The 121,943-nt window shown below is 39.9% G+C and overlaps 6 protein-coding genes, 3 long non-coding RNA genes and 4 pseudogenes across 12 annotated transcripts in view; 7 read left to right on the forward strand and 6 right to left on the reverse strand.

The window, feature by feature from the left end:
- Window positions 1-4,510, reverse strand: part of LOC149108794 (uncharacterized) — a 6,525-nt pseudogene extending 2,015 nt beyond the window's left edge. The window contains exons 1-3 of the transcript XR_016208285.1: window positions 4,132-4,510; window positions 1,687-2,482; window positions 1-35 (exon numbers count right to left, since the gene is read on the reverse strand). The exon at window positions 1-35 is cut by the window's left edge and continues 289 nt beyond it. The product of XR_016208285.1 is annotated as an uncharacterized LOC149108794 (transcript). The remainder of the gene's footprint in view (window positions 36-1,686; window positions 2,483-4,131) is intronic.
- Window positions 4,511-12,175: 7,665 nt separating this feature from the next.
- On the forward strand, window positions 12,176-23,985 carry LOC110044199 (uncharacterized; annotated as a pseudogene). Its single transcript, XR_016208279.1, has 4 exons — window positions 12,176-12,836; window positions 14,462-15,046; window positions 19,504-19,773; window positions 20,107-23,985. The product of XR_016208279.1 is annotated as an uncharacterized LOC110044199 (transcript).
- Window positions 23,986-31,952: 7,967 nt separating this feature from the next.
- Window positions 31,953-33,187, forward strand: LOC149108795 (uncharacterized). 2 transcript variants are annotated; one of them, XR_016208296.1, is made up of 3 exons: window positions 31,953-32,133; window positions 32,217-32,331; window positions 32,948-33,187. It is a non-coding gene; the product is annotated as an uncharacterized LOC149108795 (long non-coding RNA). The 2 variants fall into 2 exon arrangements; XR_016208295.1 differs by having other exon boundaries at window positions 31,953-32,331.
- Window positions 32,910-34,162, reverse strand: LOC149108796 (uncharacterized). The gene is made up of 3 exons (XR_016208302.1): window positions 34,061-34,162; window positions 33,459-33,807; window positions 32,910-32,989 (listed from the first exon to the last, which is right to left on the reverse strand). It is a non-coding gene; the product is annotated as an uncharacterized LOC149108796 (long non-coding RNA).
- A 168-nt stretch (window positions 34,163-34,330) lies between these two features.
- LOC149108797 (uncharacterized) lies at window positions 34,331-40,187 on the forward strand. The gene is made up of 2 exons (XM_089293367.1): window positions 34,331-34,810; window positions 40,056-40,187. Exons 1-2 carry the CDS (start codon window positions 34,519-34,521, stop codon window positions 40,163-40,165), a joined length of 402 nt encoding a protein of 133 aa, XP_089149493.1. The 5' UTR covers window positions 34,331-34,518; the 3' UTR covers window positions 40,166-40,187.
- On the reverse strand, window positions 38,710-39,639 carry LOC149108798 (uncharacterized). Its single transcript, XM_089293363.1, has one exon. The coding sequence runs from the start codon at window positions 39,338-39,340 to the stop codon at window positions 38,780-38,782; it is 561 nt and encodes a 186-aa protein (XP_089149489.1). The 5' UTR covers window positions 39,341-39,639; the 3' UTR covers window positions 38,710-38,779.
- Window positions 40,179-41,903, forward strand: LOC110050711 (uncharacterized). Its single transcript, XM_020756668.2, has 2 exons — window positions 40,179-40,484; window positions 40,761-41,903. Exons 1-2 carry the CDS (start codon window positions 40,181-40,183, stop codon window positions 41,420-41,422), a joined length of 966 nt encoding a protein of 321 aa, XP_020612327.2. The 5' UTR covers window positions 40,179-40,180; the 3' UTR covers window positions 41,423-41,903.
- A 1,674-nt stretch (window positions 41,904-43,577) lies between these two features.
- LOC149108799 (uncharacterized) lies at window positions 43,578-44,692 on the forward strand (annotated as a pseudogene).
- Window positions 44,693-47,673: 2,981 nt separating this feature from the next.
- Window positions 47,674-102,277, forward strand: LOC110044222 (uncharacterized). Its single transcript, XM_089293274.1, has 13 exons — window positions 47,674-47,772; window positions 63,832-64,010; window positions 70,225-71,414; window positions 72,130-72,231; window positions 74,675-75,127; window positions 79,805-80,500; window positions 80,765-81,034; window positions 81,280-81,537; window positions 82,950-83,060; window positions 83,680-84,132; window positions 89,549-90,244; window positions 90,519-90,788; window positions 101,030-102,277. Exons 3-13 carry the CDS (start codon window positions 70,274-70,276, stop codon window positions 101,776-101,778), a joined length of 5,199 nt encoding a protein of 1,732 aa, XP_089149400.1. The 5' UTR covers window positions 47,674-47,772; window positions 63,832-64,010; window positions 70,225-70,273; the 3' UTR covers window positions 101,779-102,277.
- On the reverse strand, window positions 48,940-50,407 carry LOC149108800 (uncharacterized; annotated as a pseudogene).
- On the reverse strand, window positions 53,437-63,029 carry LOC110040729 (uncharacterized). The gene is made up of 14 exons (XM_089293375.1): window positions 61,768-63,029; window positions 61,055-61,292; window positions 60,784-60,892; window positions 60,403-60,506; window positions 59,881-59,996; window positions 59,501-59,574; window positions 59,124-59,401; window positions 58,708-58,859; window positions 58,442-58,526; window positions 57,122-57,333; window positions 56,520-56,612; window positions 55,819-56,035; window positions 55,488-55,574; window positions 53,437-55,213 (listed from the first exon to the last, which is right to left on the reverse strand). Exons 1-14 carry the CDS (start codon window positions 62,788-62,790, stop codon window positions 53,589-53,591), a joined length of 4,413 nt encoding a protein of 1,470 aa, XP_089149501.1. The 5' UTR covers window positions 62,791-63,029; the 3' UTR covers window positions 53,437-53,588.
- Window positions 102,278-112,543: 10,266 nt separating the features above from the next.
- On the reverse strand, window positions 112,544-114,754 carry LOC149108801 (uncharacterized). The gene is made up of 2 exons (XR_016208307.1): window positions 114,718-114,754; window positions 112,544-114,294 (listed from the first exon to the last, which is right to left on the reverse strand). It is a non-coding gene; the product is annotated as an uncharacterized LOC149108801 (long non-coding RNA).
- Window positions 114,755-115,663: 909 nt separating this feature from the next.
- LOC149108802 (uncharacterized) lies at window positions 115,664-121,394 on the forward strand. The gene is made up of 3 exons (XM_089293310.1): window positions 115,664-116,086; window positions 117,281-117,709; window positions 120,227-121,394. Exons 1-3 carry the CDS (start codon window positions 115,795-115,797, stop codon window positions 120,868-120,870), a joined length of 1,365 nt encoding a protein of 454 aa, XP_089149436.1. The 5' UTR covers window positions 115,664-115,794; the 3' UTR covers window positions 120,871-121,394.
- The last annotated feature ends 549 nt before the right edge of the window (window positions 121,395-121,943 follow it).

The raw sequence follows: 121,943 nt of genomic DNA on the forward strand, positions 1-121,943 counted from the left end.
GTCACGGTGAGTAACAACAGTAATGGGTGCAATTCCTGTTGGAAAACGAAAACAAACAAAAAGATAAAAATGTGTAGACGAAAGAAGAAAGGTAGTTTTTTCTCGTTCCCTTTCCACGTCTAGTCCCCTATCCTCTTGGTTGGTTCCGTGACGTAACGTGTTTGCTTCCAAGGATTTTGCCTGACAGTGATCAGTGTAAATTCGATTCCTGATTATCAGTATTAACAACTGGAAAAGCGTTGACACTTTTCCTTTGCTTTACCCTGTTCTTTTGAACCCTATTATAGTTTACGCTTTACACTGTTCTTTAGCTTTACTCTGTTCTTTTGATTCCTAAAATAAGCTAGGTTTTGCACTCTTCTTTTGCTTTACCCTGTTCTTTAGCTATACCCTGTTCTTTTGATTCCTAATATAGCTTTGTAATGAATGATGGCGAAAAATCGAATAATAAGATACCCTTCCTTGCTGTTGATCAATCCTGCGATGTATCAAAGCTGTACAGTGTGGGGCCCAGTTCTCGGCCACTTTTTGTTCAGCGTTTATTTTTCGCGCCACAAATGAATCTGAATGAAAAGCAATTGTTTCCAAAGGTAGCTTGATTCCTTGTCTTCCGTTCTGCCAAGTTTTGTTTCGTCCTGCCGAGTTTTTCTGTGAGCACGTCGAGGTGACGCGAAGGTAGGTGAATTTGGTTTCCCGAAAACGTGTTTGTTTACGGCTACTCGAATTACATGGTTTAATTCAAGTTTATATTTTGTCCGTCTAGAAAGCCCAAATGAGCCAATTCTTGGCATAAAAAATGTAGAGTGATAAAGCTATCTGTTAAATATAAACTTCTCCTGGCGTGTTTAATTCTTTGACCTAAATTCACTCCTCAATATTTCCTTAGTACTTTTGCGTATTTGCCTATTCTCGGCCACCCTGCTCGCCTTCAACACTAAAAGCGCTCATAGTTTTGTGTGGAGTATTCGTGTCAAGTCAGTTGTAAAAATAAAGCTGTAATGGGGTGGCATGCTGAAAACTATGAGCTCTGACTTAACCCCGTTTTAAATACCCAACCCTTTTTAGCCTCGCTTCACTGCACTTAAGAGAAAAACTAGGTGTGCAAAAAAACTTCCTTTTCTAACATGAAAGAGTGCTCTTTAAGGATAATTAGTGATCGAAATATCAAAACACAAGCCTTATAAGTGATTTAACAACAAAAAAATGGTAATAAAGCGTTCTTTATTCTGAGGAATCGCATGCACTCTTTTGTGGCCGAGAACTGGGCCCGCTGGCCGATAACTGGGCCCACGAACGAAGCCTCCATTTTCGTTATTATTCGGGAGAAAACAGCGTTGAGCAGTCGATAGCTCTACATGTGTAAACGGAATGCTGAAGCTAGTTATCCGTGAAATTTTCAGTCCTTACGGCTATTCCAAGGTAAGAAATACAAGTTTACTTTTTTTGTGGCCGAGAACTGGGCCCCATACTGTATACACAATTACTAATACTTTTTTTGAGAAAAGCAAATACATATGGTGGACGGCTTTCTTTCGCGGGCAAAAGAGGAGGGAAGAGGGGGGTATACCTTTCAGAGCCCCTATCTTTTAAGCCGAGCATAAGGCCTACCCTAGATCTGCCATTGGCTAGTTAACCGCCATGAGAATGTCATAGACGGAATGGCGAAAAACAAAACTAAAACGTTACCAGTTTTCCGCAGCATATCTCGGACCGGTTTCAAGTAATCTCTCAGAGCCCCCTCTTCCAGCCGTGGATCGTTAGCCTTTACCACAATGATGATCCCGTGCATTCTTTGTCCAAATTCTGTTCTCTGATGCAACTCCTGCGCAGCGCTGGCTTCGCCTTCCTTAGGACGAACGATATTGTCGCCAGGCTGGATTCTTCCGGTCAGGATATTCTCGAACTCAGCCGCCTCGTTAGCATTGTAGTTGAAGAAACCCCTGGTGTCGACCAAGTGGAAAAACATCTCTGGTAGGTAGTCTTGGAGGGTTATGGTCCCCTCCTGTCCTGTGGTGCTATCTGGAGCGCTTCCCTTTTCTGTTTGCCTCACCGTTCGTTCACACGTGTTGATGAAGCAGCTCTTACCTGATCCCGTGGGGCCGAACACACCAATCCTAAGCTGGGTTACATCTTCAATTTGCAGTCCCAGGAAATTATCAAGCCTGGTTTTGTTACCAAATTTGTAATTGAACAATTCATCCCGACGTCGACACAACTCTGCCTCCAGCTGTAGAAGTTTTTGCTCTTCTTCTTTCCTTCTAGCCTCTTCTTCTTCCATCTCCCTCTGCAGCTGTTGTTTATATTGCTCGCGTTGCCTCGCTTCTTCTTCATGTCTTTCTTGCTCTATACGCATTTTTTCTTCAATCTCGCGTTGTTTTCGTTCATTCTCCAGCCGTCGTTTCTCCTTCTTTTCCGCTTCTCGTCGATCCCTCTCTGTGTTATCCACGTACGTGTACTGAGTCTCATGACTGGAACCACCACTCTAGAAAAATAGCACAAAATTGAGTATCAGATAGGCCCTTTCTTGCAGGGTGCTCCGAAGGTGGACCCTCATTTTGCTTCTGACCGGTAACTGGGGCTTTCAAAGGTAGGTCCTTTCTTTTTGTTACAAAAGGGGTGGGGTGTAAAGCTGGATTTTCTCGAGCTCCAAAAAGGAGAGGGAGGGGATGAGAGGATTTCTTTTCTTTAGGCCTTTAATAAAATATTTTAAAGGAACAGCTGAAGAAAGGCTTCTGAAATAATTTTCAGTTTTTAATTCTTTTTAAATCTTTTAGCACGTATAATTTTCAATTTTTTTTGTCCTTTTACAGTGAGTTGTATTTTTGTCTGTTAGGCTTTTATATTAGCAAAGAAGAACCAATTTTTATTTGGATTTGCTAATAAAACCGTTATTGTTTTTGGCAGTTATTGTTATTGTTATTGTTATTGTTATTGTTAGTGTTATTATTATTATTATTATCACATCTTACATATGTTATTTGGTAAATAAATGATTTGATAGGTAAATAGCTATTCTTTCCATACTCATTGAAAGAGTACATTGAGACTGTTGGCCTCAAATTGAATTTTATTCAGTTGAACTGGCCGGTACACTTCTGTCATGATATAGATATAGTGATATCATGATATTCCCTTTTTATTGCCCTGTCAGTCTTATCACCCTGTCAACCAGTATTAGCAAACCCGTTCTCACTCCACCCTAGAATTTCATTTTTCTCACCCACCCCGTCCCCGCTAAATCATAATTTTTATCCCTCACAACAAGTCACGCAACACGATTAGCGAAAGTATTTTCAAAGATCTCAGTGACGACGCATGGAAAAAAATCAGCGTTTTCTTAAATGTGCTTGGATTGGCACTACATATGATACTGCAATATAAATACAAGCAGAACATTTCAGAAACAAGGTAAAAATTCCTCATTTGCACTGTCATGGCCAGTTCCATATCAACGAAGGCAGGCAGGTTATTTCAATCGTTTTCCTTCAGAAGGACAAACAATGTACTAAGAAATGTAACATGGTGTCATTTTAACGTGCAAGTTTCTTTCTCCACTTAAAGCAGGCGTATCTGTGCTTTTTTAGTGTTCAAGATGGATTCAATAGCTTGTTACGCACGAAAGTGAAAGTAGAACTTGTGATCTACCCGGAAGTCACCGGAAGTGAAAGAAACCGAAAATGGAACGCGCACAAACTTTCCTCGCTAACGAGAGAAGAACTTTGTCACTTTTTTTTCAATTTTCGTATCTTGTAATTGTCGCTAATTTTAAAATGGATTGGTTTTTTGGAAGAAACCGAAAATTTTGCAACCAGCACGGATGCCACGCGTTTCGGTTTCTGGGAAGCGAGAAGACAGGAGTTGTGTATCACTGAGTTCAAGTAACTGTTTGACACACGGACAGAACGATTTCCATGCATTGAACAAAATACTTCTAACGTAAGGCTTTCGATCACCGATGGCAAAACACCCCGACAAGAACCTTAAAATGTGCTTTACAAATGGAATACACGAGTAAGAAGCAAACCTATTACAAGTGCCACAAGATCCGGCCAAATAAATACATTTCAAAAATAGCTGAACAACTATTCGGCAAAAAATTGGTAAAATCTGGCAAGTTTATGGCCTACTTACCCCCATGTTGAATATTTAGACAGACTTCGTCCTCTTCACAGCAGAAGTGGATGTCTCGGCGTTCTGTTCTAAAGATGTGGAGGCGGTACGCAGCTCTTACAAGGTTCGCTCTGATTGGTCGACGTAGTTTTAGGATGAAAACATATTCAATAAGAAGTGGATTAATTAAAAATATAATAAGAAATGAATACCAAGAAATAAATATAGAAGGAAATATAAAAAGATTTCGATGGGAAAGGATATCAGGAACGTAGATCGAATGCATAGGTTGATTTAAGTTAGTTTAGCCTTGAAGTTCTTTGTTACTTTCTTGAAATAAAAGATGCTTCATGCAAAGGTATAAAGTAAGGATGAAGATTTGCCCAGTTACTCTTGTTGCCCTGTAGCCCAGTAGCCTTGTAGCCAATGTAGCCCATGTAGCCCTTGTTGCCCTTATAGCCCTGTAGCCCTGTAGCCTGGTAGCCTTGTAGCCCATGTTGCCCTTGTTGCCCTTGTTGCCCTGTTGCCCATGTGTCCCATGTTGCTCTTCTTGCCCTTGTTACCCTTGTAGCCCTTTAGCCCTGTAGCCCTGTAGCCTGGTAGCCCATGTTGCCCATGTTGCCCTTGTTGCCCTTGTTGCCCTTGTTGCCCTTGTTGCCCATGTTGCCCTTGTTGCCCATGTTGCCCTTGTTGCCCTTGTTGCCCTTGTTGCCCTGTTTCCCATGTAGCCCGTGTTGCCCTTGTTGCCCTTGTTGCCCTTGTTGCCCATGTTGCCCTTGTTGCCCATGTTGCCCTTGTTGCCCATGTTGCCCTTGTTGCCCATGTTGCCCGTGTTGCCCTTGTTGCCCATGTTGCCCTTGTTGCCTTGTTGCTCTAATTAGTTTTTAGATATTGTTCGACCAAAATATGTAAGAATAGGCTTTGTCGCTAAATTCTAAATTACGATTTAAATGGACGTTGAGAGGCCTACAGGCTGGAAACTTGTGCGCTTGATTCTGGGTTCCAAGGTACCAACTGGATCTGTTTGTACTGAAATAAGGACATTGGATAGGATTGCAGATGTTTACTATACTTCTCTCTCCATCTTCAACCGAAATCTTCGCTGTAAATCGCCTTGCATGGATAAGAGCACTCTATTTATACTAACAAAATACGTGGTTGCATCATTCGAGATACAATTCTGAAGAAGGTTGAATAAAGTCAGCTTGAAACCTGAAAGAGCCCGATTAAACTAAACTGCATGTTGACTAAAGTCAATTTGAAATCTCGATAAATACAGCTGATTCAGTGGTCTCTAGAGAGGTGTTTTGCAATGTCCATCTAGAGAATGTACGCCCAGCTTAGAAAGCTGTGTAAAGCCAACTTAATTTACAACATAAATTGAAAATTGAGTTTTCTTTCGCTTAATCATTTCAGTTTGTTTAGCATAAAATACATTCATTCTATTAACCCTTTGGATACCAAACTTTAGCCAAAAAATACCGTTTTTAACCGTTTAGTCAGAATTTTTAGCTGCCATGATGCTAAATAAGCCTAAGTTTTCCTAAGAAAGCTTTTTTTTTTCACTAAAAGGAGAGATTTTTCGAAGATTGTTACAAAATTGAGCAAAATTTCCATTCCGGGCATGCGCATAAGCCAAAATTTGGACTTTTTTTTTCTTGCCATCAACCGTTCTCAATTTTGTTTGTTGCCCCTTTCCTTTCTGTTTTTCTCGGCCCTTTTACACTGGCTACTTTTTGCACTGTATGTTCTTTTTGGCTGCCATGAAAAGTTGGATGTTAATTATGGGCGAAGCCTAGAAATGGACCTTGATCAATTATAGGCGTAGTGGACCATTTTACCACGGTTTTTGCACTAAAACTGATAACGTTGTTTTTCGATTTGCGACGTCGGAATGTCGTCGATATCTGGCCACTTGATAAGGGGTGGCCGCTTAATAGTTGACTGTATTTACTATATTTTTCAAACAGTGTTAAAGATTCTAATAACGAAGGTTTTCGATAAACAATTGAGAATAAAAAGCAGCGATATTAGAGACCATTAAAGAATGACGTTTCGACGGCTCCATGCCATCACTCTCAAATTCAAATAAGATACGTTATGTGAGTTCATTATATAGTGAATGAACGTGTGAAGGTCTCAGTGCATATGATTAAGAGATAAAAATAATCGATGAATAAGAATAAAAATACCAAGCGTGGTGCGCTTGAACTGTCAAATAAAAAGTTTTGCTTTAACGGAGTCAGATTGAGTGTTAAGTGTTGGTTTTTTGTTTTTGATGAAGAGCATTTCATAAATTAAACAATCCAGTTTCCGACGGCATTTCTTGAGGATTGTAAATTGGTTACGGAGATCTTTGTTCCTCAGATTGTGTACGTCCCGCAGGTGTTTACCAATGACAGAATGCTTGTGCTCATTAATGCGCTGAAATAGGTGTCGGCATGCGGCGTCGACAAAATCTGGATCGGACCAGATCACGGATAGGATCAAGGAAAAAAATGCAAAAATCAAAATTTTATTGAGCAAATTACACTAGAGTGACTAATGTGAGCAGAACGTTTTATTTAATTCAGGTGTGATATTCTTTTATTCTTTTATAATATCAAGCCAACTGGGAGCTGGTCACAGATGAACTTTTTTTGAGGCTGTTGGGTTTTGATTGCGATGATCAATCATGTCTTCATATCTTTCTCCGCAGTTCAATATGTGATATTTCGTATATTCACTTGCACTCTTCACCATCTACGGGTATATTACGAACTCACAATGTGACCAACTCCCACTTGGCTTGATAGCTCAGTTGGTAGAGCACTGCACCGGTATCGCAGAGGTCATGGGTTCGAGTCCCGTTCAGGCCTGAATTTTTTTCAGGCTTTAATTTCACGACTGCTTAAGTTGTGTGTATAATTGCGATGATCAATCATGTCTTCATATCTTTCTCCGCAGTTCAGATAAATGATATTTCGTATATTCACTTGCATCAAAGGTAAACTGTCATAAAACGAGTCAGCATGTTAATAATAGGACGAACGTATGAATCGAAACACAAAAACTGAAAACACTAAAAAAATTAAACACCTGATGATTTCAAACAATTTTCGTTTTTGAGACAAGTCTATATTTTTACACGGAGGTGAGTTTGGAATACGATATTTCGCACCGGAATAAAACGAAACAAACCAGTTGTATTTCAAGGAAATATAGCTGTTTCACAAAAATTATAGGAATGACATCGATAGTGTGAACGATAACGCAACCCGAGAATAAACAACATTTTAGGAGTTACGTCACGATTTTTAGAGTAAGTAAGTAAGTAAGTAAGCAAGCAAGCAAGCAAGCAAGCAAGCAAGCAAGCAAGCAAGCAAGCAAGCAAGCAAGCAAGCAAGCAAGCAAGCAAGCAAGCAAGCAAGCAAGTAGGAAAGTAAGTAAGTAAGTAAGTAGGTAAGTAAGTAAGACTTAGATGCGGAAAGTCATTTTTGGGGTCGTAAAGAGTTGCCTTTAAATAGAATAAAACCTTAAAATGATCGTGTTCTAGGATAGAAAACACTTAAGAGGCAAGAACAAATCAAAACGGAATGAGGATTGTTGAGGATGGCAAAGATTAACGAGGGCTGCAAATGACGAACTTGAAAAACTAGGCTAACTTTTTCAAGACGCGCAAATCGTGACGTAGCTCCTTTAAAGCAAGCCATGTCCATAAGTTTTCGTACGTAAGTTTTCTCATTAACTGTAACGCCAACTGTAATGCTCACATCTGACACGAAAATGTAGCCGAGAATTAGCTACTGATACGAACAACAATTTCAAAAACGAGAATGGGAGGTTCACGCAAGCGTCGAGCCAACTAACGTTCAAATATAACTACATCTGCCTGTTCATTACAATTTAAATTCGTTGTAAATTAAGCGGTTATTTGGCTTTTTAAATGACCTCTTGTCATTCTCTGTAATTAATATGTTATTGCGTCAAATTCGGGATTCTTATTTTCATTTAACATATTTAGTCTTCCACTTTTATTTTTTATTTATTATTATCTTATAAACGATTTGATTTTTGGGTTTTTTTTTTTCTTTAAAACCTTTTTTTGTCTGTGATCCGATCCGTGATCCGATCCGTGATCCGATCCGTGATCTGATCCGTGATCCGATCCGTGTTCCGGTCCGTGATCCAATCCGTGATCCGGTCTGGTCCGATCCAGGTTTTGTCGACGCCGGTCGGCATGTATAGCCCACATAATCTGCGTCGCACAGATCACATTTGTATTCATAAACAACGCATTGTTCGTTCACGAACAATGACAGTTATTTGACAGTTCAAGCGCACCACACTTGATATTTCTATTTTTACTCATCGATTATTTTTATCTCTTAATCACATGCACTGAGACCTTCACACGAACATTCACTATATAACGAACTCACATAACGTATTTTATTTGAATTTGAGAATGATGGCATGGAGCTGTCGAAACGTCATTCTTTAATATCGCTGCTTTTTATTCTTAAGTGTTAAAGATACTGTGTTTTTTTGTCTTTCATGTTTGTCTTGATTTATGCCAGTCTTATATTATATTTATTTTGACTCGACTTCCATCAAGCACTTTGGTGGGCTTTTTGACGCACCTGGACAACCCTAGGCATTTAAATGTTTCTAAGCTTTGTGTTGTCTGGCTGCTAAAATTGGCTTTAAATTGCCTGCCATCATAGTGAAGCAAACGAAAATTTCTCTCTAAACGAGGCACTCAGAATCTCTTGTGAATGGTTTCTTGAAATGGAGTATAGCTCTCTTTTCAGAGATTATCTAATGCCGTGGTTTACTTTTAAAAAGGGAGCATACATGCTTTTGGAAAACTTTCACCTGGTATTGTCGGATCATTTGGATAAGCCAAAAAGAAACACAGGACAGTTTAAGAACAAGTGGGTGGAAACACTGGAAAAGGTTAAAGGTAAATTTGGAATCAATCCAATTCTCAGAAAGGATGAAATTTTCAGGAAACTAAATTATACAATCCAAGATAGAATTGCTGGAAAAGGTTGGACTGCAATTTAATGAATTTAATTTGTAGGGCTAGTACAATACGTTAACCAACATCGACATGGAAAAGTACCTAACACTGTTTGTCAGTGAGTGAGGTGTTCAGGGCGCAATTACAACACCAAAAAACAGCATGATTACAGTTGAACCTCCTGTAACGGCCCCCTCTCTAACAACATTCACTTTTTGTTGTCCCAGCGGACAGTCCATATATTCACAACAGCCACCTGTCCACAACGGGGACGGCTACTTAAACGCATTACAACTGCCAATTGAAAATAACTTCTCGACAACCACCAGTTAATCAACGACTGATGAACAGTGTATACACCCCCTCCCCTCAAATAATTTTAAAAACATCCACTAAAATTGATGACGTAAATTACAAGGTGTGATGTAGAAGGTAGAATTCGTTAGGACAAGGACTAAGTTCGTTAGGACAAGTACTAAGGAGACAGGGCGTAAATGACTGACTACTTCACAGCATTGGGATAGGTACCAGCAGGAAGAAGGGCGAGAGGGAGAACCGAGACCACTTGGGGAAAGCCTGCGTAGAAACAAAGTAACAAGGCTGGGTGCGCAAAAAGGACAGTGCTGGATTGAGACCATGGCAGCCTTATGTGCCTACTGACGTGATGAGAGCAGATGATGACGATAACGTGAGAAAAAAATTAAGATAGTCCTGAGGATGGAGTTGTGGTGATAGTAAGGAAAGAAGATCCTTCAAGATCCTCAACTGGGAGCTCGTCTGCAAAGTCCTCATATCCCCCCCCCCCCCCCCCCTGAATCCCTCAAGCACCAGAGCACCAGAGCCAACTGGCAGACATCAAACTAGTTTGTCCATGTCAGAAACCTTAGAAACTAAATTTGAAACAGAACTTGGTGGAAAAAATCCTGCCAAATGAAAATGCAAAGGAATTTGCTATACAAAATATTGGAAATAATGGACATCAAAATACTTGTGGGACATCCCTCACTGAATACTATCATGTTACTGCCCACCTTAGGTTTTGCTCTGCTGAGACATTATGTCTATGAATTGCTAAAATTGCGTCAGGTTTCTATTTAGAATAAACAGTTTGAAAGCTAAGCTTAAGTGGCTTTGTTTATATAACCTTGGTTTCTTTTCACATTTTTTAAAAATTAATTCATTGCATCAAACTTAACAGTACAAAGTTGCTCCAAATTTACTTTACCTAATTTCAGTATTCATGAGAAAATGCCTTGGTTAACACCCAGCTTAGTACATAGGGACAAGGGCATTTGACCACAAAAAGGAGACCGAACCAGAAAACAAATTAAATATTAAATATAATAGAGTGGTTTTCAATTGAGTGGCAAAAGTAATCAGGCAATAACTTTGGCTTTGGTTTTGCAATATTTTAGATTGGCTAATTAGTGTCACTGGTAAGTAACTGTTTGGTTTTGGTTTTACAACACTCAATCGAAAACTGCTGTAAACAAATTAAATAACAAATAAAATATACAGTCAAATCTGAACAAAATTAATAAGGTCACTCTGATGAAACAGACCCACCAGTGGAAGAAAGTATTCAACATCCTTACAATTAGAGCTAATTAGAGCAATATTTGGGGTAGGTTTCCCCTTATGGCTGAACAAATTCCCTCAACCACCCCCTCCCCCTCTGATCATCCCTGGACCTGCCTTTATAAATTATCTATGAAAAGGAGGTGTCTTTATCATAGAGGTGTCCACAGCAATGAGTTTGCCTATATTTACTAAGGGTAGGTCCCCCCTTATGGCTGAAAAAATTCCCTCACCCGTCCTCCCTGAACATCTCTGGACCTGCCTTTATAAATTATCTATGAAAAGGAGGTGTCTTTATCATAGAGGTGTCCACAGCAATGAGTTTGCCTATATTTACCAAGGGTAGGTCCCCCCTTATGGCTGAAAAAATTCCCTCACCCATCCTCCCTGAACATCTCTGGACCTGCCTCTGTAAATTATCCATAAAAGGAAGGCATCTTTATTATGCAGGTGTCCAAAAGAATGATTTCATGAACAGAAAGCTGTATCTGGTGTTACAACTCTGTGAAAAGTTAAGCTGATTTTCAATGATTTTGATATAATTCTCCAACAAGACCGCATCATAAATGACAAAAAATTACTGATCTGGTAAATTAAAAGCCCTACAAAAACTTGGCTAGCTACTTTATAAAAGATCCCCATCTTGATTTAATATTATTTGTTTGCATTTATTTTGTTATGATGTTCTTTGAAGTGATCAGTAATTCCTAAGGATTGAGCAAGGCTTTACACTTTGATGAAAAATTAATCATCAACTTTAATGAAGTTGGTGTTCTACCCTCTGCAGAGAAAATGCCATAAATTTTTAATCAAGCGGGGTTTAAACTAGGATTGTGTTGGAAATTCTGTTTGCATTTTGTAGCGTTTAGTTCTTGATGAAGTGTATTATTCTATAAAAACCTCCAAACACCACACGCGATCGAATATTATTCATTTAATTACTTGGGGTAAATAATAGCTCAAAATTCTACTATGTTTGTACTCACAATGTAAGCTTACTTAAACTAAAATAATACTTCTGGTAACATTTGCAAGAATCATCTGCAAATAAGTTTAATATTTAGTGTTGTTTGATAATTCGTGGAAAATAATCTGCTTCAATAATCCTTAACGCGTAATGCGTAGAGAAAATCTGCGCTTAAAACGCAAAAACGCCAAAATGGAAACGCGATGTAAACCTGTTATAATTCTTTGTTTATAGATTAACCGTTGCCAGGCTTTTAAAAACTGAAGAGGAAAACATACCGCTCCAAAACAACTCATTCTGTTCACTTTCGCGCTTCACGATTATCGTCCGCCATTTTGAATTTTAAGTACCCTATTGTTTCCGATTGTTTGATCGAGCCAATCAGGAGAGACCTTGTAAGAGCTGCGTACTATCTGAAGATGTGGCGTTGAATGATTAAAATAAACCTTTGTATGGTGCGAGTTGGGAATTTTCCCCTCGATCCCATGTTTTCCGGGAATCTCGCCCCACGTGATCTATACAAAAGTGATAACCCGTGTGCGATGCAAAGACGAATTAATTCATCTGTAGTGCAGTTTAGGGTTTATCTTTTTCCTATTTCGCTCGAAAACGTTCCGATTGCATCAGGAGTATTAAATGCTGAGCTTAAGTATCCCATCTTCATGTTGCGTGATAGCATTGGCATTGCGTGAATTTCAGCAGGTGTCAATTGAAGAAGAGTGACAGGCTTTCTCGGAATTATTGCGCAGTTGTGATCGCTCTTCGATTCAAGGAAGGAAGTGTTGCATTTTTAATTCAGTTCTTCAAAGCTGCGATCGAAAGCTGCGTTTCAAGCTACGTAGAGGACGTAAAGATTGCTTTAACAATCAGAGACGATGTCACAGCGACCAAAGCTGTATCTTTTTAATTGTGACCGTACCTACAAATTGGAAGCTGTCGAAGGTTTGTTAAACGCAACGAAAGCGAAACTCGTCGAACTCGGCTTTGACCCAGTCGTGGAGAAGCACTATTTCTCACTTGGTCAGATGTCTGACGTGACCACCAACACCATTCCCAAACTACACATGGACATGGCGTTCTTTGTAGTCCATGCACACGAATCTCGGCTGTCGATCAACGAAGGCAACGCTGGAATCGGTTACGCCAATATCTACAGAGCTCTACTGGAAAGAACTGGTGAGTATTGAGGCGGAAGCACTTTTACTGGGTAGATTTCCCTACTCTACTATTTCTAAGAACTCAAACGTTTAAAACTTCGCAGCACTTTGTACAAGGTAAACAGCGCTTCATGTAACCAAGTTTTCTATACTTTTAGCCTATCTATAGTGATCAAAATTACTTGAAAATTAGACAAGTATGACTCGACACATATTTTTGCCCTGAAGGGAATCGAGCGAAAGTGAAAGTAATTATTCCCATAAATTTCTTTTTAAGCAATGCTAAAAAATGTTTCTACTAGAGGTGATGGTACACTAAACGTTTTTGCCATTTTGCTGAGACAATTATGCTTTATGCAACGTTTGTAATGTACATGCACGTCTCGCAACTGTTAGGCCAAGTGCAGGATCAATCTGGACGAAGTAGAGTCCATGTGTTAGTTCTTGCAAAGATTGCAAAGATTTTTTATGTTACGTTCATTCCTCGTTCTGTTAAAATTAGGCAGTGTCTCGTTCAACTTGAGCAACCGAACACGTAATTTGTAACATCCAAGTCCCTCATCCCGCGCGGCTTTGTGGGGTATAGAACTATTCATTGCAACTCCAGTGGCCAAACAAGAACTTATGACAGATATAAATACATGCCTTAGTAGGTTGTATTCACACTTGGTGCTCGAACACTGGTGCCTGAGACCCGGAACAAAAGTGTGTTGTGTTCAGCCACTGGTACTAAAAGTACCCAAGTAACATACAACGTTGAGAATTGGACTGGGGCTCGCGAGTGTGAACATAACTCAATAAACGGCACCCCTTTATTGCAGGGAAGATCCCCTTCCCGTAATTGCTCATTCTAGTTTTGAACGAAAGCCATGAGCCCATAGTTATTCACTTTATGTCATATGAGAAATTAGAGTTACCCATAACACCTTGTATAAGCTAACCAGATTGTTTTCTTTTAATTTCTCTTCTTTCGTTTATTTTTCTTCTCGTTTTCAAGATCATATAGACCAATAAGTTTGTTTGGATAATTCTTTCTAGAAGTTGACGGATCGTGGGAATGAAAAAACAATTTATATTTTTTTATCCTGCGTTTGGGAGTCAAATTAGCGGGAATTTTACAATACGCTGGTCAGTAGTTTTTGATTTTTACTTACTTATTACATTGTTATTAGGTCTTTCTTTTATTTTATACATGACCCCACATGCTTTTAGCTTTAAAACTTATCATGTTAAAATAAAGGCTATCCGTCTATCTACTATCTATCTATCTAAGTTAGTAATTAAGAAATAATGTCAGCTTTATATGATAGATTGAATATAAGTTAGAAAAGCAAGTTGCTCTAAGCGCGCAGTATTCTGTATCAGCCCTGACTATAAGCTTGTTTCGGTATTTTTATGAAACTAAAAGAGAAACAAACAAACTTGCAAAACGCACATAGTTATCTAGTGTAGTGCAGCGGACATAATTCGAAATCGTATCTAGGGCGAAATTCACAACTCTGAAATACCAATTCCTAATCATGAAAGTTTCTGTTGAATGTCGACGCCGCGAGAGTACTGGATAAATTGAACCCGCAAAAATGCCATGATTTGTTTTTCTATTTTATATTGAGAACTGGAATTTGTGATTTTTTTTCTCCGTAGGAGGGAAAGTCATTATCGTCATTGGAGGGGATGACAACTACAGGAGTGAAGACGAGAAAGACCGAGTCGTTATTTCACGATGGGCCTGGAGGAAGATATCCTCACAGTTTAGGGACGAATTTTTAGATGGAAGGAAAAGCTTCATCTTTTCTTGGAACAAACAACACCGAGAGATTCACGAAGAAGCATTATTGCATTTCTTTGAGCCAAGCAAGGAAGGACAGAAGTTTGAATATCAACCGAAACTAAAACAACCGGAAAGCGGCAAATCGGCACAGTCCTCGACCGAGAGAAACCCCTTGCAGAAATGTCAGTCCATGGATGAACGAAGAGGGGAAGGTATAAAAGGCAGTGGTTCTTTCAGTGCTGAACAAAGACGAGAGAAGTTCTCAGGCGGCCACTCCCACAGTGCTGACGAAACAAGAGAGTACAGCTTATTCACTCGCCACAACATTGCTGAACAGACAAGAGACGACCACTTATTTGGTGGCACCTCTGGAACCGCCATGGCAACTTCTGAGGTTGAGCATGGAGCCAAGTCCAAAGAAACTCCTTCAGCAAGCACTGGTAGAGCTAAGGGTACAGGTAAAGAGCGGAGGGCGAATCTAGTGTATTTGTATAACTTAAAAGAATTTCTGGCTGTTTTCTTCATTTCATAAATTATAAAAAAATCGTTTTCGTTATTTTTGGTTTAGAAATGATATCATAGTAACCGGCGCTCGCTGTTAATGTCGCGATAGCGTGCATGGCAGGCGTTCAAAGGGGAGGAAGAGGGGGAAACTAGAAGCGCGATTGGAGGGACAAGGAAGGAAACGCCTGCAAGCACGCCGTTGTTTTTGTCATTCCGCGCTCTAATTAAGTGTGCAAAACGCAGAAAACTGTGAAATATCTGGCAGTCGAAATGATCCAATCAGAATCATGCCGCTTCGCTGCAAATCCCTGTCGGGTTCTCCAATTTCTTGTTTTTCTCCCCTACTTGCCGCTAGCCTGTCAACAGGCTCCGGCTGGAAGGGTCTGACCGCGGCTGCAAGGGCCGAGAGGAAACTGGCTGAGAGTGAAGTGGCCGAGGGGGGGGGGGGGGGGGGGGAAATGGTGTGGGAGAGAGAGGGGGAAGTGGTGTGGGGGAGAGAGGGGACCATTCCCCCCTCGACCACCTCCTTCTCAGCTAGTTTGGTCCTTCCAGCGGCGGTCAGACCCTTCCAGCTGGAGCCTGTTCTAAGGCTACTCTTCCCAATTTGGAGAAATATGAGGAAGTGTTAAGGTGGCCGAACACAGTTTTTGATACCCGTGTTTCATTTACCTTTTTCTCTAAAACCCTTGTTCCTTTGGTCGCCAAAAATGGTAGCAAGCATGTTAACAACACAAGCTTTGGTTTTTGGATAGTTAAGCTGACGTATATGCCGTTGCCATGGCAACATGAATAAATATAAACAGGCCTTTAAAACCGGTTTTGTTTATTTTTTCAGAAAATCTAGTCATTAGATTTTCTTTATAATTTTTATGCAACAAGCTTGTAACACTGCTTTACAAGTTAACACTATTTTAATAATTCAACAGACAGGTCTTTAATTATCCCTTGCTGAAGGCTGACTGAATTTCCTCTGTTGAAGTTCAAAATTTTTTCAATACGCCAGTTACTTATTTCCTAAAGTATTTTCGTGCCAAATTTCGTGAAATTCTAATGAGTGGTTCTCGAGAAATAGGCGTATTTCCGAGAAAACTATTCCGCATTCAATCGCACTTTTTCGACTTTTCTAATATAGCTTTGTAATAAAAGACAAAAACCATCAATACACTGTTTAATTATGAAGAAAGATGGTACAGATAGTGCGGGCATTGGGCAAATAAAATGATCGCTGTACTAACGCCATGTATGGTTTTTGCAATCCTTGTGCGCGCGCTGAATTGCGTTAGCAAGAGCGCGCGCGAAAATTGTGTTCGGCCACCTTAAGGTTGTAAACTTGAGTTTCTACTAGCTGTGCCCCTAGATGACCAGTACGTTCTTGTTAGAGCATAGTCCGATTGATACTTGGAAAAACAAAGCATGAAATGGTGCCTGGGGAGAAATTCGAATCGGTATTATCACATGCAACCCCAATCGGTCAGAACAAAATGCAGACTACAGACTGCAGACTGAGGATAAAGTCTGTTTCTCGTCTGATACGGATACGTGACAACATGTCATCTAAAAACATACGGAGTGTCACGCAGTCGCTTTTCCGCAGTCATCTTTCAACAACATCTGCATTATTCTGGAACATTCCTCGCTCGTTTCTCATAGTTTGTCTTTAACAAAGCGGCCAGGCCACAGGTTATTTATCTGCTGCTCACCTGATTTGCCAGCTGAATTACCGATCTCTGAAAGGCCGCCGTGCTGCCCAATGCGAAGATAGTCAAGACAGCGGACGACCCACGTTCAAAGATAGTCATTTGTTATGTCACTTGTTCTCGATATCCTATTGAGTGTGGCTATTTTTAGATATTGACATGACAGCACGCGCACAAAGAGAGAAAATATGGGAAGACTATGACGGTTTGAAATTCTATTTAAGAACGACTGTGGCCTGACCGATTGGTGTAGCATGTGGTAAAACCGATTCGATTTTCTCCGCAGGCGCCATTTCATGCTTTGTTTTTCCAAGTATCAATCGGACTATGCTCTAATAAGAACGTACTGGTCATCTAGGGGCACAGCTAGTAGAAACTCAAGTTTACAACCGTAACACTTCCTCACATTCCTCCAAACTGTTTCCTTTTCTTTTCGTTTGTCCGCCATTCTGAATTCTCAGGCGGGTTACCTCTGTACATTCGTTCCCAGACTCCCGTTCCAGGTTTCCCGTTTCCCGTTTCCCGTTTCCCGTTTCCCGTTACCAGTTTTAGTAACATCCCATAAGAATTTCACCGTTCCATCCAAGTTTTCAAATTCACTTGAAATGAAAAATCGAAAGAGCAGTTGGCGAAGGATCAACCTATACCTTGTGCACAGGACTGTGCTGAAAACTGTACGTTTTCTTGCACAAAGACGTTCTCCTGAATACTTGTGGAGGGATGTTACTAAAACGGGGAACGGGGAACCGGGAACGGGAGTCTGGGAACGAGTGTACAGCGGTAATCCGCGTGAGAATTCAACATGGCGGACAGGAAAAGAAAAGGGAACAATTTGGGCAAATGTGAGGAAGTGTTGCAGTTGTAAACGTGAGTTTCTACCGGCTGTTCCTCCCGATCATGTGCCCAGGACGTTCTTGTTATAGCAGAGTCCGATTGGCACTGTGATAAACAAAGCATGAAATGGGGTCTGGGGGAAAAATCGAATCGGTATTATCACAAGCTACTTCCCCAATCGGTCAGGCCACAGTCATTCTTAAATAGAGTTTCAAGCCTTCATAGTCTACTCATCTCCTCAGTTTGTGCGCGATCTGTCATATCAATACGATTTCGAGGACAAGTGACATAACACATGACTGTCTTTGAACGCGGGACGTCCGCGGTCTTCCCATTCGGCGGCGTGGCGGCCTTTCGGAGATCGGCAAGTCAGCTGGCAAATCAGATGAGCAGCAGATAAATACCCTGTCGCCTGGACGCGTTGTCAAAGACAAAATATATGAAGAAACAAACAAGGAATATTCCACAATAATGCTAAGGTTGATGAAAGATGACCGCGGAAAAGCGACTGCGTGACACTCGGTATGTTTTCAGATGACATGTTGTCACGTATCAGACGAAAAACAGTCTTTATTCTCTGTTTGCGTTTGGTGCCAAGTCTGCAGTCTATATTTTGCACCTACTCTGCATTTTGTACCCGGTCTGCAGTCTTGCAGTCTGCATTTTGTACTGACCTATTGGGAAAGCGTGTGATAATACCGATTCGATTTTCTGCCCAGGCGCTATTTTATGCTTTGTTTAACCCAGTACAATATTGGACTCTGGAGCACAGCCGGTAGAAACCCACGTTTACAACCGTAACACTTCGTCACATTTCTGTTCCCTTTTCTTTTCCTTTGTCCGCCATGTTGAATTCTCAGACGGATTACCGCTGTACACTCGTTCCCAGACTCCCGTTCCGCGTTGCCAGTTTTAGTAACATCCCTTGTGGAGGTACTTGGTTGAATTACACTTGATGCTTCTGCCGATGAACCCTGCGGTATTCATTTCTGCCGATGCCAGGTAAAGAGCGACTTGGCGGTTGGTTTTGCTCGGGTCTTGCTGAGATTGCTAAGATCTTTGATTGACGAGTTCATGTCCTGAAACTGCTCGAAAGTCGAACGTCGGTAAGTCTTTTCTATTTTCTGGTATAGCATCTTCTTGTATTCTCAGAATTTCCGATTCAGAAACACTGGCGAAACGCGAGTTTACGCCGGCCATTTTGTTTTTGCTTGGATCACGCATTATTCACTCGGTAAGTGGTGAATAATTAACAATTAGGCAGAGATAGCGACCCAATCAGATTGCTTAATTCCTAGCCTCGATTCTTCTCGTAACCAACACGCGCAGCTTTCCATAGCCTGTCGGCAAAACGGCTGGCCTAGCGTAACCAGCATATCTTTTCCTTCCAAGAGCTGTCTGATTGCTCTCCTATGCTCTACTTTCAACTCGTACTTGTAACCGTTTCCTTCCAATGAATGGAGTGTTTCTTGAAGACGCTAAAAACGATTATCTCCCGATTTACCTGCATTGTCAAATGTAATTGAGGAGACACGAAAGTACTTTATGAATGACATATCACTGACCAATCAGAGCAATCTATTAAGTACTTAATTTTAACTAATCAGGATTTTGATTTTCATCTGGTGGACGTAAAAAACGAAGAAACATTGGCGTGCTTACAAGCGTTCCCTTCCCTCCAATCGCGCTTTAAAATTCTAGTTTGCCTCTCTCCTTCCCCTTTGAACGCCTGCCATGCAGGGTAATGTCGCGAAGGAATTTAACGCGGAATCTGATTGAGCTTTACATTTCCCTGACAAATTGAATGATTATTGCACAAAATAACAAAGTTCTTGTCCTCAAGGATCTGTAAAACTAAACCCATTCGTCTTTTTTCCTAGAATTGGCCATTCTTGGCTGTAATGTGTCGGGGGATTCCATGCAGGCTGTGAGGAAAGTTTTTCAAGACATCTGTCACAAGCTGAATCTCGAGCCATATCCACCAGCTGAAAATTTTCCTCCCCTCGAAGTTAAAAGATATTTGACGAAAAACCGTCTCAAGTTCTGTGTGCTGGTGGTGGATGCCGAAACAGTAAAAGATGCTTATATCAACTTATCTCAACGGAAAGTGGAATACCAAGAACTTCTGGAAAGAGCAGCGAAGGAAGTTTGTAAGAACTAACTTCATTTCGGCGATGTGATACCTAAATGTCTTCAATTTAGAAACGCTTGGCCTGAAACGCGGTGGCAAAAACTAGGTCTTGACAGTGGCGGGGGTTTGTAGACGTAACACAGCGTAGTTTCCAATCCCTAGTTATAAAACTGTAGGTTACCCCCTACCTCGAGAATTGACTATTTCCTTTCACCACCAACAAATCTTGAGGAATTACATGCAGCAAGTGAGATGCTCTTTTTTCCAACTACTGCATGCCTAGAAATATCTATACTTTTTTTTTACAACGGATGGTAGTACTTTAATTACCTTTATTACTTTGCTTTTGCAGATGAAAAGGTCGTCATCTTGATATGCGACACCTGCTCTTTAGAATCAAAAGATGACGAAGTTATAGTAAGTCAAACCATCGAGCGCATCATTTGTGATAAAGGAAAAGGCTTTGTTGCATGGTTGAAAAAAGGAAAACTGTCTGTAGATGCCAGTGTTTTAATGCAGTTTCTGATTTCGAAATGGCCTGCGCCCCAACCAAATCCACAGACGAATCCCTCCATTCTCTAGATATGTGGATAAATCACGAAGTGGTTCTCCTCAGAGAAACCCCTCAAAATCGGAACCAGGACATGGGTACCACGTACCACTTGTGCAGCAGCCATTGCCACACGGCTCAGTGACAGTTAAGCAAAGGCAATCTGGGTCTGTCAAACTGAGGAGTTTACTTCGTTGTGGAGAGATCTCTCTTCATTTAAAAGATATTCAACTATGGGACCCCACATTTACGGTCCCGGATCACATTAATCAAGACCTGTTTCAACAGTATCACGACACGCCCGTGACTGGAGTCACAATCGTGGAAGGCACTGATGGCACACTTCAAGCGTCAATTGATCCAAAGTTGATTGACGTCTCGAGGTCAAGGTACGAAGGAATACAGACCGCTGGCAACGAATGTCTACAGTTAAAAACTCGTATTCGTAATGGACTGGTATCTTTCGATGAAAGCGATGTACACTTTAGGTTTGGAAACTGGGAAATACCTCAGCACATCGTTGAGAGTTTGAAAGAAGAATATTATGCGACACCTTGTGGGGAACTCTACATTCTTTCAGACGAGAAAGGAAACTTACGATGTATAGTGAAAGTCCTTGGAAAATTTGATCGAATTCGCACTTTTGTCAACAAACGTGAATTCAAAAAGTAAATAACTGCAACGTAAGAAGTGAGAATTTTTCAAAATGAGAGACCGACAGAAACGTTTATTTCAACTCGGATTTCTTTCAGTTTTTTGCAAATAATTGATTTTCAAGGAAGCAGTGCTAATGGCAGTGCAATTATTCTGAAAATACTAACATCACTAAACATAAGTAGAAATTTTACAGAATTACATTAAAATGCCACTAACCCCCAAAATTTTTTTTCGCTAATATAAATTTCCTTTTTCTCCTGATCACCACTGCGAAAAAATTATCGTTGTAGCTATTTTCGTTAATTTTCTATGAATTTTTAAAGTTTGTAAATTTGACCTTTTCCATATTCACGACCTAGGAATAGCGGAGAATGGGACGAGTTGGCTTTTGACGTCACTTCGGGAATAGCAATATTTTGTTTCTGAGAAGAATGTATGCGAACATGCGATAGTGTGTCAAAATCGTTGCAGAATGCAAGGAGGATATGTTATTGGAGGCTGTAGCTATACAGGATGCGTAGAATAGAGTATTCCTCTTCATTCAATACCTCTATTTCGATGAAACTCTACCAGAAACGAGAAAAGGACCAAAGAAGTGGGCTGATCTGTGCGAAGCTAAAGCCCGCATTGAGGATTTCTTCGATCTCGGGTTCGCCGCTACTGTAAAAACCTAGAGATTTTCATGGCCCGTATATTCTTCTCTGTCTCTAGTGGAAAGCTTGAAATTGTCAAGGTACTGCATAAGACACGAATTTGGGATAAGCTGGAAGCCATCTGACTATTTCGAGCGCAAACGATCCTCCGACGCGAGTCCCAGACGAAACTATAGGTGACGAAATTACACGGTAAATTAAATGCATCGCGTTTTGAAATAGAGGCTTGTCTAGACGAATAGTAAACTAAACCTACGTTCTACAACGACGCGAAGAAGATTGTTGAGGCTTCGAACTGGTGAACTAGCTATGTATTTGTGGATTTTAATAAAAACACACGCGCGCCGGAGGTCGCCTGTAATCTGGCCGTGTTTCTCAATGGCCATTCCGAATGCAAAATTGTTTGCTCTTTGAGTTTCGTCTTGGAGGAACGAAATACATCTAAATTACAATCTTAGAATGGATCAAGCATTTATAAATATATGAGGAAAGTGAAACAAACGATTAAGATTCGACCCTATAGCTACCGATGGAGACTGTTGTGCTGAAAGAAGAATGTGCTTGTCAGTCAACGGAAACGCAAACTAATAAGTCGAGGACTCCCATGTTATTAGCGTGCGTAAAATGGACATTTCATTCAAAATAACAGTGAAGTAGAAATGTATTCATTTAACTGAAAGTATACTGAACCTCTTTTCAAGGTCTTGTCGAAGGATTTTCCATGATTTCACTGGTACGGAATATGCAAATTTGCATAGCTTGTGTTCGTACACAGTAATTGAATATGCATATTCTACGGTCGGTCGACAATAACGAAGCGAAAAGTTACCTCACCTTCGAATATTGTCTGCCGACATCTCTGCTCATCTCTTATGTTAAAACTAGTTTCAATCATTGTTCTGGAGAGGTAAGCAGGAGTGGTGTACGACTGCATCGCATTTTAACTTGTGTTTCGGGGGAAATCAATATTTGAATGTACAAGTGTTTTGTCACTCCGAAATTCGCACGTTCCGTAAAGTCAAATTGCCAACTCTTCGTGTTCATTGACATCTTTATAACTCTTAAGAGCTGTAAGCTAACTCTTCAGTCATTGTTTGTACCTTTATAACCCAAATGGACCGGCAAATTGTCGATCCCGGCCTAAATATAATTATACAACGCGGCGATCTCGACTGGCCACCCGCACTTCGAAATGGAAAAAAATATGTACTTCGCAGCCGTCCAAATCGTAGATAGACTCCGAATTGTAATGATAGATGATACAGTTCCTTCACTTAAAGTTCTTGTCCAGTTTTGATAAAATATGAATCACAGATAACCCGAAAATGTTTTGACTGCCCTCGAAGCTCAGTCAAATGTCTCTTGAGTGTTTTAGCCCGGTTCCTGAAGTGACGTCACTAGTGGCCCGACCCAGATCCCATTTTGCGCGGTCGTGAACATAGAAATTACATGTTTAAACGCCTGTAGAAACACAGGGATTTTATCAATCGAGATAATTTTTTCGCTGAGGTAATCAGGGAAACTAGTAGATTTTATTAAAGGAAAAAATTTGGGGGGGTTAGTGGCACTTTAACAAAGGAAGAACAAGCACAAAAATTTCTTGAATAGTTCAAGTGCTTGCTCTGTTTTAATTTTCGTTGGAAGTGAATCCCTTAGTTAAGCACCACAACACGAAAAACGTTTATTTCCCTGAAATATTCTGTCTGGGTCTTGTAATTGCTAAATATGACCTCATTCTCTAAGGTTGCAAGTGCCTTCGCTGACTGCAGTAACTTTGTACTTTTTGAAAATATCTTTCTGATTTAGCAGGCTTTTCCTATCGCTAGTTTCAGTTTGATTTCTACTTTGAAATCCGATAAGCTAAATACTGGAGCTTTATTGCGTAATGACTGAACACGAGGGGAGATTTTTCCCTTTGAAAGAATTTATGGCAGCCAGAACAAGCACTAGCAAGGGATAATTTAGGGTAAGGAAGTTAATCCCCAATGTAAACCCTATTACTAAGGTAATCCTTAGATCTCAAGTTATGTTTAGATCATTCCCGGTTTTGGAAATCTCAGGAGGGTCTGGAAATAGCCAACCAGCTTCAAGGTCACAAGATCCTGTGACGCGGATTTTGCTCACAGCATAGCCACGTATGTTTATTCTCAAATTGAAAGCTTCATGTCTCTCAAATTCGCGGAGGATCATAATTCCCACAGATAGTTGCTATCGGAGCAGCTTGATCTGGTACTTTATTCTTTAACTCCTCATGCAAGGGAATATATAGAACATATATTAACCGTAGGAGAAAGATGTAGATTTTCTTGACAGTTTGTTATCGTGATATGTAAAAAGAATAATCTCCCGAATTTACAACTATTTTCACAAACGTTCCTCAAGTGTGAAGAAATCGAAAAAGGTTATGCTTATAAGACAAACACTGTTAAAGGTTGGTTTCCACATGATCGCAGACGATCGCGGATCGCGGATGGCAGATCGCAAAAAGTTCTGCGATCGTCTGCGATCATCTGGAAACACACTTCTGCGATCGTCTGCGATCGTCTGCGATCCTGCGATCGTGATCGCAGACGATCGCAGACGATCGCAGAAGATAGAACCATGTTCTATCTTCTGCGATCGTCTGCGATCAATTGCGATCGTGCGATCATATGGAAACCAAAGTTCTGCGATCTGCGATCGAAACGTATCCCATGGTATTTTGAATTCTGACCCATGATTCAACGCTTCTTTGCAACAAAGCAACCGCTTATTTGTTTTAAACATGGCTGGCGTTGAACAAGGTAACGTTAGTAACGAGAAATTTATGGAGGAAGTTGCGCGATATCATTGGGTTTACCACCGTAACAGCAAAGATTTCAAAGACCAAAACGAAAAGGCTAACTGCTGGGAAAAAATCGGGGAGAAATTTAATTTATCGGCGGCTGAGGCGGAGGTCAAATTCCGCAACATAAGAACTGCGTATGGTCGTTATCTGAAGCGATTGAAAACGCTACCTTCTGGATCGGGGCGAGATGCAGTGCCAAGAGAATTTCAAAATAGGTTGACTAAAAGAAGAAATAAATTTGTTTGCAGCAAAATTTCCTCCTCGACGTCCGCCATATTGTTTGCTGCGATTTCCCGCCAGCACAACACGCGTGTAATTTTGACAGTTCCGCTGTCCGAAATGTATGCAACAGTCGGCTCTGCGATCGCTTGCGATCGTCTGCGATTATGTGGAAACAACTCTCTTTGCGATCGTCTGCGATCTGTGATTTGCGATCCGCGATCGTCTGCGATCGTTTGCGATCATATGGAAACCAGCCTTAAGAAATACAATTCGAAATGGAGTCTATTCAAATGAACTGTGACTTTAATCCACTTCTTTCTTTTAGCAGCTCCCCTTTGGCCATTCAATTCTCTTTCCAATTTTACTCTTTACTTTTCCAAAACCTTACACCTGGACTAGCGGCCTCCTTAGTAGTTTGTGTTCTTATGTGTCCTTGTTCCTTTTCCCCTTTCTCTGTCGTTTCTTATCTTGTACACGCTTTTTATAATGAGCATGCTTCCCCAAATCTAGACACAATATTTCAGATCAACTAGAAACAAAATCTTTAAGTCGTTAAAAAGTGTGCACCAGCATTATGTAACAGCGTGTGGTAACTACTTAAAAAAAAAAAATTGTAATAAATAGCATTATTATTGTTTTTTTTGGTAGAAATATAAGTAATGTGAATCATGAAGTCGTTAAGAATTACATGAAAGTGTGCACAAGCATTATGTAACAGCGTGTGGTAACTAGTAAAGAAAAAAAAAGGGAAAAAAATATATTGTAATAAATAGCAATTTTTTTTTTTGGTAGAAATATGAGTAATGTGAAATTATCAGCGGTTTTTTTTTTTAAGTAAGGTAGAAATGCAAGAGGTTATTGTAAAAACTGTAAAAGGGGTTAATCGTGCCTAAATAATATCATATACATACAATAGGGGGAAGGGAAAAAGTTTTCTGGAATGTAAGTACTGTAACTATAACCAAGTAAGTAGTAGATAAATGTTGTACGGTAGCGTTGTATTGTAAGTATTTTTCATTGTATGTAGTGTTTTTTTTTTTTCGGTCTGTTAGTGTGGAAATAAAGTACAAAAAAAAAAAAAGTATGAATTTATTGCAACGTAGCGAAACTCATTGTAAATAGTGCTAATTGGATAGGAATATTGAAGAGCGTACTACATTAACGCTGGTTAATAACTATGAAAAATGTCATCGTATGGAAACCACGCGACAACTATTCCTGAAACAGACTTGCATAACTCAACGATCACGTAGTGATCGAGTAAAAACCGTGAAAAATTGAAACTATATATTTGAAACCGGAAAAGATATACCTCAGTGGTTGGATAACGCACCCTGTAATAGACCTTTCCCGCATTCCAACAAACAATAGCGCGGGTGTCTGGAAAACCCGAATAGCGAATGGCGAATAGTCGCGAATAGCGGATAGCGAATAGTCCCGAATAGTGCGAATAGTCTCGAATAGTGCGAATAGTGGCGAACAGTCGCGAAAAGTGGCGAATAGTGAAGAATAGTCCTCAATAGTCATCGCTTTAGGTCTAATATCCTGCGTTGATTAATTATCCAAATAAGCAACAGAATTTCAGTGAATTTAGTACCTTCTCTTCTCCGGACTCAGGCTCGGGCTGTCCATCGCCGACATTAAGAAAACAGAAAACACAAGGATAACCTAATAAAGACGTATTTACGCTTTTGGAGCGGTTAAAGCAGAAGAAATTACGTTTAGAAACACCTTTTGTCCTGATAAGCGTCTGTGCTTTTTAGCGGGAAAATCCCGTCCTACGTTGCTGCGAGGTTGACTGCGAGATGCTGGGTACCCTATTTGCTACGACTTGCCACTAATTTTCCACTATTTGCCACTATTCGCCACTACTCGAGACTGTGCGCCACTATTAGCACTATTCGAGACTATTCGTACTATTCGCTATTGGCTACTCGGGACTGTTCGCTGTTCGCTATTCGCGACTATTCGCTATTCGCTATTCGGGTTTTCCAGACACCCCAATAGCGCCGAGTCCAGGTCAGGGTGGACAAAAATACAGCAAATTTATGAAAATGTCCTCCCCAACCTCGCTCTGGTACTATTGTTCGAAAGCACTGAAGTGGAATGCGGGAAAGGTCTGTTATAGTCTATAAAGCAAGCAAAAAGCGGCCCATTCGAGAGTAACACTTAAAGGAAACTCGTGCAGTCACGGCTAACAGTCATTTGCTAATTTTCAGCTATGCCATGCGAAAACAGATACGACACTTCGGAAGAGAACAGGTTATCAGTTAACAATCACTTCTTCCTTACAGGCCAATTTCGATATATTAACAGTTCTATCATGGCTCCGAGGCTTAAAGAAACAAAGCAAAAGAAATGTTATTCATCACTCGAACTTGTTCGATTGGTTTGTTATCAGCTATCTGGCCCTCCTAATTATTAGTCTGGGAGCAAATGTCGTAAAATTAAGTCCCGTGGGAATTTCGTGCTGAAAGCAAGCCACCAATCTAGAAGTGGTCATTAGGGTCTAGTAAACATGAAAAGTTTTGGTGGCAACTCTGCAAATTGCTAGAACGGGTTTTAAGGAGGGTTGAAAATCGGACGTATATGAGGCAACATGAAAACGAGGCTGGTACATTAAATTCTTAAAAACCTCAACAATTACCATCGGTTAACCACCAAACTTGGCAGATATTCGTAAGTTGATTATTTAGTGACAGCTGCTGATTATGAAGTGGTCACGTGATTTTCTAGCATGAAAACGAGGCTGGAATAGAATATTACATATTACTATATTTAATGTTTGCAAAAGCTTGTCAAACTTACCCAAAATGAGCAGAAATACGCAATTTGATCATTTAGTGACAGCTGCTGATTATGAAGTGGTCACGTGACCTAGCATGAAAGCGAGGCTGGACCAGAAAAACGCATATAACCTTTTTTAAATGTTCACAATAGCTTGTCAAACTTTCTCAAAATTAATCCCTCGATGATGCGGTTGCACTGATGATATTCTTATTTGTCACGTGGTCGAATTTCCTGCACAGAAACGAAACAGCAGTAGTGAAAATGAAAATGGCCATATTTTTCACCTTTCGTTGGCGAAGTATTTGTCTAAGGACGCTTACCATATCTAATTTAACGCATCGTCATCATCCTCTTCATCCTCAATATCGCTGTCATCATCGTCTCATTCGCCTTGTTGATTCTCACATCCATCATCATCATCATCATCATCATCATCGGAACGGCTGCAGAGGTCCGTGTATAGCAACCCTGCTTTGCGGCACTGACAGTGATTCATCGAGCACCGTTCCTTTGCACATCTGCACTTCACAAGCTGTATTATAGCCTCGGGAACGGGCGAAAGAGTGGTCATGACAGGGATCCACTCGTTATCTTCCATTGTCCAACCATACCCTCGTGGTGACGGTAAAACAGGATTAGGTACACAGTACATTGTTCCAAACCATCAACTGGTAGTGTGCTCGTAGTATGGCTTGGTGCAGAGCTGCCTTAGTTGGTGGTAATCTGTCAGATTCAGCTTATCTCATTTTAAACAACGACCACCTGAGCTCTTTGACAGTTTTAATTGTGGCCTTTGGCTGGTACAGCTGGCAGACGAATTGCTCAATCCCATCAAGGGTTTCTTCGTCGGGTTTTTCATCTTTACCCAGATTGGCTAAGGATCTAAGGATCGACTCATTGGCCTCCTCAAATTATTTCCAGCAAGTCGGTTTCCCTTTTCCTGAGAAACTACCCGTGTTATCAGCCCCTGTTAAGGCATGGAATGCTGGTAATGCGGCTGTCTTGACTGTCTTGGCTGATCCAAGTGCTTCTACAATTGATTGCAACTTGATTGTTCGGCGAGTTGTTGCTGATCCTGTTGCAAAACTTGTATTTGGACACGTCTCTTGATAGCTTTTGATAGCTAGCACTAAAACATCAGTGTCTGGAGAATAGATCGAAAGATCCGTGGCAGCGTCAGCTGTAGCGCCTAGCGCGTGGAGGATAATCTTTGTGTCCACCTCTTGAATCCGTGATCGATATGGTAGTAAATGGGTTCTTGAGTGCCTTGTCGCTTGCTCCGAGTGGCAGACTTAAGCGAAGACAGAACATCGTAGTTGTCAAAAATCAAACGGATCTGCTGCGTGTTATTGTATTTGACGAAAAGACAGACGACGTCTTTGCAAGTCTTGATCCAATCTGACTTGTCTAACGACTGCGCCTCTGCCATGCCATTTACTACCATATCACGGATTCAACTCATATCGCTAAAGTTACCTTGAAGAAACTCATATCCCATACCAAGACCAAAGCAGAACTAACAGCTTTTCTGGCCCAGAAGGTGATGGAGAGAGGTGAGGCTACAGGGAAGCAGGTCATTGTGGTGTGGACGACAGAGTGCAAAGCAACACACAAGGACGTGAGCCTATTCTATTCTCCAGACATTGATGTTTTAGTGCTAGCTATCAAAAGCTATCAAGAGACGTGTCCAGATTTAAGTTTTGCAACTGGATCAGTAACAACTCATCGAACAATCAAGTTGCAACCAATTTTAGAGGCACTTGGATCAGCCAAGACAGTCAAGACAGCCGCATTACCAGCATTCCATGCCTTAACAGGGGCTGATAACACGGGTAGTTTCTCAAGAAAAGGGAAACCGACTTGCTGGAAATAATTTGAGGAGGCCAATGAGTCGATCCTTAGATCCTTAGCCAATCTGGGTAAAGATGAAAAACCCGACGAAGAAACCCTTGATGGGATTGAGCAATTCGTCTGCCAGCTGTACCAGCCAAAGGCCACAATTAAAACTGTCAAAGAGCTCAGGTGGTCGTTGTTTAAAATGAGATAAGCTGAATCTGACAGATTACCACCAACTAAGGCAGCTCTGCACCAAGCCATACTACGAGCACACTACCAGTTGATGGTTTGGAACAATGTACTGTGTACCTAATCCTGTTTTACCGTCACCACGAGGGTATGGTTGGACAATGGAAGATAACGAGTGGATCCCTGTCATGACCACTCTTTCGCCCGTTCCCGAGGCTATAATACAGCTTGTGAAGTGCAGATGTGCAAAGGAACGGTGCTCGATGAATCACTGTCAGTGCCGCAAAGCAGGGTTGCTATACACGGACCTCTGCAGCCGTTCCGATGATGATGATGATGATGATGATGATGGATGTGAGAATCAACAAGGCGAATGAGACGATGATGACAGCGATATTGAGGATGAAGAGGATGATGACGATGCGTTAAATTAGATATGGTAAGCGTCCTTAGACAAATACTTCGCCAACGAAAGGTGAAAAATATGGCCATTTTCATTTTTACTACTGCAGTTTTCTAAGTTGTTCTCTTTTTTTGTCTTTTCTAATTGTGTAGGTTGCTACCAGTGTAAATTTACCATAAAATGAATGGTTGCTTAGAGCCTCGTTTCTGTGCAGGAAATTTGACCACGTGACAAATGACCATATCATCAGTGCAACCGCATCATCTAGGGATTAATTTTGAGAAAGTTTGACAAGCTATTGTGAACATTTAAAAAAGGTTATATGCGTTTTTCTGGTCAAGCCTCGCTTTCATGCTAGGTCACGTGACCACCCCATAATCAGCAGCTGTCACTAAATGATCAAATTGTGTATTAAGGGGGTATGGTACCCTAAAATATGGCAATGTTCATGAAAAATTCAATTTCTTGGAAATACAAGACTTAAGACCCTTGAGGACTTGTCAAAAACATATTGAAACGATCTTGCCGAATTTCCTTCCAGATGAGTGTGAAATTTAAGGAAAGTATACAGTGGTATAAGTTTTTTCACGTGGCAACGGCCATAGCAACGACTGTTTACTATAAGAACCAGACCAAAAATATAGATTATTTTTAACTTATATGAACGAAAATATTTAGAAAAAACCTTTTAAGACATGCACAACTCGATTGGTATAATTATTTGTGAAAAGCTTTGCCTCAAATTGCCATCACAGGCTCATTCATTTCCCTTATGACAAGGAATATTTCCCACAACTGCGGTAACTTTTTACAAAATAGAACAACCATTGCACCCCCTCCCCCGAGATCAAATCTGCATCGCCCCACTATTTGTGGCTCGTTAAATGCTTAATACTTCGTGTAGGAAACTTAAAGTGCATTTTTCTCAAAAGTTTACTTTTGTGCCGACTGACTTCGCGCCAACATTTCTACTTTGCAAGGTTTTTAAGTAGAATTTCTGAAACTTGGGCTCATCAAAGACCAATAGTGTCGTGATGATATAAACCAAAAAATCGTAACATTTTAAGGTCTGTCACGTGACATGAGATGATTTGTCCACTGGGTGTGGTAAAAAATAAGGTTATTTCCAAATAAAGCTGTAAAAAGCACTGAAAATAAGAGTTAACTGTCAAAACTTAGGTTCATATCACAGAACAAAACAGAAACTTACATGATATGCTTATTTGACGGTCAATTCTTGTTTTGTAAAAGAGCAGGAAGTGTTGGCGTCTATACTGTAAAACACTACTTCAAAAGGCTGTGGCTGGTTTCCATAGCAACCATTTTGAGTAAAACTCTAGAAATTTAATTTCTCTTCTTGAGTGCAATAGCACACAATTGATTTTTCTTCACCATATTTAGGTGAAGAAAGATCAATTGAGGGTACCATACCACCTTAAAACCCGTCCTAGCAAGTTGCAGAGTTGCCACCAAACCGTTTCCTGTTTACTAGACCCTAATGAACACTTTCAGACTGGTGGCTTGCTTTCAGCACGAAATTCCCACGGGATAACATTTGCTCCCAGACTATATGGACGTTGTTGCTTTTCTTTACCATTTCTCGGCGTAACATGCTGACTAAGATTTGTAGTTCGTCAAACAGACAACTCTCTTTTCTCTTTCCCCGCATTCCTCTGCTTAGTCACGTGCACTCTTTGGACTCCTTTTCACTCACGTGGCCAGCAGTCCTGCAAATTTATTGGAAAAAAAGAAAGTAGATAATATATGAGAGTTCAACCCTCACAGGTTTGGTTTGGAACACTAACATGGTCGCCATTTCATTGTTTTGGGACACCGATAAATGGCTGCCGCGATGTCGAGTGAAAATGAAACACTTAATACGAACTAACTACCCGTGATGTTTTCATAGCGTTCCCGGATCGGGAGCCGCCTGCTTACACAGGCTAAATTTTGCAACATTGATTTCAGGCTCTCTCTCCTTTGCCTCCCTTATCGTTGAGGAGAGAGAGACCCTCAGGGAGGCAAAGGAGAGAGAGACTGGGATCCAGCTACGATGGCTGGGTGATGCTTCATCAGTCCGGAATATCCCGATAAATTAGGACATCTGTGATGTCACGAAACTCACGTTTCAACCAATGAGAATGCGTGTTTTGATTGGAGTGTTGTGTTTCACAACAAACCAAGAGATTCAAGATGGCGGACAAGGAGAGTCGCGAATACTTTCAAATGCCATGAATGCGGGCCTTCAGGAGGTATATATTTATCTCGAATTGAGTTAAATACTGTCCAAATTATAAAATAAAAGGAAAGTTTGTGTTCGCGTTCCATGTCACAGACAATTCTTCCCAGATAACGATTATCCTCGGACCGAAGGAAGCACCACAGAACGTAATGCGGGCCACGTTTGACGAGCTGCTGTTATCATTCTTTGGAAAGAGACCGTACAATCGGTAAGCATCTGTACTCTGCCTTTTTCTAAGCACAGAAATGATCGATATGAGAATTGAGGCTTTCCTCCTATCTAGGGATTATCGGGCCGAAATCGACAGCACGCGCATATTCTTAAATGGCAGCAAAGATAAATTGTAGATGTCCAAAATGTTATACGTTGTGGCTAAATCGAGGAAATGAAATCATCATTAAAACAGAATTTTCAATAACGCATACGAGTGAGAAATTCCTGTTCTTTTATACAAAATAAACTAAGCTAGTGTGTGCTAAGTGTTGTCAAAAGCGGGGATAGTCAAAAATTCTGTTAATATATTCTTTGTAAATCTGAAATTTCTCCATTTTGGTATTTATTTCAAATATTTCTTGTATCTATTTGTTACTGTGCTAAAAGATATCATGTCTGATTTCCACATTTAAATTATGAAAACTTACATATAATTGCTGACTTTCACAAGCTATTTACCCAAAAATATCAAAATAATACCTGGACAGGTTGACAAGGGAGCATTCACAATCCATCCACATTTCCCAAGGTTTTATTATATATTTATTTAAAGTATACAAAACAAATTCAGTCTTGAAAGTGAAATCCATTTTATTTTATTCACTCTTTAGGTACTCTCGACCTTGAATTTGCCTCTTAGCAGAATGCAGGACCTGAAACAAATCACAAGCACTTAGAAGATTATTACATTGCTTACAGATGTCAATATTATTACAAATGTATTTCTCGTTTTAATATATGAATTTATTTTGAATGTAGTTACCGCATTAGTCTCACTAAATAAGAGATTGCCCTCAAGTGGTCTGATAACTCTTATGTTTTCTATTTTTTATTACATATTCTTAACCAAACTGATATGTTTCCTGTTCACAACCAATTAATGTTTTGCATTGGTTTCACAATTAGTAATGTTCAACACTCGACACTACATTCTAAACTCTCGTACCTTTTTAGTCTTTGCCTTCATAAAAATTATTTGCAAAAACATTACTTTCTGGTACATTCAAGCTTCATGGGGAGGTGGAAAGAATCATCATCTACCAGGAACAGCTGCAGTGTGTATAGTTTTTAAAAAATGCCAAAAAAAAAAGAGTGCAATGCACCCTACAAACCTTAACTTACATGTTTGCATGGCCCTCAACGTCTGGTAAATGAGCACAAACAATCTCTCTACCCTTTGTGCCATTCCTTGGGATACTGATAGCATCCATTTACAGGGAACCACTGCAGTACCCCTGGCCTGTCTGTTTCGCTGCCACGTCTGTGCTGTAGGTGGTTTTCAACAGGCTGCTGGCTCTCCAGTGATAAAACTGGGGTGCACATTCGGAGAATCCACCAAAACAGAGACCTCTCAAATTTGTTTAATTTCGTCCGCGTACTTAGCGACGTCTTATTTCCTGTCTTTTCCCTTTGTTTTTTCCCCAAAAATTCGGCAAAGTGCCTCGAGCAGTCGAGTATGCTCTTTCATGTACTTAAGAGAGAGAAATTGAAAACAACTGTCATAAAAATGAAGGAACGATGCATTACTCAAGCCTTATAACAACAGCGGTTCAGGTACGCTTGTAACGCCTCAAATTCAAAGAGAGTTTACAAAATATCGACGTTGTTTACAACCGTGTAATTTGGCATGATGGAACTTTAACAACACTAGAACCAGTAAAAAATATACACAGCTCAATGAAAAATACGTGAATACTAGAAAATAACGCGTACACTTTACTAACCTTAATATTTGGCCACAAAATCGCGTCTACATCGTCGCTTGACACCCAAAAAAACTCAATGATTAGAAGGCAGTCAACGTTCTCCCACTACCAAAATGACCGCTTATTCTCCTTCTCAACGTTTGAGCGGAAAAAGTCCTGGATAATGCTGGCCAGACTCTATGCGAGACTGGAAACAACATATTTTCTTGGTCCGCATAAAAGGTCCGCCATTTTCTCTGCTATCAATAGCTTCATGACGTCATGACTGTCCTAATTTATCGGGATATTCCGGACTGTTCATGGTTGATTGGCTTTCTCGGAATTATTGCGCACAATCCGCAGCTATTTACGAAGCCTTTTCTGAGAATAAAGGACTTCCGTTTTGAAATTCACGAAAGAAACTGCTTCAACCTTTTCAAGCAAAACGAGGCTGCCAAGAAAGATATAAAAACATTGTACTTTGACTAAACGAAACGATGGCACAGCCGCGCAAGTTTCATCTTTTTAACTGCGATAATGTTTACCAGCTAAGCATCGTCGAGGATTTGTTGATGGCAACAAAAGCGAGACTTGGTTTCGAATTCTCAGTAGAGAAGCATAGCTTCACTCTATCTGAAATGTCTGAGTTGAGTACGACGACCATTCCTGCAACGAAGATAGATTTTGCAATGTTTGTTGTCCATGCGCACGAATCTGTTCTACTCATCAACAATGATAACTTGGAACATGGATACGCCAAGGTTTACAGAGCTTTACTGCAAGCGACAGGTAATGTTAGACATTAGAACGATAATACTACTAAAACTCGATGGTCCAGGTACCAGGGTTTGCATGACATTGTGGCTATAAAATCAATGGAAGCAAAATTTGTAAGAAAATTAACTTGTATTTGGGGGTATTAAAGGTCTTACGCTTTAATAATAGTATACTGTTCGTGAGATTGACTTAATACTAAATATAAACTTTTCACCGTGCTCCAGCGTACAAGAAGTGGTTCATAGCGTACTTTGTTAATCATACGAAACCCAGATTGATCCGATTTTCGGACAAGAACAACCAATTCATGGTTTCTGAAACATACTAGCAAAAGTATGGCTCAGTGACATAACAACACAAGTTTGCGAGGCTTGCTCAACACAACAACTTTATTCTCTAAGCATCTTGGGTAATACAACAGCTTAACACAACTTCCGGTTACGAATATATTACACTGCTTTCCCCCAGATTTTCAGGATGCACTTATACCCAAGACAGTGATAACCTACAGTTACAGGTTAAGTTTAACAACTGGTTTTCTAATCCTTTGAGATCTTCGCAAAACTGTAGGTGGACTACTTACAACTAAAGGAGATACAACAGTATCCTCATTTTCAGGCAGATCTACATGTGGTTCAGAAGTACTATCGAGAGGATTCACATTATCATCATTTATTTTCTGACCACTTGATTCAGGCACCACGACATCTGGCTCACTGACATCATCTGGTACATTATCATGTGCTCTTATCATGTGATCAGTGTGCACATATCTGGTTTTGTGTCCTGTCCTAGCTACATAGGTTCTGGGCCCACAAACTTTAATTATAGTGCCTGGAATCCACTTATCAGTCTTAGAATTGGCCCTTGAGTTTCGTACCCGCACCCTGTCATTTCTTACAAAGGATCTTTCCCTCTTACATTTCAAATCCTTATACATTTTCTGTTTCTCTTGCTTATTCTCTACAACTTGTGCCAGATTAGGCTTAATCAGACTTAATCTTGTTCTTAGGCAACGCTTCACCATCAACTCAGCGGGGGTCACACCAGTTGTACTGTGAGAGGTTGTGCGATACCGAAATAGAAAATTAGCAAGTCTGTGTTTCATAGAGATGCCCTTTTTACCCTCAAGCACTTGTTTAACTAAAGCATCCTTAACAACTCTCACAGACCTCTCCGCTGCCCCATTAGATTGAGGGTGATAGGGTGGAACCAACGTGTGCTTGATGCCGTTTTTGCGCATGAATTCGGTAAATTCAATGGACGTAAACTGTGGTCCGTTGTCAGACACCACCTCTTCAGGTAAACCATGAGTAGCAAAAATTAAACGGAGCTCATCAATAGTCCGTTCAGTAGTTGTAGAGCTCATATGTTTCACTTCAATCCACTTTGAGTGGCTATCGATTACTACAAGGAAGTAATCATTACCCTTCTGACAGAAATCAATATGGATCCGTTGAAATGGTCTAGTTGGCCACTTCCATGGGATCAGGGGTGCACTGGGTGGGGCATTTCTAACATTTTGGCATACTGTACATACTCTCACTGCTTCCTCGATTTCCTGATCCATTTTTGGCCACCACATGCATGTACAAGCAATTGCTTTCATACCACATATACCAGGGTGTTCCCAATGCAACTGCCCCAGCATTTTGGCTCTAAAGATTGGTGGAATAATCACCCTAGAGCCCCAAAGGACACAGTCCTGTTCACAGGACAGCTCATTTCTTCTATTATGATAGGGTTTGAGGGTCTCATCAGGACACCCTTCTCGCCAACCTGACATCACAAATTGATGTACCTTACCAAGTACAGGATCTACAAGGGTTGCCTTTCCGATATCTTCTGCAGTGATTGGAAAACATCATCAATTACCCTCACACTGTAGACCACACCCTCACTTCCCACTGTGGAGTCCTCATGTGGTAGCCTTGAGAGAGCATCACAGTTGGCATGGTCTTCAGATCTTTTGTATTCAATCTCATAGTCATACGCCGAAAGTACTAGAGCCCACCTCTGCATTCGAGCTGCTGCTAGTCTGGGGATAGCGGATTTTGGATTGAAAATTGCCAACAACGGTTTGTGATCAGTGATCAGGGTAAATTTACGCCCATACAAAAACTGGTGAAATTTTTTTACACCAAAAACAATTGATAATGCTTCACGCTCAATTTGTGCATAGTTCTTTTCACTTGAACTCAGTGTCCGAGAGGCATAGGCTATTGGCCTCTCCTGGCCATCATCCATCACATGGCTAATAACTGCTCCAATTCCATAGCTGGACGCATCACAAGCAAGTCTCAGTTCACGGTCCCCATCATAATGCACCAACAGTGCATCACTGGTGAGACCTTGTTTACAAGCTTCGTATGCTTGCTGACACTCTTTTGTCCATGTCCACTGGACACCCTTTTTGAGGAGCTCATGTAATGGTGCTAGTGTGGTTGCTAAACCTGGAAGAAATGGGTGATAGTACTGGACCATGCCCAAAAAAGATCTCAACTCACTGACGTTTTGTGGTACTGGTGCCCTTTTTACAGCAGCCACTTTTTCCTCAACTGGATGCAAACCTTCAGCATCTATCTTCAAACCCAAATAGACAACTTCCCTCTTCAGAAATTCACACTTTGCCATCTTCAAATGCAGGTTATATTTATGCAACCTCTCCAATACCTCAGCCAGGATTTTGATATTCTCCTGCCAACTGACACCACCAATAAGAATGTCATCCTGCTTACACACACATTTTTCTACTCCTTGCAAAATCATATCCATTTTAGCTTGGAATATTTTAGTTGCTGATTTAACCCCATATGGTAATTTGGTGTAGGAATAGAGTCCCTTGTGTGTGCTAATTGTCAGGTACTCACGACTTGCTTTATCAACACTTAGCTGAGCATATGCATGCGACAAATCAAGTTTGCTGAAAAATTTTGATCCCGAGAGGGCAGCATACAAGTCTTGTTGGGTGGGAAGGGGGTACTGCTCATCTTCAACAGCTGAGTTGATGGTTACTTTGTAGTCCCCACAAATTCTAACCGATTTGTCAGCCTTTGGCACAACTACTATTGGGCTTGCCCAGTCTGATCTGTCAGTTTTAACGATTACCCCATTTTTCTCTAACTTATCCAACTCCTTTTCGACTTCATCTTTTAGTGCATATGGAACTCTACGTGGCTTAATAAATATGGGCTTTGCACCATCTTTCATGGTGATGTGTGCTTCCAACCCTTTCATGCCCTCATAGCTATCTTTCAACAACTCACTGTGTTTAACTAGTAATCCATCAAGTTGACTTTTGGCACTTTCCAACTCGGATCTTGTTAAACTAAATATTTCACCCCACTCAAGCCTTATCTGGTTTAACCAATTTCTTCCCAGCAAAGTAGGCTTCTTCTCATAATCAGCTACAATAATTGGCAATGTATATTCATGGCCCTTGTACACTACATCACACAGCATTTCACCACACACTGTAAGGGTTTTACCCGTATAGGTTTTCAATTCAACTTTTGACGGACGAAGTGGAAAATTACTGAATTTCTGAGAATGTGTGCTCTTACTCATTATTGAGTAATCAGCTGCAGTGTCTACTTCCATTGCACATGGTGAACCATTTATGGTCATTTCTACAGTATAACTTTTGTTGGTAGGATTATCTGTACCAACTGCATACATGGAATAAATACCTAGCTCATCATTATCATCACAACCTTCTGTGTTTGATTCTAAGACACTATGAACAGTACCTTTAGCTCCTGGTTGTTTTGTTTTCATGCCAGACTCAACATCTTTATTGCGACAAACTGATGCAAGGTGACCTACTTTGCTACATTTGTAGCATTTTGCTGACTTAAATTTACACTTAGGTGCAGCATGCTTACCACCACACCGGTAACATCAGGGTTCCTTAGTGTTTCCAGTTTCCAGTTTATTTACTATGCCTTGGCTGTCATCACTTGCACTGACAGGACGGAATTCTTAGGTGTTCTTCTCTGCCATTTCCATTGACTTTGCAATCTGGCACGCTTTCTCAAAAGAAAGATCCTCGGTGTTCAAAAGTTTATTCTGTATTTTGGGATTGTTCAATCCGCACACAAAACGGTCTCTCAGAGCTCGGTTGAGAAACTCTCCATAGTTACAATGAATCGATAACTTCTTCAAGGCCACAATAAAGTCACTGATGGATTCGTCTTGTTTTTGATAGCGAGTTCCAAAATGAAAACTCTCTGCTATCTCCAATGGCGCTGGATTGTAATGTTTCTCCAATGCTTTGACAATGTCCGCAGAAGGAGTGTCTTTTGGTTTCACTGGTGCCAGCAGATTGCTCAGGGTAGAATATGCTTCGGGTCCAATCTCAGTCAGAAAGATAGCACGTTTTCTATTTGCAACTGCGAGATTGGCTTCCTCTTTACCCTCGCCTGTTTCTTCTATGATATTATTTGCCATGAAGAACATTTCCATTCTTTCCACATAGGAACGAAAAGTCTCTCGCTCAGGGCTGAACTCGCCGACACGACCAAACAATCCAATTCCCGCCATTTTGATAGCACGTGCTCGAACTTTGATCAAGTTGCCTCGGTCGAAAACAAACCTTTTTCCTCACACAGAGAAAATCAAAACTTCACTGGATTTCTCATGCGTCTTCGTGCATGTAGAGTATCCCATCCTCGTCGCCAAAATGAAACATACTAGCAAAAGTATGGCTCAGTGACATAACAACACAAGTTGACGAGGCTTGCTCAACACAACAACTTTATTCTCTAAGCATCTTGGGTAATACAACAGCTTAACACAACTTCCGGTTACGAATATATTACAGTTTCAAAATGGTTTTTGATAAGCGAAGTGTCTTGTTTCAGGCTATTTTGACTTGGTTTAGTCGTACTAACACAGATATACGCAAGTGATCTAGTCTCAAACTTTTGCCACATTTCCAAGAAAACAATGACTGTTTTAAATTCAAACTTGCAAAAATATGTTAATTGTTCACCGTCGACGCCCAATAGATCTCATTGCAAAAGAGTGAGTGAATTTTTCTTTCTTTATTTTTTTGGCGAGAAGGGAGGGGGGGTGGGAGTGGGGAAGGAGGGGTAGGGACTAGGGGTTACGGACCTAGGGACCCTAAATCAATATTTTTTTTAGATCTTCTCTCTTCTTAGCTTTTTAGATCGCGGCGTGTGCCGAAAATTGAAATTCACTTGCTGTCGGAGCTGAAACAAAATCGATTCTTTAGATATTTTGTATTTTACCTTAGGAGGGAAGGTCATCGTGGTTATTGGAGGAGATGACAACTACAAGAACGAAGCCGAGGAAGAGCAGTCTGTCATCTCGCGCTGGACCAAGAGAAAAATTGCATATTCATAGTTCAGCGAGGAGTTCATGGATGGAAGAAAAAGCTTCGTCTTTTCTTGGAACAAAAATCACAGAGTGATTCACGAGGAAGCGCTGCTGCATTACTTTGATCCAAGCAAGAAAGGACAGAAATTTGAATATCAACCGCCACAAGGACCATCATCACAAACACCGCGGTCAGCGAGCTCTACCAAACTCGAGATAGAAGACGTGGAAGAGGGGTCTGCACAGCAACTAAGTTCAATGGTCTCTCGCGTTGAAATAAGCAATGAAATGGGCAACAGGGCAGGCGCCCGACCTAAGGAGTTCAATGCGTCAAGATCTCCTAAAGGTAACAATGCATCATATTTGTCCACAGACACTATTTGAAGTGACCTTCAATGATTTGTTTGTTGTATTTCCCCAAGCCACGGGGCCAAGTTATAACTTTTAATATATCGAAACTGCCACATTTACCAACCATTTACTATTTAGCAAAGGTTCAGTTTCTGATTTCGACATGACCACCGTCCTAACCAACTTTCTAGAGTTTCTCAAAAAAGAAAAAAAAAAAAAATGATCCGTGATGCTTCAGATTCAGCAGCTGTATCGTTTTCTATCCTTTCAGGTCAATCACAAATTGATCCCCTTCAAAGAAACCCTTTAGACCGGGAACCAGGACATGGGTTGAATACAAAAACTAAGAAGCAACCAGCTACGCAAGCCACAACAGCAATGAAGTCAAGAGATCCTCCTGCTAGAAGTATTACTGGGGAACCTGTGTTACTGAGGAGTTTACTTTTTAATGGAATAATATCTTATCAGTTAGCAGATCTTCAACTATGGGACCCCACATTTACGGTCCCGGATCACATTAATCAAGATCTGTTTCAACGGTATCACGACACGCCCGTGACTGGAGTAACAATCGTGCAAGGCATTGATGGCACACTTCGATGGTCCGTTGATCCAAAGTTGATTGAAGTCTCGAGGTCAAGGTATGAAGGAATACGGATCGCTGACAATGAAACTTTCATGTTAAAAACTCGTATCCTTTACGGACAGGTTTCCTTTCAAGAAAGTGATGTACACTTTAGATATGGAAATTGGCAAATACCTCAGTACATCGTTGAAAGTTTGAAAGAGGAATATTGTTTGACACCTTGTGGGGAACTCTACATCATTTCTGACGATAGAGAAAACTTACGACAGGTGGTAAAAGTTGGGACAATCAGTCGAGTGCGTTCTGCTGTAAGCACGCTTTCTGCTGTAAACAAACAGGGATTTTAAAAAGTTAATCAAGGCATTGTTAGAATTGCAAGTATTGTTCAAGTTTTGGCTTTGATCTGTTTATTAAATCTTTGTTGGAAGCGAATTCCTTAGTTAAGCACCATGGTACAAAAAACGTTTATTTCAAATATTCTGCCTTGAGTATTTTGAGTGCTAAATTCAAAATTTTTCATTCTCCTAGTACCTTTCCTGGTAGCGGGAAAGGAATTTGTGAAAATAACCTTCTGATTGAAATTTTAGAAGCCGTTTCCCAAAGCTATTTTTGATTTGTAGGTAATTTCGGTTAAGCGAGAATGTTTATTATAAACGAGTCGGTCCATTTTACTATTACTCAGTCAAATGGGAATTTTTGCGTATCCCTAGCACAAAATATGATAATAAACTTAACTAACCTTGTCTAGAATAAAAGAAGCAGTAATTTAGAAGAGTACATGTAATGAATGAACATCAGGAGAGAATAATCAATTTGCTGTTCGTTGCATCTGCTTTTCCTCACTGTTGTTTTGCATAAAAGCCTCTTTGCTGCATTTTCTGGGGGCGTTCAGTTACTTTCGAAAGTTTACGGTAGACTAAATATTGGAGCTTCATTGTTTAACGACTGAACAGGGAAGAGAGATTTTACTTTTTAAAAGAAATGGCAGCCAGAACCAAGTACTAGCAAGGGATGATTTAGTCTGCAAAGGAGCCAGGCCGGAGCTTATTCCGGTTTCCGTAGCATGAAGCGTCTAGAAGTATTTCTATTCCCCACTGGATGGTATGCTAGTCCATCGCAGGGCTACCCCCAGCATTAAGTTCGCCGGTACCCATTCAAACACCTAGGTGGGGAGAGGCACTGTGAGTTCTTGCCCAAGAACACAACGCAATGTCCCCGGCCAGCGCTCGAACCCGGACCGCTCGATGCGGAGACGAGCGCACTAACAATGAGGCCACCATGCCTACACGAGGGATGATTTTAGATGTGGGAGTCAATCCCCAAGATAGGCCCTATTACTAAAGTAATCCTTAGATGTCGAATTATTTCTAGATTATTCCCGGTTTTAAAATCTCAGGAGGTTCTGAAAATAGCCAATCAGCCACAACATCACAAGATCCTGTGACTCGGATCACATTCGCAATTCCCAACGCGTGTTTTTAACGCCGAGATGTAGGTTTTGACGTAACTGATTCACTTGAACGTTTGTTATCCTGAATTTTTGTGTATGCCACGAACCAGTAAGGAAGTTATGTAAACAAGTCTTTTTAAATATGTGACGCGTTTTGTTGCCATTTTAAAATCAAACACTACTGATGTCTGGATTTTCGATATGGCGGCCTCTTCAAGTGAAATAATTCTTTTCTGTTTTTATAGCTAAACCGGTAGAGAACATAAACGTGAAACACCAACGCCCAAACTGAAACTGCCGTTTAAGGTTTACCGTTCACGCGAAAATCTTGGCTTCGTGCTAAATGTCCCTCATGTCTAAAAATAACTAAAGGAGGATTACCTTGGAAATTAGGCCTATATGGGGGATTAACTCTCTTACTCTTCATGCTTTCCTGGTATAGGATACTGGATCACTTTGCTCTCTGCTAATAAAGCCCTTGGCTTTAAAGTTGTCTGCAAAATTTAATCAGTTCATTTAATTGTTGGCTAACGGTTTTCAGCCTCGAGATAGCTGATAGAGGATTCGTGTTGATCAGTCAAAAAAGTCCAATTTGAGGGCAGTTACTCTACACACATCATGGTCGAACGATGTTAATTACAGGTTTTGCCGAGAAAAGGCCACAGAAAATTCGTGGAGGATCGTTATACCCGAAAGTTGCTACTAGAGGCTAGAGCAGCCTGCGGTGGTACTTAATTCTTTAGTTAACAATATAAACTGCGGGCGAACTATGTAGATTTTCTGAAATCTGAATTTATTGCAAGACCTTGCAACCTAGCGAAATTTATTACAATTTGGTGCTACTCAGAATTACATAGAAATATTCAATAGCGCACTGTCGGATTAAAGCTGGTTTCCATATGATTGCTAGGTTTGCTGTAATGAAGGTTCACTGATCGACGCGACGCAGCTCGAGTTCTTCATGTATCTCAACGATCCAGCTACGATCGTGGCGGAGTCATGGAACAGATCCGCACCTTGTCAGTAGATCCCGACGAGATTCTGGTATCTTTTGACGTCGTGTCACTGTTTACTTGCATTCCAACCCACCTAGCAATCGAAGTGGTTAAAGAGAGACTGGACTTTGACCAATCACTACCGGAAAGAACCAACTTGTCTATCCAAAATATCATGACACTTCTACAGTTTGTCCTCGACAACAATTTCTTCATATTCCAAGGCAACCATTACCAACAAATTTTCGGTTGTCCGATGGGATCCCCAGTTAGCGCCATCTTGGCCAATCTCGTCATGGAACATGTCGAAGAAATGGCTCTCTCATCGACCCCTAACCCTCCTAAATGGTGGTTTAGATACGTAGATGACAGCCACGTATGTGTTAAAAGAGAGCACGTAGATGAATTCCACTCACATCTCAATTCCATCAACTCTCACATCAAATTTACAATCGAGATAGAATCAGAAGGTTCCATTGCCTTTCTCGACACAAAAACAACCAGACAAGAAGATGGCTCGATCGCTGTGTCTGTTTACAGGAAAGCTACTAACACCGACTGTTACCTTGATTTCAAATCACACCACCATCCTCAGCATAAACACTCGGTCGTGCGCACTCTCATGGATCGCGCAAGGAACAATCCTTCCACGGAGGAGGAAGTTTCACGGGAAACTAAACGAGTAACGAAAGCCCTTACCACTAATAACTACCCTGCAAATTTCATTCACAATGGCCGCCAACGGAGTAGACAACAAGAAACGAATGATACCGACCATCGTGGTTTTGTCATCCTCCCCTACGCCAAAGGTTTTTCCGAAAGAGTCGCAAACGTTCTTCGAGGTTTCAATATCAAGGTCGCCCATAAACCTATTCGTACCATCTCGAACATACTCAAAAGACCTAAAGACAAGATCGAGAAAGAGGCTTCCAGAGGCATTGTTTACAAGATCAAATGTAAAGATTGTGACTGTGTTTATGTTGGTCAGTCATCACGCGCGTTAAAAACACGTATGAAAGAACACGCAAAGGCTATAGCAACATTGGACAAAAAATCTTTATTGGCCAAACACCATATGCTCAACGGTCACCAAATAGATTTGGAGAACGTTGAAATTGTCGACAGATCATCAGTATGGAAACAAAGACTAATTCTTGAAGTTTGGCATTCCGTGCGAGACAGGAACACTATAAACGAACACATAGCGCTACCGAACGTGTACAATGGCATTAAGAATTTTTACACTCATTAAGAATACTCTAGAGACTATTGCTCATTTAGTTTTATCACACATCTTTTACATATTCTAGCAGGACGCCGTTTAACATTTGCATTTTCCATCTTTTGCTGAAGAAGGCAACAGTAGTGGCCGAAACGTCCGGTAACCATATTTTTAGCCAGTGACAACCATTTAATTCCTTTTTACCAATTTTTAACATGCCTGGCTACACACCGAACATTTTCAAAAGTAGCCAATTTGAGAGTAACACTTAAAGGAAACTCATGCCAGCAGTTCCTCCATTTCAGCTATCAATTATTTAGTAATTTCTCAGCTATCAGTTAAAAATCCCTGCACCTCCCTGCTTACATGTAAAAATTTTGACCAATAGGCCAATTTGAGTATATGAAAATTCTAACTTGGCTCGGAGGCTTGGGGAATAAAACAAAAGAAATACGTTATTCATCCCTCAACCTCGCAAGCTTCAGAGCAGAGTGAGGTTAAAGTTTGATTACAGTGAAACCCCGCCTTACGACCACCTCGTTATTACGGCCACTTTATTCTGACCCGAAAAAAAGCTCAGTCAGTCGTTTTCTTATTTAAAAAAAACTCCTTTAATACGACCACCCCGTTAATGCGACCAATTTTTCATGGCCCGAAGGTGGTCGTATTAACGGGGGTTCCACTGTAGCTTATTCTCAACCGCCTATCAGGCCCTCCTAGCATACCTTTGTCATGTACCTGTAACTTGCGAAGTTGTTGTCTTTTTTATCATTTCCCAGCGCAGTAGGTTAATACGAAATAATTTACAATTCGTCAAGCATACAGATCTCTTTTCTCTTCCTCTGCTCACGTAATTTGGATAATACAACCTTTGTTAATTCCATATTTATCAGACGGTACTTGAACAGCTAGGCTAAACAGAAAACAAACCTGTTAAAGGTCCTCCAAGAAATTCCTTCTTTTGGGTACATGCCTGCTCTTCAAATGCGGTTGGTTTATTATTGTTTTAAATATCTTTTTATTCTCACGAGATGCTCAAAGACGTGAGAAATCCTTGCAAATATATACACGCAACAAGTGAAGCCTGAAAAAAATTCAGGCTTGTTATACATGTTTGTTATATGATTCTAGATAAGCTTATTCTGCTGGCAGCCGGCTTTTTCTCTAAGGGTCACTTACACCAGTGTTTAATCATCGCGAACGCAAAAGGGCGGTATGTGGCCGGGTAGGGAAGAAGGCGGAACAAGGGCGGTATGGCTGAGTGCCCATGTCTCGTCCCATTCCCTTTTAGGCTAAAGCGCCTCGCCTCATAATCCCTGCTGAATTTCGAGAGAAAACAGACTACCAGCAGTCTAAAATAAGCTTGAATTAGCTGTCAGTTAGTATGTATTCTTTGGCCTCCTATACTACCCTTGACGGTTTGATAGCGCCCTCGGATCGGGAACCAGTTTAGCTGTCAGGTACTGGATGCAACGCGACTGTGGTCAATAGAATGATTCAATCAGGCAGTTCTGTCATTGACAGCAGTTTTCACAACTGATCGCGATATTTTCAAAGGTCATCAGCACGCTTTTAACTGTTCCATTAATAATGAAATCAAGGGCGCTTACGCAGAATGTTCAATAGACTGTTGTGGTTGTGTTAAAATGAATGCTAGAGATTGTGTCAAGCAAAATTCTCAAACCAAAAGATGGGCATGGACGATTCCTAGAACAATTATAGGGTTGTTCTGCAGAAGATTAGCATTCCTTACTGGAGTGGCAATACCTACAATCGCTTCTAATTAATGCTATAGAGATGTGTGCAGATGACTCATCTGCCTTGTCCCGTTCTTTGGACTGGAAAAGAATAAACTCCTAAGAGCTGAAGTACCCAAATTGGTATACATTAATTGCGTGAGGTGATACATTAAAAATGAAGAATTTTCGGCTGGTGCAGGAAAATCAGCGGTGAACAATTTTCGTCCACTAATTGATGTTCTTTTCTTTCAAACAGGCTGACAACAGGGTTGTCAGCCATGTCATTGGCTGTTATCTCTCAGTTGTGGTTGCCTTGTAGTGTTTTCGTCAGTTTTTAAAATATTTAATGAAGGAAGGAATCCGGTCTTAAGTGTTATCGCTTTATATTCAGGAAAAAGCATTGCCATTCAACGGACTTTAATTTAAGGCTATACTCAAGAACACAGACCGTGGCCTCGCAGCCATTCGAATTATTTCCAGCGTGAAGTTTCAGTTTTTTTTTATTGTTCAAAAACCCCGGAATGGTTTGCATTTGCAAAATCGGCCGTTACGTTGGTTGATTATCTGTCCTGGTCCACAGCTGTTCGCAGTGATTCATTTCATATTAGTCGGAAGTTCTGTGTTATAATATAACGGTCTGTCTGTGATACAAATGCCAGCAAAGAATTGTCATTTATGCTTTCTTTTTTCCAAATTGTGATGCCATTATTGTCTACAATTTGCATTTGTATTTAGGATTTGCATTGCTTGATCAGACTCCAGGTAATACTGGTTATTCTTTCAGAATGTAAACAGATGTAAACCGGCACAGCATCACTTTCAAGAATATTCAACTCAGTAACGGTAATTCTAATAACCAAAGCGAAATATGAATGTTGTTATAGCGAACTCTTACCTTTTTCATCTAATACATTAAATATTTATATATACCCGTTCTCTATATATTTGAATTCAATCGATATTTTCGTTTACCCCTGAGTGATATGAAGTGCCCCTGTCACCTTCTTTGTTATCCCAAAAGGCAGAAAAAATAACTGGGAGCTTAAAATGGCGCTGGTCTCTAAGTTCTTTAAGAACCTTTTCTTTTCTTACTAGAACTAGTGCTGGTGACCAGCTTGTAACGTCGCGTGACATTCTTTTTAAAATTATGTAACCCAGAAGTCTTTGCTGCGGTGTTTGTCACTCACGCTCCACCACAATCAGGCAAATTCACAGCGGCGAGATGCTCACGTTTACTGCGACAAAAGACAGCTCCCCTAGTTTGTAGAACACGAGCGAGTGTGATCAAGAGGTAAGTAGATCTTTAGTTAGCCAGCCTAGAGCCTTCTCACCCTTCCATGGAATAAATAACTTTGTCGGTAAATCACTTTTTAATCGAATGTTGCTTCCACCATTTTACAGGTAGCGATCTTTACATGGTCTTTATGCATGATTTGAGTCTCCGAATGTTTATTTGCCGACGATTTTGTTTTGTCCTTTAAGGCACTCTTATTCTCTGCTTGCTTACTTTTTGTGTGTAAGTGAGGATAGGAAGCTTTAATTTATTGTCTGCTGTTATCCGGTGATTGGTGATGTAGATTCGTTGCTTTGCAAACGAAGTTTGACTGTACTGTGAATCTTGATCGAATTTAACACCTACAGCAACTTTTTTTTGTTAAGTGAATGACTTAACAGTTCAAATCAGAATTCAAGTAGTTAAACATGTCGAGGGTTCTCTCCGAACAACCACACAACTCTGCATGTACTGTAATGCCACCTCGAAGGTTCAAAACACGAAAACAAAAGCGAAATTGTTCGGCCCAGTGCGTGTAAAATAGCTCAGAATTATTCACTAACTACTGACATGACGAGCTTTGCCCTCCGAAAAAAAATATGCAAATTAGGCTAAGAAGGAGAAATTCTCCTCCATGGCTTATCATTAACTGACAGAGAACACCGTATTTAACACGTTTACTACGCTCTTGGTGTCCCCTAGGAATTTCCAGTAATTACTTTTTTCGCACTTATCGGCGGTCAAATGCATGCCGAAAGAAACACGAACCAATTTAATTAAGTATCTCATGACATGAAAACAAATGATTTTCAGACATCAACACGCGTGGCTGTAACTGTATGTTGCGAGGAGAAATTTGGTCACGTTTGTCTTCGCGGCGTTGGTGTCACTGGATAAAACTCTCATAAACCACGTATTATTTACTCTCTAAAAACACTTTTAATAATTAGTTAATGCCGCTGTTCCTCGGAGACATATACAACTAGTGGTATTAAAAGCATGTCGCTCTCTGATAAAAAAGAATATATATCTTTACAAGTCGAATTCTAAATAACCGGAAACAGTACTTTCATTGCTCATCGAAAAAACTTAATAGTAACGTGATGATTCTCTATTCGCAACACTAAACTGAAAGCACAGTTTTTGAAGAGAAACACAGATAATCCGTAAATAATACTATTCCAGCGGTAACATTTTCAATATGAGGTTCTTCATCTAAAAAGGAAAACGTGAACTAACGAGGGCACTATAAGACATATTTACAAAATTACTTCATACTGGCCTATTTAACTATTTGAGAACGACTGAGTTTCTTTACTTCAATTGACAAATCTTTAAAGGACGCTAAGCAGTTCCTTTAACGAGGGACGCTGTTCAGGATCATCGTTTAAAGCCGATTTGGCCATCTTAATTGATCGAGCAGTTGCTGTGGGTAGCAAATCCAGTACAGCAAGGGCGATTCTTCCAAATGAAAATGTGTCTGATTTATAGCTTTGCATCCCAGTTCCACACACGATTTCGGGCGCAATATGAGGGTAGCGCTTCTGGTACTCCTCTCTTTTGGAAATTGTTACAGCCACCGCAGGCTTTGTATCAGACGCAAAGCGTGCTTTGCCAAAATCTATAATTACCGGGTTTACTGACCCGTTCTCTCGTTCCTCGAGCAGGACGTTGTTCGCTTTCAAATCGTTGTGCAGGATACCGCACGAATGTATGTGCATGAGCGCTTCGATGATTTTTGTTAACACACCGAGCCAACCAGGTTTGTCCAGATAATTTTTTTTTCTAGTGGCACTGGACAAGGTCAGGCTTCTATGTTTTCGGCCATGAAACTTTGTAATAAGCCGAAGCGGCTCGCTCTTAGTTATTACACCAAATAGCAAAGGCACGCCACTGGTAGCTGATCATTCTCGCTTCCTGGCGTACTTCTTTTTTCAGGTCGTTAGTGCTCCACTTTTTCACAGACTTGAACTCTTTTACAGCCACAAGCAGATCTCGGTAATAAGCGAGATAACAGTTTCCAAATGTTCCTGATCCAAGAAATTTTTCTGTCCGCACGACTAACGAGGGATTGATCTCTTTAACGTGGTGTTGGACGTCGACTCGTCTTCGCGGCGGGTTAGCAGGTTCGCCACGTTTCTGCTCCGCTACTTCTCGCACAGACGTTACTACTCGATCTTTTTTTCTACCAATAGTTCCTGAGTTACCGGCGATGGCTGCCGCGGTTTTCATGGTTTTTTCTTCAACCTTCTGCTCCGCTACTTCTCGCACCGACCTAACCACTTGTTCTTCCTTTTTGCCAATAGTTGCCGAGTTGCCGGCGATGGCTGCCGCTGCTTTCAAAGCTTTTTCTTGAGCCTTCTTTTGTCTCCACCTTTTCTTTGCTTCTTTCCGAATTTTCTTCAACTTTTCTGGATCTTTGATCGTTTTCCGTTTGTTTCGAGCCATTAAGGATGAATACGCTAAAAATTTACGAAGCAATAAGTGGAAGAACCGGTTATTTGCAAGATGAAAAACTATTCACAGCTATCGTTGAAAAATTGATTTCACGGGCGATCTTTCCAAAGTGAGAGACGGAAAGCGTTTGGCAAGCACGTGTAATGGATATTAAATGTATACGATTGGTGGAGCAAAAAGAACTCAGGAAGCAGCTATATTTGTCGGAAAACCATCCCCTATTTCACACACTATTCAGCTATTCACCGATTGATCATTGTTGAAAGAGCTTTGTTCCATCACAGCAAGCCTATGTGTAAATAAGTTAATGAAAAGCATGATGAAAAGCTATTACAAGGTTTTTAAGTCGCAGAGATTCTCACCATTCTTGCAAACATGGCTGTTTCTGTGGCTGTTTTTAAAACGCGCTACGATTTGTCCGTCCGAATTTAATACCACTACTGCGTTATTTCGACACAGAAAGGCAAAACATCATATCGATGCGCATTCGGTGACATTTCTGCCGTTTTACAATGGTCAGGAGGTCATACGGCTACCTTCAAGGATTAGAAGAGGGTGAAGGTCTTCAAGCTACAAACAGGGGATAAGTGGCATTGTGGACAGTATTAATTCCTGTCTACCGGTACATCCAAAGGCCGCCGGTAAGTATGCTTGCATTTACTTCCCCTCTGTTTCTCCAATCTTTACAACGGAATCGCAAAATTTCTGTGGCAATGGAGTGACTACGTTTTACTATCATTATCTTACTTCTCTTGACTGAGAAACTTCCAAACTAGCGAATAGGATTGAAGCGGTAAATTGTTTTGTTCTCAAGAACCAATGATGTTACCAGAGAAAATGATGACTATAGCGTTGTACAATATCTATATTTGTTTAAGGGAAATGGAGTCGCGTTGAAAGGTACTATGTACTGGAAGAGTACGTCCAAATTTTGTTAGCTAACATGCTAAATGCATTTATAACAGCGGCAGAGAAAAGAGGCACCTACGTCCCCCCGTTTGGAGGGAAAAGTTCAATGTGTTCCAATACAGAGACCACGACCTGAATGATACTGTAACCTGCCCTCGGTCAACAAAGTGCCATTCCTTTAAACCTTAAGAAGACTTACCTGCGAAACAAGGAGGTAGAGGAAAGACACGAACCGCAAAATGCTAGAGAAGCACTAGAGGCAGCCAAAGAGAGAGCAAGACGTGGGACGGCCAACTTTTTGTCCAGTTCAAATGGTTGTCGGACCTGGTGAAGGAAGAGCAACCAGAGAGTTTGGGGTCATCTGGTGGCATGAACTGTTTTCGAGCAATAACCACGGAAAGTTGACACTCAGATTTTATGTTTCGAAAGTGCAAGTTTGATTGAAAATACCTATCCAGAAAGGAGCAGTCTCCTTCTACCGGATTCCACACAATTTAAGATTAAGGGAACATTTGTCTGTCAAAAATAAAACTTTAAGTATATACCAACAGCTCTCATACCTCATAAGTACTCTTGCTAACAACAGCCAACTTTGCATTGCTTTGCGACCTAAAAGAGTTGCCACATTATTAAAATGACTGAAATGGACACAAAATGTTAAATTATAAAACTAAAGAGTGCTGCATGTAACAGGTTCTGACCAGGAGAGACAGAACTGAGGAAAGAAAATAAAATAATAGTAATAATAACAGATAACAACAGCCCCAAAACCAGGACTGACTACCCAAGAGAGACAGAACTGGGGAAAGAAAATAAAATAATAAAATAAAATAAAAGTTCTGTTCTTCAGATAACAACAGCCCCAAAACCAGGACTGACTACCCAAGAGAGACAGAACTGGATAAAAAAAAAAAAAATAATAAAATAAAATAAAAGTTGTGTTTTTCAGATAACAACAGCCCAAAAACCAGGACTGACTACCCAGGAGAGACAGAACTGGGTAAAAAAAAATAAAAGAAAATAAAGAAAAGTTCTGTTCTTCAGATAACAACAGCCCATGCAAATGGGACTGACTACCCAAGAGAGACAGAACTGGGTAAAAAAAATAAAATAAAATAAAGAAAAGTTCTGTTCTTCAGATAACAACAGCCCATGCAAATGGGACTGACTACCCAAGAGAGACAGAACTGGGTAAAAAAAATAAAATAAAATAAAGAAAAGTTCTGTTCTTCAGATAACAACAGCCCATGCAAATGGGACTGACTACCCAAGAGAGACAGAATTGGGTTAAAAGAAATGATGATGATGATGATGATAGTGATGATGATGATGATGCCCTTAAATAACAACAGCCCAAGTATAACAAACTGCTCGATAGAAACAATACAGAGTAAGAAATCACAATATTGTTATAAATTAAACAAACAGAACATTAAATGTTTGTGAAAGGGAAAGCAGAAAAAAACTATCATACCTCCTTCTGTTTGGGTCTATTATGCCAGGTATTCCAGGCTTCAATTCTGACATCTCTTATAAAAAGGCCTTGGTATCCTCTTATCAGGTTAATGGTTTGAAGTGATTGTCGGATGTTATAAATAGGTCCACTTCAGACCAGGGCATATAGAATTCCAACTGATTAAAATCTGTCTGAAATTTAGTCAAAGGCATTTAAGAAAGGATGGTCCGTTTTAGTCTGGCCTCTACCTTTCAATTGATTTAGTATATCAAGAAACTGTATCTTTCACTGGATTTGCTTCAAACAGGTCACTGAGGCACACAAGCCACCTCACCACGACAAGGTACGGACCATGAGGTGGAAAAACAGTGGGGGGATAAGGAAAAAACAAAAACAGGTCTTTGTCTTCAGATAACAACAGCCCAAACAGGACTGACTACCCAAGAGAGACAGAACTGGGTCCAAAAAAAAAAAAATAAACAAAAAAAAATAATAATAAAACAATAATAACAATAATAATAATAATAATAATAATAATAATAATAATAATAACAATAGAATTAAAAATAAATGAATACTAAAATGAGGTAAAAGTTCTGTTCTTCAGATAACAACAGCCCAAACAGGACTGACTACCCAAGAGAGACAGAACTGGGTCAAAATAAATGAAAGAAATGAGTATCAATAAAAAAGAAAAGAAAAAATAAAATAAAATCATCAAAAAAATTAACAAAAGTTAATAAATAATTAAAAACTAAGCAAATAATAATAAAATAAAATAAAAGTTCTGTTCTTCAGATAACAACAGACCAAATAGGACTGACTACCCAAGAGAGACAGAACTAGGTGAAAATAAAAGTTCTGTTCTTCAGATAACAACAGTCTAAATAGGACTGACTACCCAAGAGAGGCAGAACTAGCTAAATGAAGATTTTCTGCCTTCAAATAACCAGAGTCTACATGTGACTGGCTAGCCAAGACAGGAAGAATAGTAGTGTAGGACACCTTGGTTTTATGGAGTACTCCAGTCAAGGATCTGCAACATTAAAGTTTTCCTGTGTTGATCCATATCAGAAAATCTCCACAGGAAGTTGTTGATGCATGAAGACCCATTCTGAATCATATCCCTTGCAGCCATGATCACACCAATCCCACAGCTTCCAATGCCGATCATTTTTGAGTTAACCGGTGCCTGAGATGGCATACCAAAGCGCCGAAACCTTGGATAGTTTTTCCAAAACCTTGTTTGAAAAAGTGGATGGTGTGGGTACATTTCAGAGAGTAACTCTAATGACAACTTGACTGATGGAAGGGACATGGTAGGAACTGCTGACTGCAGGCCATCATCAAAGTACATCTCTTTCTGGGCTAAATCAACAAAGATTAAGCCCCAATGGTTAGGCATGTAAACTGGCACTAGAATTTGCTGCAAATCATCGATGTTTGAGATGTGCTTTGTTGTTTCATTTAATTGCAGCTGCTGGAAATTCTTGTCGTTGCAGCTCATCCAATCATAAAATTCTGTGGGAAAGTACACAGTGTCATTCTTACCATTTTCTCTGGCCTCATCCAAAAACTTACCGATGCATATATCAATGACAAAGCTATCGATATATCGTTCCTCAACAAGATCAGAAAATGACGTGGAATCCAATCCCTTCTTACCGTACTTTAGTATTGGGTGGTTTGTTGGATGATGCCAAAGGGCATCTTGTAATCGTACAAGATCTTCAGGTGAGCATTTCATTTTTGAAAGCCAGTTAGCTTCTGCAGACACTTTGCGAGTAGTGTCAGCTAGTGTGCAGAAGCGTTTTAGGATACAGAGGGCACTCTCAGAAAACTGACCCTTGCCTTCAATGTCAATACCAGTAGGATTCATGCCTGCTTTTTTAGCATCAAGCAGAACTTTCTGAGCCTTCTGGATGTCACTTTTACAGGGACGCTCTGTTAATGAGAAGGGATCTGCATTCGAGGTTTTACCATAAACTGGCTGGAGTGCCAAGGGAAATTTTGATGCCAGAGGTGGAAGTAAACTGTGTAGAGCAGTTTCTTCACCTCTTGTGCTAGCTTTGGCCATAGCAACTTGCAAGGCAGTTTGCTGTGACAGGATGGTCTCACCTTGATCCTCAATGACAACTGCAGCTTTTAGTTGAGGAGATGAATGAGAAGTGACAGACTCCAAGTTACATTTAGCTGGTTCAGATTCTGGAATGAGTATTGGGGCTGGCTCATTCAGCATGGCAGAATCTAAATCCAAGTTGGTAGCTATTGGGTGACACTTACCAGAAAGATCTTGCAGTGGGGTTGGCTCAGTCAGCATGTCAGTATCTGAAACCAAGGTGGTAGCTACTGGGTGACACTTACCAGAAAGATCTTGTGGTGGCTGTGGACTGATGTGGACACCATACTGACTTTCCCAGTGATCATGGCAGTATTCTAAAATACTGGATGTCACTGTGTCCTCGACCCTCGTGCCATGGTCTTTATCATAGCAGTATGTAAGGAAGTCACTTCCAAACATTTGCTCAAATAAATTATTGATTACTTGAACCCAAGTTTTCATAGCTCCTGTCCAAGATCTCATTTCATGACCAGCACTTTTCCAGCCACATCCACGGTAGGTAAATGTTTTCTTTCCTAAGAATGAAAAAAAAAAACAAAAAACAAAAGAAAAGATAGTGCTTGAGGGAGTGAAAACCATACCTGTTTCGAATTAACATTGCATGCTAGCAAATGCTAATGTTACACAATTATGTCACAAACTTTGCATTAAGATATACGTGTAATTAAATTCAGTGTTTATTTACTTGGTTTCCTTTTATCTCCATCTGTAAAATGCACACAAGGAGTTAATCTATTGATGTAGTATTACAAAATATCCATGGCACATAATTCGGTTTTTAATACTTACTGGCCATAATGCAATTTTCAGCTTGTTGGAATGAATATCTCAACGACAGCAGCATGGTTGCATACCAATGCGTGAGAATTTGATTCACTATAGGAAGAGAAAATGTTTTCAAACCCAATTTATTTGATATTACAACTTATTTTACTTTCATTTAAACTTGATTCTATATCATTATGGCCTCAACAGACACTCTAGGGAGTATTGAGAAATAAAAGTGACTGAAACTAGTGTGACTGGACTATAATAAGTAAAATAACTATAATTAATACTGATAACAGTTATGATAATGACGACAAGGATGATGATAATAATACAGTATCTTGTAACTCACATGACTGGCCAGGTCCAGATGAATCATGATTTGTTGCCTTAGAATACAATTGTCTGTGTAGCTTGTGAGAAGCCTCAAATCCTTGGCCAGAATATTTATAGAAGGACCTAAAGTGCCGTAGGAGCATAGCACTGTGATCTATGACAAGGTGCCCATAATCACCAGTGCCAAGGTGTAGTCCAAATAGCATTTTCAACAAAAAGCCCCACTCCTTGCACTAGAGAGTATAGCAAAAGAAAACAAGAATGTAATAAGAAATTAAATTATCAAAGATGGGTAACCCTCTCTACCTGTAAAATTTTTAACGGTATACACAATAATTTTGACACTACAGAAAAGCATGTAGTTTTTGACAGTAACATACAGCTTTAGCATTCCAGTGTAGAAAAGCTATGGTTGAAATTATTTTCTATCAGCCTATTAACCTTGTTGGATTTAGTAAGAGTAACTGATCATTCCTGAATATTTCTGCACAAACCAGTTTCATACCTGTCAAGTCTAGATGCAATGCTTAAAACAAAAATGGACTTAAACCACTGTATGTATTGAATAACTTAGTTCATAAAGGTGATATCCTACCATTTTCAGTTAATTCAAACAAACTCAAGAAAAGTTTAAGCAAGTGTGTATATGGACCAAGGGCTATGGCCACAACAGCTTCGTAAGAGAATAATAATTGTTTTCAATATAAAAAATAATACCTTCACATCATGGATATCAATCAATTGCTCTTCATGGTCTTCGAACACTCTGTCACGCATTGTGTGGGCAATTTCCCTCCAATCACAGCAAACCTGACAAGTATTACATGGTAATAGATGTCCAACAGTAGCAATTAAATAATGAAAGAATGAAGGATGCGAATGCAACCATAACACTACTGGAAAAATGACATGAAAAAATTTCAGCTGAGTATTACGTCCACTGAACATATAGGGCCCAACCCACACACGACCGCTCTCATGTGGCTTTGACAGCTCAGTTGGTAGAGCATTGCAACAGTAATGCAAAGGTCATGGTTTCGAATCCCATTTAGAGCCTGAAATTTTTTCAGCTAATTTTTCCAGTAGTGTTATGGCTGTATTCGCATCCTTCATTCTTTCATCAGTTAAGTATTAGTCAAATAAAGTTACAACTGCTGCAGTTAAACTTTTTGTTTCTTCACAAATAAAACTGCTAATCTTTCAGTTGACAATGTTGGTTATTGAACAACACTGATTTTCCAGTCAGGCATTTTTATAAGTGAATGACTCAATTGAGTGTATGCAACCTACTTGCATGTCAAAGTTAGCTACAAGTTTACCTTGACAAAAAATTCAATTTGAAGTTGGGCTGCATAATTTGCGAAGGGATCAGTGTGGTCTTCCATGAGTTTTTTCTTCTTCCCTCTTTTCCTCTTCTTGGGTAGGGGTTCCTCATTGCCACACTGTTCTTCCAGCTCCAGGAATCTTTCTTCGACTTCTTTTTGTCTTTTAATCCAGTTCTCCTTTAGGTTCTCCAAGAACACTTTAAGTTCTTACAGCCAAAAACAGAAAGAATCCAACAGATTGTCAGTGTAAGCATTTAATGGGAATATAATGGACCAATTTGTTGTAGTCTGGAGCAACCCAAGGTTTCCCTGATTATGTTTGTTTCCAGCCATTCATAGCCTTGGGTTGAGAGACAGATGACTTTATGTGGGTAAAGGTTCTTGCATAAAGGATTTACATCAAAATTACAATGTGTGAAATTTACTTTAAATAATTATAATAATAATAACTTTATTTAAGTGTCAAATGTATTTAGCACTATTAAATGTGCTAATTGGGGCCACTGTAAATAAATAAACAAATATTTCAAATGTAACATAAACTACAGTCCAAACTCTGGTTGCGACCACCTCTCGTAAGCAATCACCTCTCCTCAGCGACCAGTTTTCCAAAATACCAAAAGTTTCCAAGTCAAATCGGTATATTTGAAACCTCTTTTTAGTGAGTGCGACTACTTTTAGAGCTAAAAGTTTGAAATTTTCCTTTGTTTTTAACCTCCGGTAAGCAACTATTTGACAGATAGTAGAGCATAAATTGGATAAGGTGTTGTAGCATTATCTCAATTTCTCAATGGGAAGAACCAGATGTTTTTCTCGAAATTGACTTTCACATGAATAAAACATTGCATTGGCATTCGTTCATGGGTTAAGTCTCGGCAGTTATCATATTCTAATGAGGAAAACTTTTGACCCATTATGGTCTAAGCTCTCATAAGCGACCACCTACCATAAGCGACCACCTAGGCTTCACATTTTGGGTGGTGGCTTACAGGAGGTTCAACTATATTAAGAATCCCAACTGGTAAGGAAACCTTAAAATAATAGTTTCCCAGGGTAAACAAACATCAAATAGGTAGGAGTAATCCAAGACATAGGTGGTCAAGCATGAGGGAAATTCAATTTGATTACAAATGAAATGAGAAACTTGAAAATTTAGGCAAAGAAGCCTTGACTGAACTGTAGCTCCATTAAGAACAATTTCAGATCTTGAGAAAGTTATGAATATTGAATAGGCTGATGAGTAAATAAAAAATTATTAAGTGAACAATTTATAAATATAGTAAGCTAATGAGCTTCGTTGAGATGTCCTTTCACCTTTTGTGTCATCAAGGTCAATTGTTTCTTGCCGCACACCATAGTCTCTAACAAAGGTTCCCCGGTCGAGTATCTCATCTACAAACTACAAATAAGGACATTGTTAATTACATTGTAAGTTTTTATTGTAAAACATAATTATTTATTCCCTTACAAGTCATCTCAACCCAACCTAAAATTATGTGTATTAAAATGATATAAAGCATTAAATTCTGCTCAGTAATGTAAGATATTTAAAATCTTGCTACATGTATGAGTTAACCCACCGATATCCTCTGTTCAAAAAAGGTGACATAGTTTAGCAGAACGTCTCTTGCAGCTCCAGAACATTCCTCATAGTAATGGGCAACTTTCTCAAGGGGGAGTGACCTTGCTACAATTTCTTCAAAGTTTTTAAGAACTTCTCTCTCCATCGAACCTGATAAAGAATTTACCTTGACTTTAAATACCGACCACCAAACTTGCATCAGTGTCATAAAATGGCACAAGTATGTATACTACTCCATGACCTTCACATTGCAATCGGAGTGAAAATTGAAAAAGTTGTTTCCTAAGACTGTATGCAATCATGTTCACAAAGTTATAAATTATGTTCACTCTGTAAATGGGTTCATTCATTTGGCATATTCCTGACAGCATTACATTGGTGATGAACAATAGATTAAAGGACTGATGACAGTACCTGAAAAAGATGCAACATGTATATTTTGTCTCTCTATTGCTGTTTGTTGTCCTTTCCGTTCTTTAACTGTTACTCTAGGAAAACCTCTACAGTTTTCAGGCCCATAATCAGACAAGGCACCATTCAACTTGTCCAGGGTTCCAACTCGATAGGCAAACAAACCCAATGAGCCTAGAAGCTGCTCACAATTTCGCATCTCACAATGTAGAGAGCAAAGATTTATGCTGCTCAAGTCTTCCTCCAGAAGAAAATTGAGATCATCCCGAAGGCCTGTACCCCTGAAAAAGAGCAAAAATACACACTCAGTGGCTTACGTTGAACCTGGAAATTTCCATTATTTTATATTTACCAGTCAGTTGTGCTCACAACACCCTCACCTTCCAATGTTAGCTTTTGATCTTAAACAATCCAGGCATGTCTCATCCACAGCAACTCCATGGCAAGTGCAAGCCTAAAATAAAGTTATGGACAATAGAAATATTGACCTCATTTAGAATGCTGGAAAAAACATAAAATTTTTCCACAAAGAGCTAAAGAGCTACTAGATAATGATATCTATTTTTCTTGTCTTAACATTCAGTGTTTACTAGGATTGCAAAAATAAAAGTATTTTATTGATGATAATAGTACTAATTTATAACTGACATGATTGATACAGATAGTCACTGAACCCTATACTAAAATGCAGTTTACAATTCAAGTAAGTGTTAATTAATGCAGTTACCATCAAACTACATGTAAATATATAAAACCTTACCCTTATTGCATCACAAAATGCACAACACTGCACTCCATAGCCCTTGCCACCAAGGAGGAAATCCTCATCATCTTTTTTGTTTAGGAGAAGCAGCAAAGCCTTGTAGTCCAGAGTCACTTAAGGTCATATAAGGGGAAACAATTCATAACACATGCTAATGAGGCCAAACAATATCCAAGGACCATTTCACATACTGTATAAGTTTGTCCAATTTCCTTATGAACCAGTGGTATTAATGTTGATTTAACCCTATTTAATGGCAGGATTGTTATGATATTTAGAACAACAGCAAAATGTTACTAAAGGTACTGAACAGTGCCATAAATATTAAGGTAATTATCAAACAGTATTTGCCATCGCTTTTTTTGCACAATTAATTGATCCCTGTAAAAAATTATGAGATAGCTTTAACTTAGTTTTTCTCCCAAATAAACACAAATAATGTCCCATTAAATAAATAACAGCATTTCAAAATTCATTCCCTTTCTCATCAGTCTGGTTTAAATCACTATTTACATGTACCTGTGAAAGAGATGTTGTACTTTTTTCCATCCACAACAATGCCATGTTTTTTTATCACATTCTTCTGGCAATTAAGATTTCTAATCAATTGCTTTAGATTTGCCCTAATATAAGAATAGGGACAAAAATAAAAAATGTTAAACGTCACCTTAATTGAAAGAAGGTAATAAACAGAAAAAAATGTATTCATCACAAAATTCAACTAAAGCTGCTCATGAAAGAAAGGGAACTCTTTTTATCTAGAGTTTCTACTACATCTTAAATAACTGACTGAGAAATACATGTATAAATGTTTCTTTTCTTTACAGCAACATCTCAATGCCTACTTTCTTATCCAAATGCAAAAAATTGTTCATGATTGCACAATCAGTAGTCACTGACCTATTCTCTTTACAATTCCCTATAGCAATAGGGTAGACTGACAAGGCGCTCTCAGAACTTTTATTGGCAAAGTCAATGGGGGCCAGACCAACAGCCACTTGATTTTTCCCTTGAAAACAAAATACCAAAAATAAATAGTTTTATTACCAACTATTCATAACATATTATTATTAACCCATAGAATGACACAATCTTATCAAAAATACTGCAGTAGATACTGTTAGGCAGACAAATGAAACACCCAGTTAAAATATGTTACTGATACACTCACCACCAAGAGGACGGCCATCAAGTTTAACATTGAATTCCAGGTCCTCAGTGTCACAACAATGAAGGCGCTGTTCTCGTATGGCCCAGACAAGAACAGATTGTAGGTCCACATCGCATGCTTCAAAGTCAGCATCATTGACTCTACCAATTTTCAGCGTTTTCCGCACAACAGAAAATACTAACTTCTTTACAGCCTTGATTTCATTTTTTGAAAGAAGTAAAGGTGTATCACTGGATCGCTAAGGATAAATAGAAGGAAACTATTAATGGAGGCATAAATTTAACTCTTATATACAGTCATCTCTTATCAAGTCAAGTTGGTCGTGCTTCCCTCTCAGCCAATCAGATGCAAAAAAAAAACCAATTGCGATTTGGCATATGTGATTTGGTCACTTGTGTTTCCTTGCTTCTAGCTAGTTCCTTATGCTATTACGATATTTGATTTGTTGTCTTTGGCGATCACTCTGAGTAAAATTGAAATGCTCAATACATTGTGAAACTGATAAATTATACTAGACACACATTTTTTGTTGGGAAGTAGCCTTGATAAAAGTAATGATGGTAATTTATTTTTTGGAGAATACGTAACCATTATATTGAGCAAATCAACAATGAATGAAAAGCAGCAGCATGCAAACAAAACTAAGAACAATAAATAGAAAAAGGGAACAAAAGCTTTTCATGTCACTCATCATTACCCAGAAGTGCACTCACCCCGGTCTTTCCAAGTTGGGTCAAATTGAGCAGCGTCTGCCATGCTGAATCAGGCAACTTTGTGTGCAGCTTGAAATACAACAGCACCCAATCCGGAACTCTCATGCTCTGGAAAACACGAGCGTGTGTTTCTGAGGACAGAAGCTCAGAAAAGCCTTTCTTCGACCCCTTTGAGTCCATTACAATATTTATGACCTCCGAGATGTGGTTTCTCACGTTTTCTCTCTGAGCATCATCACCATAAATAAAACTGTTTCCTAGAACGCAAGCAATTGATTCTTTATATTTTTCAGAGACGTCACTGATTGAATCTAGCACTTCCTTGCACTTGGCTAAAACTTGTCGTTTTCTGGTCGTCGATCCGAGGTCTGGGCTGCATTTTGTCTCCTCGATCGAACTGCAGCACGATGATGGTGAACGAGAGTTGACAGGAGTCGAACAGCATGTTGGCTCTGAAGAAGAAAAATCACTTAAACTCGTTTCAAGATCAACAACCTGACCCTGAAGGTTTTTTAGTTTGAGTTCAAGGAGTTCAATTGACCGTGATTTTTCCGCCAGTTCTGCTTGGAGTTCCTCAGAGGCTTGAATAACTGGGCACGCTTTCCCGCCAAAAGCGAAGTCCATGGCATCGCGGTGCTCCATGTCCAAGGCGATGGAGTTTAGGAGATTTACAATCGGCGTGAATACAGCTGAATTCAGAAAGCCACTAGCTGAACGACCGCTTTGACGTAGTAGTCCGGCAATTAAACCAAAGGTCGAAGCGACATATACTGTATTTGGCGTTCTTCGGAAGTCGCTTGAATACGCCGATTTGGCGGGCTGAAGTTCCCGCGGAGCCACACTTCGAAGCTCGTTTGGAAATGACTTAAAAATTTCATTCCTGGCGAAATCCTTCGGGTAACCTCGACAAACTTCTTTGGTAAGGACATACCAATGCTTTCGAGGGTCAAGCGACGAACTTGTAACCCTTGAAAGACTGGAAACGTTAAACGCGGAGGAGGACGACGGTTCGTCTCCCACCATATCGATGCTTCAAGTGAGTTACAAATCAAAAACATGATGCTTTTGAAACTTGAAAGTCCCGCCAAAGTAGAATATTACCCAGTTAGTAAGAAATTACCTTTGACACACAATAGCGATCACAAGCAAGTACACAAATCCTCTGCAGACATCCGAAAACAATAGCCAGGACACAAGCGAGGTACTGGAAACTAACCGTTTGCGTTACACGCAAGTTATGTGACCGACGACACCGAGTTTACCTATGCTTAACGCACGCTTTAACAAATTTTAGCTGATTAAAGAAAACGAACAAAGAAACGAAGCCTATCTCCATGTCGTTTAAACTTAGTTTCATAACGTCACTTCTTCTTTTACTGTCACTGTTTTTAGTTTCCTCTGCCGTTGACTAAATTCGGCGAATCCAAAAACAGCAAGCGTTCAATAAAAGTGCTCAGCAATCAGAGAACCGCAAGTAAAAAGTCGGTTCGATTTCACATCTTCACTTGTTGCATATTTGCGAAAGAAAATTGCCAAAGTCTTCTCGTGTTTAAATTAAGACTCGCGCGTGGATTGTGGCGTCTGGTTTATTTTGTTGCATGACAGGATCAAAAAAAGATAATTAATTTCGGCCGTGTGATAACTGAGATCTCTCGCCTCACTGTGTCAAGCCAAGGTTTCATTTTACACATCCTGCTGAGAATTTTTTTCTTGGGCAAAGCTCCTCATGTTACAAAGTTTGAAACTTTTTATATGTTGATAGATCCAAATCATTTATGGCAAGGTTGCATGAAAAAACCAACAGGATAACTGATACTTCGAACTCTCATGAACTATGGCTTTAACAGCGATTCGGGTTCTAAAAGGATTTATATTATGATGCAATTAACATTGACGCTTAGCGTATTTGTTGACTTTTTTTATAGTCTTATTAGAAGGTTTCCCATGTTGAATTGTCAAGCTTATTTTAATTTTACTTTTGTCTGTTCCCTTATCTCGCACCTCTCAGCAGATTTGATATCATTTATAATTTAATTTGTTCTTGCTTTGCTTTCATATATAAAGCAAAGTTTTGACGGCCGGAAGACAACCTCGATCATCCATGACCTTGGCGACATGTACTTCGCTAGCGTGACATGATGAAATGTTCGCTCGATGTGGAAAATGTTAGTCTTGGAACATGTTGCCGACTCATTAGCTGTGGAATCAAGGTTTCAGAGCTAACAAAACAACAACAACAACAAGTAAGTGTAAAATATCTTTTGGACGGGTATGCAGTCTTCGAGAAGTTATTTTGATAAGGGAAACTGAAACTGTAGAAAAACAGTTTAAACAGCATTTCGTACAAACTTGATAATTTCTAGTTAAGCGTTTTTATTTTCAACGCACGCACTTTAAAGTAACTCTCCACTTTAGAAAATTCCAATTGATCTGCGTCAGGGACGTCCAGCGGACAGCTAAACTTCCGGGTTTCACTCGACTCCCCACTTCCAGATTAAAATAACGTTTGTAATATAAATTATTAACATTATAAACCTTTGTTCAAAATTAAAAGTTAAAGGTGATTTCTAGTCCGCACTGCGCGTTTACGTTTTTTGTTTTGATTCATGGACGGCGTCGCAAAATGTAACATTTCGCAAATAGTTGCATGATGTCAACCGTGGATTTCTACAGCTTGCAGACTTCCACAGCAGACTGCCGAGTTTGTCAATTCGATTGACGGGATGTACCAGTCACCGGAAATGACGACGTTTGATGTGTCAGGTTTAGATAATAGTTATTGCCGACAACCTTGACGATTCCCCCGAACCAGAGACGGCACCCATTTTAGATATCGTTGACCGCGACACCGATGACACTGCACTTAGCCAAAGCCCTAGGGTCTTCTGTATTCAGACTCGGAAGTCACCCTATTTAGGTATGTTTTACACTCACAACCCGGTACTGATAACAATTGATAGCGGCGCCACTGGTAACATGATCCACCATACAGCCAGTCACCCATACAGATGGTTCACCAAGCAGATGGCTCATGCCCCCGTTCACGCCGTTGGTGAGGTACGCTTTTCATTCTCCCACAAAGGCCGCGAGCTCATCTTCGTAGAACGACAGGCCTTGATGCTCCGCTCACCCCCTATAAGTCTATAACCGTCCGACACGGAAAATTATAAAGTTGCAACTATCCAGTGATGCCCTTCCTGACAGTAAATACGCCTTAGAACCTCGCACTAGTGCTTCAAGTGTTATACACTTAAACACCCTCTCATCTGTGGCCATCTGTGGCCATCTGTGGCCTTCTCCAAGCGTAGTCTCTATCGTGGCGGGAAAAATTCGCATTCCTAATCTCTCATCACAGCCACACTTTCTTAGGTGGAATGAACACTGTTTTCACAGCTGATGAACCTTGTAATGACAACCTGGAACCACCACCAGGGCCTTTACCGAAGCTGCTCTTGCCGATGCTGGGCGCTACAGTAAGCCCCACTCCTCCCTTATGGCTGATGTTGATATTGCTCAGTGGAAGCAAACTATTGCCACAGATTTAAACAGCGCATCTTACCGAATCCCACTCTCGCGTTCCTCAATAAAATATTGCAGTGTCGCCACACCATTTCGGTAAGTGCATGTATATGCTAGGTCCGCCATGGGTATGCAGGGTTCCGAAATGGCCCTAGCAGAACTCATGCGCCGCGTGCTTGGTCACCTGTTTGAAGAGGGCGTGGTCACCAAAAATTGCTGATGACCTATACAGTGGAAGGAACAACAGACACGATCTCCTTCAGAACCCGCAGAAAGTCTTACTAGCCCTCTATAAATGTGATCCCCGCCTCTCTGCTTCGAAGACCGTTTTCATTTTCCAGACTACAGTTTTAGGCTGGGTTTGGCACTCTAGTACCGTAATGATTCGATTTAGCGCCCTCTGTCCAATAAGCGCCCCCTTTCGAATACGCGCCCCTCTTCGAATGTGTGTTTATTAATCAGCGCTCCTATTCGAATAAGCGCCTCCATTCTAAAAGGAGCGCCTCTATTCTAATATTATAATATAACTAGGTCGTCAGAGTACCTATCAAAGGAGGTTCATATCGTATTAAAGTTTTGTTTTGAACATTCGGTTTTCTCTCAAAAAAGAAATAAGAACCCTGTCCCGAATAAGCGCCCAGTCTCGAATAAGCGCCCTCCATTGAGGTACCAAAAATAAATATGCGTCCCGAGCGTTAAATCGAACCATTACGGAAGTTTACATGCAAGTTCACATCGCATTGCTGTCTCTACCTCTTGTCCCGAGGTGCTCGATCGTCCTTCTCATCCTTGGTTGTTCTGCACTTCTTTTGCCCCTCGATGACGCCATCGGTGGCAGCGAATCCAAAGAATCTATCTAGTGGACGGACAACCTCCATACTGCATTCGTTATTGCCCAATAAACCCGTGCTACTGCTCGCATCATCACACTGTATACCCAGACGACGGCGCCTTTCGTAGACTTGGTATAGGGGCCATACTGTATGTCACCCGCGACGGCAAGCTACGCGTAGCAGGGTTCTTTAGTGCTAAACTGTGAGGCTCACAGGCAACATGGCTACTCTGCGAAATGGAGGCCCTAGCCCATTTCAGCATCTAAACAAACATATTTGATGCAATCTTCGACAGTAAGCTCTGCGTGCAGGCATACGAGAGGCTGTGTCATAAGAGAGTGTGAGGAGAGGCTGTCATCATAAGTCGATACACACATCTCGTTCACTATTATTATTATTATATCAGGAGTCAGTCAGGCATGTTTGCAGATAAGCAATCGTGCTATCAAACTTCGCCAGCCGCAACGCATTTCCTAGCGAAGGCGAGGCCTGCCAGACCTGCCAGGTCTGTTCGTTCACAAAGAGTACCCAGGACTCTGCCCTCAGTTGCAAGTCTGTGCAAGACACGATCAGTGGCGACCAACGCCTCCCTTTCACCAGCCGTACCGTCCGGTTGACAATTCAAGGAGAATGTGCTGACCTACGGCATACTCATTTCCACTTACAACCAGGTGCACACCCTTCCAAAAAAACTCATCAATATCAAAAATGTGAAGCGGTACATTAACGTCGCCTTCTATCGCCAAAGAGGACTTAATCGTCGTTATGTGGAATGAGCCTTTTTTTCCCAACCCGTGAATGTATCGTTATACATCAGCAAGTCCTGGATTGCTTACTAACCTCCTTGAATATGCAGCTCGGCCAGTGGTGTAGCAGCCAACTCAAGGCCGTTATCAAGCAATACTTGTATGTCTTATACATGGACAAGCTTGTCACCACTGTGTCTCCTTACGCCCAACTTTTAGTGCTTTTATTGGCCTTGCTTTCATATTTCACAATGTTTCAGTCGACAATTCATGAATTTCCTGTGAAAAAGGAGCCAGATGCCCCCCCCCCCTCCCCACTGGGGCAGATGATGGGTGCAAGATGCATGCAGCCGGGTTGCTAGGTCAGCGGACGAAGATTCACACTCACCTGACTTGGGTATATCAGGTGAAGAATTTTTACAAGATTAATATTGATGCGTGGTCTTTACTCATACATTTTTTTTGTTTTAATTGAGGACAAATTTATTTAGCAACGCTGGTTATGCCGCAAAATTGCCCAAAAATGCTTAGAAATCTTACTTTTGTTGTACAATTTGTATATTTTTGCACCACACCAAATAAAGGAAGAAAGCAACAAAGTGTTTTTATTGTTTTTTTTTGGAGCAACTTTTGAACAGCTTTCGTAACAAAAAGCAACTTTTGACTTTTTTTTGAGTAACGTTTGAGCAACTTTTTGAGAAATTGTGGACAACTTTTTGGGAAATCTCGAGTAACTTGTGGAAAGCCTTAAAAGAATATCCATATCGTGGATTTTCACTATACACATTTAAAAATATGTGGCTTTTCCAAAACAGAATACCTGGATCCTTATTTCACTTGACCTTAACGACGTTCGCGCTAATTGTTTCTGCGCATCCTTACTGCCCACGCAAATTCACATGCCACGTCATGCATCGGGCATGCGCTAAGAAACAAAATGAAAAATGATAGGGCAGATGGCCATTGCTATAGGTTTGCCTGAATTTAACAATCTTAGACGTTCGGTGACACCTATTTTTCTTTTGATGGATCATTTTCTCTACCGATTTTCTACGTTTAGCGTAAAGATGAAGAAAATCTATCGATTAGAAGTTTTAATTTTTGGCAAAATACGCCATCGAATTCAGTCCTTTTTGGCTCTTCGTTTATCTGTACGGCAATTTCAAATGCCTCTTGAAGGGTTAAGTTTTGTGAAAACGTTGGCAACATTTGGAATTATTAACGCAACGGATTCACTTATCAGAAAATATCACTAGGATAGTTTGTCTCTGTTGATTCGGCTTTGACATTTTAAGCTAAAAACCCTGGAGACCATGTTGATTTATCCGCGCCAATTTTTCAAAATCAGACTTGTTTTCCACACGCTTTATCTCTGAAACGAAGTCCGTGATCCCCTATGTTTTTTCCATTTCTGAAACAAGTACAGTGGAACCCCGTTAATACGGACACTAAAGGGACATGATAAAGTGTCCGCATTATCCGGGTGTCCGTATTAAGCGGGCTAATTTAAAAGAAAATATATGAGCTTTTTAGTTGTCGGGACAAAGAAAACTGTCCGTTATAAGCGGGTGTCCGTATTAAGCGGGTGTCCGTAGAGCGGGGTTTCACTGTAATGCATTATCTGTCCGCAGTAGAAGTTTGAAGAAAATCTATTGAGTAGAAATTTTCGCGCGAACGTCCTTAACTCGGTTTTGACAAGGCAAACGTTAGAGAAATTAATTAACAAGCCTGGTCTTGACTACCTTTTAGACTTTTTTCTCCTGAGTATTTTTGCCCGAATCATCAGTGTTTTGCCCGAATGTCTCAAACTGGGGGGGCTGCAGCCTCCTGCCCGCACCCTTCCGGTCCGTATGCCTATGACAGGACCAGGACATCATCTTACGTCAGCATGAACAACGATTGGCCAATCACCCACACAGTGGGAAGCCCAAGGCACCAGATTCCATGATTCAATCTTGAGAATGATGTTTGATACATCGAAACGTCGTTTGACATTGCTTTTAATCTTCCATCTTCTTTTTAGTTTGCGGAAAGTTTCGACATCCCAAAGAGTAATAGAAACGTCGAAGGCTTCAATACTACCTGCTTCAACATATGACCTCCTCTTGATCTGTCGTGCTGTAAGTGCTCTCTGGTACACCATGTATTTCAAGGAAGTTTTTTTCTCGTATAGTGCTTCAGCTTGTCTTGTAGATCATATAGTTTGTATATTACATCCTGTTGTTTGTTTACCCCTTTGCTCGCTGCTTCCAGGTCGCATTTAGCGTCAGCACATTGCTTTGAAATCTTCGTCGACGAGGCTTTAATTTTAGCGACTTCGAAGTTTTACTCTCGAACAGCTGTTGTGAGTTCAGCCAAGTCATTCCTCATTCTTGTATTGTCCTGATAATATTAGATGTTTAAAAGTCGATGTCGAGCACTATTTCTTTAATCTCCTCGAGGCTTGTTTTGCTGGAGGTGATTGCTTGTTCTTCAATTGTTGGGTGCTCATCCAGCATGGCTTCCGTGGCCGCCATATTGGTTCGTTTGCAAGTGTTAGTGTATTCTTCTGTCGAACCCTGCATGAACGCCATTCTTGTTTTTCTTAATTACCTCCTGTTATTAACTGACTACGAGCGGACTTAGGTACTGTTTTGCAGCTAAGAATTTGTAATTAATTATCAGCGATTTATAACAATTTGTTGACACACTCCTTCCAAACACGTACATGCACGTCAAGCCCGCTCGACCACATGATCGTGATATATTTCATGTCCGGAATATTACTGTGTTCTAAGCTATTGCTGCATCTTTCTTGTACCTGAGATGCGTAACGTATGAACTGTTGTGTCGTTTCTCTTTGTGCTCCGAGCTATTTTTCTCTGGTATGCTACAATGATCGTTCGAGCAGAATTTGTGGAAAATATTAATTTTCTAAGACATCTACATGGTATACGGCTGTGTAGCCAACAGTTCAAAGTCGATAAATAATTTTTGCTGACAATTCTTCCTAAACAGTTAAACGCTCAGTATGGCGACCCTCAAATCTGAAATATTATCGCTGGAAAATATGGAGTGCTATTCGTAGGCACCAGCAAGCAACACTGTGTCGAAATGAGTGAGAAACATCCTCCTTTTAGAATGCTAGATTTCATTCTGTAAAATAAAATTATTGTGATATACATGTTGCGATTATACACATTTTGTGTTTACTAAATTTGTCGACCAGAATCAGAATTGACCACTCAGGGATCGATGTTATAGCATTTGTTGTCGATATTGTTACCAGCGGATGTTTCAAGGCTTGCTCAAGAAAGGCTCAGTAAAAGCTTTCTCAGTACTGCAGGCATAATTTTGACTTTGTTTTTCTGTTCTTGTAGGAGCTCCATCAACTTGATCTTAAATATTTTAAGGTCAACGTTATACAGAATGTTGCAAATTACACTCTTGGCAGACGAATGGAAATCTTCCAAAGGCGGTCTTTCGACCATGAACAGACAGTTGGCTATAGAGTTGGCTAAACGGCCCAATGTAGCGGTCACTTTCCTTGTTCCGAAATGCGGTGAGGCAGACAAAAATGCAGCTTGCAGGCATAAGATCCAAGTTGTAGAGGCACAAGAACGACCCGGCTTTCCACCTGTTGATTGGTTGTGTTTCCCACCAAAAGATCTCGTTATTGATGTTATCGTTGGTCATGGCGCACCGCTTGGAAGGCAGGCTCAAATCATAAAGGAAAGCCATTGCTGTACGTGGATGCAAGTCGTGCATACCACCCCAGAAGAACTTGCGATGCACAAAACGTATCCTGATGCCATCTCCAAAGGTGACGAAAAACAATGGACTGAATTAAAACTGTGTAAAATGGCTGATTTTGTCGTAACAGTTGGACCCAAACTTTTTGAGTTCTACTCAGTTCACCTCCACCAGTGTGGTAAAACTGTCTTTAATCTCACCCCAGGTATTTTGACTGAATTATCTGACTTGGCACCATCCACCCAAGGAGCTAAGAAGTTTCGTGTTCTGTTATTCGGACGTGGTGACTCTGAAGATTTCGAACTAAAAGGATTCGACATTGCTGCTAAAGCGGTCGCTGAGTTAAAAGACAGAAGTTACCAACTCATCTTTGTAGGTGCACCTCGTGGAAAAGAAAACCAAGTGGCAGATAGGTTACTCGAGCAAGGCTTAAGCCGAAGTCAACTGACCGTCAAAGGTTATCTTGAAAATCGTGAGAACCTGGCTACGCTGCTATCCACGGCGACTCTTGTTGTTATACCTTCAAGAACCGAAGGATTTGGGTTGACAGCCCTGGAAGCCTTATCCGCTGGTCGGCCATTTCTTGTTTGTCAAAACAGTGGATTTGCAGAAGCTCTGCAAGAACTGCCTGATATCGATGGTGGTGCGTGGATCATAGATTCGGAGGATCCAGAGGAATGGGCTAAGGCCATCAAAGGTGTGCGAGAAAAAAACAGGGAAACAGCACTAAAGGAGTGTCAAGAACTACGCGTACGTTATGCTGAGAAGTACAGCTGGGAGAAACAGTGCGAAGAACTTGTGGAAATGGTGCTAAATGGTAAGTAAAGTGCTTAAAGGCAAGATATTTTTGAAGTCCTTTAAACGTTAATAGAACTTTTCAGTTGAACAATAACTTGAAAAAAGCCCCATTCCAGTAAGAATGATTTGATAAATTATGAGCCAGGCCAGAAAAAAAAAAACCACGTTCAAGCTAAGCGTGATGGAATGATGGAATAATCGAAGATCATATAGGTTAATTATTCTGCCTCTTCCTCCATGTGTTGTGTCATTTTGTTGTTATTGTTGTGTAGGGGTGTTCAATTCGGAATTGTAAAACCAGTTTTTTTCTAGGATAAGCCATTTCCAAGTTGGCCTTATAGTATCTGCGTTTCAAAACGAGTCCTGGTGCACAACCTTTCATATGGTAATGGGTTTGATTTGCAAGGCAATGAACGAGCAAGAAAAACTCATTTACATTTGAAAGGTTGTGCACGAAAAACAGAGGTAACTAGGCACAACTCGGAAATAGCTTATCCCAGACAAAACTGGTATATTTTTAATTCCGAAATGAATACGTTATGAAAAAATCTTATAACAAGAAGCTATTGACCTGAGATTTTTCTCTGTGAGGGGACTTTTCAAATGGACCAAAACAATGGAGCTTCGAATTGAGTGTCAGGTATCTCTTTCAAAGACACACTTGTGTTACAGCCGACAGTGGAGGTGTTAAATAGACGTGCTGACTAAAACTCTTTTATCATGCGTTTTTTTAGATAAACTTCAAACTTCAAACAGCGAGGAGCCAAGGCAAGGGGCCAGCCCCAGAGAAGCACCTCTGGATCCTACATCAAGCATTGATAGAACTAAGCTAAAAGGTTAGAGGAGTGTTTATATGTTGTTTGTTCGCCGATCCTGACATAGCTGTGGTATTAGTTTGGTGTCAACCATTTCAATGGTCATGTTCTGTTTACCTTACCGATCCCCTTCTCTATTTCTTTTTGTAGAATTCTACTAGTATACCAATGCAAATGCTGTAATGTGATTGGCTGAGCCATTGCACACTTTCAGCCATTAGTGTGCAGTGGCTGGAGGTCGTCTACGAAATGGCGACGTTTTTTTTTTCGTTTTTCCAAAGTTTTGGAAGAAAATTTTGATGCAAATGGATAATTAAATTCCTGAGAAGACTAAATGAAGGTCACTTACGGTTTCTTGGCTTTAAGAAAAAACTGAAATTATTGAAAAAAAGCAAAAATGATGCGCGCGCTACTCAACTTTAATTTTAAATGAGAATTCAATCCGACCGATCTTTTCAAGGCGCAAAGTTTAATAATACGTCGAGAAATGATTGGAAACAGTTATTTGTAGTAAATTTTAGTAAGACTTCTTCTAAAACAATTAGATTATTCGCTCTCGATTGTTATGAGGTGATAGTGGATTCGGCCTTCGACCTCATCAACTATTACCTCATAGAAATCTCGAGCTCATAATCTATTTGTTAATTAGAACATGAATTATTTGTAAGCTTCTCTCCCCCATTTCCCTCACAATCAAGATATACTGTATAACTGGTGCATTTTTGTCGTTCCAATCTGGAAACTAATGTAATCCGTATAGCGTCTCTGATTGGTTGTTACCTGCGCGCGAAAATTTAAAACAGTGAGAGACTGAGTCCTAGGATTATATAGTTGAATTGGGAGGGTGGGTGGCTGGGTACACTCAATTTCAGCTCCTCGCGTTTTCTTTCCTCCTTTAAGCCCTACAGGAAATTATATTCATGCATGCTTCATATTCTTTTCCCTCGCCAACCGCTATGCTTGGTATGTTTTATTATAATCTCGCTATGTGTTATTATGATGTAAGTGTCTGCTCAATTTTTTTTTTTGGGGGGGGGGGGGGAGGGATTATCCAGCCTTCAGCTTCGTCGAGCATTGATAATTCTATGGTCCACCCCTAAGTATGGAATTTGTTGTCAAACAAATGTTGTCGATGTCGCTCGTGTACAATAATATCACGCGAAAATGAGACTGTTTTTATTGTTTTTGTTATGGAGAAATGAATTTGTGAAGTGTTTTAATTGAAAAGAACTCCAAGCTGTTTTCCATATTTTATGAAATTACAAAATAATATTTCCAGTTTGAAAATGATATGAGAGATTGCTCAGTGCCTGATTAAGCTCTGTATAAAATAACAATGTTCTTGTTCTCGTAGATCTGTAAAACTGTAAACATCTGTCATTTTTTCCTGGGACTGGCCATTCTTGGCTGTAATGTGTCGCCGAGGGATTCATGCAGGCCGTTAGGCATGTGTTTAACGACTGGGACTGGGAACTGGGAACTGGGAATGGGTTATCCCAGACAAAACTGGTAGATTTATAATTCCGAATTGATGCGTTGTCAAAATCTCATAACAAGAAGTTATTGTTCTGAGAATTTTCTCTGTGAGGGGACTATTCGAATGGGCTAGAAGAATGGACTCTTGAATTACGTGTCAGGTCTCTCTTTCAAAGACACACTTGTGTTACAGTCGACAGTGGAGGGGTTGGGTAGACGTGCTGACTAAAATTCTTTTTTGTGCTTTTTTTAGATAAACTTCAAACTTCAAACAGCGAGGGGCCAAAGCCAAGGCGAAGGCCAAGGCAAGGGGCCAGATCTAAAGAATCGCCTCCTTCTAGCATTGATAGAACTAAGCTGAAAATTTAGAGGAGTTTTTACAAGTTATTTGTTCGCCGATTCTGACATAGCGGTATCGGTTTGGTGTCAACCATTTCCAGTTAGTTAGGGTCGGTCGGTCGGTTAGTATGAAGGATGGCATTTGAAATTAGTTAAACTGATAACGTCTTGGCCTTCATTGTGAATAAAAACAGGTCAGCTTCTTAGCCTGATAAAATCTGGTCATGGAATTCGAAAAAAACACTCGAAGATTTAAATTCAGAACTACGTTCTTACAAAAATTCTCACAAGGAGAATCTGGAGCTCAGAGGAATCGAGAGGAGGGTTACAGACTCAATTAGTTAGCGGCTTGGGCTGTGATAGACCAGGGGCCCGTTTCTCGAAAGCTCCGGAAACTTTTCGGGCCCGTAAAGCCATTTTTATCTGTATCTAAAAACGGAGAAATGTATACGCCTGAAACTTCTTGTATGAAGGGAACTTCTCTTTTTATTAAGAATATGTGAATAAAACAGTTCTGCAATCGTAAGGTTCGAGACTTCGCTATGGCTTTACGGGCCCGAAAAGTTTCCGGGGCTTTCGAGAAACGGGCCTCAGGCCAGCCACTTTTAAAATGTACCATTTGAACAAAACTCGTTTTTTTGTTCCATAGCTGAAGCCCAAAAGCCGCTGCCAGACAGTGTGTCCAAACCTGAAAGAAATCGAGTGGAAGACAAATCAGTACAGCCATCGAGACCGAGAAACTTCATGAAGGAGGATCAGCCCATTACAGAACAAAGAACAGAGGACAGTTTATTCAGCGACTCCAACAATGCTAAACAAAGTAGAAAGTTACATCTTTTCAACTGTGGCCATACCTACAAACTAGACGCCGTCGTAGATCTGTTAACAGCAATGAAACCAAAACTCGGCTTTGACCCAGTCGTGGAGAAGCACTATTTCTCGCTTGCTCAGATGTCTGACGTGACCACCAACACCATTCCCAAACTACACATGGACATGGCCTTTTTTGTTGTCCATGCATACGAATTTGGGCTTTCGATCAACGAAGACAACGCTGGAATCAGTTACGCAAATATCTACAGAGCTTTGCTGGAAGCAACGGGTGAGTATTGAGGCGGAAGTACTTTTACTGGGTAGATTTCCTTACTCTACCAATTTTAAGAACTCAAACGTTTAAAAATCGCAGAACATGCAGACTGCAGACCATGCAGACTGAGTACTTTTTTCTGACACTAGTTTTCGAGTTTACTTTTGACTCACATTTTTGCGGTTCTAGTTCCAAAATACTGATCGATATATCCGAATGTTTGCTTATATTTGTCGTCAGGCCGCGCAAGCTCGTTGCATGACTGTTTTAATTCAATGGCAACTTTGATGTTGCACAACGAACTGGCAACATAATATGGAATGTATTTGTTGAATTGACTTTGTGTGGGAAACTTTCTTTAGTCCTAAATTTGCTATAGCTAAAATAAAGCTATTAAAGTAGAAATAAACTTTACCTACCTCGGCATACTCCTAGAGTACGGAATTTAATGAGATGTTTCAAACGGCCGTTGGACGCAAGGGAAGATAACTGAAAACCGAATATTTGAAATGTCTCCTAAATTCGCTCTATGATCGCTGAGATGACTTGATGCAATGGTTAATTTATCTTGAATTACTAGAGGGCTGTGGTGTTCTTAGGGCGATTCTGTAAGTTTCTTTGTGTTGCGTAGGCAAATCACCGGCCTTTCTTCGTTTCATAAGGGGTAAGAACGACCAACGTAACGAAATCGAAAAAACCCGTCAGCAACAAACCCGTCTTAAATGGAAGCTAGTGAGTCTAAGCAACGACGGCGGCAGCCCCAAGGACAACGTGGGTAAAAATGAATTTTTATTAAACCATGGATTTTTCTTGAGATTCAACAGATTCATTCAGTTTGTCTTTTACTGTTAGTGCTATCCAAAACTCAATACGTATAAAGACAGCGTCAAAATTTGCCGAAGAAATTTCAAAACTGACCGTCGTGGTTCACGTTCTCTAGAATACGCAGCATTTGGTCTTTTTTTCGTTCAGTTGTTTTGTAGAAGACGGCTAAGAAATGTACCAAGAATTATAAGGCCCTGAACACAGCTATTGAAGCAAAAAACAAACAAACAAACAAACAAAAAAAACAGAGGCATTCAAAGGTGCAATTCGTGTACTGAACATAACAGGATTGTTGGACAGGAGCTGCAATTTCCAAACGTGCCAGTCCTGACCAAGACTTCTGATTTTAGTCTCCCTTAAATTATTTATATTTTAACAAATTTCATACCGTTAATAGGTTACAATTAGAAAATAGGTTACAGTTCTTTTATAGTGAATTGTATATTTTATTTAAATTTCTAAACCTTTTTTATTGTTCAATTTTTAGCTTTTATTTGTGTCCCCAATTAGCTCTTAGCTTAGAGCTAAATGCTTATTGACACTTAAGTAAAGTTTATGTATGTATGCATGTGTATGTATGTATTAAAGTTGCCATTGCCGTAGTCCTGAATGCGGTTTGCTTTAACTCCCTAATTTCCGCCCAAATTGTAAGAAAGTCACAAAGAACACCCTAACTTGAGGTAAGTGGAGTTTTCTTCTACATACAGTTATTTAAAAGCTTTATGTTAGTAAATTTAGGGCTGAAGGGAGTTTCCCAAACAAAGGGTATCGCTTGAATACACAATCACTTACAGAGCTTGTGCGGCCTGTGGACTGAAATAACAAACATTTGGATGAATTGAATAATATTTTGTCATTAGAATCGAAAAATGTGAGTCGGAGGTAAATGCAAAGACTACTGTAAGAAAGAAAGCTCTCAGTCTGCAATCTGCATGGTCTGCGTTTTGGGGTGACCGTCGAAATTACTTGAAAATTAGCCAAAAGTATGACTTGACTCATATTCTTGCCCTAAAGGGGATCGATTGAAAGTGAAAGTAATTAGTGCCATAAATCTCTTGTTAAACATTGTTAGGCCAAGTGCTTGATCAATCTGGACGAAGTAGAGTCCATGTTTTAGTTCTCGCAAAGATTGCAAAGATTTTTTATGTTATGCTCATTCCTCGTTCTGTTAAAATTAAGCAGTGTCTCGTTCAACTTGAGCAACCGAACACGTAATTTGTAACATCCAAGTCCCTCATCCCGCGCGGCTTTGTGGGGTATAGAGCCATTCATTGCAACTCCAGTGGCCAAACAAGAACTTGTGATAGATATGTTGCCAGATTTAAATACATACCTTAGTAGGCTGTGTTCACACTTGGTGCCCGAACACTGGTGTCTGGGACACGGAACAAAGAAGTGTTGTGTTCAGACACTGATACTACAAGTACCCAAGTAACTTACAAGGTTGAGAATCGTACGGGGGCTTGGGCCCAGAGTGTATACATAGCTTTAACCAACATCGAGAATGACGCTTTCTACTTAACAAACGGCGCCCCATTATTACAGGGAAGATCCCCTTCCCGTAATTGCGAATTCCAGTTTTGAACGAAAGCCATTAGCCCATATGTTATTCACTTTCTGCCATATGAGAGATTAGAGTTACCCATAATTCCTTGTATAAGCTAACCAAGGGGATTTTCTTCTTTTCTTCTCGTTTTCAAGATCATATAGACCAATAAGTCTGTTTGGATAATTCTTTTTGGAATGAGAATGAACAAAAAAATGATATTTTTTTTCCTCCGCTTGGGAGTCAAATTAGCGGGAATTTTGCAACACGCTGGAAGTTAGTAATTAAGAAATAATGTCAGTTTTATTGCCAATGAGACAGGCGAGCGAAAACGCGAGCCTGTCGAGGCGGCAGGATATAGAGCCGTGTGTAGTTTGATGGCTATGCAAAAAAAAATCTCAGATCTTTCAGCTCGATTTTCGCGTAATCCGGTTACGTCAGTGATATGTTTTTGGCCATATTAGGATATAGCCGGATGTTGTCGATATATCGCACAAACCAATCAGAACACTACTTTTCTTTGTGACGTCACGAGGCTTCGCTATTTGTTCAGCCCTCCTGGGTGCGGAACGTCGTTGGGCGATTAATTTTGGTAAGTAATTTGCCTACTATTCTGCTTTTTGAGGCGTATACATCTTGGATTTGTTGTGATTGAATTGTACAATTGTTTAAGCTGAATAAGACCCGAGTTGTTTTCTGGAAGGAATTCGAGTGTTGTTTATTTGATTCAGGGTAACGCTCAGGATTTGTTCGCCATCCGTTCGACGAATTATTTCGCGCGGTAAGTAGTTTGTCTGACATTCTGCTTTTTGAAGGTGAATGTAAAATAAGTTAGTAAAGGATCAATGAGGCCCATGCAACTTCGATTGAACGCGTCTTCACGGAGACAAAATTGTTGAGCAGAGAACAGAGTAAAACAAGCTTACGTGTAATATGACGAAGATTATCAATGTTGTTTGTTTAATATGAACGCGTTTTTAAAGGATCATTTGCAATCAATTCGGTGATTCGCAGTAAGTTTTTAAGTAATTAATGGTATTTGTTTGGTTTGAAGTTTCTTTTAATTTCAAGAACTTTGTTTAGAGGTCGTCAGAAGTGAACTCGTTGGTTCGATTTGAACTTCTTTGGCTCTGTCAACACGCTGGTTGAAATTTACTCTCAAGGAGCGCTTTCGCTCGAATAAACACCTGAATGAGGTTTTCCAATTATGCGATTCAATCGCAACAAATCCAAGTTACATTCACTTTCAAAAAGCAGAATGTCAGACAAACTACGTACCGAAATAATTCGTCGAACGGATGGCGAACAAATCCTGAGCGTTACCCTGAATCAAATAAACAACACTCGAATTCATTCCAGAAAACAACTCGGGTCTTTTTCAGCTCTAACAATTGTACGATCCAATCACAAGGAATCCAAGATGTATATATACGCCTCAAAAAGCAGAATGGTAGGCAAATTACTTAAGTACTTACCAAAATAATCGCCGAACGAGGGAAAAGAAATTGATTTTAAAGTACGATTTTTAAAAATACAAAAAAGCGTTTAGCGTTTTGTTCACTTACTGAGTTGAAAAATAAACAATGTTGTGTTCAATTACAGCAATAATAATATACATGAAAAAACTACTCGTTTCTGATTGGCTGAGAGCAGTGCATTTGAAGTGTAACACCAGTGCAAAAGATGTAACACCGGTGCAAAAAGTGTAACACCAGTGCAGATTATACATCGTAATTCTGGATTATGATTGGCCGAAAGACAATAGGAAATTTTCGAAGCCAATGGTATTACGTAAAATGTTGACGAAAATTTTGTGCGGAGACGTTGAAAACAGTTTTCTCGAATAAGAAAAAATGGTTTCAGGAAAGGTCTACCAGCACTTCCTCCACGCAAATGTTTTCCTGTTCATACTATTAATAAGTAATCTTACGGTTTGTCTCGTTCAATTTGGAATTAATTTGCACCTGTGAGTTTTTCAAAAAGCTGAAATTGCACGAGCCGCTTCGGCGAGTGCAATTTCAGCTTTTTGAAAAACTCACTCGTGCAAATTAATTCCAAATTAAACTCGAAACCGTACGATTACCTTTGCTAGTTTGAAACATTAACTAAAAGAAATTGATTTTAACACCTGTTATACTAGAAGTATCCCAAATAAATATTACTAGATAGGTACAACTAGTGTGATAGATTCCTAATCATGAAAGTTTCGGTCGAATGTCGACATCGCGAGAGTAGTGGATAAATTGAACCCGCAAAAATGCCATGGTTTGTTTTTCTATTGTATATTGAGAACTGGAATTTTTGATTTTTTTTCTCCGCAGGAGGGAAAGTCATTATCATCATTGAAGGGGATGACAACCACAGGAGTGAAGACGAGAAAGACCGAGTCATTATTTCACGATGGGCCCGGAAGAAGATAGCCTCGCAGTTTGATGAAGAATTTTCAGATGGAAGGAGCAGCTTCATCTTTTCTTGGAACAAACAACACCGAGAGATTCACGAAGAGGCACTGCTGCATTTCTTTGATCCAAGGAAGAAAGGACAGAAGTTTGAGTATCAACCGAAACCAAAGCAACTAGAAGTCCCCTTGCAAAAATATCAGCCCATGGATGAACAAAGAGGAAGAGAAGGTACTGGAAGCAGCAACTCTTCCTGTGCTGAACAAAGGCGACCGGACTTCGCTTCCAGTCGCTCCTACAAATCGGCACAGACATCGAGCGAGAGAACCCCCCTGCACAAAGATCACTCCATGAGTGAACAAAGAGGGGAAGCTTATAGAAGCAGAAGATTTTCCAGTGCTGAACAAAGACGAGAGGACTTCTCAGTCGGTCGCTTCCGCAGTGCTGATGAAAGAAGAGAGCAGAGCCCATTCGGTCACCCCAACGTTGCTGAACAAACAAGAGACGACTACTCTTTTGGTAGCACCACTGGGAGCGCCATGACAACTTTTGACAGTGAGCATGGAGCCAAGTCTAAAGAGACTCCTTCAGCAAGCACTGGTAGAACTAAGGTTACAGGTAAGGGGCGGAGGGGAATCTCGTGTATTGGTATAAATTAAAAGAAATTGTGAGAGTTTCATTTCGTAAATTAGAAAAAAGTCATTTTGAAATTGATATCAGGAATAACCGGCGCTCGCTGTTAATGTTGCGAAGGAATATGTATTTAACCCAATGTCTGATTAAGCTCTTCAGTACCTTGACAAAAATGAATGTTTATTCGCAAATAATAATATGCTTCTCGTTCCCCAGGATCTGTAAACCAATCGTCTTTTTTTTCTCTAGAATTGGCGATTCTTGGTTGTAATGTGTCGATGGATTCCATGCAGGCCGTGAGGCATGTTTTCAAGGACATTCGTTCCAAACTGAATCTTGCAGCAGATCCACCAGTTGAAAACTTTGAACCCCTCGAAGTTAAGCGATATTTGATGGAAAACCATCTCAAGTTCTGTGTGCTGGTGGTAGATGCTGAAACAGTCAAAGATGCTTATGGCAAGCTAACTCGACAGAAAGTGGAATACGAAGATCTTCTGGAAACAGCAGCGGACGTAGTTGGTAAGACTGAACTTTTTTCTCCAAATGAAAGAGAAAGAGTTTTTCCCCTCGGTATTCAACTTGATGGGGTGTGGGGCGGTAGTGCTTCTACTTCCACATGGTCCATACGTAAACTATTTGTGTGTGTTACATGCGTTGAGTTTTTCTTCCCTTTTTTCAATAATGTAATTGCTTAGAAATAATCGTTTATAAAATTGTAGTACAGAAGATAAATTGAAGCTCACGGCTAATTTGCTTTCTGACAGATGAAAAGGTCATCATCTTGATGTGCGACACCTGCTCCTTAAAATCAGAGGACGATGAAACTACTGTTATGCAAACCATCGAGCGCATTATTAGCAAACAGGGAAAGGGCTTTATTGCGTGGTTAAAAAATGGAAAGCTGTCTGTGGATTTCGATGTTTTGGTCCAGCTTCTGACATCACCAACGCCCCAGTCAAATCCGCAGACGAACCTTTCTAGAGGTTTTCAAGAACAGATCAGTGATGCTTCCGGTGCAGTAGGTGAATCGTTTTCTATCTATTCAGGCCAGTCGCAAAGTGATCCAATACAAAATACTTCACATTGGCAATCAGGAAATGAATGGAACACACGAAACAAACAGCAGCCGACGCCACAAGCTGCAGCGGCAAATCAACAAATGCATCCCCCTGCCACAAGTAAAAATGGGGAGCCTGTTTTGTTGAGGACTATACTTCGTTATGGAAAAGTGTCTTGGGAGTTAGAAGATCTTCAAATGTGGGACCCCGATTTTATTGTGGTGATGGTTGATTCGGCCTTCGGCCTCATCAGCTATAACCTCATAGAAATCTCGAGCTCACAATCTAATTGTTAATTAGAACAAGAATTATTTGTAAGCTTCTCTCCCCCATTTCCTTCACAATCAGGATATACTGTATAACTGCTGCATTTTTTTCGTTCCAATCTGGAAACTAATGTAATCCGTATAGCGTCTCTGATTGGTTGTTACCTGCGCGCGAAAATTTAAAACAGTAAGAGACTAAGTCCTAGGATTATATCATTGATTTGGGGTGGGGGGGGGGGGAGGGGGGGGGTACACTCCATTTCAGCTCCTCGCGTTTTCTTTCCTCCTTTAAGTCCTACAGGAAATTATATTCTTGCATGCTTGATATTCTTTTCCCTCGCCAACCACTACACTCGGTATGCTTTATTGTAATCTCGCTATGTGTTATTATAATGTAAGTGTCTGCTCAATTTTTTTGCGGGGGATTTATCCAGCCTTCAGCTTTGTCCAGCATTAATAATTCTATGGTCCACCCCTAAGTATGGAATTTGTTGTCAAACAAATGTTGTCGATGTCGCTCGTGTATAGTAATATCACGCGAAAATGAGACTGTTTTTATTGTTTTTGTTGTGGAGAAATGAATTTGTGAAGTGTTTTAATTGAAAAGAACTCCAGGCTGTTTTCCATATTTTATGAAATTACAAAATAATATTTCCAGTTTGAAAATGATATGAGAGATTGCTCAAAGCCTGATTAAGCTCTGTATAAAATAACAATGTTCTTGTTCTCGTAGATCTGTAAAACTGTAAGCATCTGTCATTTTTTCCAGGAATTGGCCATTCTTGGCTGTAATGTGTCGCCGCCGGGGATTCGTGCAGACTGTGAGGCATGTGTTTAACGACGAGGACTGGGAACTGGGAACTGGGAATGGGTTATCCCAGGCAAAACTGGTAGTTTTAGAATTCCGAATTGATGCGTTGTCAAAATCTCATAACAAGAAGTTATTGTTCTGAGAATTTTCTCTGTGAGGGGACTATTCGAATGGGCTAGAAGAATGGACTCTTGAATTACGTATCAGGTCTCTCCTTCAAAGACACACTCGTGTTACAGTCGACAGTGGAGGGGTTGGGTAGACGTGCTGACTAAAATTCTTTCTTGTGCTTTTCTTAGATAAACTTCAAACTTCAAACTGCGAGGAGCCAAAGCCAAGGCGAAGACCAAAGCAAGGGGCCAAACCTAAAGAATCGCCTCCTTCTAGCATTGATAGAACTAAGCTGAAAGGTTAGAGGAGTGTTTATAAGTTATTTGTTCCCCCGATTCTGACTTAGTGGTAATCAGTTTAGTGTCAACCATTTCCAGTTTGTTAGGGTCGGTCGGTCGGTTAGTACGAAGGGTGGCATTTGAAATTAGTTAAACTGATAACTTCTTGGTCCTCATTGTGAATAAAAGCAGGTCAGCATATTAGCCTAAAAAAATCTGGTCATGGAATTCGAAAAAAACACTCGAAGATTTAAATTCAGAACTACGTTCTTACGAAAATTCTCACAAGGAGAATCTGGAGCTCAGAGGAATCGAGAGGAGGGTTACAGACTCAATTAGTTAGCGGCTTGGGCTGTGATAGACCAGGGGCCCGTTTCTCGAAAGCCCCGGAAACTTTTCGGGCCCGTAAAGCCATTTTTATCTGTATCTAAAAACGGAGAAATGTATACGCCTGAAACTTCTTGTATGAAGGGAACTTCTCTTTATATTAAGAATATGTGAATAAAACAGTTCTGTAATCGTAAGGTTCGAGATTTGGCTATGGCTTTACGGGCCCGAAATGTTTCCGGGGCTTTCGAGCAACGGGCCCCAGACTTTTAAAATGTACCATTTGAACAAAACTCGTTTTTTTGTTCCATAGCTGAAGCCCAAAAGCCGCTGCCAGACAGTGTGTCCAAACCTGAAAGAAATCGAGTGGAAGACAAATCAGTACAGCCATCGAGACCGAGAAACTTCATGAAGGAGGATCAGCCCATTACAGAACAAAGAACAGAGGACAGTTTATTCAGCGACTCCAACAATGCTAAACAAAGTAGAAAGTTACATCTTTTCAACTGTGGCCATACCTACAAACTAGACGCCGTCGTAGATCTGTTAACAGCAATGAAACCAAAACTCGGCTTTGACCCAGTCGTGGAGAAGCACTATTTCTCGCTTGCTCAGATGTCTGACGTGACCACCAACACCATTCCCAAACTACACATGGACATGGCCTTTTTTGTTGTCCATGCACACGAATCTGGGCTTTCGATCAACGAAGACAACGCTGGAATCAGTTACGCAAATATCTACAGAGCTTTGCTGGAAGCAACGGGTGAGTATTGAGGCGGAAGTACTATTACTGGGTAGATTTCCTTACTCTACCAATTTTAAGAACTCAAACGTTTAAAAATCGCAGAACATGCAGACTGCAGACCATGCAGACTAAGTACTTTTTTTTCTGACACTAGTTTTCGAGTTTACTTTTAACTCACATTTTTGCGGTTTTAGTTCCAAAATACTGATCGATATATCCGAATGTTTGCTTATATTTGTCGTCAGGCCGCGCAAGCTCGTTGCATGACTGTTTTAATTCAATGGCAACTTTGATGTTGCACAACGAACTGGCAACATAATATGGAATGTATTTGTTGAATTGACTTTGTGTGGGAAACTTTCTTTAGTCCTAAATTTGCTATAGCTAAAATAAAGCTATTAAAGTAGAAATAAACTTTACCTACCTCGGCATACTCCTAGAGTACGGAATTTAATGAGATGTTTCAAACGGCCGTTGGACGCAAGGGAAGATAACTGAAAACCGAATATTTGAAATGTCTCCTAAATTCGCTCTATGATCGCTGAGATGACTTGATGCAATGGTTAATTTATCTTGAATTACTAGAGGGCTGTGGTGTTCTTAGGGCGATTCTGTAAGTTTCTTTGTGTTGCGTAGGCAAATCACCGGCCTTTCTTCGTTTCATAAGGGGTAAGAACGACCAACGTAACGAAATCGAAAAAACCCGTCAGCAACAAACCCGTCTTAAATGGAAGCTAGTGAGTCTAAGCAACGACGGCGGCAGCCCCAAGGACAACGTGGGTAAAAATGAATTTTTATTAAACCATGGATTTTTCTTGAGATTCAACAGATTCATTCAGTTTGTCTTTTACTGTTAGTGCTATCCAAAACTCAATACGTATAAAGACAGCGTCAAAATTTGCCGAAGAAATTTCAAAACTGGCCGTCGTGGTTCACGTTCTCTAGAATACGCAGCATTTGGTCTTTTTTTCGTTCAGTTGTTTTGTAGAAGACGGCTAAGAAATGTACCAAGAATTATAAGGCCCTGAACACAGCTATTGAAGCAAAAAACAAACAAACAAACAAACAAAAAAAAAAACAGAGGCATTCAAAGGCGCAGTTCGTGTACTGAACATAACAGGATTGTTGGACAGGAGCTGCAATTTCCAAACGTGCCAGTCCTGACCAAGACTTCTGATTTTAGTCTCCCTTAAATTATTTATATTTTAACAAATTTCATACCGTTAATAGGTTACAATTAGAAAATAGGTTACAGTTCTTTTATAGTGAATTGTATATTTTATTTAAATTTCTAAACCTTTTTTATTGTTCAATTTTTAGCTTTTAATTAAGTGTCCCCAATTAGCTCTTAGCTTAAAGCTAAATACTTATTGACAAATAAAGTTTATGTATGTATTCACGTATATGTATGTATTAAAGTTGCCGTTGCCGTTGTCCTGAATGCGGTTTGCTTTAACTCCCTAATTTCCGCCCAAATTGTAAGAAAGTCACAAAGAACACCCTAACTTGAGGTAAGTGGAGTTTACTTCTGCATACATTTATTTAAAAGCTTTATGTTAGCAAATTTAGGACTAAAGGGAGTTTCCCAAACAAAGGGTATCGCTTGAACACAATCACTTACAGAGCTTGTGCGGTCTGTGGACTGAAATAACAAACATTTGGATGAATTGAATAATATTTTGTCATTAGAACTGAAAAATGTGAGTCGGAGGTAAATGCAAAGACTACTGTAAGAAAGAAAGCTCTCAGTCTGCACGATCTGCAGTCTGCAGTCTGCATGGTCTGCGTTTTGGGGTGACCGTCGAAATTACTTGAAAATTAGCCAAAAGTATGACTTGACTTATATTCTTGCCCTAAAGGGGATCGATTGAAAGTGAAAGTAATTAGTGCCATAAATCTCTTGTTAAACATTGTTAGGCCAAGTGCTTGATCAATCTGGACGAAGTAGAGTCCATGTTTTAGTTCTCGCAAAGATTGCAGAGACTTTTTATGTTATGCTCATTCCTCGTTATGTTAAAATTAGGCAATGTCTCGTTCAACTTGAGTAACCGAACACGTAATTTGTAACATCCAAGTCCCTCATCCCGCGCCGCTTTGTGGGGTATAAAACTATTCATTGTAACTCCAGTGGCCAAACAAGAACTTGTGACAGATATGTTACCAGATATAAATACATGACGTAGTAGACTGTATTCACACTTGGTGCCCGAACACTGGTTCCTGAGATCCGGAACAAAAAAGTGTTGTGTTCAGACACTGGTACTACAAGTACCCAAGTAACATACAAGGTTGAGAATAGGACTGGGGCTCGGGAGTGTGAACATAGCTTTAACATAAATCGAGAATGACCCTTTGTACTTAACAAACGGCGACCCTTTATTGTATTGTAGGGGAGATCCCCTTTTCGTAATTACTCATTCTAGTTTTGAACGAAAGCCGTGAGCCCATATACTATTTACTTTCTGCCATGTGAGAAATTAGAGTTACCCATAACTCCTTGTATAAGCTAACCAGATTGTTTTCTTTTAATTTCTCTTCTTTCGTTTATTTTTCTTTTCGTTTTCAAGATCATGTAGACTAATAAGTCTGTTCAGGAGCCATAATCGGGGACGGAGACCGTAAGTCTTAGGATCCGCGCGCACCTATGATATGGGACAATTTTTCTATTTTTAGAACAAATTGCGCCGTCCTGACGTCATATATCCGCGCGGATCCACGCACATGTCGGGGGCTCTCGCGTGGATGCTGTCACGTTGCGTGATCAAATGGCGAGAGTTGCGAGATTCTCTTGCGTATTTTTCACCGTGATGGCATGGAATAAGGCAGGGAATACGAACCAGGGCGCTTATATGTAGTTTTATGCTCTGAGCTAACGGAAAGGTGGGTTTTTCGGGTCGAAAATAAGAATTCAATCTCGCGCTGGGAATGAATAATAAGGTCTGCTCGCGCTTGTTGTAAGCTGGCGCGTATGTTTTTGCGTTTGTTCTGACTTAAGAATATAGCAAGAAAACTCTATACTCTGGTATCGAGTTAATTTGTGAGTTTCTCAGACAATGGCAAATCATAACCAAAACCTGTTTTGATGGTTTCTTATTGCTTCTGCTTGTTTGGTGAGTTTCAGGGTGAGTTCGTAAAAGTTTTTGAAAGGAAAGTCTGACGCGTACAATTAGCTCATTTGCATAGTGCAGCTCGCGCACTTTCAAGTCCGAGTCGGTGTTTTCAATTGTCAACAAATCTTGACAAAGATTTCTTTCGTTATCTTTTCTGCTGAGATGCTGCAACAAATTTCACGAACGCAGAAAATGCTACTAACATCATGTGTGTTTCTTCAACATAAGCATAGTGAAGTTTTACACTGCGAAAATGAAAATAGACAAGGAGTTTTGATAACTCGATCAACAAAATCGAAATCGTTATTCGAAGTTGATTAAAGAAAGTGTCATTGTAACTTTGCTGATTATTTCTGCTTTATTCACATATTTCCAGCTTAGCTTTTAATATGTTCTCAAATATTTATCAATCTTAAACATATTTAAAAACTATAGAGTTATTGTTTGAGTTCGATGTACGCTTTCACACGAAAGTGCGGCGGAAGTCCAATTTATCATGTTTACTGACTGTACAAAACACGCATTGGCGGGCGCTCTCATTCATCGACAACAGAGAATTTACTGGATTTTTACACAAATAAAACTGAGCAGTATCTACGGACGTAAAGTTATTGGGCCTTGATGAAACATCAAGCGTTGCTTACAATTCAGGCGAAACTCAAACTAGCAATTATTTTGTTTACTTTTCGGTCGCGATAGACTGGCAAATTCCTCGCAAGCATGTGGTAAGAGGAGCTAGGAAACCATGAAGTCCTGAAGCTCTGCTATATCTAAATATATCCAGCTAGTTTTTTGCTGTGTAATGGAAAAGCTGTTAATCTTCAACATATGTGAAATTTAAAGTGGGGTAATGTATAGCTCATGTAAAATAGCATCCGTCGGAACACAACTTGGTCAGCGATATATATATAAGCTTAAAGTGGAACATACCTAAATTCGACACGGTCTTACTTCACTCAAACTGGAGCAGCTTACGACGAAAATACTTAATTAAGCAAAATTCCAACAGACGTAAACGCGTTGAGTTGTGGGCCAAAAGCATGAAAAATTACGGGAATTTCGGACGCCATTTCCCCCGCGCGACATCCGCAGAAATCCTCGCAGCATGTACGCGCGTGTGTCGCAGGCATATCATGGGGACAGCCCCAATACTTGAAATGGCGCGCGCTTACGGTCTCCGTCCCCGATTATGGCTCCTGGTCTGTTTGGATACTTATTTCTAGAAGTTGACGGATCATGGGAATGAATAAACAATTTATATTTTTTTTATCCTCCGCGTGGGAGTCAAATTAGCGGGAATTTTACAATACGCTGGCCAGTAGGTTTTGATTTTTATTTATTATTTAGCTCTTATTAACCGAGCTGGAGGTCTGTATGGGAGAATCTTGACCGAGGTCGTGAGTACAGACCGAACGCAGTGAGGTCTGTACACGCGACCGAGGTCAAGATTCTCCCATACAGGCCGACTTAGCTCGGTAATAAGATGTTTATTATATGGCGAAGAAGAAAAATTTAATTCGTTTAAAGTAACTGGTTTGCTGACATTTTGCTCACGAACGGCGATGAACTTAACTTAAACCTGCCGAAATTTGCTCGTCCTCTTTACTTTTTTTTTTGTCATCAGGCTTTTTGGCACTTACATAAGTGATTGAGAAGAAAATAAAAGAAAATGGTAAACATTTTTGTATTTTAGTTTGCTACATTTTCAACGCAAAATGAAACCGGTCTAGATGCCGGTCTAGATGGGAAAATCTAGACCGCGGTCAATATCGATTTCTGCCAATCAAATTCGTGAATTCGGTAGTTCCCAGTCCTTGTGAGACACAGCCATATAATAATACATTGTTATTAGGTCTTTCTTTTATTTTATACACGACCCCACAAGCTTTTAGCGTTAAAACTTATCATGTTGAAATAAAGGCTATCTATCTATCTACTATCTGTCTATCTAAGTTAGTAATTAAGAAATAATGTCAGCTTTATATGATAGATTGAATATAAGTTAGAAAAAACAAGTTGCTCTAAGCGCACAGTAGTCTGTGTCAGCCCTGACTATAAGCTTGTTTCGATATTTTTACGAAACTAAAAGAGAAACAAACAAACTTACAAAACGCACATAGTTATCTAGTATAGTGCAGCGGACGTAATTCGAAGTCGGATCTAGGGCGAAATTCACAACTCTGAAATACCAATTCATAATATGAAAGTTTCGGTTGAATGTCGACGTCGGGAGAATAGTGGATAAATTGAACCCGCAAAAATGCCCTGGTTTGTTTTTCTATTTTATATTGAGAACTGGAATTTGTGATTTTTTTTCTCCGTAGGAGGGAAAGTCATTATCATCATTGAAGGGGATGACAACTACAGGAGTGAAGACGAGAAAGACCGAGTCATTATTTCACGATGGGCCCGGAAGAAGATAGCCTCGCAGTTTAAAGAAGCATTTTTAGACGGAAGGAGCAGCTTCATCTTTTCTTGGAACAAACAACACCGAGAGATTCACGAAGAGGCACTGCTGCATTTCTTTGATCCAAGGAAGAAAGGACAGAAGTTTGAGTATCAACCGAAACCAAAGCAACTAGAAGTCCCCTTGCAAAAATATCAGCCCATGGATGAACAAAGAGGAAGAGAAGGTACTGGAAGCAGCAACTCTTCCAGTGCTGAACAAAGACGACAGGACTTCGCTTCCAGTCGCTCCTACAAATCGGCACAGACATCGAGCGAGAGAACCCCCCTGCACAAAGATCACTCCATGAGTGAACAAAGAGGGGAAGCTTATAGAAGCAGAAGCTTTTCCAGTGCTGAACAAAGACGAGAGGACTTCTCAGTCGGTCGCTTCCGCAGTGCTGATGAAAGAAGAGAGCAGAGCCCATTCGGTCGCCCCAACATTGCTGAACAAACAAGAGACGACTACTCTTTTGGTAGCACCACCGCGACCGCCATGGCAACTTTTGACAGTGAGCATGGAGCAAAGTCTAAAGAGACTCCTTCAGTAAGCACTGGTAGAACTAAGTTTACAGGTAAGGGGCGGAGGGGAATCTAGTGTATTGGTATAAATTAAAAGAAATTCTGTGAGTTTCATTTCATAAATTAGAAAAAAATTCGAAAAAATTGAAAATAATATCAGGAATAACCGGCGCTCGCTGTTAATGTTGCGAAGAAATATTAATTTAACTCAATGTCTGATTAAGCTCTTCATTACCCTGACAAAAATGAATGCTTATTCGGTCAAAATAACAAGGTTCTTGGTCTCAAGATCTGTAAAACTGTATTAAATCGTCTTTTTTCTCCTAGAATTGGCCATTCTTGGTTGTAATGTGTCGATGGATTCTGTGCAGGCCGCGTGGCAACTTTTTGAGGACATTCGTCCCAAACTGAATATTGCACCAAATCCACCAGTTAAAAACCTTGTGCCCCCCGACGTTAAGCGATATTTGACCGAAAACCGTCTCAAGTTCTGTGTGCTGGTGGTAGATGCTGAAACAGTCAAAGATGCTTATGACACGCTACCTCAACGAAAAGTGGAATACGAAGATCTTTTCGAAACAGCAGCGGATAAAGTTGGTAAGAAAGAGCTTTTTCTCTCGGTATTGGACTCGATAGGGAAGGCTTGACGGATATGCCTTTACTTTCATAAGTAATAACATAGATGGCAAAATTACTGAATGCTGATTGGTCAATGAAGGGGGTATTTTTTTTCTTAATATTGCTTGTAAAGAGGGCAAAATTACTCGCTAACGATTGGTCCTCAGGTTTCCTAGCAACGGCTTATGCTATCAAGAATCTGTAACAATGGCGTCTCGTTTCGAGATAGTTGACGAGAAATATGTCGAAGAATTGAAAGACAAGAGAAAATGAAACACGAAGAAAAGTTCGGAATACTGGAAGAGCGTTTTCAAAAAGTGGGCGAATGAAAGAAACTTCCAATTAAATTTAGAAGAGTACGAGAGCGATGTCCTGGACCAAACACTGTCGCAGTTTTATGCTGAGTTACGAAAAGAAAACGGGGATGACTACGAGCCCGACTGCCTGAAAGTAATGCAGACATCACTGGAGAGATGTCTAAAATCAAAAACCTATCCAAAGTCCATCATCCGAGATAGGGAGTTTCTTAACTCCAGAAAAGTCCTGGAAGGGAAGGCCAGGAAACTGGAAGAGCAAGGCAAAGGAAAGCGACCAAACCGTTTGTCAAAAGAAGAGGAAGAAGTCTTCTGGCAGAACGGCCAGCTTGGGGGAGGAACTCCACGAGTTCTACTTAACACCATGTGGTGGCTGCTCACTCAGCACTTTGGCCTACGAGGGCGACAAGAACACCACCAAATGAAAGTTGAAGATTTCACTTTACAACGCGACGACGACGGAAACGAATTTCTAACTTTTGCCGAAGGTCCATCTAAGACGAGACAGGGAGTACTTAGCGTGAAAACCAGACTAGTCACCCCCCAAATGTTTGCCACAGGGGGCGAGGAAGGGTGACCCGTCATGTTGTTTAAACGATTTCTGGAGAAGCGACCAAGCGAAATGGAGAAAAGCGGTCCGTTTTACCTCAATGTCATCGACAAGCCAGTTTCAACCGTTTGGTTCAAGAAAACCCCAATGGGAAAGAACACCATAAACACAATCATGAAAAACATGCAAAAGAACTCACCGCTGAGGGATCCTGTACCCCGAGAAGAGTTTGACCAGCCATAGTGCAAGGAAAACCGTGGTAAAGAAGCTGATAAGTTCTGGTAGCACGAAGTATGAAATAAAGAATATCACAGGCCACGCATCTGTCCAAGAGTTTGACGATTACGACTCAGGAGACGAACGAGAGAAGCAGAATTTCCTGTTTGCATAAGTCTTTTACCATTCAAGGTGAAACTTGAACAATTTAATCGTCAACCAATGGCGAAAATGAATGACCGAGTACGTACGGAGAGGCTGGGCACTAGTAGATTAAATGACGTTTTTTCAAAATCCACCTGTATGACTCCACCTCAAAATTTCAGGAATAAGAAATTGGTTCATGCAAAGTAAAATAAAAATCTGTAAGACAGATTTTTCGTAAACTAAGAAAATGTGAAATCAAAAATAGCTCAAAATCTGTCTTACAGATTTTTTTTTTAAATTTTGGTTCTAAACGCGATTCACCCCTAAAAATCAACTGTGAAAATTTCATCATGGGTTGTACCGTAGGTTTTCGAGCAATCCGCTCTGAAAGACTTGCTTTTACAACCTTGGACGAGAATTGAACTGCGCATGCCCTTTATTTATGCGCGCGCTCATGTAACACCATTTATCGTGTGCGAGAAACCAGGAGTAAATTAAAGTTCTCTTACCGGTTGTTTATGGACCTTTTCTGTCATATTTTATTGGCCCTAGGCTTAAACACATGTTTGAAAGAAGTTTGAAACTATCGCTAATACTAACACTGACGTCTGGCAGGCAATCGAAGCGCGCGCTACTGAGTCTCGGAAAAACTGTAGTAAGCCTAGACTTTCTAAAAGTCCTTTCCAATAATTGTTCCCTAGCCCGTTGCTTTCGCCGATGGAAAGGACTTTTCCAACTTGCAGCGCGCCAAAATTACCGGTGGATTTTTTCACCGGTGACGTAAATACACATTAACCAATGAACAAACAAGTATTGACTATACGTCATGACGTCGCGCGCGATCAACGACACAACTCGCAGAGAAAATGTCTGCTGAGTTTAAGTACTATAAAAGTCTTTTTCATTTAGCTTTTGTTCTCGGATATACTTAAGTGACAAATTTTATGGAAGCAATTGAATATGGTATCCAGAAGGACAGGTTAGGGGAAAGCAGTGGAAGGCTATTTATCCGACCAATACGTGTTTGTTTACTTACGGACGCGATCTGAGCTCCTGCGTGATCCGGATCGTTTGAGAGAATTAAGTCTGGATCTTTCCAAGAAGAACAGAGCCGTTCCTGCAGTTTGTGTAATTGTTGCAGTTTTAGGGGCATCGCAGTAAATTTGCCTCGGCCGTTTTACCGTGTTGAAAGCAGTCGTCGATGATGTCGTCGATCGATGAACCACTTTTGGGAACAGCTTTTTTTCTTTGCCGTTCGTTGCGACTTCGATTCTCAACGTTATTTAATCAAGAGAGCTTTACAGAATTTAAGTTCTCCCCGACTAATTAATTCCGTCTTCTTTAGTCAATTCGGATTCTTGTCGGTATAAGCTAGATCTGCATAAGTTTATAGCATTTGTCAGGCAGCTCTCCGGTCGATCGTTGTTTAATCTAGACTGAAACAAATAATTCCCGATCGGTTTAAACACGGTTTTGTCTTTTCAAGAGGTGTTACTCAATGGAACAGCTTTTGCGGTTTGTCAATATTGCTGACTACATACTGCACTGTACACAAATAAATTCATTTGAGTTAGGGAACAGTACTCGTAAACGTTTTGATGGAGATGTCAATCATGTTTCTGGCGCCAAAAATTTACGTTCTGATTTACATTCCTGCTAGTGAAACAAGTTAACCTCTCGCGACTTACGTCGCTCGCGCTCGCCCTCGTGACTTCGTCGCTCGAAGATTACCCTCTCGCTTCGCTCGAGCGAGATAAGTAAGTTAAGCATTAAGAGAAGGTCGACCTGCGGTCTATAGTAAGCCATGCTAATTGTTCCTGCGCATCCTTACTGCGCACGCAAATTTACACGCCACGACATGCATCGAGCGCGCGCTAAGTAATAAAATAAACAATGATATAGGGCAGATGGACATTGCTATAGCTTTGCCTGGATTTAACGATCGTGGACGTTCGGTGACCCCTATTTTTCTTTTGATGGATCATTTTACCTACTGATTTTCTACGTTTAGCGAAAAAATGAAGAAAATCTATCGATTATAAGTTTGAATTTTTTTGCAAAATGTACCAACGAATTCCGTTCTTTTTAGCTCTTCGTTTATCTGTGCGGCGGTTTCAAATGGCTCTTGAAGGGTTAAATTTTATGAAAACGTTGGCAAAATTTGGAACTATTAAGGCAACGGATTCACTTAGACAAAATATTACTAGGATCGTTTGTCTCCGTTGATTCATATTGTATATTTTAAGCTAAAAACCGTGGAGACCATGCTGATTTACGCGCGCCAATTTTTCAAAATCAGACTAGCTTTCCACACTCTTTATCTCTGAAACGAGGTCCGTGACCCCCAATTTTGTTTTTCATTTCTGAATAGGCCCTTTGCAGCTAAGCCATCACGTGACCTACTTTTCATAAAATTATGGGTTATGACTTAACAAATGCCAGTAATGGAAAAAGCATGTCGAAAATATCAAAATGGCCAAGTTTGAGGACCCCATCATTAAGGAATGAGATTTTACAACAGTCTGAATTTTTAAAAGAATAAGAAGATTTGTATGGAAAAAGTTGTTGGAGAACAAGGTGCTGCTCTCCAGCAACATTTTCTATACAAATCCTCTAAATTTTCCGAAAATTCAAGCTGTCGTATTAACTTACTCTTTAATGCCAGGGGCCTCAAACTTGGCCATTTTGTTATTTTCGATGCGCTCTTTCCATTTCTGGCATTCTTTAAGTTATATTCCATAATATGAGAATTTTCTCGGGAAAATTTGGTCACGTGACCCCAGCTGCAAAGGGCCTATTGTAATTCATGCAAGCAAGGCTTAAAAGCCCTCGAGCTATCAAAATGGCAGACGAAATGTTGGGGGAGAAGGAAGAAATTCGAGTGTATGTGGGTTAGAGCAACTTGTCTGAAGCAAATGTTAATGAAAAAGAAAAAGGTTGGACACAATTGTTGCGCAAACCCTATCAATCGAAGCAGAAACCGAAGAAAATAAATAAAAATCTGTAAGACAGATTGTGGGCTATTTTTGATTTCACATTTTCTTAGTTTGCGAAAAATCTGTCTTACAGATTTTTATTTTACTTTGCATGAATGTCAAATCAGAGCCAATTTCTTATTCCTGAAATTTTGAGGTGGGTCATACGGGTAGATTTTGAGAAAAATGTGATTTAATCTACTAGTACCCAGTCTCTCCTTAGGTACTCGGTCGTTCAATTTGGCCATCTGTTGACGTTAAATTGTTCAAGTTTCACAAAGAATGGCAAAAGACTTAAGCAAACAGTAAACAGAGAAAGGAAAACATCTTGAAACATTTTTGAAAAGAGTTAGAAGTTGGGCTGTTATAATCCATCAAAACTGTAGTAAGCCACCTCAAGCAGTATTTACCTGAAGTTTTTAGGGTGAATTTGAAAACATAAGATGCAGAATAGAGTGCAGAAATAAAAAGTCATCTCATAATTGTCGACACCTAAGGTTTAATTTGTCATTTGGTAGTGAATGTATACAGAGTACATGATGTTGTTCATCAGTGGTAATGAATATTTGGCGATTTTCACCATACTGAAATTGTGTATTATATGGCTTCATGTTCTATTTTCTGAAGAATACAAAAGCAAAAGCCGACGCAACGTAGGATGATTTTTTTCATCGTTCCGATTGCTTGCTTAAACATTTTATAGTCTATTCTCTGGCACAGGGTGTAACATAGAAGGCACATGGTCTGGTGTATAATTTGCTAAATTATAACATAAAAGTACAATTGAATTTGACCTCACTGAGGATTGCCTACATTGTGTGACCTCAGATTCCCAATCTTTTTAAACTATTTTGTAATTCACTCAACATTGCCAGAGAAAAGCTAGCAGTAGTTGGATTGTCTCTCATTAAAAGGTGGACGAACTTGTTGGATATTCAATATACATGATTTGGTCTGGCTCGAGCAATAATCACATCTTGTAAGGCCATCTCTAAGCCTTAGGTAAGCCAACTCATTGCGTTCGAGAGAACGCAGTTCTAATCGGGTAATGCAGAAAAATTCGAGTTTTTATGTCTGTGTCTTTCTATGGAGACCGATTTGCCCCCCCCCCCCCAAATTCTTCAGGGGCGAATGACGTCATCTCCTTGTTCGTACATGTACTTTTTGAGTGTCGTGTAATATTGCGGTAGTTTCACTTCGCTGGCCTAGATTTCTTTGCGCAAATTACGTAACATAAACCCAACGAAAGTGTTTACAAATGAAAAGAGTTCAACTCCCACAGGATTGCTTTGATACATTAATATGTCCTCCGTTTCATTGTTTCGAAAGTGAAAATGCCCTGTAGCTGTTCTCCCAAAGCCAAGGCGATTCAAAGTCGTGTTCGTAAACAGAATAATTGTCTAGTTTTGATAATAAAAGCACATCGTCTCGCATGCCGACGGAACAGACATCGTTTCTGTCAATTTACACGGTCAGTATAAAACATGGACTGCGGACTGCGGACTGCGGACTACGGATTGGGTATAAAACACCGACTTAGGTATAAAACGTGGACTAAGCATTAATTACTAGGTATAAAACACGGACTGCGGACTAAAGGCGGCCTACCAACTGCAGTCCATGTTTTTTACTGACCGGTCGTAACTAATATTACATAATACATGTATAAACGAGAACAAACCCTCTCGTATGTACGTGCTTTGCGATCAATTCATTTGTTTTCGCTCCTGCTGGAGGCCTAGGGAGGCCAATTTCACGCATACCTAACAGCTCAGGCACAAAATGCTGTTCCTAGAATTTTTGCTTTTTTAACATACCAAACCTACCAAAACTCGAACGCACTCTTTAATCTACAATTTCCACTAGTATGTTTATCATAATTTGTTCAATATTCTTCAGCATCTCCTTCCACCATTTTATGTGAAAGACAGTTTGCTCATTAAAATTCTTAACAATTTATATCCAGGGCACTCTAAAGTCTGGTCGTAACAAAGAGTAGTTGTTGTACATTGTCCTTTATAAACTGAAGTATATATACAATTTACCCTCGTATTTCGTATCAAAGCTCAGTCACGTGCAATGGGCAATACCGCAGACACGTAATAAAGGCTCAACCTGCTTTCCACGATGGTGTCCATGTTGAATTCGATGCCAAAACGAACAGATATTTTGAATATGTTAACAAATGGTGCCATCTTTTCTACGTTCAAATACACAGACCTATACACCGTTCGCGGTAGATCTACTCTAAAAGATGGCGTAGTCAATAAGCGTATATTCCGGTACAGGTCGTTCTGCCAACTCAAAATACCAAAAGAATCGAATGATTCAGCGAAGGCCTTACTAGAACCAAACCAGAAATCAAATGAGTTATCAATGAACAGAAAATGTGGACAGAGATTCACTACAGACGACAGAAGAACATTTACGAAAGGTTTAGATGCTGATAAAGACAAGGTGCGTCGTAATCACACTCTAGGAAACAACAACAAAGATTGCATGCATGTTTGACTGCAAAAGTGGCTTTCCTGAGAGTGAACATAAACGTAATTTACATTTAAGGTGGCTCAAAACAGATTCCAGCAGTTAGATTTTGATGGGTCGTTATAACCACTCTTTAACTTTTGATGCATTAGCCATGGTATCACAAAACTGCCAAATAATTGCTGAACACGTTGTTATCATTTTCGTGACGCAATAGGTCACCATGGTTTTGTAGCTCCATCAGAAACTGTAGCGCTTATGCTAATGAGGCAAATATCGCAAACAAAGATTCCCCTATTTGATACCGTGCAAACATTCCGCGCGGATCAAACGGATCTAGAGAACATTATCAGCCGTTATTTTTCTATTTTTGCTTTCGTCTGTGTAGTATGTTCGCTTTAGTTTGTGCTAACTGAACAATTCTTGCACTAGAAGAAGTATTAATTTCAACGTGTTGAAACTCTAGAGCAATAACTTTTCTTTTCAATTGCAAAACTCAATGACAGACGTTTCTGGTACTTTACGTCCGCCATATTTGTGCCGCTTGGAAAGCTCTATATATTTGGGTGAAACACTTTTCCGGATAACGCGCGAATGAGAAACTGCAGAAACTTAGTCCTTGGCAAGGTTGTTTATATATCAATCATCTATCATATCCCAGATTCTTGACCTAATCTTTTGAATGGTTATGATTTTTAGTTTTGATCACATGGATTAGGAGCAATAATGACAGTATCAAGTTTGTACAAAAGATGAGAAAGAAATGGCATTCTACACAGTCAACAGCGAATCTAAAATCGTTGAGTTGTAAAGAGTCTCTGGGCAAATACCTACCTTTGTTTAGCTGTAATACATCATCAAGTGTGTTCAAGAATGCGAGCTACAGAGGTCATTGTGCTACTCTGTGTAATGATATTAAAACAAATCCTGGGCCTCCTATACACAGTATTGATCCTGCTCTAACAATCAAGGCATCGTATGATCAAGGTGGCACTATGTACTTTGGTGAAGATGCTGGAAACCAATGTGTTGCTATGAGTTTGAGTGCTTTGATTTACAAGAAGATAAAAGGAATACATAGCTGCCCGGGCATAGCTGTAAAAAGACCTGGTACAAATTTTGGAGATGGTAATCAATATTGTATTCAACACTGACACAATGTACAGGGCAGGTGTATTTAATGCAAGCAGAATTACCGTCAATGATTGGAGATCGCTATATGCCTGAGAAAAATAATTTACCAGCTTAATTATAGTGAAGGCTGCACTGGTAATCTAAATCATTGTTATTCAGTAATTGAGAGATATCAGTACAGTATGTCTAAAGACAGGGCTTTTGAAATTATCACTCTTGACACAAAATTATTCTTTATTTATTCTGACAGTAAAATGTATTGGTGTCAGTATCTATCATATTGATAATGGGAGTTATAAGGTATTTGATTCTCATGCAAGAGACGAATATGGTAGAAGCTACACCTCAGGTACATGTGTACTACTAGAAGTACCATCCATTCAGAGCTTAGCACAGTATTTCCAGACTATTCACCCTCTCGGTGACAATTATGAACTCAGAGGAGTACACGAAGGCTTCACAAAAATTCATGCTTCAGGAGCAATCATCTTTTTATTGTGACAGTCCTGCTTCGTATGGTCTGAAATGATAAGGACCTCACTCATCAGGCAACTTAATTAAACGACTGGCCGGTAAAATTGGAAAGAGACCGCTGCGCACCGCAAATGATCGACACTCGTAGCTACGGCCCAACTTACGATCTTAGATCGTCTTGTTTACTTTTAAACCAGTATCAAACATTTTGCATATTGATTTGATAAGGGAATCTTTCAGGGTCTCACCATCCATAACAATGACATTCTTAGCTTCAATGATTTCATGGAGATTGCTTTTACTTGGGTCTGTAACCAGCCCATCTGGCAGATCTGGGAAAAATCTGCATTTTGTCACTTGCACCTTGGTATATCCCTGTTGATGCATTATTTCAGTGTACTTGTCCATTAATAGTTGCTAATTTTCTAGGCCATGATATTTCGTGGCATGTGATTTCACGGCATGTGACTGATAGTCTTTTAGACGTATTTTACATCTTAGACATTTTATTCGTCTTAGACGTATTTTACATCTTAGACATTTCATTCGTCTTAGACGTATTTACACTGCAGTACGTCTTTGATAATTTTGTTGGTGATTTCACTGACGTATCAGCTTAGTGATGGCATCCTACCCTGTAACTCTTTGATGCTGTCGCTGTACGGAACCCTTGCTTATACCATTCTTGGAGGACAGATCGTGGTCTTGTTTGAGACTCTACCTTAGCATCTTTTGAAAAGATTTCTTTTTATTCTGTCACACCGATTATTAATTTTGGATGTTCTTTAAATTAAGAAGACTGAAGTCATCAATGAAAAATGCATCAGCCGTGGGAAATTTGTTTAAGTGCTTTCTCGCAATATTCCTGATATCCGGCACCATTTTTAAGTTTACTTCGGTAGGTTCTTTCGAGCTCTTGCTTCATAAGCTTTGCTAATTGAAGCTACTTTAGCTTTAGTAAACCTATTCTCCGGGTCAGAGTCGTAGATTTTTACACTTTTCATGTCATTCAGATTCTTATCCCTAAACCGACCGTGATTACAGCTCTTTTAGGCAATAAAATAGTGAGAACAGATTGTTTATTGTGCATATTAGAGAGACTATCGAAGGACGGCAAATATACCTTTCCAAAAGTTCCATTTTTTGCCACTTTGATTTATACGGCGACTTTTGAGCCAGAATTTTAATTGGCTGTAGTGTCAGTTTCTCAATCTGTTTTTCGCTCACACTGACGCCGGGAATATCCTCAGAAGAGAGATTGACTTCCCTTCTCCATTCGCCACGTTGTTTTGATTATTTTTCGCGAGGGCTATAAAGCCTCGTTTCCGTACAACTTCCAGGTTAATTGGTGTATTCCAGTGCGTCTTTGTGTGCTCCCGGTTATGTTTACGGTTTCAGTCACTGCAGCGTCACCTTGAATATCGCCGGGCATGATGCCGTTCAGAAGAGCACAAGTGATATAAGGCGAGGATACAAGCGTATCTTTGTCGAAGAATCAGATTCTGAGTGACTGAAAGCGTTTTGAACGCTTTAACTTTGTTTGAAGAAGCACTAACTTTGTATTTTCAAAGTTGAAATGGCTTCCTATGACTGATTACTCAAGAGCGCATTCAGCAATTCAGTAATTTTCCCCTCTATTTCATTAACAAGTAATCGCAATGGGTCCTCGTAAAATTAAGTATTAATATCACTTGTGTTTTCAGAAGTGCTGAATATCAGCAACTTCTGAAAACACAAGTGATATTAATCCTTAATTTTACTCGGTCCCATGCGATTACCTAAACTAAACTATTTGAGTGTGCTGCACAGGGTCGAGTTTTGTTTTTGTTTTTTCTTCAGTAAGGGTAATTAAGTGCTTAGAAACAATAGCGTATAGGATATTATAATCCAGTACATAAAATGCAGCTTACTTTGCTTTGCTCACAGATAAAAAGGTCATCATCTTGATGTGCGACACCTTCTCCTTCAAATCAAAGGACGATGACACTACTGTCATGCAAACCATCGAGCGCATTATAAACAAAAAGGGAAAGGGCTTTTTAGTGCGCTTGAAAAATAGAAAGCTGTCTGTAGATCCGGATGTTTTGGTTCAGTGCCTGATGTCGACATCGCCAGCGCCAGCGCCAGATTTTCAAGAAAAGAACAGAGATGCCCCAGGTGCAGCGGCCGAGTCGTATTCAGGTCAATTAACAAATCTTCCTATCTTTTTGAATGGGGAGCCTATCTTGCTGAGGAGTTTACTTTTTAATGGAAGAATATCCTATGCCTTAGAACATCTTCAACTATGGGACCCCACATTTACCGTTCCGGATCACATTAATCAAAATCTTTTTCAACAGTATCACTACACGCCCGTGACTGGAGTCACAATCCTGCAAGACACTGATTGCGCACTTCGATGGTCCGTTGATCCAAAGTTGATTGAAGTCTCGAGGTCAAGGTACGAAGGAATACAGATCGCTAACAACGAAACTCTCCTGTTAAAAACTCGTATCCGTAATGGACTGGTATCTTTTGAAGAAAACGATGTTCACTTTAGGCATGGAAATTGGCAAATACCTCAACGCATCACGGAGAGTTTGAAAGCAGAATATAGTTCGACCCCAAAGGGGGAACTTTGGATCACTTCAGACGACAAACAAAGCTTACGATGCATCGTGAAGATTAGACCATGAGATAAAATGTTCACTTTCGTCAAGAAAAAATATAAAGCCGGTTATTCTTAAGTTCTAAAGTAGATTCAGTTATGCAAGGAAACATGTGAAACATCATATATCTAAACTGTAACCTTAAAAGACACGAGGAGTCATCGCGGTTGAGTCTTCGACTTAGCCAGTCACAGTAATATAGCTATTCAGGCTTGAACAGGATGCGAACCCATGACCTCTGTGCGATACCGGCGCGGTGCTCTACCAACTGAGCTATCAAGCCAACTGGGAGCTGCAAGTGTATGTATACAAAGCATATATTGAAAGTGCGGGATAAAAATGAAAATAATCTCGCATATATATGCACCTCACTCTCTTTAAAAAAATCTGACTGATTTATTGCAACGTAGCGAAATTTATTGCTACTTACATAGAAGAATTTAAAAGCGCATTAAATTATGCAATAGTTTCAGTCAACAAAAACGGTACATTTCAAATAAGCAATAAACTATTAAAACCCCAAAAATGTAAACCTTAGTGTTGGAAAACAAACTTGAAACTTCGAATAACGCTTTTTCATTATAGTCTAAACAAGCAACAGTGGCCAATTTGACAGTAATCGTAACAGGATACTCAGGTGCACTCCCCGGCTAAGAGCTACACGTTTGCCTAATAGGCCAATCTTAGTATGTTAAAAATATAACTCGGCTCCAAGGCTTGAGGGAACAAAACAAAATTTCTTGATATTCCTCCCGCACTAAACCTCCATGTAGGTAATTTCACTCCCGCAAGCTTCGGAACCAAGTTAGAATTTTACGATACAAATGAAAATTGGCGTATTCTCAGCTGTCACACCCTACGAACAGATTGTTGTCGTATTTCTGTAATTCTAAAATTTGTTGTCACAGTTTTTTACCATTTCGCGATTTGCCGTTCGCCAACAAACAACCCTGTTTACTTTTCCCATTCTTTCCTCTGCTTAGTGTCCACTCTTTGAACTTCAATAGAGCGCTTTCACTCACTTGGCCAGCTGCCATGCAAATGAAAGTGTTTACAGTAAATATGACCCATAGGATTGGTTTGGAACACCAACATGGCCGCCGTTTCATTGTTTTGGGAATGGCTGCAGTGACTTCATGTGAAAACACTCTATACATTCTACCCGGGACGTTTTGATAGCACTCCCGGATCAGGAACTTGGCGCCTGCTAACACAGGCTAGCATATTTCACACACCTCGATCGCAGGCTCTGTCTCCTTTGCCTCCCCTATCAGGAAGGCAAAGGCTGGGATCCAGCTACGATGGTTGCGTGATGTTTCATGGTTGATCGGTTTTCTCGGAATTATTGCGCACAATTAATGCGCACTGGACTGTTTACGAAGGTTTTTCTGAGAATAAAGAACCGTTTTGAAATTCGTAAAAGAAAATTCTTCAGCCCTTTGAAGCAAAACAAGGCTATTAAGAACTAGAAATAAAAAGAATTGTACTTAAATTTGACTAAAGGAAACGATGGCACAGCCGCGCAAGTTTCATCTTTTTAACTGCGATAATGTTTACCAGCTCGTCGAAGATTTGTTGAATGCAACGAAAGCGAAGATTGGCTTCGAATTCACAGTAGAGGAGCATAGCTTCACTCTATCTAAAATGTCTGAGTTGAGTACGAAGACCATTCCTGAAATGAAGATGGATTTTGCAATGTTTGTTGTGCATGCGTACGAATCTGTTCTACTCATCAACAATGATAACTTGGAACACGGATACGCCAAGGTTTACAGAGCTTTACTGCAAGCGACAGGTAAATGTTAGACATTAGAACGGAAAACAATACTAAAACTCGATGGTCTAGGTACCAGGGTTTCCATAACATTGTAGCTATAAAATCAATGGAAGCAGAATTTGTAAGAAACCTATATTTGAGGGTATTAAAGGTCTTACGCTTTAATAATATTATACTGTTCGTGAGATTGACTACAAACAAAATATGAACTTTTCACCGCGCTCCGGCGTTCAGGAAGTGATTCACTGCGTACTTTGTTAATCATAAGAAACCCAGATTGATCCGATTTTCGGACAAGAACGACCAATTCATGGTTTCAAAATGGTTTTTGATACACGAAGTGTCTTGTTTCTGGCTATTTTGACTTGGTTTAGTAGTACTAACACAGATAAACGCAACTGATCTAGCCTTAAACATTTGCCATATTTTCAAGAAAGCAATGACTGTTTTAAATTGAAACTTGCAAAAATATTTTAATTGTTCACCGTCGACGCCTAATAGATTTAGATTTCATTGCAAAAGAGTGAGTGAATTTTTCTTTCTTTAATTTTTTTTGGCGGGGAGGGGGGGGGGGGGGAAGGAGGGGTAGGGACTGACAACTACAAGAACGAAACCGAGGAAGAGCAGTCTGTCATCTCGCGCTGGGCCAAGAGAAAAATTGCATATTCACAGTTCAGCTAGGAGTTCAAGGATGGAAAAAAAAGCTTCGTCTTTTCTTGGAACAAAAATCACAGTGATTCACGAAGAAGCGCTGCTGCATTGCTTTGATCCAACCAAGAAAGGACAGAAGTTTGAATATCAACCACCACAAGAACCATCATTACAAACACCGCAGTCAGCGAGCTCTACTGAACTCGAGATAGAAGACGTGGAAGAAGATCCTGCACAGCAACCAAGTTCAATGGTCTCTGGCGTTGAAATAAGCAATGAAATGGGCAACAGGGAAGGCGCCAGACCTGAAGAGTTCAATACGTCAAGATCTCCTTAAGGTAAACATAGGCACGCAAGGCGTGCAAGAGTTTTTTTTTTTTTGTGAAGTCTCGGAGACAGGAGCATTCATAGAGCTGTTTACAGTAATGATTTGGTTAATTCGACAAGTTATTTTGGTTGCGGTGTACAGCAAGAAAGAAACTGGGAATTTATGATGTACATACGATGTTACATCGGTAATGGTAAGATAGCAAAATAGTATGCCATAAGATATTTGACTGAACAAACTACAGTAATCTGACACGTCTCCAGATTAATGTAGATACCATCTTATTTTTTCTTTGATTCGTTCTTTGATAAAACCCACACTGTGATTGGTGTGACACGTGCACATGCATAACTCCCTCACTCACCGATCACATAGCCCTTCCAACTCCTAAGAGGAATTTTTGCTCAAAAATAGTCAAGTTAAGGGACCTTTTCGCATTTTATACGAGTCGTAAGTTTACCCTTTTTACCCAACACAACACAACAACACTACTTCACCGAAAATTTAAAGAAAGAGAATAAAACCTCTCTGATACATTGAAAGGCGGATTTAATTAAATTGCACTTTAACTTGGTGCCACGCAGTCTTCAGAGAACATTTGAGCAGTTTTGATACTTTTTACCTTTAAAAATATCCGACTGAAAAGAATGTCATAAAATGCCCATCTAATAAAAATAAACTGCTACTGCAGAGACGTGAAAACCGCCCAGAAATGAAAGCTTTTTTTTTGTTTAATATCCTGGGAACAATAGCCGATAACTTGTCAGCGCTAATTGAATTTACTCCCATATAAAAAACAAAAGTGTTAAGTTACCATTTGTAACTAAAGATAGCAAACATCTCGTGGGAACAAGTGGTGACGATTCGTCAGCTTTAATTGAATTTACTCCCTTGTGAAAAACAAGAGTGTCAAATTACCCTTTATAATAAAAAATAAAAATATATGTCGTTATATTTGCATGTAACAAGAACAAAACAAAGAAAGTGAAGTGTGATCATCACAGTAAATTTTCCAATTTAACCAACTGGAAAGAAGAAGCCTGAAAAAAAATCAAGGCTTCAACGGGATTCGAACCCGTGACCTCCGCGATACCGGTGCGATGCTCTACCAACTGAGCTATGAAGCCACACATTGGGAGCGAGGTCAATTAATTGAGTTCATATCTTCCCGTGAGTGAAATGATGTGAAGTATATATGAAATAATTCATATTTGAACTGCGGTAGTAGATGAAAGTGAAGTGTGATCATCGCAGTAAATTTTCCAATTTAAGCAACTGGAAAGAGGAAGCCCGAAAAAAATCAGGGCTTCAACGGGATTCGAACCCGTGACCTCCGCGATACCGGTGCGTAAACAATCGTCACCTGCACTTACTATTGTAAACGTTTGAACTGTTTCAAATCTAAATGGTCTCGTCTCCTCTAAAACATGTCCTAAGAACTGGAAGCGACGATTCGTGACCTCTAATTGAATTTACTCCTTGTGAAAAACAAAAGTATCAAGTTACCTTTGTAGCTAAAAATAAAAAATATCTTGTTGCATTTTCATACTACGAACTCACGAACTGTTTCAACCTCAAGGCTCATCTCGTTCGTAACTAAAATCCTCAGCCTAACCCACAGAAAATGTCGAAGTAACCCCAATATATGAATACTTCCTCCTCTTTTATAGAAGAATAAATATGGCCGTTCTAAATTGTGTCGGGATCAAATCTTCTCACATACCATTTACCCTTGCAACAAGAAATTTGACTGGTTGTTTATTGTAGATCCAATCTGATTGGTGTGACATACATACATACATCACTCACTCATCCATTGACCCGTCCATAACATACCCGACGCGCCGACTAAGAGGTATTTTTTTTACCAAAAAAATAACTCAAAAACAAGTGTTAAGTTACCATTTGTAACCAAAAATAGCAATATCTTGTTTTGTTTGTTCAAACATTTCATGGGAACAAGTGGTGATGATTCGTCAGCTCTAATTGAATTTACTCCCTTGTGAAAAACAAAAGTGTCAAGCTACCATTTGTAACTAAAAATAGCAAACATCTCGTGGGAACAAGTGGTGACGATTTGTCAGCTCTAATTGAATTTACTCCTTGTGAAAAACAAAAGTATCAAGTTACCTTTTGTAACTAAAAATAAAAATATCTTGTGCCATTTGCATACCGCTAACTCATGAACTGCTTCAAAACTCAAGACTCATCTCGTTCATAACTAGCCACCATTACACTGAACATTATGCACTCTAAAACAACCCAATGTATGTATCTAACTGTCACACTCCGCTCCAAACCGGACTGAAAATCACAAACCGGCAACATACACGTCAGTCTATTTTTCAATTACCAATACAACGCCCAAGACTTCATATACCTCACTAAAGTTATCATGAACGAAAACAATTTCGTTTTTCTCCTACTGCAATTCATGCTGGCTATTAATGTGAAAAAGCGAAAACCCTGATAACATTGAAAAGAAAAGATTTAGTTTCATTTCAAACGTATCTTCTCATTCCAGTGGTAAACAAGAACCATTATAATAGTAAAATCGTCACAGAATAATATCTTTTTGTTCTGTTGACCAAATTAATTGTAGTCTCTTCGCTTTTCACAGTGAAACTTGTCAATGGATGCTGACATTGACTACACGCCCGGAACACTTACTGCGAACAGCAATATTTAGGTTTCAATACAACATGCAAACGATTTGAACCTGGTCGCAACCTCATTAAATTCCCAGTAGTGCATTCCGCTCCTCTAAAATGCAACTGTTCTTATCATTCAAATCTTAAACTTTGTAGCAGAGCGGCTAAGACTCATTTAATTGAAAACTTTATCAAATGGGAAAAGCTCACCCTTCATTGAATGCTCGTAGTTATATGCCAAACACTATGTTTCTTTGACTGATTATCCAATTGCAAATGTTTATCAAACCCGCCCACAAAATCCTCGCCTCAGAAGATATCGAAATAAGCCCAATACATGAATAATTCCTCCTCTTTTATAGAAGAATAAATATGGCCGTTCTGAACTGTGTCGGGATCAAATCTTCTCACATACTATTTACCTTCACAACAAGAAATTTGATTGGCTGTTTATAGCAGATCCAATCTGATTGGTGTGACATTCATACATCTCTCACTCACTCACTCACTCACTCACTCACTCGCTCACTCACTCACTCACTCACTCACCCATTGACCCGAAACATACCCGACGCGCCGACTAAGAGGTATTTTTTTTTACAAAAAAAATAACTCAAAAATGAATCATGTTTGTCCACAGACACTATTTGAAGTGACCTTCAATGATTTGTTTGTTTTATTTCCCCAAGCCACGGGACCAAGTTATAACTTTTAATATATCGAAACTGGCCCATTTACCAACCATTTACCATTTAGCAAAGGTTCAGTTTCTGATTTCGACGTGACCATCGTCCTAACCAATTTTCTAGAGTTTGTCAAAAAGAAAAAAAGATCCGTGATGCCTCAAGTTCAGCAGCTGAATCGTTTCCTATCCTTTCAGATTTTCCTCGATCGAACTGCCGAAAATGAACTTGGAGTTTGGCCGTCGGAGTTTTTCGTTTTTAGGGGCTTCAATTTTTAACCGTTTACCGGCGGACATAAGAACTCTGAACTCTAGGCTTTTATTTAGGCAAAAGGCCAACGAACATTTTTACTTGTAACTTTTAATCGTGAGTTTTTATATGTTTTCCAATGTACGTAGTTTTGCCTTTTTAACTTTTTACCTTTTTTAAATTTTTAAATTTTTAAATCTTACAGGACCCCTTTGATAACAGTACTTTTTGGTACTGATGGGTTAATCCTGTCTAAAGATTCGTTTATTATTATTATTGTTATCAGGTCAATCGCAAATTAATCCTCTTCGAAGAAACCCTTCAGACTGGGAACCAGGACATGGGTTGAACACAAAACTAAGAAGCAACCAGCAACGCAAGCCACCACAACAATGAAGTCAAGAGATCCTCCTGCTATAAATATTACTGGGGAACCTGTGTTACTGAGGAGTTTACTTCGTAATGGAATTATATCTTATCATTTATGCATCAGTCAATTCCAGCAGTGCCCATCCCCCCCCCCCCCCGGGCTAACCCCCGGGCATTAGCATTTTTTTTTTAAATAAATGGGCAAATTCCCCGGGGTGGGGACACATAAGCTGTCTAAATGCGCCCGGGTGGGGACGAAGAAAGAGGGCAAATGCCCCGCCTCCGGGATCGTCGCCTTCCAACACCTCTGCAGTTTTTTTTTATTAATCAGTGAATAAACCTGTTCAGTATTTTAATGCAACGGTAAGACTTAAAGGACAACAGTACGTGTTAGTCGATTCTGATTATATTTATTTCTTTATATTTGTTTTTAACAGTTTGCTAGAGGATAGCTGGGATCCCGGCGGACGTGCCTCCAGCCGCGAGCGATGATAGGTGCCTGTTTTCGCAGGCTACTTTTTCTGTGAAGAATCAAGACATTTTAAATGATGATGCATTGCATTTTAAGCTCGCAAGGTCTGTCTTGAAGATCGCATCATTTGAATTCGCAAACCTTAAGTATTTTAACTCCACTTTCGTGAATTTAAAAAATGCTAGGCTAGTTTTGAATGCGAAGTTCACCTTGTCGCTTATATTTATATGCTTACAAGTAATGAAGAAATATCTAAAACTGAGAAAACACGCTTTTAAAACATCTACAAGTTTCTCTAGTCTCTGACGGACAAGTCATTGTTCGAAAAACGTCTCGTCTTTCCCGATGAACTCATCCATGGCACTTTCGAAAACACGTGTGTCAAATGCCCGGGGGTCGCCCCGGGGTACGCAAATGCCCAGCCCCCGGGCCGGGATAAAATTGCAGATGCTCCACCTCCGGGACTGACAACGTGAGCAAATGCTCCGCGGTTGCTCGGGGGGGGGGGGGGGGGGGATGGGCACTGCTGGAATTGACTTATGCATTAGAAGATCTTCAACTATGGGACCCTCAATTTAGCACTCCGGACTACCTCACTCAAATTCTGTTTCAACAGTATCACGACATGCCCGTGACTGGAGTAACAATCGTGCAAGGCTTTGATAGCACACTTCAATGGTCCGCTGATCCCAAGTTGATTGACATCTCGAGGTCAAGGTACGAAGGAATACAGATCGCTGACAACGAAGCTCTCATGTTAAAAACTTGTGTCTATAAAGGACTGGTATCTTTCGATGAAAGCGATGTACACTTTAGGTTTGGAAACTGGGAAATACCTCAGCATATCGTTGAGAGTTTGAAAGAAGAATATTGTGCGAGACCTTGTGGGGAACTCTACATCGTTTCCGACGAGAAAGGAAACTTACGATGCACAGTGAAAGTGCTTAGCGAAATTGATTGAATTCGCTCTTTTGTCAACAAACGTGAATTCAAAAAGTAAATCACTGCAACGTTAGAAGTGCAAGAGAATTTTTCAAAATGAGAGACAGACAGGAAAGTTTATTTCAACACGGATTTCCTTCAGTTTTTTGCAGATAATTGGTTTTCAAGGAAGCAGTGCTAATGGCAGTGCAATTATTCTGAAAATACTGATATAACTAAACATAAGTAGAAATTTTACACAATTACATTAACAAAGAAAGAACAAGCACAAAAATGTCTTGAATAGTTCAAGTGCTTGCTCTGTTTTAATTTTCGTCGGAAGTGAATCCCTTGGTTAAACACCACAAAACGAAAAACGTTTATTTGACTGAAATATTCTGTCTGGGTCTTGTAATTGCTAAATATGACCTCATTCTCTAAGGTTGCAAATAGTACCTTCGCTGACTGCAGTAACTTTGCACTTTTTGAATATCTTTCTGATTTAGCAGGCTTTTCCTATGGCTAGTTTCAGTTTGATTGTTACTTCGAGATCAGATAAGCTAAATACTGGAGCTTTATTGTGTAATGACTGAACACGAGGGGAGATTTTTCCCTTTGAAAGAAATGACAGCCAGAAACAAGTACTAGCAAGGGATAATTTAGGGTAAAAATGTTAATCCCCGATGTAGGCCCTATTACTAAGGTAATCCTTAGATCTCAAGTTATGTTTAGATTATTCCCGGTTTTGGAAATCTCAGGAGGGTCTGGAAATAGCTAACCAGCTACAAGGTCACAAGATCCTGTCACGCGGATTTTGCTCACAGCATAGCCACGTATGTTTATTCTCAAATTGGAAGCTTTAGGTCTCTCAAATTCGCGGAGGATCATAATTCCCACAGATATATAGTTGCTATCGGAGTAGCTTAATTGTTCTGGTACTTTATTCTTTAGCTCTTCATACAATGGAATACATAGAACATATATTAACCGCATGAGAAAGATGTAGATTTTCTTGACCGTTTCTTATCGTGATAAGTATGAATTTATTGCAACGTAGCGAAACTCATTGTAAATAGTGCTAATTGGATAGGAATATTAAAGAGCGTACTACATTAACGCTGGTTACTAACTATGAAAAAATGTCATCGTATGGAAACCACGCGACAACTATCGCTGAAACAGACTTGCAACGATCATGTAGCGATCGAGTGAAAACTATGAAAAATTAAAACTATTTGAAACCCGGAAAAGATACACCTCAGTAATCGGATAACCCACCTTGTAATAGATCTTTCCCGCATTCCAACAAACAATAGCGCCGAGTCCAGGTCAGGGTGGACAAAAAGACAGCAAATGTATGAAAAGGCCGGTCACTCTGGTACTACTGTTCGAACGCACTGAAGTGCAATGCAGGAAAGGTCTGTTATAATCTATAAAACAAGCAAAAAGCAGCCAATTTGAGAGGACCACTTACAGGAAAATCGTGCAGTCAGCTAACAGTCATTTGATAATTTTCAGCTATGCCCATGCGGGGGAGAACATACAGCACTTCAAGAGAGAACAGGTTATCAGTTAAAAATCATAGTATTTCTTGGTTATAAGCTAAACTTCTGCCTAACAGGCCAATTTCGATATATTAAAAATTCTACCATGGCTCCGAGGCTTAGAAAAACAAAGCAAAAGAAATAACTTATTCATCCCTCGAACTTGTTCGATTGGTCTGTTATCAGCTATCTGGCCTCCTAATTATAAAAGTTGTTGTTTTTCTTTACCATTTCTCGGCGTAGCATGCTGACTAAGGTTTGTAGTTTGTCAAACAGACAACTCTCCTTTCTCTTTTCCTGCATTTAGGAGGGAGGGGGTGACTCTATTGTGTTTCGGTATTGATTCGTGACCGACTCATTGCTACCAGTGTGACGTCACATAGCAACGAGTGAGCGCTTCGAGTAGCTTGTTCAGATTACGCCTCTGAAGAAGGACAATAGAGGTTAAGAAAGATCAAAAAACAGGCCTAATATCGCTTTTGTTCGCTAACTAAGTATAGGTGTGTACAGTTTATTGTTGCTCTTTGTCTGTGTGCATTATTTGTTTTAGTTTTGTACGCGCGTTATCGTGTATCCTTGTTGAATTTTGTTACGGGTGAGTGGCGGGACCGCCATCTTGAAAACGGGATGAGAGAGGTCAACGTAAAACGTTCGCGTTTTCTCTCTTAAATGTCTTACGAGTAATAGGAGGTTTTATGCGTTGATAGTATACGTTTAATCTGCGTATATCTCTGTGTCGATTGAATCAGCCGTTCCTCTCATCAATCCGTTTTAGTGTTGAGATGTTGTTTATTTCTTGATTTCCACCAAAATTTCCCTGCGAACTTTGGTGGTAGTTATCAGGTCTTTGAATTCAATTCTTTGTGTTTTAACTCCGTTTGCTTTTTGTGTTTTAATTTTGTCCGCTGTATGGTGATATTTGTTGGCTTTAATCGTACAGCAGCTTTATTTGTTGGCTTTTTTTTCCTGTCTCGTTGCAACTGTTGACTTATTGCTGTCCACTGCAGTTGTGGTGTTCAGTGTTGTGATTTCATACTTACAACAAAGTTCAAATTAGAGTTAGCCTGAGTAAGCTGTTTTTGGTTTTCTTCTTGCCACTTACAATTTTGGTGTAAAAATATATAGCATTTAAATATAATAATTACAGTTATGGTGAAATCAATTTTGCTGTATGATTCATTTATCTTTTGTCATAACCTGATAACTTGGCTTATTCCTGAACAATGCCACATCTTGGATGATGCTGTAGCCTGTTCCAGATTCTTGGTCAGTGGGCACAATCGAAAAAAGTGGCCGAGCAACAAGCGGGTTTTTGTAGAGAAAGAGACCGAGAGCATGGAACAGGTTAATGATGCTGCAACTGTCCTGCATTGCCATGTTGTAATGGCTCCTATTTCTTAAGCCTCCAAGAATTTCAAGGCTGCATTGTAGTCTTTTCATCCCTATAAGTTCTCATTATATTCCAACTAAAAAAAACAACCCTCCACTAAATGTCACTAAATAGATATTGCAGCATAGCACTCAAAATAAATGACAGCAAATGCTAAGTGTTAGAGTGCAGAAATGCTGTAAAGACAATCAGACATCTATTCTTATTAATTTTTTTGTTTAAAAAAGTTTTATGCCTATTAGCTTTTTTTATTTATTCTGCTCTTATAATCATCTCCTGCTCTTCACAGGTCCACATCAGCCGGTAGTTTCAATTATGACTATATGTACCATTTAATCCATCAAATATTGTCGCTTGCATGTCTTCGTCTAATTGCATCACTAAATGCTCAAGCTACAACTGTAAAATATTCTCCAGTGGAGTGGTACTCCCCTATTTTCCAATCTTCAAGCAGATTCTGCACATTGCCAAAAATATTTGAAGTATAATAAACACAATAGCTTCCATTTGACTTTAAAAATATGCTCGATATTTGTCCTTGGACATTATCTGTTCCTATCTTCTTGGAATAGATAATATCCACAGAGCGGACACCGAATGAAGGCTACTTTTCATAAAACCTGCATTACCAAATAAAGGAATGAATGATTGACTGAATCAACATGTCTTCCTCAGACTCCGGAGGTCCATAAGCTTCATTCTCGTCCAGTGTGCTTATCAGCTATGCTCTCATTCTGACCATATATGACCATACATGCCCTGCCTGATCCATTGTTAGTGGTTTCATTTGTGGTTTGTGTGATAGCAGTCAGCTCTGAAAACCTTGATGTTAGCTCCAGAGAATTTCCCCTCTTTTGCACTGTTTTGTGTCTTCATAGCTAAATGTTTAGTTATCCTTGTGTAAAAATGGTTGAATTTCACCACCCTAGCTTTTTCTTCAGTATGGTATTAAAGTCAATAAGGTTGGTGGCATCTATTTTAGTTGTTGATGTAACAGAAAAGTCACATTTTTTAACTTCACACCGATTTATTAAGTGAAACTATCGTAAATTTGGGATATCAAATTAATTCCAAATTAAACTTGTCAATTGATTTATACTGGCAATCAAGCTGTGGTAAGCCTTTGTATGACTCTGTTCCTTTAAAGGAAATGTCTTCGGCTGTCATAATCAATAGGAGTTTAATAACGAGGTGTGGAAAAGTGCTTAAGGGGGTGCAAAAATGAAGAAAGAACTTGTGAATTTGACAGCATGATTGAACATGAAAAAAATATGTAGCTCTCATATGTATGTCTTGACAGGTGATAAAGAAATTTTAAAAAAATCTAAACTAAGCTGAGTTAAAAACTCCATGCCAGTTGATCATCCAGGGGCAGGGGGGGGGGGGGGGGGGCGGTGGGACATTAGCCATCAAGGGGAAAATGTTCATCAGAATCCCTAAGTGCTGCCCAGTGTGGCATTCTGGAAGGGAATTTGTGCATTATGATATGTTCCTTCCAGTGACATTCCCTGCAAAAAAAAAACTGAAGTGTCTTTAATAACCTGTTTTCAGTGGGACACAATTTTTTAGATGAACAAAAGGGGACTATTGGCTGATCATGACCTTGCAGATCGATAGATTCTGATGGATCTATTGGATTAACAGCATTCACCAATTCTTCAAATATCGAATTCCAAACTAAAATCTGGGAAAAGCCAGTCACAATTAGGCCGCCGGCCAGGAACTAGGCTGAGTTTTTCATGTAACACAACTATGTATAATATTTGTGGCAGACCTAGCATATAAGAAAATCAAAACTTCTCTTTTCTCAAATTAAACAAAATAAAATAGAACCGAATTACTAATCAAACCATAAATATTAACCAAATTACGGATATTGCCCTAAATGTAAACTGTAGTACGACAAAGGTGAAATAAGGCAGAAAACTTACCTAATCTGGCTAACTGAAACATGGCTGTTCTTCCCAGATACAGTCAGTCTTTGCACTTTGAAGGGATTGATGAGACGAACCACGAGCGCTGAAGAACTGAAATTCCACATACAAGAAGCCAAGCATACCCTCTGTCGAACCTCCTATTCTTGTGTCAAAAGGGCCCTGCTTCGTTATGCAGTGGCCCTCGAAAGGTCAATCAGCTAACAGTTTTGCTCGACAAATTGGCTTCAAAACAGAAAGTTTTCGATCAAATTATCTACCTGTTGAATATTTTAGCCAACAAAAAGTACCAAATAAAGATTCCTTAATGTCATATAAACCACATATTAACGAACCTAAGCAAATGGGGTAGAATATCGGAGCGAAATTCTGCATTTTCATCAACCTCTTGTACTTTACCCATTGGGCGCCATTTTGAATTTCATCCAAGCGAAACGTGACGTCACACTGGCAGTGATGACTCAACCAATGTTTTGCTTAGAGACGCCCCCTCCCTCCTGCCTGCATTCCTCTGCTTAGTCACGTGCACTCTTTGGACTCCTGTAGAATGCTTTCACTTAGGTGGCCAGCAGCCCTGCAAATTTATTGGAAAAAAAAGTAGATAATATATGAGAGTTTAACCCTCACAGGATTGGTTTGGAACACTAACATGGCCGCCATTTCATTGTTTTGGGACACCGATAAATGGCTGCCGCGATGTCAAGTGAAAATGAAACACTTAATACGAACAAACTACCCGTGACGTTTTCATAGCGTTCCCGATCGGGAGCCGCCTGCTTACACGGGCTAGATTTCGTTGATTGATTTCAGGTTATCTCTCCTTTGCCTCCGTTGTCGTTAAAGAGGGAGGCAAAGGAGAGAGAGCCTGGGATCCAGCTACGATGGTTGAGTGATGTTTCATGGTTGATCGGCTTTCTCGGAATTATTGCACACAATGCGCAGATGTTTGCAAAGCATTTCTGGGAATAAAGGACTTCCGTTTTGAAATTCGTGAAAGAAACTGCTTCAACCTTTGCAAGCAAAACAGAGCTGCCAACAAAGATACAAAACAATGTACTTTGACTAAACGAAACGATGGCACAGCCGCGCAAGTTTCATCTTTTTAACTGCGATAATGTTTACCAGCTAAGCATCGTCGAGGATTTGTTGGAAGCAACAAAAGCGAGACTTGGCTTCGAATTCTCAGTAGAACCGCACAGCTTCTCTCTATCTGAAATGTCTGAGTTGAGTACGAAAACCATTCCTGCAATGAAGATGGATTTTGCAATGTTTGTTGTGCATGCACACGAATCTGTTCTACTCATCAACAATGATAACTTGGAACATGGGTACGCCAAGGTTTACAGAGCTTTACTGCGAGCGACAGGTAATGTTAGACATTAGAACGATAATACTACTAAAACTTGATGGTCTAGGCACCAGGGTTTACATAACATTGTAGCTTTAAAATTAATGGAGGCAAAATTGTAAGAAAACTGTATTTGAGGGTATTAAAGGTCTTACGCTTTAATAGTATTATCCTGTTTACAAGGTTGAATACAAACAAAGTATGAACTGTTCACCGTGCTTCGGCGTACAGGAAGTGATTTACCGCGTATTTTTTTAATCACACGAAACCCAGATTGATCCGATTTTCTGACAAGAACAACATATTCATGCTTTTGATGCAATAAGTGTCTAGTTTCGGGCTATTTTGACTTGGTTTAGTCGTACAAAAACAGATATACACAACTGATCTGGCAGCAAACATCTGCCACATTTCCAAGAATGCAATGACTGTTTTACTGAATTTAAACTTGCATAAATATTTCAATTGTTCACCGTCGACGCCTAACAAATTTATTTTGAAATAATGTGTGAAATTTTCTTTTTTGGGGGAACGGGGGTAGGGGCTGGGGTTTACAGACTAAGGGACCATAATTCAATATTTCATCTTAGATTTTTACTCTTCTGAGCTTTTTAGGCCGCGGTCTAGATAGAATGTGTGCTGAAAATTGAAATTTCACTTGCTGTCGGAGCTTAAAATCATATGCAGAACAATAGAGTGAATTTAAGGACGGTCTTTTTTATTCAATAGTGAATAATAATAATAAGATTAGATTTATATGGCGCTAAAATTATAAAATATTCTAAAGCGCTTTGCAATGTAAGATTAAGATTACAGTAAAAATATAGGGAAAATGTATATAAAAATAACACAGTTTAAAAAACATATTATAAGACTATGGTATGCTATGCCCTAATTTCAAAAAAGTAAGTTTTGATTTAAAGACAGTCAGGGTTGGACCTAGTCTTATTTCACGAGGAAGTTTGTTCCAGAGAAAAGGTCCAGAGTGTGCAAAGACGTAATCACCAAATGTCATGTGTTTGGTTCTGGGAACAGCGAGGAGGTTATGGGCTCGGGAGCACAGGCGATTAGTTGTGTTAAAAGTCCTTTATATAGTCAGGTGCTTGATTATTAAGAGCTTTGGAGTAGTTTAACTTGTAGGGAAAAGTTGTTTTATTCATATTCTTTCTGCTGAAATGAGATTTTAAATATTTTATCTTTTATTTAATTAAGGAGGGAAGGTCATCGTGGTTTTTGGAGGAGATGACAACTACAAGAATGAAACCGAGGAAGAACAGTCTGTCGTCTCGCGCTGGGCTAAGAGAAAAGTTGTATATTCACAGTTCAGCGAGGAGTTCGTGGATGGAAGAAAAAGCTTCGTCTTTTCTTGGAACAAAAAGCACAGAGTGATTCACGAAGAAGCGCTGCTGCATTACTTTGATCCAAGCAAGAAAGGACAGAAGTTTGAATATCAACCGCTTCAAGAACCGTCATCACAAACACCGCAGACAGTGAGCTCTACTGAACTTGAGAAAAAAGGCATGGAAGAAGATCCTGCACACCAACTAAGTTCACTGGTCTCTCGCGTTGAAATAGGCAATGAAATGGGCAACAGGGCGCGCGCTAGACCTTTGGAGTTCAACACTTCAAGATATCTTAAAGGTAAAAATGCATCATATTTCTCCACAGACACTATTTGAAGTGACCTGCACCATTTGCAAAACTCATACAGGCCGCATCATCTGGTCGGCCAATTTTCCTTAGGGAAATAGCACAAAATAGATATTTGTTTAGTCCTTTAGCCACACTTTGATTCTTTTATATATGCATCCTTAAAGTGCACCTAACACCAAATTTTTTTTTTCGCGAAAACGAATCCACTTGTTATTCAAAGCATTTGGGAGGAAAAATTTTTGAATTTGGTTGAATCCTCGATTTTCTATACCTTTTCAAATTCGCGCCTGAAGTGTTACACGACCGCGTTCTAGGGAGTCTGGGGCGTGGGTTGCTAATGACGTCTACCCAGGAACCAAACACAATGGCGCCTCAGTCAGCTCTCTGTAGTTGCTGGAGAAAATGGAAAACAAAACTAATCGTTCCAATATATTTTGAGGCTAAAACGTCCAAATTTTGTTTCAGAATCATTTCTTTTTTGTCACTGGAGTCAGAGTTACGTTTCGATTCGGAAGACACCGAAATAAACTTCGATCGAGCACGTTCGACAACTGTGAACTCACTGCTTAGAGCTTTGAGAACAATTTGCAACATTTCAAGCGACGACGGGGAAGACTTCTTTGCGGACGAGCTGCTTGCATATTAGGAACGGAAAACTAGATACGAAGTGGAGGAGCAGGCAAACGAAAAGCAGGAAAGAAAACTCAAGGACTGCTTTGGATGGTAATTTCGTCACCTAAACACAAGACTCCCGCGCGTGTTTATAGCCCGTTTACATTTGTCCCTAGCGAAAATGTATTTTGTCAAGGTATGGTTGTTCTATTACATCCAGTTTGTGTTTTACTTTCTGGAATTCTTCATGTTTATAAGAGCGACGTAAGTGTTGCAGTTTTCGAGACTTGATGTCCTCCAAAACATTGGCTGCGATCGATTGAAAATCGTAGAATTGTTTGGACCTGTATTTTTGAAGCTGCGGGAAGCAAGGCGGAAGGAAACATTTCATACAATTAACAATTTCACATTGTCTCACATTTTAAGTCGTAACTCCAAATAACCAATGCAAATTTTTCTCAAAGTTTGCAGTGAAATTCGTTGGATAAGCGAAAAGGATGTGTTCCCTAAGCGGTCCGCAGATAATAATGTCACGCGGTCATATTTTCGACACTTTTGCATAGAATGTTTGTCGCACTGCTTATTTCCAAACCTTAGAAAAACTCTGTGAGCGTAACAATTTTGTTATCATGTAATTCTAAAGGATTAATCTTCGACTTTTATCTAAATCGAAGGAGAAATAAGTGTTGGTTGGCGGCGTGCAGTTGCGACCTATTTACGTATCACTATACTTGATTGATCACAACTTTGCCGGCTATGTTATAAACATTGCGGGATTGGAAGATATAGGTTGTCGGTAGTATTTCGACAAAGTGCTTGTTGGCTTTAAGCTGAAAATTTTGAAAATAGCGTTTGAAAGTCTGCAGAACAAATTCCAGTGAGAGTTCTTCAATGGTTCTCACAGACTCAGTTCGCTTGTTTCGGTTCGACAAAATCAACCATCGTTTACGTCTTTATTGTACCATATTGACCGATCATCGTCAGTAAATCGTACAGTATATCTTTTTTCAGATCTGGGATATTGCTGCAACAGCCGATAGCACTTCTGGAAGGCATTACTGCGCACTTTTCGAATGTGTATTGCACCATCCTGAAGGAAATGAGAGGACGTGAGATATTCAAGTTCCTGGGTAGACGTCACAACAGCCGCTCGACCCATTCTCCTCGAACTCGGTCGTGAAACAAAATGGCAGTTTTTTGGGGCTATTTTCGAGATTTGGTCGGGGCACAGAAAATCGAGGATTTAACCGAATCCAAAAATGTTTTCGCGGAAGTATTTCAAATAACAAGTAGATTCCTTTTAACGAAAAAAAAAAAAAAAAATTGGGGGTTAGGTGCACTTTAAGCTTCGGCACCCAGTTATAATTCTTGATATATCGAAAGTGGCCCATTTGGCAACCATTTACTATTTAACAAAGGTCCAGTTTCTAATTTCACCATCACCATCGTCTGACCAAATCCACAGACACGGACGAAACTTTCGAGAGGTTTTCAAAAAACGAACAGTGATGCTGTGGATGGATTTGTGTTTAGTGTTCCGAAATTCAATTTGTCCACGCTTCGTAACTAGCCAATTGTTCAGCTTTCCACCAGTTGGGATTTTTGATTAACAAGTCTTTGTTCAATGGGCCATGGACGTTGAAATAAGGAAAAAATATTATAAATATCCCATTCCCTCGGTGAGACGCGCGTGAAGGATATCATGGTAGTTGTATTCAATACACGCACGATATCTTCGAGACATTACATACAGCTACCATGATTCCCTGCGCGTGCGTCTCAGAGGGAATTAGCACAGCAGTGCTAAACTCTTCGACACTTAAATAAAGTGGTTTAATTTTACTTTTTTTTATTCTTCAAGTTCAGCAGTTGAATCATTTTTCATTTATTTAGGTCAATCACAAAGTGATCCTTTTCAAAAAAAGCGTTCAGACTGGGAACCAGGACATGAGTGGAATTCAAAAAGTAAGAAGAAACCAGGTCCGCAAGCCACAGCAACAACTGAGCCATACCATCCTCCTGCTATAACTTGTGAGGGAGAGCCTATCTTGCTGAGAAGTTTACTTCGTTTTGGAAAAATATCTTATCAGGTAGAAGATCTTCAACTATGGGACCCCGCAATTACAGTCCCAGATCGCATTAATCAAAATCTGAATCAGCAGTATCACCACACGCCCGTGACGGGAGTAACAATCATGCGAGGCATTGATGGCACATTTCGATGGTTCGTTGATCCAAAGTTGATCGATATTTCGAGGTCAAGGAACGAAGGAATACAGATCGCTGACAACGAAACTCTCCTGTTAAAAACTCGTATCCGTAACGGACTGGTATCTTTCCAAGAAAGTGATGTACACTTTAGGTATGGAAATTTCCGAATACCTCAGAAAATAATTGATAAATTGAAAGAAGAATATTGCTCCACACCGAGTAGGGAACTCTGCATCATTTCAGACGAGAAAGGAAACCTGCGAACCGAAGTGAAAATTGGAAAAATTGATCGATTCCGTACTTTTTTAAACAAACAAGGATTTTAAAATACAAATCAATGTAACGTAAGAATGTTCCTGTTCTAAAAATATTGATTTGACCTAGAAACAAGGAAAAATATTACAAAAATACATTAAAGCTAATGTAAATTCTAGAGAATGAGTAAGAACAAAGATTTCTTGAATAGTTCTCAAGTGTTTGCTCTATTTAATCTTCGTTGGAAGCGAATCCTTTAGTTAAGCAGCGCGTTGTGAAAATCGTTATTTCATTGGCATGTTGTCTTGGGTCTTTTAAGTGCTAAATATGGCACCATTATCTAAACTTGTAACTTGTACCTTCGCTGATTGCAGTAACTTTCTGGTTTAGCAATCTTTTCCTATCGCTATTTTAAGTTTGTAAGTGAAGACGAGCGCCATATACTAGTAGATCCATTATACTAGTAGATCCATTATACAATTTTTCAGTCAAATGGGAAAACATGCGTATCTCTAGTGCAAAATATGGTAATAAACTGAACTAATTTTGGCTAGAATAAAAGAAGCAGTAATTTAGAAACTAAAAGGAAAGAAAATGTAACGAATTAACATCAGAACACAATAATCGATTTGCAGTTCGTTGTAACGGTTTTTCTTCATTACGGTTGTTTTTCAGAAAAAGCAATTTAATTGTTATATTTGTGATCGCTGCGTTCGGTAGATGTTTCTTTCAAAGGGTCACTACTTTTGGTATTTCTAAATACCGTTTAGTTTTAGAGCTACGTACTTTCTATATATAGCAAAGGCTCATTCAGTTACTTTGAAACCTTTACAGTAAGCTAAATACTGGAGCTTTATTGTGTAATGACTGAACACGAGATTTTACCATTTGAAAGAATTGGCAGCCAGAAACAAGTACTAGCAAGGGGTAATTTAGGGTCAGGGAGTTAATCCCCAATGTAGGCCCTTTTATCAAGGTAATCCTTAGATATCAAGTTATTTTTAGATTATTTCCGGTTTTGGAAATCTCAGGAGGGTTTGGAAATAACAATCAGCCACAAGATCACATGATCATGTGATGCAGATTTTGCTCACAGCATAGCCACGTATGTTTATTCTCAAATTGAAAGCTTCATGTCTCAAAT

The sequence above is a fragment of the Orbicella faveolata genome, unplaced genomic scaffold, assembly GCF_042242905.1.
Source record: "Orbicella faveolata isolate gen_17 unplaced genomic scaffold, um_ofav_v1 contig_25, whole genome shotgun sequence".
NCBI lineage: Eukaryota > Metazoa > Cnidaria > Anthozoa > Scleractinia > Merulinidae > Orbicella > Orbicella faveolata.

Bases quoted from the DNA above. Each gene is read 5' to 3' on its own strand.
- LOC149108797 (XM_089293367.1), top strand. From the start codon at position 34,519: ATGGCACAGCCGCGCAAGTTTCATCTTTTTAACTGCGATAATGTTTAC. The intron at 34,811-40,055 runs GTAATGTTAGAC...ATTTTACCTTAG, and splicing joins AGCTTTACTGCAAGCGACAG to GAGGGAAGGTCATCGTGGTT.
- LOC149108798 (XM_089293363.1), bottom strand. From the start codon at position 39,340: ATGGCGGGAATTGGATTGTTTGGTCGTGTCGGCGAGTTCAGCCCTGAG.
- LOC110050711 (XM_020756668.2), top strand. From the start codon at position 40,181: ATGGATGGAAGAAAAAGCTTCGTCTTTTCTTGGAACAAAAATCACAGA. The intron at 40,485-40,760 runs GTAACAATGCAT...CTATCCTTTCAG, and splicing joins TGCGTCAAGATCTCCTAAAG to GTCAATCACAAATTGATCCC.
- LOC110040729 (XM_089293375.1), bottom strand. From the start codon at position 62,790: ATGGTGGGAGACGAACCGTCGTCCTCCTCCGCGTTTAACGTTTCCAGT. The intron at 59,997-60,402 runs GTACATGTAAAT...TATGACCTTAAG, and splicing joins GTACAACATCTCTTTCACAG to TGACTCTGGACTACAAGGCT. The intron at 58,527-58,707 runs GTGGGTTAACTC...CCTTATTTGTAG, and splicing joins TTTTTGAACAGAGGATATCG to TTTGTAGATGAGATACTCGA.
- LOC110044222 (XM_089293274.1), top strand. From the start codon at position 70,274: ATGTTGCAAATTACACTCTTGGCAGACGAATGGAAATCTTCCAAAGGC. The intron at 81,035-81,279 runs GTAAGACTGAAC...GCTTTCTGACAG, and splicing joins AACAGCAGCGGACGTAGTTG to ATGAAAAGGTCATCATCTTG. The intron at 90,245-90,518 runs GTAAGGGGCGGA...TTTTTCTCCTAG, and splicing joins TGGTAGAACTAAGTTTACAG to AATTGGCCATTCTTGGTTGT.
- LOC149108802 (XM_089293310.1), top strand. From the start codon at position 115,795: ATGGCACAGCCGCGCAAGTTTCATCTTTTTAACTGCGATAATGTTTAC. The intron at 116,087-117,280 runs GTAATGTTAGAC...TATTTAATTAAG, and splicing joins AGCTTTACTGCGAGCGACAG to GAGGGAAGGTCATCGTGGTT. The intron at 117,710-120,226 runs GTAAAAATGCAT...TCATTTATTTAG, and splicing joins CACTTCAAGATATCTTAAAG to GTCAATCACAAAGTGATCCT.